Source organism: Aethalodelphis obliquidens, unplaced genomic scaffold, assembly GCF_003676395.1.
Source record: "Aethalodelphis obliquidens isolate GAN/ISIS:26980383/991018 unplaced genomic scaffold, ASM367639v1 scaffold6, whole genome shotgun sequence".
Classification (NCBI taxonomy): domain Eukaryota; kingdom Metazoa; phylum Chordata; class Mammalia; order Artiodactyla; family Delphinidae; genus Aethalodelphis; species Aethalodelphis obliquidens.
Genome location: NW_020837950.1, coordinates 15,228,036 through 15,372,214, shown reverse-complemented (window position 1 = coordinate 15,372,214; position 144,179 = coordinate 15,228,036). Strand labels below are relative to the sequence as shown.

At 36.8% G+C, this 144,179-nt stretch overlaps 1 pseudogene; it reads left to right on the top strand.

Moving 5' to 3' along the window:
* The first annotated feature begins 79,682 nt into the window (after positions 1–79,682).
* Positions 79,683–138,262, top strand: LOC113619237 (60S ribosomal protein L21 pseudogene; annotated as a pseudogene).
* The last annotated feature ends 5,917 nt before the right edge of the window (positions 138,263–144,179 follow it).

Sequence of the window (144,179 nt, the reverse complement as noted above, 5' to 3'; positions counted from 1 at the left end):
CTTTCGTATTCTACAGATGTGCTAGAGTATCTTTTGCCCAAAACATTCAGCGAATTCTGAGATGTACTCCAATCAGGTTAAGTCATATGTGCTCCATTTACTAATCACATTGGCCAGACACTGAAATGCACTGCTAGGGTTCATCCTAGGTCATGTGCTCTACCCCTGAAAGTAGGAATGGAATTAGCTTCCCTCAAGGTACAAGGGTCTATTAGTCACAAATGGGGATTTTGAAGATGAAAAAATATGACATGGATACACATGCAGGAACAAAACTTATCTTCTTCATTTGAGGAGAATGCAAGGATTAAAAATAACAAATTTGTAAAATGATAAAAGCTTAAAAATAAAAGGGTAGAGTAAGTGAAAACAACCAAAGTGATTTCAGTGGAATCATTAAAATATACATGGTTCATGTAAAGAGTAGACATTGCTATCTAGGGATGTATTTTTAAAAATGTAACCCTTCCTCTGTAAGTTAATCAAAAAATTCCTTTGTAAGAAATTAATCTGTGTTTCTGGAAGACATAAAAATACCTATGGAAATCAGGTAGTTACTGATTTTCATCCAAAATTTAATTACAGACACAATTTCAGAGAGTGAATCACACAAAGACCAAATGAGATGACATATTAACCACTACTTTTTTCACATGTTTAAGAAAATATACTTTTGAATTTGCCAATAAAATTTTAGTGCATTTACTCAGATTTTGGACAGCCATTTAAACTTCTCAATCAAGAAATGTTACCTCTTATCAGTGACTGATTAAATTTTAATAATTAGAAAATTTTTACTTTACTTGAATTTAAATAGAACAAGACAACATTTATATATTTATTGGTACTACATAGAAAATAGCAGTTAAGGACTTTTCTAAGTTATACATGATGTTTTGTTTAAAACAAAATGAAAATAATAAAGAGTGCTTACTTACCTAATTTGCTATCTTTGCCTAAAGAAGTCAATACTATGAGGTTCAGGAAATTATGAACTTTTTTGGTAATGAATATCTTTAAAACCTAGAAAAAAAGACCCTCCTTCCCCTTGTCTTACCAGCAAGGTGCAAGCCTAAGAGACAATTCCAAGTGGGGCTGGGTGGACCAGGTTTAAAAACTCCATCTTTGACAGGAAAAATTGATTTTAGGGCCAATCTCAAGTAAAGTGCTATGCACATTTGGTGTTAAGCCCCCAATTCCTTCCAATCAGAACACAGACTTGTACCCCTCTTTTTTAGAAATTATTAAGTAACTGCTACATCAAAACCTATACTAACATAACACATTTTTTAAAATTTTGTTTTATTTTTGTTTTTTGTCAGCCTGGGTCCAAAGAATCCCAAGAAATTCTTTGCTTTAAATGTTCCAGGGCTTCCCTGGTGGCGCAGTGGTTAAGAATCCGCCTGCCAATGTAGGGGATACGGGTTTGAGCCCTGGTCTGGTAAGATCCCACATGCCACGGAGCAACTAAGCCCGTGCGCCACAACTACTGAGCCTGCGCTCTAGAGCCCATGAGCCACAACTACTGAGCTCACGTGCCACAACTACTGAGCCCACGTGCCACAACTACCGAGCCCGCGTGCCACAACTACTGAAGCCCGCGTGCCTAGAGCCCATGCTCTAGAGAGAAGCTGCCACAATGAGAAGCCCACGCACCACAATGAAGAGTAGCCCCTGCTCGCCACAACTAGAGAAAGCCCACGCACAGCAACGAAGACCCAACGCAGCCAAAAATAAATAAATAAAATACATAAATTTATAAATGTTCCAGTCCTACTTATTCTTTGATTTCTGTATAACTGAACTCTGTTCTGTGCCAGTCTAAAGCTTGGTAAAGGCTTCTTCCAGACTGAAGCATCTCAATGACATCTGTTAAAAACAGCATGTTAGAAGACCTCTATATTCTGTAAACTTGGGGTTGGAGTGACACATGTCACATTTAACCTAACAAACAACAATTTGCTGAACACACACTCAGCACTGTGCTAAGTGTAATGGGGTTTGCAAAGGAGTGAAAATGGGATTTTCAGGGAGTCTGCATCGTGGGGTAAAAATGCTACAAAGTGAAAATATGGTAAACAATATAAACAGTACAAATGCTAAATTTTGCCATTTGGGAGAACTATAGGCATGCTCAGTTATAACAGCCATGAAAAGCTTCAGAAGAAAAACACTGACTTTATCTCATTATGCACAATTATAGCATGATGATTTCCTTGCTCTTGTCTTTCCTTGCCCCTTCCACCTCTTATTCTTATTTTGCATTGTCTGCATAACTTTTAGCAAAGTGCTAGACACGTAGAAGATCCTCAATTAATGATTATGGCATGGATATTGAAATATGAGCATCAACTGTATGTGTCTGTTAGAGGGTTAGAAATTTCCTTACCAGCAAAATGACTGCACATTTCCCCATCTCTCCAGTAGTCAATGAAATGGAGTGGTGGCTATGACATTCTTCTCATTCTGTACTCTGACAACGTTTGTGAAATATTCCACCAATCTTCCTCCAATCTCAAATCCAACTTCGATAATAAACTTCATAAGCACCAATAATTAATTAGGAAGCTGGAAGAAACATTACATATTTAGAAAAAATTCAGTTTAACTTCAGTTAGAAATTCTATCTTAATAATACTACCTTTCTTCAGGGAAATATTTCTCTACTTGGAAGATTCTGGTCATCATTAAAATGTGGACACTGTGCCACTTTGGCAGAATGAAAATAGGACAAAGATATTTTCTTCAGCAGAAAAAAATGATATGCATGCTTTCCTTGCTTCTACTGTGATGGAAATGTGTCTGGAATCCTTCTTTTTGTACTTATTTTAACATACTTCAATGTTATCCAGAATCGCATGATCCATCAGCACTGTGATAAGCCCTTCCCGTTTGCCATATGAGCAATGTTTTAAAAAATGACTAATATAGGGGCTCCCGGGAAGATGGCGGAAGAATAAGACGCGGAGATCACCTTCCTCCCCACAGATACACCAGAAATACATCTACACGTGAAACAACTCCTACAGAACACCTACTGAACGCTGGCAGAAGACCTCAGACCTCCCAAAAGGCAAGAAACTCCCCACGTACCTGGGTAGGGCAAAAGAGAAAAGAATAAACAGAGACAAAAGGATAGGGACGGGACCTGCACCAGTGGGAGGGAGCTGTGAAGAAGGAAAGGTCTCCACACACTAGGAAGCCCCTTCCCGGGCGGAGCCTGCGGGTGGCGAAGGGGGAAAGCTTCAGAGCCGCGGGGGAGAGCATAGCAACAGGGGTGCGGAGGGCAAAGCGAAGAGATTCCCGCACAGAGGATCAGGGCCAACCGGCACTCACCAGCCCGACAGGCTTGTCTGCTCACCCGCCGGGGCGGGCGGGGCTGGGAGTTGAGACTCGGGCTTCTCTCGGGGCGCCGGGAGAGGACTGGGGTTGGGGGCGTGAACACAGCCTGCAGGGGGTTAGTGCACCACAGCTAGCCGGGAGTGAGTCCGGGGAAAAGTCTGGACCTGCCGAAGAGGCAAGAGAAGTTTTCTTCCCTCTTTGTTTCCTGGTGCGTGAAGAGAGGGGATTAAGAGCGCTGCTTAAAGGAGCTCCAGAGCCGGGCGCGAGCCACGGCTAAAAGCGCGGACCCCAGAGACGGGCCTGAGACGCTAAGGCTGCTGCTGCCGCCACCAAGAAGCCTGTGTGCGAGCACAGGTCACTATCCACACCCACCTTCCGGGGAGCCTATGCAGCCCGCCTCTGCCAAGGTCCCAGAATCCAGGGACAACTTCCTCAGGAGAACGCACAGCACGCCTCAGGCTGGTGCAACGTCATGGCGGCCTCTGCCGCCGCAGGCCCGCCCCGCACTACGTGCCCCTCCCTCCCCCTGGCCGGAGTAAGCCAGAGCCCCGGAATCAGCGGCTCCTTTAACCCCGCCCTGTCAAAGCGAAGAACAGACGCCCTCCGGCAACCTACACGCAGAGGCGGGGCCAAATCCAAAGCTGACCCCAGGGAGCTGTGAGAACAAAGAAGAGAAAGAGAAATCTCTCCCAGCAGCCTCAGGAGCAGCAGATTAAAGCTCCACAATCAACTTCATGTCTGTGGAATACATGAATAGAAAACGAATCATCCCAAATTGAGGAGGTGGACTTTGAGAGCAAGATTTATGCTGTATAGCTTTGCTTCCACCATTTGTCCTAGGGTTCTATCCGTCCGGTTTTGTTTGTTTTTTCTTTTTTTATTTAATAATTATTTTTTTACTTTAATAACCTTATATTTTACCTTGCTTTATTTTATTTTACTTTATCTTCTTTCTCTCTTTTTTCCTTCCTTCCCTCCTTCCTTCCTTCCTCCCTCCCTCCCTCCCTCTCTCCTTTCTTTCTTTCTTTCTTTCTTTCTACTTCTACTAATTCTTTCTTTCTACTTTTTCTTCCTTTTATTCTGAGCCGTGTGGATGAAAGGCTCTTAGTGCTGCACCCAGTAGTCAGTGCTGTGCCTGTGAGGTGGGAGAGCCAACTTCAGGACACTGGTCCACAAGAGACCTCCCAGCTCCACGTAATATCAAATGGCGAAAATCTCCCAGAGATCTCCAACTCAACACCAGCATCCAGCTTCACTCAATGACCAGAAAGCTACAGTGCTGTACATCCAATGCCAAACAATTAGCAAGACAGGAACACAACCCTACCCATTAGCAGAGAGGCTGCCTAAAATCATAATAAGTCCACAGACACCCCAAAACACACCACCAGACGTGGACCTGCCCACCAGAAAGACAAGATCCAGCCTCAACCACCAGAACACAGGCACTAGTCCCCTCCACCAGAGAGCCTACACAACCCACTGAACCAACCTTAGCCACTGGGCACAGACACCAAAAACAACAGGAACTACGAGCCTGCAGCCTGCAAAAAGGAGACCCCAAACACAGTAAGATAAGCAAAATGAGAAGACAGAAAAACACACAGCAGATGAAGGAGCAAGATAAAAACCCATCAGACCTAACAAATGAAGAGGAAATAGGCAGTCTACCTGAAAAAGAATTCAGAATAATGATAGTAAAGATGATCCAAAATCTTGGAAACAGAATGGACAAAATGCAAGAAACATTTAACAAGGACCTAGAAGAACTAAAGATGAAACAAACAATGATGAACAACACAATAAATGAAATGAAAAATACTCCAGATGGGATCAATAGCAGAATAACTGAGGCAGAAGAACGGATAACTGACCTGGAAGATGAAATAGTGGAAATAACTACTGTAGAGCAGAATAAAGAAAAAGGAATGAAAAGAACTGAGGACAGTCTCAGAGACCTCTGAGCCAACATTAAAGGCACCAACATTCGAATTACAGGGGTCCCAGAAGAAGAAGACAAAAAAGAAAGGTACTGAGAAAATATTTGAAGAGATTATAGTCGAAAACTTCCCTAATATGGCATAGGAAATAGTTAATCAAGTCCAGGAAGCACAGAGAGTCCCATACAGGATAAATCCAAGGAGAAATATACCAAGACACATATTAATCAAACTGTCAAAAATTAACTACAAAGAAAACATATTAAAAGCAGCAAGGGAAAAATAACATAAAAGGGAATCCCCATAAGGTTAACAGCTGATCTTTCAGCAGAAACTCTGCAAGCCAGAAGGGACTGGCAGGACATATTTAAAGTGATGAAGGAGAAAAACCTGCAACCAAGATTACTCTACCCAGCAAGGATCTCATTCAGATTTGATAGAGAAATTAAAACCTTCACAGACAAGCAAAGGCTGAGAGAGTTCAGCACCACCAAACGAGCTTTACAACAACTGCTAAAGGAACTTCTCTGGGCAAGAAGCATAAGAGAAGGAAAAGACCAACAATAACGAACCCAAAACAACTAAGAATATGGGAATAGGAGCATACATATCGATAATTACCTTAAATGTAAATGGACAAAATGCTCCCACCAAAAGACACAGATTGGCTGAATGGATACAAAAACAAGACCCATATATTTGCTGCCTACAATAGACCAACTTCAGACAGAGAGACACATACAGACTGAAAGTAAGGGGATGGAAAAAGATATTTCATGCAAATGGAAACCAAAAGAGAGCTGGAGTAGCAATTCTCATATCAGACAAAATAGACTTTAAAATAAAGACTATTAGAAGAGACAAAGAAGGACACTACATAATGATCAACGGATCGATACAAGAAGATATAACAATGGTAAATATTTATGCACCCAACATAGGAGCACCTCAATACATAAGGCAAATTCTAACAGCCATAAAAGGGGAAATCGACAGTAACACATTCATAGTAGGGGATGTTAACACCCCACTTTCACCCATGGACAGATCATCCAAAATGAAAATAAGGAAACACAAGCTTTAAATGATACATTAAACAAGAAGGACTTAATTGATATTTATAGGACATTCGATCCAAAAACAACAGAATACACATTTTTCTCAAGTGTTCATGGAACATTCTCCAGGATAGATCATATCTTGGGTCACAAATCAAGCCTTGGTAAATTTAAAAAACCTGAAATTGTATCAAGTATTTTTTCCGACCACAACGCTATGAGACTAGATATGAATTACAGGAAAAGATCTGTAAAAAATACACACACATGGAGGCTAAACAATACACTACTTAATAACGAAGTGATCACTGAAGAAATCAAAGAGGAAATCAAAAAATACCTAGAAACAATGACAATGGAGACACAACGACCCAAAATCTATGGGATGCAGCAAAAGCAGTTCTAAGAGGGAAGTTTATAGCAATACAATCCTATCTTAAGAAACAGGAAACTTCTCGAATAAACAACCTAAACTTGCACCTAAAGCAATTAGAGAAAGAACAAAAGAACCCCAAAGTTAGCAGCCGGAAAGAAATCATAAATATCAGATCAGAAATAAATGAAAAAGATTGAAGGAAACAACAGCAAAGATCAATAAAACTAAAAGCTCGTTCGTTGAGAAGATAAACAAAATAGATAAACCATTAGCCAGACTCATCAAGAAAAAAAGGGAGAAGACTCAAATCAATAGAATTAGAAATGAAAAAGGAGAAGTAACAACTGACACTGCAGAAATACAAAAGATCATGAGAGATTACTACAAGCAACTATATGCCAATAAAATGGAAAACCTGGAAGAAATGGACAAATTCTTAGAAATGCACAACCTGCCAAGACTGAATCAGGAAGAAAGAGAAAGTATGAACAGGCCAATCACAAGCACTGAAATTCAAACTGTGATTAAAAATCTTCCAACAAACAAAAGCCCAGGACCAGATGGCTTCACAGGCGAATTCTATCAAACATTTAGAGAAGAGCTAACACCTATCCTTCACAAACTCTTCCAAAATATAGCAGAGGGAAGAACACTCCCAAACTCATTCTACGAGACCACCATCACCTTGATACCAAAACCAAACAAGGATGTCAAAAAGAAAGAAAACTACAGGCCAATATCACTGATGAACATAGATGCAAGAATCCTCAACAAAATACTAGCAAACAGAATCCAGCAGCACATTAAAAGGATCATACACCATGATCAAGTGGGGTTTATTCCAGGAATGCAAGAATTCTTCAATATATGCAAAACAATCAATGTGATAAACCATATTAAGACACTGAAGGAGAAAAACAATATGATCATCTCAATAGATGCAGAGAAACCTCTCAACAAAATTCAACACCCATTTATGATAAAAACCCTGCAAAAAGTAGGCATAGAGGGAAATTTCATCAACATAATAAAGGCCATATATGACAAACCCACAGCCAACATCATCCTCAATGGTGAAAAACTGAAAGCATTTCCACTAAGATCAGGAACAAGACAAGGTCGCCCACTCTCACCACTCTTATTCAACAAAGTTTTGGAAGTTTTAGCCACAGAAATCAGAGAAGAAAAGGAATCCGAAGAAGTAAAGCTGTCACTGTTTGCAGATGACATGATACTATACATAGAGGATCCTAAAGATGCTACCAGAAAACTACTAGAGCTAATCAATGAATTTGGTAAAGTAGCAGGATACAAAATTAATGCACAGAAATTTCTGGCATTCCTATACACTAAGGATGAAAAATCTGGAAGTGAAATCAAGGAAACACTCCCATTTACCATTGCAACAAAAAGAATAAAATATCTAGGGATAAACCTGCCTAAGGAGACAAAAGACCTGTATGCAGAAAATTATAAGACACTGATGAAAGAAATTAAAGATGACACAAATAGATGGAGAGATATACCATGTTCTTGGATTGGAAGAATCAACATTGTGAAAATGACTCTACTACCCAAAGCTATCTACAGATTCAGTGCAATCCCTATCAAACTACCTCTGGCATTTTTCACAGAACTAGAACAAAAAATTTCACAATTTGTATGGAAACACAAAAGACCCTGAATAGCCAAAGCAATCTTGAGAACAGAAAACGGAGCTGGAGGAATCAGGCTCCCTGACTTCAGACTATACTAAAAAGCTACAGTAATCAAGACAGTATGATACTGGCACAAAAACAGAAAGATAGATCAGTGGAACAGGATAGAAAGCCCAGAGATAAACTCATGCACATATGGTCACCTTATCTTTGATAAAGGAGGCAGGAATGTACAGTGGAGAAATGACAGCCTCTTCAATAAGTGGTGCTGGGAAAACTGGACAGGTACATGTAAATGTATGAGATTAGACCACTCCCTAAAACCACACACAAAAATAAGCTTATAATGGATTAAAGACCTAGATGTAAGGCCAGAAACTATCAAACTCTTAGAGGAAAACATAGGCAGAACACTCTATTGCATAAATCACAGCAAGATCCTTTTTGACCCACCTCCTAGAGAAATGGAAATAAAAACAAAAATAAACAAATGGACCTAGTGAAACTTCAAAGCTTTTGCACAGCAAAGGAAACCATAAACAAGACCAAAGACAACCCTCAGAATGGGAGAAAATATTTGCAAGTGAAGCAACTGACAAAGGATTAATCTCTAAAATTTATAAGCAGCTCATGCAGCTCAATAACAAAAAAACAAAAAACCCAATCCAAAAATGGGCAGAAGACCTCAAGAGACATTTCTCCAAAGAAGATATACAGACTGCCAATAAACACATGAAAGAATGCTCAACTTCATTAATCATTAGAGAAATTCAAATCAAAACTACAATGAGATATTATCTCACACCAGTCAGAATGGCCATCATCAAAAAATCTAGAAACAATAAATGCTGGAGAGGGTGTGGAGAAAAGGGAACCCTCTTGCACTGTTCGTGGGAATGTAAGTTGATACAGCCACTGTGGAGAACAGTATGGAGCCTCCTTAAAAATCTACAAATAGAACTACCATATGACCCAGCAATCCCACTACTGGGCATATACCCTGAGAAAACCATAATTCAAAAAGAGTCATGTATCAAAATGTTCATTGCAGCTCTATTTACAATAGCCCAGAGATGGAAATAACCTAAGTGTCCATCATCGTATGAATGGATAAAGAAGATGTGGGACATATATACAATGGAATATTACTCAGCCATAAAAAGAAATGAAATTGAGCTATTTGTAATGAGGTGGATAAGACCTAGAGTCTGTCACATAGAGTGAAGTAAGTCAGAAAGAGAAAGACAAATACCGTATGCTAACACATATATATGGAATTAAAAAAAAAAATGTCATGAAGAACCTAGGGGTAAGACAGGAATAAAGACACAGACCTACTAGAGAATGGACTTGAAGATATGGGGAGGGGGAAGGGTAAGCTGTGACAAAGCGAGAGAGAGGCATGTACATATATACACTACCAAACGTAAGGTAGATAGCTAGTGGGAAGCAGCTGCATAGCACAGGGAGTTCAGCTCGGTGCTTTGTGACCGCCTGGAGGGGTGGGATAGGGAGGGTGGGAGGGAGGGAGACACAAGAAGGAAGAGGTATGGGAACATATGTATATGTATAACTGGTTCACTTTGTTATAAAGCAGAAACTAACACACCATTGTAAAGCAATTATCCTCAAATAAAGATGTTAAAAATAAAAAAACGTTGGGAGACAAGGGCCTACTGTATAGCACAGGCAACTATAGTCAATATCTTGTAATAACCTACCATGGTAAAAAATCTGAAAAAGAATGTATATATATTCTTTATGTATATATAACTGAATCACTTTGCTGTACACCTGAAACTAACACAACATTGTAAATCAACTATACTTCAATAAAAATTTTTTTTAAGTTAGGGGGGAAAAATGACTAATATAAATCAATGGAGAATGAATTAATTAATAACACAACAGGTAAACTAGTCATTTAAATCCCTTAAAATAGTTCTCAGTGAATTATTCATCATTCACTATTCTTTGCAGTTTAAGTGAAATATTACAGTAAGTATCTTCTTTCTAAAGGAAATCAATTTTCCTTTACTAATATGTTTTATTAGAAAATAGCAATAGTTCATGATGTGTTAATTAAAGAAAATCTGCTCTCATCTCCACTCTGACTTCTTTCTTCTACGTGTGAAAATAGCTTGCATGAAAATAAGAGGAGACTAAAGTTATCGTGCATCATAATTTTGTAAGAGCACTATTTGGTTCTTAGATTTAGATTTAACGACCATAAGCAGAAAGACACACGTAATTTTCTACACCTCTTTAGCAGAGCTATAGTGTTCTTGAACTTGATTGCTCATATTATCAGGATTTCAAATTTTTGTTTAGTTGTTTAATTCATGCTTCGAAATCTCCATTTACAAAATGTGCATAATAGATAGAATATGGCTTTCGATTCATCCTTCTAAACCCAGTTTTCAAAATTGCACATATATCAAAATTATTCAGTTTGAGGAGATATCTGATCAGAGGCTCTACTCTCATTTTGTTCTTACAACACCTTTTCTGATAGATCTAAGTATTGGGTTACATTGCCTGACATTAGTACTAAACAAAATTGACTATAAAAATCAGAAACGAGATTCTCGAGTACAGCTTGTACTGTACCCTTCCATACAGTTAGACTTGGTTCCTTTGGTTATTTGTGAAGTTTTTCCTGCATATAATCTTCAGAGCTCCAACAAGTGAACTTTAAGATCTGCTGATATTTTAGAAGAAGCTTTGTGTGCGGCTTTTTCCTTTATACTAGATGACCAAGGAATTTATTTTCTTTATAGTATTAAAAGAAATTCGTTACAAATTTGGCAAATTTGGACAAAAGTTAGTCATCAGTGACCAAGTTTCTTATAGTTTTTGATTCTATTATATCTATCTTTCACCAGAAAGTCGTTTTATAAGTTTTCACACCAGCTATTAAAATAGAAATCTAGAAATTTCCTAGGACAAACAGCAATAATAACTAAAATCCATATAAATACATGCAACGTACAAGTATTTGATATTCCATATTTTGTATGGAAACGCAATTATCACCAGTATTTCAGTGCTATATATGTTATTACTATTCCCATTTTACGTACAAGAAAGGTAAAACTCAGAACAAAGCCAGGCAAGTCCACAAAACCACTAAATTGGAAAGCTGGGAAACAGTCCAAAGTTTTTTGATCCCAAGTTTTTAACTCTTTTCAATCCAACAATAAGCCTTTCTAGAACTCAATTTACCTATGCAAAACGCCTTTCTTACAACATATTAAATCCCTATTTCTGGTTCATTATTTAAACACTGTTAGTGTCTATGAATATGTGCTAGATTTATATCCACAATCTATAAAATGTACAGAGAATAGTCAGTTAATGAAGGAAACTTCTAAATCCAATCATAAGTACAACTATAAAAACACAAGAGTGGGAGTCTTGGTTACAGACCATGAGGGTCCTCATTCATGAAGATATTGAATATTGTTCTATCTAATATTTTCATATAAAAACATTCTTGGAGATTATCATACTAAGTGAAGTAAGTCAGACAGAGAAAGGCAAATATCATATGATATCACTTGTATGTGGAATCTAAAAAAATGATACAAATGAACTTATTTACAAAACAGAAATAGACTCACAGATAGAAAACAAACTTATGGTTACCAAAGGGGAAGGGGGAAATGGATAAATTAGGACTATGATTAACAGATACACACTACCATATATAAAATAGATAAACAACAAGGATTTACTGTATAGCACAGGGAAATATATTCAATATCTTGTAATAACCTATAATGGAAAATAATCTGAAAAAAGAATACACATATATATATATATATGTATGTATAGCAGAATCACTTTGCTATACACCTGAAACATTATAAATCAACTATACTTCAATAAAAAAAAATCCTTGGCCATAACCCAATAAAAATCAGGAAGGCTTTCACTGATTTATTCAGTCTCTACTGATATTTTTCTGCTCTGAATTAGAGGCTAAGTCCTAATTTAACTGCCAATTAGATGTGGTCTGATTTCTCACTTGTAATTCATGAGCACCTCATCTCTCTAAGTAGATTTTAGGTATCTTGGGAGAAGACATCTCCACAAACTCTTCCTTTGAATTCTGGAGATATTTAGCATAGGTCCCTGTACGTATTAGGGGCTGCGTAAATATTTATACTTTATCAGATTACAATAGAAAAAGTTTCTTTAATGATTTTTTTGTAAATTATCATAAACAGATGATAAAGTACGAGCTGTTAAAGTCAGACTCCTTGATTTCTAATTTTCTGTCATTCAATTCATAGCTGACTATATTCTGCAAACGTACATGGTCCATCCTACGATAAAATATTATATAAAGTCCTATTAACGTGGAATTATAACTTGATATAAATTTGTTTTCTCTCTTGCATGAGAAATCAGTCTCATAATGAAAATGCATATCTGGTACACTTGTAGAGAAAATTCTGCAACAAATCTGTTGTGGAACACATAGGGATTTTAATTTCATATGGAAGTTTGAAAGTGGCTGTGTTCAAAAAGAATGATGCCAGGGAAAATGAGTCTGCTTTTTTTACTTCATTGCTGATTGCTAAACTGAATCAATTGGGATGCTTGTTGCAAGTTATGGAACACACAACTCAAACTGCTATAAGAAATACATAAGTTTTTCTATATTGCTGAAAAATCCAGAAGCAGAGTTAGTTCCAAGTATGGTTTGTTTCAGTCTCTTGCTCCTTTTCCCTGTAGTTCTCTTTTCTCTGCCCTATTCTAAATGTAGGATTCATTCTCAAGCGGACTTCTGTCATTACAGCAAAATCATTGTGTATTTTCAGGCATGATATATGTACCACCACAGTGCTCTCCTCATCAAATCTAATGAAGTTAAACTGATTATATTATCCTTTAACTGATATCTGTGCATGAGGGTACACCGTAGGAGTGCTTCATTGGGAATGGAATTCTTGACAGTTAATCTGTACAAATTAAAAACCAACCCTAAACTGGGGCTTAGTTCACTCATAAGAAAAAACGTTGGGGAGAAAATCACAATGACCTCTACAAAAACCCAAAACTCTGATCATTTCCTTACATAGATCCAACATTTAGTTTCATATAAGTTATTATTAACCTCAACCCATAATGATATTTTAAATAGTAAAAACTACCTCAGAGGCATGACTAAACTGGACTGCAGGCTTCAGGATTTGAAAGTATTATTTTACAATAATGATGACAATGATAATGTAGGAGATAGTCTCTCCCATAACTGTGATCACATCACTAATAAAGACGCTTTTAAAATTCAACTTCATATAAATATACCTGGCAAAATATCGTTAACTAAATATTTATTTTTGAATTAATAAATTTTCACATTAATGTAGTGAATCAAAAAATGTCACGCCCATCTACACTTGAATAAACTGTGGTTTAGTGTGACTAAGTGACTTGCCAAAGTTCACACAACTAAAAGTGGGAGCAGAAGAGCACAAATACAGGTATTATAAATCTAGGTCTCTTTCTAATCTATTATATTGGATACAAGAGCATGCATAAAAAAGCAGGATCTAAAATATACACTCTAAAATATTTACGGTTAGGAAGCTAGAGCAAGAACATAAAAATAATAAATGAAGAATGAATCACTTTTATATCACTGTTCTTAGATTATATATTAAACTTCTTTATGTAGTTTTCCTCTTAGGAGCAAGGAGATGTAGACAGATACATATCAACCCCTCGATTGAATAAAAGACTTAGCAGTAAAGAAGGAAAAAAGGCAAAGAAGCTACCAATCCCCATTTCTAATCAGGATTTTTTATGATGGGAATCTCATCAGCTGCTTTCCCTGGCTACAGGTATGGTATATGTACTAGAAAAAAAATGTGTTTAAATCAAAGCAAGAAATGTATTCTTTTGACAAACTTCTCTCATGTTTAGGAAACAGAAATATCTCAGTTCCTAGGAGATGGTGCAGGTTCTCCATCCATCCTAGAGCAGAGATTCCTACTTCCACAGCCTCCATACTACCTGACTCTTTATCACTGTCTCTCAATTTCCCCCTCTCCAGTGACTCACTCCCAGAAGCAAAAATGCTTTTCTTTTTTAAAAAAAAAATTGCTTTCCTTCGTTCCCTCTTAAAAAACATATAATCTTCACTCATAATCCCCACCTCCAGCTACTGACTCCTTTTGCACTCCTTCTGATGCTTGTCATTAGTCACTGTTTTTAATTTTTCTATACCCATTTTGTCTTGAACCCTAGAGTATAAAACCATTGTCCCCAATATGCCACTGAAACTACAAAAACCAAGGTCAACAATGGCTCTATGTTGCTAATTCCAACGGTCAATTTTTAGTTATCCTACTTGACCTATCAGTAGAATTTTACTGTGAAAATTAATAAAGGGTGACCTCATTTCAAATGGAGTCGGGAAGCCCTGAACAGGGAGCTCTCACGCACTATCACTCATTGCTTTCTGAAAACCCCAAGCAGGAAGAGATGTACCTTGCATCACCAGCAGGAAGAAGGTCACTACCTTAATACTCCAGTGGGAAGAAGGAGGATTTTCTCCTTGCCCAGCAACAGCCTCAGCCAATGAGAAACTACCACCACTCAGACAATGAGAAACCATCACCACTGTGATCCCTCACTTTACTCCAGTGGACTTTCCTTCAAAGTAGCCCCTCCCAACTTTCTTCTTTTTTCTATGTAGTGTTCCTCTCCTTTGTTCACCAGACTTGCATTTGGTTTACCAGAGCTTGCATGTCCCAAATTGCAATTCCTTTGCTATTCCTGAATAAACCCATTTTGCTGGTAAAGTAACTGGCTGTTTTATTTTAAAGGTCAACATGACAAAGTTCGTTATTTATCCTTGAGATACATTCTTGGCTTCTTGGACATCATTCTCTTTTTTTTTCTTCCTCTTTGTCATGCTCTTCCCTTCTCAGTCTCCTCTGTTGGTGTTTCCCAATTGTCTCAACAACTAAATGCTGACTTGAGCTTGGGCCCACTCAGCAAACACGTTTATTCCTTTTCTACACTTACTCTCTAGGTAATCTCATCTAGCCCCTTGACTTTAGATATCATCTATGTGCTAATGACTTCAACATTTATATCTAGAGCCAGAACATTATCCTTGAACTTCAAGCACATAAATCCAACTGCCAACATCCATCCTTAGATGTTCAAATTCCTGATTTCCTGACCTACCCCCAACCTTGCTCTTCCCACAGTCTATCCCAAAGTCAATAAATGGGAATTTCATTCTTTGATAATCCCATCTCTTAGCAAACCATGTTAGTTCTATATTCTAAATATAGCTACTAACTCTGTTTTGAATGTTCATCCAGATACATTCATGGTTTGGCCCATTATCTTCACAAAGTCTGTGCTTAAATGTCATGTTTAACTGAAACTCTCCCTGACACATACAATTATTATGTCTGAAAAAATTAAAATTTTACTTGTTTATTTGTTTGTTATTGACCTCTCCCAACTAGAATGTAAGCTCCATGAGGGGAAAAAAAATTCCTGTTTTTCTCCTTCTCTATCCTAGTGCCAGAATAACATCTGGCATATGGTAGCTTGTCAATAAATATTTTGTGAATAAATATATAATTATTTCCCTCTAATACCATTTGGTACTAAGTCAGATACTGCCTTAGAAGCCTTTTTATGTTTTTATTTTTAGAGATTTGTTGTGGGAAGTTTCTTGTAGTTTGCTGATTATGTAGCTCTATAGCTCAGAGTGCAGGCAATGAAGAAAACAGATGATAGATTCATATCTGGAGAATGTAAGAGAAAAATGAAATTGAGGAGGAAAGGAAGGATAGGAAGAAATTATTCTGAATTAGAAAACATGCCACTGCTTGTTGCTGCTGCAGTATTAGAGTTATTTTTTTGCCACAGAGTAACCTAGTTAATCCTGACTGATACATCACTTTAAAGTTTTCCTAGCCTTTTTACATAAATGGTCAATGTGATCATGATTAGTACCCTACAGGTAGTGTGACTATACTATTTAACCAAGACACTTTTGAGTTCTAAAACAGAGTGCTGAAATAATTAAAATTACATACTTTTTGAAATATTTATTTTTTGACTGAAAACGTGTTGCATTATATTGGTAAACTTACATATACTCCTGCTTAAAAATTGTTTTTAAAAATCTAGTTATTTCCAAACATTAAAGTATGTCAGTGAATATAAAAACAAACAACTATATATTTATATCTTATTATACATTAAAATAAAAACAGAACAGACAATTATTCTTGGTAGGTAATTACACACTTTAATAAGCTTCTTAGCTTTATTTTTCTAACACTGTGTTTTTCAGAAGAATGTATTTTTAAATATGGTCTTAATATCCTTTTTGGTTTTCACAAAATTGCCCAGAACCTACTTCACAGTTGAAACTTAAGACTAAAAATTTTGAAATTGCTCTCATTTTAAATTGAGTTTTGTGTCAGTTCAGTCCTCCTTAAGTAAGATGCCAGGATGAATTCACATGTGCAAGAGATTGATGGAGGTTCACATGTGCAAGAGATTGATGGAGGATAAAGAAGAAGAAGGCCAGGAGTAGGCAGGGAGAGTCTCTAGACCATGATGCAGGTCTAATATCTGTGAAAGGAGAGATCAAAGGAAGAAAAATGGTGTAGAAAGAGCACAGCTCTGAAAGTCTAGGCCAGGCTTCTGAGGAGTCTCCAACAAAGACTGCATTGCGTGGAAAAGACCAAGCTTTAGTACCCCACCCTCAGGCTCAGTTATTGGTTGGTGTCTTAGTCTGCTTCCACTGTTATAATACTACAAACTGGGTGGCTTAAATAATGAACATTTGTTTCTCACAGTTCTGGAAGCTGGGAAGTCCAAGATCAATGTGCCAGCCAATTTGATTTCTACTGAGAATCCTTCCTGTCTTGCAGACAGCTGCCATCCTGCTGTTTCCCCACATGACAAAGGAAGAGAAAAACCAAACTTTCTGGTATGTCTTCTTATATGTACCCTAATCCTATGGGACCAGGGCCCCATCCTCATGACCTCATTTAACCTTAATACCTCCTTATAGTCCCTATCTCAAAATGCAGTCACATTTGGGTAGGGGGTGAGGCGTTAGGGCTTCAAAATAGGAATTTAAGGAACATAATTCAATATATCACATATGGATTGATCTCAGAGAAAATATGCCTCAGCATGAATGCCACACCAGATCCCTAGGTGTGGCAGCTGGAGGCTGTGAGACAGCCAAACTCCTTGCAGCAATTTCTCTTAAAGGAAGATATGAGCAGCCATGACTCTTCCTGCTGAAGCACCTGTCCATAGAGAGCCAATATGCTCAATGGAAAAGATTCTAAAAATAACTTTTATATTAAAATGTGTAAACATTTTACCCCCAAAATACTCACAGTTGATTTTATTTGCCTCCATTAAGAATACCTTTCTATGACAAATATATTTTATAAGACAAACTTATCAAATAAATTATGTTTTATCAAACTTGGATGCACAAAATTATAGCCTTTTTCAGTTTTATTCCATAATGGCAAGAATATGACCTGAGATGCAGGAATGGACTTTGGACTGACTTTGGACTGCTAAGAGACACTTTAAGGAAATTAAATTTCACTTCACTTAATCTTGTAAGGAAAGTGAAGGGTTTTTTGCAACAGTTTTTTTTCCCCTGAAGAGTGAGCACATATGAGCCCATTGTCATGGAATAGTCAGGAGTTGGAGAAATGTCAGGAAGATTAAAAAGAAAAGAAAAGAAAAAAAAACAACACTGAAAGAATGAAGGTCTAAAGGGACTTTCCACATTCTCTCCTCTGAATAAGAGGGATTATCCACAACTGCTCTGGGAAGTTGATCCTTTCTGAGAGTGTTCTGTGTTACCACCTACATTACTAACCATATACACAAATTTCTGTAACCTTCTGTAAAAACCTTTCTCACTATGTCTGCATGACTCCATAATGCCATTACCATCCCACTGTAACAATAGCAAATAAGAAAAAGAAACTCATTTTTCTTCCTTCCATCTTCCAAAACATATTTAATTTTCTCTTTAGCAAATAAATACAATAAAACATAATAAAGTTAAAATTAAAATAAGGAAAGTTTAAAAAGACTTTAATATTCAAAACAAAATATTATAAATATATAATTGAGAAACGGTACACAACATACAGTATTCTTAGAAGCAGGTATCAAATTTGACTGAGTTATTAAGAGTAGTTCAAAAATGTATCAAGGAAAAAGTTACACTGGACAAAGTTAAACAAGCAAGGAAGACTTTATTCAAGTTATTGCAATAGGAGAGAGAGACTGGACTCAGCTCTGCTGAAACAAAAGGTGGAAGAATTTTTAAGGACTAGATCTAATAGAAAGAACTGGAGAACATTAGGGGACAAGTTGATCAATGGGATGTGTGGAGCATATTGAATTATTCCTAAGTTTGCAAATGTTTTTCTCTGTGAGTAGGACATCTGTGTTTGCTAATTGGCATAGAAATTAGGCTCCAACCTCCTACAGAGACCAGAAGATAGAGATGTTATCTCCTTATATGTTTGCATTTTAAACAGATGAATCCCAGGTCCTTAAAAAAAGATATTTCCTGTGCTGTAAAACTGGCAGGAAGCAAGGGAAAGAGTTACACACATTTCAAAGGAGCAGAGAAAGAATTTACAATTGCAAGTTTTCTAAAGTAAATGCTCCAAGAAAAGGGAGGACAGGGCCCTAGAGTCAGGAAGAAGTCTGTCTGAAGTTTTGACAGGCTGAGAGGAGCCTTCAGACCCTCTTAGGGTGTCTTAGGGTAGGATGTTTCATTATGTTGTTCACTATGAGTTTAGTACTTATTGGAAAAAAATCCGTGTATAAATGGACCTGCACATACTGTTAAAACACAGGATTACCCCCCACAGAAGAACATGTATTTCTAAAAATGATTAATATAATTAGGGATAAATTCCAGCAATGGTTTTTTATACATTAAAAAATGGTATGGAAATAGAGTATTCTTCACAACATATTTATAGTAGTGATCCATATGCAACCGTAGTTGCATAGGTATTTTTCTTCAGTGTAGGTGGAAGAAATAAGACCAAAATACAAGTTATTAATTAAACTTGACAAGGAGCGGGCATAGATAACAATACAGGGTTTAGATTTTTAGATGCTCTGCTCTAATCAGAAGACAGATTTAAAAAAAGAATAGATGGCATGTCACAGAGGCAACTTCTATGTTTCCTAAGGAATTTAGAAGCAGCCATGTTTGTAGTTGTGTTTAATGACTCCCTATTAATGACTCTCTATTAATGACTCCTTAGTTCCCTGCTAAGGTCTGAGGAGGGAGAAGCAAGATTAACACTTCCTTATGATACTGAGAAGCACCAAAATACACGAGTCCACAAAGAAATCTGTCTCATCACTGCATAGAGGTTGCATGTATATGTAATATCTGCTCTGCACCAAAGGTATCATACAAGCATTGTATCATGTATTTCTCATAAAAACCATTCTGAAATGTATTTAATTTCTATAAATATTTTAAATACATTTCAATTTCTTTAGAAGTATAAAAATACTTTTAGTATTTTCTTTTAGACACCTCAAAGGCCTGGCAAGGTTAAGTCACTTGACTTAATTTGTATATGGTTAACCCTTGAACAATACAGGGGTTATTAGCGCCAACTCTCATTCTACCCAGTACAGGCACATACTCTATATCCATGGCTCTGCATCTGCAGATTCAACCAACTGTGGATGGTGTAATACATTAATATGTACTTATTGGAAAAAAAATCCATGTATAATGGACCTGCACAGTTCAAACTCCTGTTGCTCAAGGGTTGACTGTACTATTATGCCATCAGTGAGTGGCAAACTTGGATTTGAACCCAGATCTGTCAGAATCTAAATCTGCTTGATTCTTTTCACTGTACTGGGTCAACTATCCAATGATTGATATAGGAGTCCTAAAATCATATAATTTTAGAGAAAGGCATATAATGCAGTTGCCTTCTGTATCTGCAGATGCAAAACCTGTGGATTCAGAGGGCTGACTACACATTTTATATAAGGGACATAAGCATCCATGAATTTTGGTATCTGTAGGGTTCCTGGAACCAATCCACCATGGATTTCAACAGATGATTATATAAATGTGCAATGTTGGCCTTGTATAAGATAGAGGCAGGTACTAAAAATATTTAACTTTTCTTCTCATTCAACAATAAGAAAAACAATAGCACAAGTGCTCTGCTACATAGAAATTGACATTGGGCCTCAGTGTTAGGATGCAATACGGAATGGTGGGGACTGTGGTGAACTAGAGGGAAGGTGACCTCAACAGAGTCAATAATCACAATGTTTGAAAAAAGATCCACTGGTATGAAATTTTCTGGTATTTTTTCAAGGGAAGTCAATTATTCACAAATGAAGTGAAATCTCCCAGTTCTAACTGAGAATAAAATACAAATACTGTGTAAACCAACACTGTATGAGTCAAACGAAATGCATCTGTGAACCATCTGGGGTCCTCCAGCTGCCATTTTACAACCTCTGATTGTATTGCACTCAGATTTGTTAAGGGCAAACAGTACAGGAAGCTGAGAGAGTCAGGAATGGGATAAATCAGAAAAATGTTTCAAAATGAGTGTATTCCTCTTCTTCCTCTTCCAGTTATTCGACAGACAGGATGCAAAACATGAAGGTTAATATCTTTAAAAGGAGAATATAAACCTTGTTCAATAGACTATTTAATAAATCAGGAATATTTATGTCCCACTTAGATACATTTTTTAAATGTGTACTCCATTCTAGGAAGTAAAGCTAAATAAAGAAATTATGTTGTAGTAGGATTACTCTATGTTATTAAACATTTTAGAAGTTTTATTTAAAATATAGCAAAATTGGGCTTCCCTGGTGGCGCAGTGGTTGAGAATCTGCCTGCCAATGCAGGGGACACGGGTTCGAGCCCTGGTCTGGGAAGATCCCACATGCCGCGGAGCAACTGGGCCCGTGAGCCACAATTACTGAGCCTGCGCATCTGGAGCCTGTGCTCTGCAGCAAGAGAGGCCGCGATAGTGAGAGGCCCACGCACCGCGATGAAGAGTGGCCCCCACTTGCCACAACTAGAGAAAGCCCTCGCACAGAAACGAAGACCCAACACAGCCATAAATAAATAAATAAAGCAAACTGTCAACAAGTAAAAATAAAATAAACACACACACACAAAAAAAAAAAAATATTTAAAAAAATAAATAAATAAAAATAAATAAAAAAATAAAATATAGCAAAATTGTAAAATGTTCTATATAACTTGATAATTCCAAGTGAACTTTAAAAGACATGGGTATCTTTCTCAGGCTGATTGTACTAGATAGATTTATATATATAGAAGCAAAGTAACTAAATATGAACACCCTCACACACTGTAAGGTCTTCTTCCAATGAATTCTAAGCATTTATTTGCTATCATATTCATATGGTACTAAAAATGTGCTACTGTTGACATTATATTACATTTCATTGTGGGCATGACTTAATGCCACTACCAGCTTGAGTCTCCATGACAGTAATGAGAATTCAATCCAAATCTGTCTGATTTCAATACTTATTCAACAATATCATGTTGCCTCATTCTTTTGCATCTCTTATAAATCCATGTCTAGCATAGTAGAAAATAAGTATCAAATGACTAAATAAATGCAAACGTACATAATAAAATAAAAGTTTGTCTCAGCATGGAGCAAATGGGAGGTTTGTATCAATAGGAGAGGAATCACAGTAGACTGGAATGCATATAGACTTGTAGCCAGATTTCTAAAATTTTAAGGTTATGAATACCAGTCTGGTTATCTATGAGCTAAATAAACACAGAAAATTTACTTATCAGGAATAACCTCTTAAGATTTTGGTAAGAACCATGGAAAATGTCATGTTTTAGGATGCTATTTTTCTTTGCCCCTTCTTCTGTGTTGATCATTTTTATTCCTGATAACATTATTTATTATTAAGCAACACCTGTAGTATTATTTATGAGCTCACAGCATGAATTACTGTTGAGCCTAGTAAAGTGCTCATCTCTGTTGGATGTTAACTAGAAACATGTGGCATCACCAGGGTTAAAATGGAATATGCAAAATTTAAGCACCAAACCCCTCCAGGCCCACAATCTCATCCCTTATAATGTTCTTCCTTTGATCAAATTTCTAATGTAAGCATGAAGGCATCAGATTCAGAATTCCATGTAGCACCTATAGAATTCATATCTATACATGATTACTAAGTCCAGAGGATAGAACAGACTAAGAGACATTTATTTCTCTATAAGGAAATCCATTATAGAAAAGAGTAGAGAATAAAAATGAGATTTCTAAACCTTTAAAAGTTTATATAGTGCCAGGTCTCTGATCTCTGAAGCCCTGGGACCCCTGGGATGAGTCAACAATCATCCTGCAAGCATTACGATTACAGATCAATGGACCCATTTTCCGTGGAACTGAAACATAACCTGGTTCATTGTAGTGCACAATACATGTGTTGGATGGAAAAAAAGAAGGAAGGGAGGAGGGAGTCAGGGAAGGGGAAAGGGAGTAATTGAAGGAGGGAGGAGGATGAAAATGGGAAAAAGAAGTGAGGAAGGAAATGTACATATATGAATTGGTTGGATCAATCAGCATATTTATAAAACATGATTTTTATAAATAGTAATTTGTACATGTAAATTTGTAAATAAAGAAACTTTGATTAATATACAAGGTATATGCTGTCTTATAAACAGTTTAAGAATAAGATACAAATGTAGGTAAGATCATGACATAACAAAAAGAAAATCATGAAAGAATTATCACCCTCACACCATGGTCTACACTCTGTCTTTTAAGCACAAGCAAACTCTGTAGTAGGCTCTGTGTTGTTACCAGTCTTTGAGTTAATAGGTTACCAATAATATTCACTGGAATTCTGGGCTACAAAGAATAGGTAAAATGTGTGTCCCAGAGTTTCAATTCTTTGAGAAAACATTTACTTTATGATTGAAAAAGCTCTTAGGTTTAGGGAGAAATGAAGCAACCCCATATCTTGGCTCTGAATTATTTGAAAAAAAAGAATTGTGCTTACCGTCTCAAAATGGCAGAGCTCTGCTACAGAGTGAAAATAAGGCAAGGAGTGCATTTCTTTTTCCTGTGAAGACAGCAAACATGTAAGCTTCACTGGTTTCTAGTTTTCCTTTTACGAAAATAATCATTCAATGCTGCTTCAAGTTTATATTATTTAAAAGGTACACTGTATGTGCAAACAGAGAGTCTGTGAGGCTTTTCAAAACATGTATGTAAAGCAGAGCTGTTAAGTTTGACAGAGCTTCAGATGCTGAGAGATTGTGTTGAATGCAAAATCAAGTTATCAAAGTGAAAAGCTGAAAGGTAGTTGGCTGGGCTTGAATCTTGACAAGGTTCAGCACTGCTTTGTCTCAAGATGGCAATCAACTCATCTCAGATTCCTCTCAAGGTGTTTTAAGCGATGTCTTGGGACTTTCCCATAAAAAGTTTTTTGGTCCAATACTTAAATCTGAATGGTAGACTGTTGCGTATTTTTAAATCACAAGTACTATGTTATCATGTAATGTATTACATCGATGAAACAATTCAATATTCAAATTCTAGGAGATGATAAACATGTTAAAATGTTGACTTCTATTTAATACACTGATACTTGTATTCTGATAATACCCATCGGTATGTTTGTTGGTGAAAGCCTAATAGAGAATGTAAAAATACAGCAAACATACACCAGCCATAATTTGAATGGAGTTCAGAGAACAGAGATCTTTATTTTTCTTTCCTCTAACTGCAGAGCCTACCACTGGGCTAGGAAAAAATATTAAACCTTAATTTATATTTGATTTATAGAGAAAGAAATGAACAAAAGTAAAGAACGATAATTAATTAAAAGTATATCATGAACATATGAAAAGTCCGGGGAAACTGATTTCTAATTAACATTCAAAGGTAGGTAGTATTCAAAACTGTGTTAAATCTGACTCCAGAGACGTGCAGCAGAGGACTGCCCAGCGGCCACATCCCCAAATTCAACCTCTGTCATTCCCAGCCTGATTTCTAAAGACAGAACTACTTCACCAAGGAGCGTAGATTAAATGGTCAATATTACTTTATATATAAGACTTAAGGTCTTCCCTGGTGGCGCAGTGGTTGAGAGTCCGCCTGCCGATGCAGGGGACACGGGTTCGTGCCCCGGTCTGGGAAGATCCCACATGCCGCCGAGCGGCTGTGCCCGTGAATCATGGCCGCTGAACCTACGCGTCCGGAGCCTGTGCTCTGCAATGGGAGAGGCCGCAATGGTGAGAGGCCCACATACCGCAAAAAAAAAAAAAAAAAAAAAAAGAAACTTAAGTTTGCTGTTACTAAAATTAGGGTAATAAAGTTCTCACATGAAAAGTAGGACTGGCCTTGTTGCTCTGTTTAGAGGTGGCTACACTGTGCGCCATACTCTGAACTTTCCTTTTCTCCCACCAGATTTATACCATCTTGCCAGGCTCATGAGGACGTGATTTCCTAGCTCACCCAGTATAGGCCCAGGTCTCTCATCTCTGATGCCTGGGACTCCTTGAGACAACTGTCATTACCTGAGAAACAGCTCAGTGAATCCATGTCCCCTTTAAAATGAAACATGATCTGGTTCATTGTGGTGCCTGATAAAAAATGTTGGAAGGAAAGAGAGAAGGAAGGGAAGGAAGGAGAGATGGAAGGAAAGAAGTAAGAAGGGAGAGAAGGATGGGAATGTACTTAATGAATTGGCAGAGTCAATTATTACAAAACAGACTTTTTGTAACTATTGTGTTATAACATGTCTGGTAAGGAATTTAATTTGCTAGGTAAGGGAGTGTGCTATCCTATAAAGAGTTTAAGATTAAAATGATGATATCTATATTCCCAGGTCTTCTGTTCCTACCTATGAGACCTTGGACAATTTAATGTCTCCAAACGCCGGTATTCTCATAAATTTGATAAATGTAAGCATATCCACTTCAAACACTGCTGAAGGAATCAAGGGAACTCATCTATGTGAGATCAGCTGGCATATCATGGACACTCATCTCCCCACTTCTCCATAATACTGAGCATCCAAAACATCTTGCTTTATTTGACATCCATAAATTTTGCATTTATAACTTTATACATAAGCCAATTTGAATCTCAAGTCTCTGAAGCCCAATTATAGAGGGATGAGAGAAGAGTATATTGGCTTGAAATGTAATCAAAGCTTTTAAACTACATTATAAATGGTAAAAAAGCAGCAAAAATACACCCACTCTGACCACAGGCATCCAATTGTCCTTAAAGATAACAAGATTGATCTGGGAAGTTTACCTGGTCCAATAAGGCAATTTTTGTCTGACTAAATGTAAGGAATTACATCTCACTGTGTCAAATCTTAGATTTTAATTCCAGCTTCACCATTCTGGCTTGTTCAAGCTGGGAGACCTCAGTCAAGTGACTTCAAGTTTATCTGAAAAATGATGAGGCTAGTATTAACTTATAAGACTGTAAAGATTAAATTAAATAAAACATGTAAAGTATTTAAATAAATGTTTAAATCTTAAAATGGATGGGCAAATTACAGTCAAAATGTTTCTTGGTAAATATGGTTAAAGTTATGTGAGATAACCATTTCCAAGATGGCAGTGTATCTACTATTCAGACTAGAGAGTTTATGCGGAGAGTTGATATTCCTGGTCCAGGGTACCATCAACCATAACTAGTGTTTGACAGGCTTTTCTAAGTCCTTTTTCTGTTCCAAGGCAGAACAACTAACCCATACTTGTTTCTTCAGACAGGGTGTTATGGATCAAATTGTGTCTTCCCAAAGTTTATATGTTGAAGTCTTAACCCTCAGCACCTCAGAATGTAACCTTATTTAGAAATAAGGTCATTGCAGATATAATTAGTAAAGTTGAGGTAATACTGGGGTAGAGTGGAACCCCAATTCAATATGACTGATTTCTTATAAAAGGGGGAAATGGACACAGACAAGCAGACAGGGAGAACACCGTGTGAAGATGAAGGCAGAGATTGTGGTGATGCTTCAGAAGCCAAGGAACACCAAAGACTGCCAGCAAATCACCAGAAACTAGGAGAGAGGAATGGAAAAGATTCTTTTTCGCAGCCTTCAGAAGAAACAAACGCTGCCAACACCTTGATCTTGGACTTTAGCTTCCAGAACTGTGAGACAACAAATTTATGTTGTTTAACCAACTCTTTTGTGTTATTTTGTTATGGCAGTCCTATCAAACTAATACACACGGTAAGACTTCCACCTTAATTATTCAATACAAACAACGTGTGTTGGCCTAGAATTATTCTACTCTTTAAATAAATGACATATCTCTGCTTTGATTCTTTTCTTTTTTTTTTTTGCGGTACGCAGGCCTCTCACTGTTGTGGCCTCTCCCGTTGTGGAGCACAGGCTCCAGACGCGCAGGCTCAGTGGCCATGGCTCACAGGCCCAGCCGCTCCATGGCATGTGGGATCTTCTCGGACCGGGGCACGAACCCGTGTCCCCTGCATCGGCAGGTGGACTCTCCACCACTGCACCACCAGGGAAGCACCTCTGATTCATTTTTAAAAGCCTTTAGACAGTGTATTGTATCCATCATATTTTCAGTAGAAAACAGTCAACAGCCTCAGCTGAGAATTTTTAATGAAGGATCTATAGAGGTATAGGTAAGGCTAAAGGAATCCACAAAATGTTGAGACACTGGGGAGGAATCAACAGCAAGAATCTAATATTGTCCCCCTTGACCTGAAGGAAAAAGGGGAAAAAATGTAAGTCATTAAGCCTCGTTGAGAGCTGCAGCCATGAAATAAAGGCTACCAGAGAGAAGCCACCCCCTTAGGGTCACAGCACAGTCAGAACCACATTGAAACAGAGACACAGTTGTAGGAAAAAAATACTCTGATCTATAGGAGCCTCTCATTAGGTAATGCCAACCAGAAACCAGAAGGCAAAGAGGTCTAGGTGATACAGTCCCTATAGGGTTCAGTCTTCCAGGCACAAAGCAAGACAGAGAAGGGCAGAGAATGGACCTGCAGGCAAAGGAAGACTAATGGGAACCAGAGTCCGTTATGATGCTGTTGGCTATGAGGAACAAATTTCCTGACTAAAAGTGGCTTAAGCAAAATGTAATTATTTGTTTCATTGAAAAAAAAATATCTGATGATATAAATTTTAGAGTTGGTTCACCAGTTCAATGATGTCGGGACACTAAACTTCTTCAAGAATCTCCTAATTTTCTTGCATGGTGAAAAAAAGATTTCTGCATTTCCAAACATCACATAATTACACAAGTAAGCTCAAAGCCAAGAGAGCTTTCTCTTTTTGTTCTATTTTGCTAATATGGTCATTTTTCCTGGAAGACTTCCCCTTATATATTATTGGCTAGATCTAGGTCACATGGCCACCACTAATCGAATCAGTGGCAAAGGGAAATGGTATCATCATGGTTGTTTTAAATTAATTATTCATCTTGTGGGTCAGGTGCCTCCTTCCTCTATGAAGAGGCTGCCTAGATGATAACAGCAAAAGTGAGGCAAGAAAAACAGAAAAAGTCTCAACAAGAAAAGGCAACCACCATGTTCCCTTACTTCCAAGTGAGTCCTCAGGATCACAGTCTCACTGTACCCGTCTAGTACTTGACAACACCTCCTAATTCTCCTTCTCTTCCTACAGTTCTGATGCTGTTTAGGCTCAACTCTAACTTTTATCATAATTTAAAAGTCAACAAAATCCATTCTAGTCCTGTCTTTGTCACCCATGACCTTAGGAATCAGGTAGTTTCTCCCTGCCTCTCTCTGTCTGGGTTTCCTTGTTGCTAATTGAGACATGGTGTTACTGAATGCAAGTCCATGTGCCTGACACTCAGTGAGGCCAAACAATACCAAAACTTTGTAGTTTAGTGCAGAGAAAGGTTTATTGCAGGGCCATGCAAGGAGAGAGGTGACTCATGCCTTAAAAAATCCCAAACTCCCTGAAATCTTTCAGCAAAGCCCCTTTATAGGAAAGGTGAGGGAGGGGCTTGGTTAGTTTTTACAAACTTCTTGGTGTCAGATCCTTTGCTCTTGAGGTCAGGTCATGGTCAGGTCAGGATGTTCCTGTAAACCTCCACCAAAACAAAATGTGATTCTCTGTTCTGACAAGAAAGAGCAAGGTCCCAAGGCTCAACTTTTGCCCTCCGAGTTCCAGGCCCTGGCTAAGAGAAGGGGGTCCCTGGGTGGGCCAGTTACCCTGCCCCAGAGCATTTGTCCAACACCCACCCAGTCTGGGTCCTCCCACCAGTGCCCAGGCCTGGATAAGGAGGCAGATCTCAAGGTCCCCAGACCCTGCCCAGCTGTCATCACTGACTGAATGAGCAAAGTGCCCAGGACCCAGCCGGCCCTTAGGCTTTTCATTTAAACTGGAGAGAATCCTTTGTATAGGATCAGTAGGAATACATGGTGTAGCCAACACCAATCGTGTTAATTCTCAGCTCACAACAACTGCCCTTCTTTGAGAATAGTCCCAACCACAGAGATGGACCTGCAGTAATGATGTGCAATGTCCTTGCAACTTAACCCTGACCTCTGGCCATCTCCTAGGGGTAGACAACTGATCTAATCTGTACCAGTTTTTGAGAGATGAACAGAGAGACTGAAGTGGCTGAAGCTGTTACCTTAATGGCAATGTCCATATATTCCAGTTGCCAAGGCCTCCATGGGCTGTGACCACGGAGACTGCCACCGCCGTTAGGTCGCGGAGATGGGGACGGGGGGAGAGGTTCGCCGCTGCTTCAAGGGCTGGGCCTGGCCAGTGGGAGGCCCTGGCGAGGGCTCTGGAGCTTTGCAGGACACAGCCCTCAGCCTGTCCTTGGGCCCCCAAGCTCACCTGCCGGCCCCAAGCCTGGGGGGCCTGGAGGTCCCCGGGGAGAAGGCCGCAATCCACCTGTCATTGCACTCTCTGCCGCCAGGACCACTGCCCACCTGACTGTTGGCGGAGCCAGGCATCTAACCTCAGCGTTAACGCTGCATGCCTACCCCGCACCTATTATTATGGTTTGACTTCAAAATATCATCGGCACTTTTGTCATTGTCATTGTGATACACAGACAAAGTTGGAAAATACCAAGTTGAAACTGCTTTTTAAATAAGAACAAGAGATTTAGTTGAAAAACTAATATTTCAAAAAAGTCAGTGTCGGTGATAATGTGAAAATAGTGCCAATATAAGAGTCAGAAAGCCTGATTCTAAGCTCACTTCCTATTGACTTACAGTGTGGACTTCATTCAGGAAGTCTCATAAGCTCTCTGGGCCTGTTTTCTTCATCTAATAGATGAAGGTATTAGGCTAGAATGCTAACATTACAACTAACTCACAGAATATCTGTGAGCAGTCTGTGATGTTGATGACATTCTAGAATTTAAGATCTATAAATAACAGTAACTAACATTTGTTTAAGCATTTCCGCTTACTAAATGTTTTTATAAATGAAGGGAGGGCAGAATTGTTGACTGTGTTTGCCAGTACCTTTGGAGTTTGAACTTAGCGCATCTGCTTTGATATTTCCCCGTATTCTACTGAATATTAATATACTAATATTGTGTGCCCCAGTTTCATAAAGTACAAGCTAGCCTAAATGAGTTAGGTTTATTTTCATTTAATTAGCCAATCCCCTGATGCCAGTTGGTTGCCAGCTTGTACAGGTGGAGATCGTGGTGTATACTCGAAGAGCAAGAGAGACTCCTGTCTTCAAAAACACTTACATAGGGCTTCCCTGGTGGCGCAGTGGTTGAGAATCTGCCTGCTAATGCAGGGGACACGGGTTCGAGCCCTGGTCTGGGAGGATCCCACATGCCGTGGAGCAACTAGGCCCGTGAGCCACAACTACTGAGCCTGCGCGTCTGGAGCCTGTGCTCCCCAACAAGAGAGGCTGCGATAGTGAGAGGCCCGTGCACCGCGATGAAGAGTGGCCCCCGCTTGCCACACTAGAGAAAGCCCTTGCACAGAAACAAAGACCCAACACAGCAAAAATAAATAAATTAATTAATAAACTCCTACCCCTAATATCTAAAAAAAAAAACTACTTACATAATTACTATCATTCCCTCACATTTCCTTCAAGCCTGGCAAATTCACAGTGGTCAAATGTAAGCCTCTAATTTAATGACAATGTCACCTTATTATTTTCATATTGGAGGAAACCTAGCCTTAGAACAGTCTAAATAATTGACTTATATTGGTATATTTTGAATTTTAAAAAGCCTAAGCAAGTTCAAAATGTTCTCAATGAGAACATGTTCCTAAGGTTTTCTGAGTATATACACCTCCGTTTCTGCAGAGCATGTAATACTTTTAAGCTATTAATTTACCAGACTCCCAAAATAATGCAAGAAAGATATTTCCTTCTTAAAGCAGTCCTTAAGATGATCAAACATCTTAATCTCCCTGGTAAAATGACAACTGATCTCTTACTTTCACATGAAACATATTAAGTTTAAAGAAGCAAGGTGTGTCATTGCAGTATTTTCTCATCAGAAATCTACTTCAAAAATAAGGATAAAGACAGCTTTAAACATCATTTGGTATTTACTGTAGACACCTGAGGCTCTGTAATTTTCCACAATAAGCCCAGAAATATATATGCTGCATTACTGGAATATGCAACAGAGTTTTATGAGTCCAGGGATTCATGTGTCTGTGAGACTTTGGAAATATGCATTAAACAATATAAACAATATAGCTTATGTAATCTTCAACTGATAAACAATTTAAAATACTAAAATGTGTACAATATTTTATCACTAAATTCAGACACATTTTAAAGTCTCTATGCATTCAACATTTGCCATAAATACATCTGATTAATATATGCATCAGTAGAATTTGTGCTTCAGAAATGTTTCTCAAACCTAATTTTCATAAAACCTCCTCCCATCATTAGGGTTATTTAGAACAAGGATTATACATTTACCACTATTTGGATTCAATTTACTCACAGAAATCATTCTTTTTAGCCATTTCCCAGTGAACTAAGCGTGAGCCTGTTTTGTGAAAACATTCTGAATGCTTTGGAGCAGGGGTCAGACATGCCTAAGTCAAGTCAAGCATCATGGCCCGAGGCTGGAGGTCAGATTATAGAATTTTCTGTAGTTGGACTGGTTACTAGTGTTATTGTTGGAAGGTGTAAACAAATTATCTTGGAACTCAGTCTTGAGTCTTATTTTGGAGCCCTTTTCACATTATTGCTAATAGACAGTTATTCTCTCTCTACCTGGAATTGTGTATGTCTCGACACCTCTGAAAAGTGAGTGAGTATATCACCTCAGGAAAACAATAGCTTCTTGTCTGACTACAGTAGAATCAGAATCCTCTTATCATGTTTTATCATCAAAGGACTTGATGAACTAAAAGGAAATCTAAATTGAAACATGGAAAAAGAGATTGTAATGAATGTGGTAGGCCCATTCTTTTCTTGACCCACAGAACATGACACCACACATTCAGAACTTGTGGGGAGAGCAAGATTAAATAACTTACCATACTACTTCTCTAATTAGAATGTTCCAAAAAGGAACATGGAAAGGAAGATGTTCTGTGACACACAAACCGTGGAAATGATGTTACCAGAGCCTGCCTCAGTCCAGGGAAGAAGGGACCATCACTTTTCCACTTATCCCAAATATCACCAGTGATCTGAGTACTTCAAGGAGGATTTAATCAGTTCGTCACTCAAGAATGTGATGGTTAGTACACAGAGCAAAGTAGAGCATCTGGGGTTTATAAGGAGAGGGACAGGTACTACTAAAGGGGAGAATCAGAGTGTGTGTCTGGTCCACCAGCTACACTCTGCACAAACTCCGTCACTTATTAATAATAGAGAGAAAGGTAACAGACGGTCCCTACATTCTCAGAAGATGTTTTACAAGTTTTGTTTGTTTGTTTGTTTGTTAGTCACCATTCTTTCTCCCCTTACACTTCAAGTCCTTTCTCTTGAAACATCTCTGCTTTTGGTCTCCCGGAGGAAAATGCAAATGTCAGTATTTGTTCTTTCAAATGTCTCACAAATTTTACAGACCCGTTGCTTGTTCTTGGTGCTTTTCCTCTAACCAGCACCTTTTGGAACTGCCTAAAAGTGTAGAGTCTGTTCTTGTGATGATTGGCTCATCCTGAATCAACTGAAATGAGCTGGTCCTCAAGCTTGCTGGGGAGAATTGGAAGGAGAACACAGGGGAGGGGAGATGACAAGGGGGTTAACTGTTGGTTTTAGTTTGTTTTTGCATAATTTGTTCTCCACATATATTCTTGATATTAGTCATCTCTCCACCAAAAGGATTGGTTTTTTCCAAAGATCTGTATGTGACCACTGTAAATAATTTTCATACTCCATTTATCCAAACAGTTAATTCCTTGCATACTAGTATACCCTCCTAATGATCCAATGAGAACATTTGCACACTCCCTGATCAACATTACATCCTGTCCTTCTTCACCCCTCTCACTAATTCCTGTTGATTTTATTTAACATATATCTCTCAGCTCTATTTTTATCTGTTCTAAAACTGTATCTTCTCTAGGACTATAGAAGTTCCTCATAACTTGCTACCCAGAGTTAGCCAAGCCATGAGGTTAAGTACACCTGACTTCCAAGTCTGCCCAAGACTTTTGACCCATACTGCAAGAAGTTAGGGTCCAATTACAAAGTTAGAGGGAAGAGTCCACACAAAATCACCCTACCTGACACTAACCGCAAGTTTGGAGGGTGTATTAGTCAGGGTTTTCCAGAGAAGCAGAACCAATGGTACGTATATGTACAGAGAGAGAGAGAGAAAGAGAGAGATTTTAAGGAACTGACTCATGCAATTGCAGAGCTTTGTCCAGTCCAAAATTTGTAGGTAGGCCAGCAGGCTGGAGGGCTAGAGAAAAGTTGCAGGTGGAGGTCCAAAGGCATTCTTTTGGCAGAATTCCTTCTTGCTCAGGGGAGGTCAGTCTTTGTTCTATTAAGATCTTCAACTGATTGGATAAAGTACACCCACATAATAGAGGTTAATTTTTTTACTCAAAATCCACTGATTTAAATGTTCAGTTCATCTAAAAAACACCTTCACCGGAACATATAGAATAATGTTTAACTAAATATCTGTGCACCCTAGCCCATCCACATTGAAACATGAAATTAACCATCAGAGAGTGTTTCCCAAAACCATTCTCAGGTTTGACAATTTGCTAGAAAAATTCACAGAGCTAATGAAAACCTATCATACTCACAGTTATGTTTATTACAGGGAAAGGATACAGAAATTCAGCCAAAAGAAGAGACAGGGAAGAATCTCAGAGTCTCCTCAGAATGTGTTACCCTCTCAGTTTTCATGTGTGACAATCTGCACAGAGTAATGATAACCCAGGAAGCTCACCCAAACTTCAGTGTTCAACGTTTTTATTGGGAATTCATTATGTAGACATGACAGATTGATCAATTGCCCATGTGTTTGAACTCAATCTCACTCCTCTCTGGAGGTCAAGCCAATATTATGTGGGCCAAGGAGCCTATCACAGGTCATGCCATTAGCATAAACTATCAGGTATCATCCCTGGGGCCTGCTGTGAGTAACAAAGACACTCCTATCACTCAGGAAATTCCAAGGATTTAGAGGTTACCTGACAGGAGCCAGGAACAAAAGCCAGACCCTTCTTTGGGTGGGGCTAAATTCCTCACTATACACTTATTCATCTTCATCCACACTTGACTCCTTCTCATCAGTCTGCTCTTTATATATCCCACAGCCACAATGATGTGCCCTTCACAATTTCCTATTGGTCTCACAACAAAATATTAACAGGAAAAAAATTCGTGTTCCTAACTATTTCCCCAGCCTCATTTTGAGTCATACTCCACTCCAGTTTCTCCACTGCAGTCATGCAATCCTTCTTTAATCTCTTTATCATAAGACCATTGCAAGGGCTGATTCTTCAGCATAAACTGCTTCTTCCCTCTCCTCTTTGCTGTTAACTAGTACTGACACCTCTCATTTCTTAGCCATTACTAAAGCTGTAGTTTTGATTATATAATTAAAATTTTCTTTCCCACAAGGTCTTCACCTGCATGCAGCAGGAATCTTGTTGATTTTATATCAACCAGCATTTAACACAGTTTATTATATAATAAATGTGAATTAATAAATGTTTACTTTAACTAACCAAGGTCTTTATGCTCAAACTGATTCACCTCAATCCTAGGAGTGTGACGTGGTGAATAAACTCATTCTCCCCATCACATGATCAGCACATATTTGTGGAGCAGTTAAGTGCAAAGCTTTGTATAACTGGAATCCATGGTATACAAAACAGTGCCAATGGGGGAAGATATTTAGAACCATCATGTTATGTAGCTGGAAGTAACAAAGAAGTGGGCTCCATTACCAATGTGATTGCTATCAATCTTTCCCTATTTCAGGGGAATGGTAACTATAAACAGCCTGACAAGTTCATTCAAATACCTAGAAATGAACTAATATTATTACCTTTAACTCTGGTTTGAGTTAGTTTTCTGTTCAGGATCACAGAATTAGTGAGGCACAAATTGACAACAAACTACCAACAGGAATCCTCATGAGATGTGGGTAATGAGTTGTGTTGATCACAACATTCTCTCATTATTTTTCACGTACACCCTGGTGTGTCATCTCAGAACACACATTCAGAGATGGAGAAGCCAGAGCTTCCTTGTGCATTTGCTTCTTTCTTTCCAACACAGATGTTTGGCGGCACTCAGGAGACAGAGCATTGTGCTAATATTGTGCCACATTTATGTTTGTGTTTATCTTCAAATATATCTAACTGGTTTGAAGCCATGAATTTTTTTAGCCATAATTACAATTACAGCTCTGGGTGACATTGTGGATGGCTTACTATGTTTCTAAAAAGGTAGGAAACTTTGCTTCTGGGAATTAGTGAGTGAATGTAATGATTCTAGAAGCAACAATATGTATCATAAAGAACCCAAATCAATATTTTTTATGGTGGAAGTTGATGTGTTCGTTGCTGCTTTCTTTTCTAAGTTAAAAAAATCAGAATTGGGATAAACAGCTAACATTTGCACAAGAGCTGGAAATTCTAAATACATAGGTTATTTCTAAAGATAACAGAAAATATAGAATTTGAGAAACTATACAGTGAATTCTTCACTTACAGAAAATAGCTTCGATTGTCCAGACATTCAAACACCCTGAAATACAACTTCTACTTGAGCTCCCTACTTATCTTTTTTTAATTATATAAGTTTCAGGTGTAAAGCATTATAATTTGACATCTGTGTACACTACAAAATGATCACCACTATAAGTCTAGTTACCATTCATCACCGTAGAGTAGACTCCCTCCACACATTTCACCTACCCCCAACCCACTTTCCCTCTGGTAAGCACTAATCTGTTCTCTGTACCTATGAGTTTGTTTTTCTTTTATTAGATTCCACATATGAGTGAAATAATATGATATATGTCTTTGTCTGACTTATTTCACTTAACATAATACCTTCGAGGTTTATCCATGTTGTCACAAACAGCAGGATTTCATTCTGTTTAATGGCTGAGTAGTATTCCATTGTATATATATACCATATTTTCTTTACCCATTCATCCATCAGTGGACCCTTAGGTTGTTTCCATATCTTGGCTATTGTAAATAATGTTGCAATGAACATAGCAGTTCATATATTTTTTCAAATTAGTGCTTTCATGTTCTTCATATAAATACCCAGAAATGGAATAGCTGGGTCATATTTTAGTTCTATTCTTTATTTTTTGAGGATCCTCCATATTGTTTTCTGTAGTGGCTGTGAAAAAGTTGAGGAAATTGTTGGACTTTACCCTTTTGTTTCTGCCCTGCAGGAAAAGAGGGGAATTGTAATAGGGGCAGGGCAGGTGTGAGGCCATTAGCGCAAGACCCTAGATATCCCACTCCACTAGCAGTCAGCTGGGCAATGGTCCTGGCAGCAGAGAGTGCAGTGAGAGGCGGATCACAGCCTTCTCCCCTGGGCCCTCTGGGCCCTCCAGGCCCTCCAGCCTGGGGCCGGTAGGTGAGCTGGGGGGCCCGGGGACAGGCTGAGGGCTGTGTCCTGCAGAGCTCCAGAGCCCTCTCCATGGCCTCCCACTGGCCAGGCCCAGGCCTTGCAGAAGCAGCGAACCTCTCCCCCATCCCCTCCTCCACAACCTAATGGCCATGGTGGCCGTCTTCATGGGTCACAGTCTGCAGGACCTGCCTCCATTTTGCGCAGCCTGAGGAGCCTGAGGGCCACCTGTGTCCTGGGCGCCCGGCTCCCTGAGTAATGATGGTTGGGCAGGGTCATCCCTGATGCCAGCTGATATCTGCTTCCTCAGCTAGGCCTGGGCACTGGTAGGAGGACCCAGACTGGGTGCTGGACAAATGCTCTCAGGCAGGGTAACCAGTCCATGCAGGGACCCCCTCCTCTTAGCCAGGGCCTGGACCTCAGAGGGTAAAAGTTGAGCCTCAGGATCTTGCCCTTTCTTGTCAGAACAGAGAATAACATTTGTTTTTGTGGAGGTTTATAGCAACATCATGACTGACTATGACCTGACCTCAAGAATAAAGGATATGACACTTAGAAGTTTGCAAAAACTAACCATGCCCCTCCCTCACCTTTCCTATAAAAGGGCCTTGCTGAAAGCTTTTGGGAAGTTCAGGGTTTTTAAGGCATGAGCCACCTGTCTCCATCCATGGCCCTGTAATAAAACTTTCTCTGCTCCAAACTTCGACATTTTGGGATTCTTTGGCCTCACTGTGCCTCACATAGGGCACATGGACTTGCAATTCGGTAACAATCTCATTTTGGTTTTGTTTTACATTTCCCTAATAATTAGTGATGTTGAACATTTTTTTCATGTCCCTGTTGGCTATCTGCTTGTCTTTTTTGGGAAAATGTCTATTCAGATCCTCTGCCCATTTTTAAATTAAACTCCCTACTTTGAGTTTCTGAGTGCCTTATATATTTTTTTTTTAATTTATTGATTTATTTTTGGCTGCATTGGGTCTTCATTGCTGCACACGGGCTTTCCCTAGTTGCAGCGAGTGGGGGCTACTCTTCGTTGCAGTGCATGGGCTTCTCATTGCAGTGGCTTCTCTTGTTGCGGAGCACAGGCTCTAGGCACACGGGCCTCAGTAGTTGTGGCTCGAAGGCTCTAGAGCACAGGCTCAGTAGTTGTGGCGCATGGGCTTAGTTGCTCCACGGCATGTGGGATCTTCCCAGACCAGGGATCGAATCAGTGTCCCTTGCACTGGCAGGCACATTCTTAACCACTGCACCACCAGGGAAGTCCCTGAGTACCTTATATTTGAAACCTCTCTCAAGGAGGAAAGAACACAGAAATAAAATGGATATTGACAAAAATAGTAAAATTTAGGTATGCAAAAACATTGGGGGTGAAGTGGGTTTAAGTAGGTATATTTTCAGAATGGCTGAAATTTTTGCCTTTAATACTAAATGGCACTAATCTTTGTCACATGCCTATTATGTGCCAGGCACTGACCAGGTGCTTAAGAATTTCCTCTTATCTCCTTATTTTGTGGAAGAAAGAACTAAGCATCAAAAATGTTAAGTTGTCCAAATATCCAAAGCTATGAATAAATGAAAATGCAAAATAACAAAAAGATTAATTCCAGCCTTTTTAAATAGAAATCTGCCGTAATTATAACCTAGGAAACTGCTCTGCCCCTGTGTAATAGAAATGTATAACCTCAGTGTCCAGCACTGCACCTGCTATATTGTATGCACACAATATTTATTGCATCATTGAAGAACTAAAAGGAAGAAAAAGAAAGAATAAGAGAAAAATATGGAAGAAAGGTTTACGCTTTTGTTGATAACATAGAATCATCTTTAAAATCCTTAAAATTAGAATCCCCTTTAATGCTTTTCCCTCCAATTGTCTGTATCTAAATAATATTGTCTTGGGAAATTTTAACCAAACTTCATAGAACTATATCCATGTGAAAAACAAGAGTATTTATAGGTAAGTGCATGTCATTCAGCATGAAATTTTGTGACATTACTTAGACAACTCACTGCTGCCTTTTTTTCTTTTAACTTCCTGACTTTGAATTACATTAGAGGAACTGAATCCCGATGGCTGAGTTTTTTTCTGTGGTTTTCCAGGGTTTTTTTTTCCTCCAATTTATATATTAATATCAAAGGTCATTGGCTATCCTATATTTCCCTTCTAAAAAGTGAAGTCATCCAAAGGAGAAAAAGTGTAATATTTGTAGTTGAATGTGAACATAATTTCATTGTTTATTATTTACATTTTTTCTTATGGAGAGAACTATGTTCAGTTGTAGAAATGGACCTCTATGTTTCTCTGTCTCTGTTTCTCTCTCTCTCTCCACTTTTTTTTTTCTTTTTCATAAAGTCAGGTCGAGTTTGTAATCTAAAGTTAGAGACACAACAATTTCTGAACAGAAAAAAAAAAGGCTTCCTCTGGAACTTTATGTCTTTATGTGTCATGGTACACTTGCTCACTCCTTTCTCTCTCCCAGTAAATTTTTCTTGCACTCACCCTGTTCAGAAGGGCTTTGCCAGCTGATTCATGTGTCAGCGTGCACAAAGTTGTAGATTAATGATATCATTTATAATTTAAATTATTTCATGGATGACTTAATCTTTGCCCAAAGAAGTGGTTAATGTGACATCCCCAAGAAGATTGGAGTCTAAGAGGAAAAGTCAGAGAATAGAACAAGGGATTAGAAAGGAGGTAAGTTAGATGAACACAACACTATTAGAAGTGTTATCACTATCTTCTCACCTAAGAAATTTGTCCCAGAGAATGATATCTGTCAAAACTTCTGAGGCTGGGCACTTGGTTTTCTGATAACCCTAGTCTTTGTGCTTTCCCACTAAAGTTTTTAAATCCTCTTTTTTCATTTCTGGAGCCTGTTATGAATCATTTTACAGATCAAAGCAGAAAGGGAAAACTATCAGCAGTTTGTCAAGTATATTAGAAAGTACAGAAATTCTCAAGATATGCATCAGTCTAAAGAGTCTAGGAAATTACTTCTCAAAAGTAACCACTTAAAAGTGAACATTTACCTTCCTAAATCACCAAGAGCCAACGTTATTGAATCAGTTGAAGCAGCGCTTCATTTCTTTCCTGTTGATCAGAATTTCATTAAGCTGTTCTTTAATGCTCCATGACTTTGTTTGATCCGGATTTACATTACTCAACCATATCCCTTAAGCTTAATTAAGTTTGTTTTTTCATGCTTTGAACACTTTTCTCTGTTCTGCAGCAGAAGTAGGTAAAAATCAAGGGACACTCCTTCATCTGTGAAGCTGTCAGTCCGTCATAACTTGAATTTGATTTTGGGGGAGGTTGTGACATTCCCTAGGTGAGCATGTCAAGTTTGTTGACAGAGAGCTCTCTACTTAATTGAATATGATGCCTGTATGGGAAGTGATGAAGTATGTCAGTAATGTATGTTTTCTCTCCCACTGGGTGTGCAGTAGAGGGTAAAGATATTCCACCGTGTACTGGCCAAACTCCATGTGCCTTATTACTTCAGTATTTTTTCTCTTAAAGACCTCAGAGCAATACAATTATTCATCCAAGGGATGATTATGCATTAAAAAAAACTTGAAGCATGAAATATCAGATGGGGATAGTCATAAATGTTTTGCCACATGAGTAATAATTTTAATTTGGTTTCTAAACTTGCAGTGCAGTTTTACCCATCTGTAATATGGGAGTAATGATCATCCTTCCTGTCATTAACTACTTCTCAACAGTGTTGTAAAGATTAATTTATGTTCTTAAATGGTTTTTCAAGTAAAAAGTGCAGTATAAATATTAGTTTCTAAAGCATAGCCTTTCCTGGCCAGAACTAGCTTTTTCTCTAACGTCTAAAATGCTGCATGAGAAGAAATAAAATTGTGCTTGGACAATAGCAAAGACATACTATTTAATTAGTTTTGAAAGAGAGCTTACACCTTGAATTTACACGTCACATGCCAATTATATCTCAATTAGAAAAAGAAGGAAAATACAGTTCTCAATACTTTATCAAAAATAAAAGGTTAGCTACAAGTTAACAAATACATTACCTAAATCATTACTTTGTCATTTATAGGTTTCTGATAGAAAAAGAAAATTTACTGGTTTTCAACCTAACAAATTACATTGTATTGCACTGATAAGTTATACAAATTAGCCTAAAACTGTTTCTTTCGATAATGTATGCAAAAATATTCTAAGGAAACACTTTGTAGAGTCTGGATTTCTCAAGGTTTCATTTGGCTCAAATATACATTTAAATGATTGGTCACTAAGGCTTCTGGCTATTTCATATCTGGCAAAATTATAAGGTACAGATTCTCATAAATATGAATAAAAAAGGAGAAGTAATTTCTCTGTGTGCTGGAACCTCTGATCAAGCATTAACATCGTTATACATCTAAGCAACAGATGAGGTGCTAAGAACCTATAACATGCAACAGCCTAATCCTCTGCTCCTTCCATGAGTGAAGGAATGTCAGTTACATTTTCTCTCCCTTTGTCAGTTTTGCTTCTGTGAAAATGTCTTCTCGGCCCACTCACTCCTTTTCAGTCTTTTTTCTAGATCCTGCTCCAGCTGAATAAAGTTTAAACCCTTTATCTTGGCATTTAAAGCACATTGTCCACAACACTCTACAGCTGACTCACCACCTCCACTTACGTGACCCACAGGCATCTGAAACTCAACACCAAAAATAGTGAACGTAAGCGCATTCTCCCACCTCCTATATCTGTTCCTGCTCTACCCTAGTGAATGACAACACTCTCCAATTAGTTGTCATACCCATATCTTACTGAGAACATATCAAGATGTCCTTGAGACTTCCTAATCATTAATTTCTTGAATAGATTTTTATTGAGCATACACTATATATGCCAAGCAGTATGTGAGGCATTGAGCAGAATACAAACAGGCCCTGATCTCAGGTAGCTTACGGTCTAATAGGAGAGATACATGAAATAAGGATAATGGCTAGTCCCAAGGACATCGGTGGGATTCTGTGACAGAATTTAAGACTGTGTCACCTGGGAATTGATGATGTGGGGAAGTGATGATGGAGCTTAAATCTAAAGACTGAGAAAAGAGTATGAAGGGTAAGAGTGTTCAGTGGGGAGGGCATTTCAAAACAGAGAAATGATCAAGTGCCCTCTTCCCCACTTCTAATCAGGCCCCAAATCATGAAACTCCAAGCTAATTCTCTCTCCTAAATATCAGATTTCACCATTCTCAATTTCCACTAACACTTCTCACTTGCTTCTATTATTTTATCAACACCCTAATATACAGATGTTATGGACTGAATGTCTGTGCCCCCCAAAATTCATATGTTGAAGCCCTACCTACCTGCAGTGCAATAGTATTAGGAGTTGGAGACTTTGGGAGTTAATTAGGATTAGATGAGATCATGAGGGTGAAGCCCTCATGAATGGAATCACTGTCTGTATAAGAGTTACAGGAGAGTTTGCTTCCTATCTCTACTCTGATCCATGGGAGGATACAACAAGAAGTCAACAATCTGCAACCTGGAAGAGGGCCGTCACCAAAATTCAACCAAGCTGGCACCCTGATCTCAGACTTCCAGACTCCAGAACCCTGATCTCAGACTTCCAGACTCCAGAACTGTGAGAAATAATATTCTGAGCCACCTGGTCTATGGTACTTTGTTTTAGCAGCCCAGACTCATTAGACAGCAGGCTACCAACATTTAGGTATTATCAAAATCTCTCTTACCTCTTGCAAAACACCTCTAGAATCTCTTCTCAAAATCCAGTCAACTCCTTGTAGACTTAACTTTCTCTTTTCACATTTCCTCTGCAAATTTTCTTGTATTCTACCTTAAATTCTCCTTTCTTTTATAGTGCAAATCTTGATAGCCTCTCCAGCGTCCAAAATCTCCAGGTGTTCTTGCTTTGTTTTGTTTGTTGGTTGGTTTTGTTTTGTTTTGTTTTATTGTCAGTGATGTACAAAATTCCTTGTGGGGATAATGGAGAAGGAAAAGGAAGGATAAACGTCAAATATCTTTTTGTTTTTTTTTTTTTTTTTTTGCGGTACGCGGGCCTCTCACTGTTGCGGCCTCTCCCGCTGCGGAGCACAGGCTCCAGACGCGCATGCTCAGTGGCCATGGCTCACGGGCCTAGCCGCTCCGCGGCATATAGGATCTTCCCAGACCGGGGCACGAACCCGTGTCCCCTGCATCGGCAGGCGGACTCTCAACCACTGCACCACCAGGGAAGCCCTCAAATATCTTTTACTTATTTTCTTTCCCCTTTAAAGTGGAGAGGATATAATTATATATTTCATAATTTTATTTCTTACTGTGGCGCAAATTTACACTCCTATCTTTTCCTACATGAGTTGGAAAAATATTCTAATTTAGAATAAGCTTACCAGTTTTATTTTATGACAAATGGTGAAAAGATGTTTTATTACAACAAAATATTTTAACCTTCACTTGAATATATTATTGGTATGGCAGACTTGAGGAGAGAATCCAGACCTCACAAATGAATTACTCTGAGAAAGTGGACAGGGTTTTGCATTGTAACCATGTAATTCTATTCTACCCCAACCTACATTCCCCATTTACTATGTTAATATTCTGATTCCTTTTTTTTTTGAAAAGTCATTTTGTATTTTTGCTAGGTCAGTGAAGATTCATGACACGTTAGAAGCAACCTTTATTTCTCCCTAGTGCTTACAAGTATTCCAAATTCACAGGAATCAGCAGCATCCTGAAATTTAGCTAGAAATATGAAAAACTAAATAATCAGAATGTATACATTTTATAGCCCATATCGTCTGCATACTGTCATTTAATTTTCCAGTAATCCAGTGGGATGTTTTAGTATTTATATTTAACAAGATAAAATTAAAATTCAGGGAAAATGATAAATTTATTCTATAACACATTATCAGGGGAAGAATTAGGATGGGAATTGATATCTGCTCTGATGTTGACTTGCCTTAGGTTTACTCAACATTGGCTTTGCAACTCATACATATTAGCAATGAACCAGTCAATTTTCTTCACTCTTCCAAGATCACCTCCTATCTTTCTGAGTCAACACCTCTAGTAGTCCAATTCCAGCAGTTCCTCCACGAGCATCAGGATCTCTAATCCATTTAACTCTGTTCAGTAAACCTTATTCCCACTTCCCTCCTGTTTTACCAAAAGCCTTACTTTCGGTTTCAAGGTTCTTAGGATTCACCGGCAAAACAACCACTGTACACTCATTTAAACAAGAGTGTAGAGAGAGTTTATTGAATTAACAAAGATTACAGTATACTAATTAAGAAAATATAGTATAACTAACTAAGAAAGAATAGTAAAGACGGGGGTTTATACATCACAGAGTTGGGTAAGCACCTACATCCAGATCCAACCAGTGCTGGGAAGTCCCTTGAACAGCAATCTGGAGTCCCTTTTGGGACTGGAGTCCCAGTTGCATCCACCCCACAGGTGAGACTTCAGTTTGCCACTCAAAGGAGCCCAGGTCGCAGGCTGATATCAATCAGCCAGCGTGCAAGTTTGCAGCTCTGGTTGTTGTCATAAAATACCTTGGTCTTAACTCGTAAGTCTTAGAATGTTCTTGATCCCTGGGGGGGCTGGCCAGACCCTCAAGGTGCCAGAAGTCCCATGACTTACTCTCTATATTATCTAGTGGTTTACAGTGTGTGCCAGCACCACCCCTGCTGGCATGGGTGTAGCTCAGCAGTTTGGCATGCAGCCAGCTTTAGCGTCATTGTCCGGTCAGAGAGAGGCCTAGTGCTGCCTCTGAAGCCTGAACAAGACTACTTTACTAGCTTCCCCAACACTCCATACCTAGTTAAGTTCCATATTCATCATTATAGCCAGTATGTCAGAGACTAGAAGTCTCTAGAAGTCCATCAAAACTTACTCTACCCTTCTGTAGTGATAAATGTGTAGCTGAATGACTTCCCCAGGCATATTTGAAGTAACTGTGGTCGTATGATTAGTTCTGTCCAATAGAATGTGAGTGGATGTGATGTGTGCTACTACCAGAATGATTTTTAAAAATTGGTCTTCCTTTTCTAGATTTTCTAGAAAAATCTTTGAGTTAAGGCCTTAAGGAATAGCAAAGTCACACAAGGGAATGATGGGTCCCTGAATCACCGAATGGGAGAAAGATGCCCACCAACCTGATATGTGGGTGAGAAATAAATTTATTTTGTGTTGAACCATTACATTAAGAATCTATTTTTACAGCAATTTAGACTATCCTAACTAATGCACACCTGAATTCCTTGCCCATCTCTCCCTGAGACATACTGATTTGGCTTGTTCAGGCCACCTCTCCACTTACTCATTACTGGAACTGAGAAATTGAGCAGAACTCAAGGGAAAAAAAAAAATTAATGAAAGAAAAAACACACGATGTTACCTGGTATCTCTTTACATTTGTGAAATCAAATACCAAATGAGTTCTCAGTTTCAGTGCTAGCCCAAAATGCTACTACATTTTTCTCGTCAGTACCTTCTCCTACTTATTAAGATGACTATCTCATATTCTCTCTATTCTCAGCTTCCAAGACCTCTTCCCTTTTTCTAACTTTCACCTGATGATCTTTTAAGTTATTTCACTGAGAGAATGAAGCCATCAGCAAAGAGCTGCCACATACTCCCAGCACCAAATCCATCAGCTTACTTGCATCTGTGCCCAGACTTTCTCCCTGCCTTCCTTTCTTATTGAAACTTTTATTCTCCTACCTAAGCAAACTCCCCAACTCAGCCAGACCCCTCTCTGACTCAAGGTCACTCATGGATTATGGATCATACTATTCCCCTTCAACCTGACCTATTAGTAAGTATATATTAAATAAGCACATATACATATATATATATAAAATAAGTCTATATATAATATATAAAATATTACTTCTTTCTATATAATTAATATATTTTAAATAAGTATATATAAGTATTATCTTATATATACTTATTTACTATATATTATACATAATTATATTATATATAATAATTATATATATAAATATATATCAATTATTGTATGACTTTTTTTTTAACATCTTTATTGGAGTATAATTGCTCTACAATGGTTAGTTTCTGCTTTATAACAAAGTGTATCAGCCAGACATACACATATATCCCTATATCTCTTCCCTCTTGCATCACCCTCCCACCCTCCCTATCCCACCCCTCTAGGTGCTCACAAAGCACCGAGCTGATCTCCCTGTGCTATGTGGCTGCTTCCCACTAGCTAGCTACTTTACATTTGGTAGTGTATATATGTCTATGCCACTCTCTCACTTCATCTCAGCTTACCCTTCCCCTTCTCCATGTCCTCAAGTCCATTCTCTATGTCTGCGTCTTTATTCCTGTCCTGCCCCTAGATTCTTCAGAACCTTTTTTTATTTTTTTTAGATTCCATATATATGTGTTAGCATACGGTATTTGTTTTTCTCTTTCTGACTTACTTCACTCTGTATGACAGACCCTAGGTCCATCCACCTCACTACAAATAACTCAATTTCGTTTATTTCTTGGCTGTGTTGGGTCTTTGCTGCTGCACCTGGGCTTTCTCTAGTTGTGGCAAGCAGGCTTCTCATTGCAGTGGCTTCTCTTGTTGCAGAGCATGGGCCCTAGGCACACAGGTTTCACTAGTTGTGGCTCACGGGCTCAGTAGTTGTGGTGCATGGGCTTAGTTGCTCCTCAGCATGTGGGATCTTCCCAGATCAGGGATGGAACCCATGTACCCTGAACTGGCAGGCAGATTTTTTTTTCCTTTTTTTTAAAATAAATGGCACACAGGCTTCAGTAGTTGTGGCTCACGGGCTCAGTTTTTAACATAAAAACTCAAGATTTTCCTTGTGTGGAATGAAATGAAAGTAAGTTTTTGTGTGTTTCTTTGGTTGAGTATCATAGCTGTTTTTTGATGTTTATGAAAATTAGCACTAGGATAGTTTAGATACATTTAGATAATTTTCTTAATGGTTTTCCCATAGCCTTCCAACTAAGCAGTGAAACACCCTTTAATAAAGGTACAGGAGGGACTTCCCTGGTGGCACAGTCGTTAAGAATCTGCCTGCTGGGACTTCCCTGGTGATGCAGTGGTTGGGAATTTGCCTGCCAATGCAGGGGACACGGGTTCGATCCCTGGTCCGGGAAGATCCCACGTGCCATGGAGCAACTAAGCCCATGTATGATTGTTTTTAATGTAATAACATATACTTACTAAATATATTTATGAATTATTTCACATCTTAAAAATGAACCAAGGATAAACCTTCTTCTCTTTCACCTACTTCTTTAATCCTCTATTCTTTTTTATACTAAAACTCTTTCTATTCTATTCTTTCCATTCTTTCTTGAACCTACACTAATTAAGATTTTTAACTCCAACTTCTAGAATTGCTGTTTCCAGGGTCACTGATGACATCCCCAATGGCTAAATCCAGCAGTCAATTTTTTACCCACTTCTCCCTTAATCTAGCGTCAATATTTAATCATTCCAATATTTTTTAAATGCTTTTTTTGCCATCTGAGTCTAATCTTCCATCATGTTTTATTTATCTCACTGGCTGCTGCTTCTTATTTTCCTTTCCTGTACCCTCATCACTATTCTTATTTTAAGTATTAGTTTAGGAATTAGTCTTTAGACATCTTCTCTATCTACACTAGATTCTTAGGTGATCTGATTTAGTCCTATGACTAAATCACCAATTTGATACTTAGAAATACTCAAATTCATGTCCCCAAATAAGATCTGTCTCCAGAACTTTTGCTTCCTGTTCAACATTTTCTCTTTAATATATAATATGAATATAAATTTTGTTATATTATAATGATATAAATCTCATTATAAATCTCAAGTTTATCATATATGCACAATACAATTCAATCTTTGCTACAATCTACGCCTCCTTCAGGCTTCCCCTTCCCAGTATATGGCAACTTTTTGTATCATGTTGTCAAATTCTTCTCTTTTTGTCACATCCAATCTCCATGATACCAGAAAATTTTATCAGCTTTACCTTAAGATAAATTCAAAACAGAATACTTCTCACCACCACCACTGCTACCACCCAAGACAGCATCATCTTTCCCCCAGTGTGTTGCCTCCTTTATACCACAAATAATACTGTCAAAACAGAAATCAGATCATGTTTTTCCTTGCTTACAACTCTCTAGGGCTTCCCAACTCATAGTAAAAGCTTAATTTCTTAAAAGCTCTGTGTGATCAAGCCCTCATTACCACTATGACTTTGTTGCCTGCCTCACTCCTCCTCAACAATTTAACTCTAGTCTTTGGTGTTATTGCCATTCCTCCAACATACTTAGGCACACTGCCATGCCTGGGACTTTACAATCCCTGTGTTTTCCTCCTAGAATGCCTTTCCCAGGATATTTATGTGGCTCGCTCCCCAATTTCCTACAAGTGTTGATAAAGAGCCAGCTCTCAAAGATACTTCCCGTGACCATTCTATAAAAAGAATCCTCTTCACTTGCTTTCACTTTGTCCTTCTTTGCTTTTCTTTAAATAACACTATTGCCACATAACATTCATTTCTTTCATTTTTATTCTCCCCACACTACTTTATTAAGACTCATGTCAGCAAGGACTCTGAAAACTCTCTTCATTCTTGTAATTTTCAACCCTTCGAACAATGTCTTACACAGAGGAGATTCGAAATAAATATCTATCGACTGCATTAACAATCCTCCAAACACTTTATGACCACATTAGAAACAGTATTAATAAACATGAGTGGAGAGTACTGAATTTATCAATGGAGCTTTGTCAAAATTCATCTAAATTGTTATCTTTCTCCAATGACACTTGAATATTGTATCAGATCCTTTGAGTGGAGGAAAATTCTGACAAAATGCTCTTGATTATTCTCATTTAAAAATCTTTCCCCCAGATTTTTGACACTCTTGGGCTTCCACTAGCTCCAAATGGCATAATTGTCTTCATGGAGCTTCACAGCCACCCAAGAACTATTTTTGACGATTAGTAAGACAGGATGAGTTATGAGATCACAGTTAGTGTGACAGTTCAGAGTAAATGCTTGACGCGTTATAACTCATCTGGGAGCATGTAGCTAAATGATGGATAGACTCCAAATGCCTAAGAAACTACTTCACAGTGAACTACTGAAAACAGAAAGGTCACAACCAACCCTCAGCATCCCTGAAGCTCCAATGTAAACCAAGAAGTAAGGTTTGCGAAGGTGGATCTATGTAAGCATACTTACAAAAGCAGTTATAATTCTACATAAGATACTCAGGTGAACAATAAGTATAATTTCATTTTTATCTTTGAATTTAACTTCAATATGAAGCCCCCTTTTACCACTTGGCAGAAATTAATCTCATTCTTTTTTTTGATGTTCTGTATCCTCTTCCTTGAAACTGATTCTGAAGTCTGGAGTCTTTATATAATGGCAAGGTACGGGATGGAGATGGAATTCAAGTTATCAATTGAATTTATTACATTTATTCAATGTAATCTGCCACTGAGGGCATTGACTAAGAGTTAGATCTTCCTGTATGGCCACCTCTCAGTTTTCTATCAATTGCAGCTTTTTAGGTCTTGCAGTTCTTTAATAAATCTGGTAACCAGGTAACATTTTTCTGCTTTAGTAAAAATTTTAGAGGGTTGTTTACAGTTCGTTTCCACACCCACTTCCCTGCTGTTCTTAAACAAATGGAGTTTATTTGCCAAGTACAGAACATTTTACACTGTGGTTTACTCAGATGCACTGTGTTTCACAACATTCTTGGCACTCTTGTGTGCAGACTTGTTTTGCTGTTTCTATACTTTTCTGGGAATTCCTTGAAGCTGTCTAAAATCCTGTCTCCTTAAGTATATTACAAAATCATATATTCTTTGGGACCCTACTCTCTGCTCTTACATCCAAAAATCCTTTAGGATTTACAAAATTCTCCTTGTTTCACCTACAACTCTTTCCCAACTCCTAAACCAGAAACTTTTACAAATCTCAGGAACTCCAAGTCTTGCTTGAAAGTCATCATTTTTACAAGGTTTCCCCCAATATATGTTGTATTTGCCTGGAATCCTTTCTATTTCTCCCCATTCTTTCCACTTTCACCCTTTTCTAAAAAGTTCCATGCTTTTCTTCCTTGAAACAGTAAGTACTATCATAAAATGGTCAAAGAGAGCAGATTGGAGAAGGTGGCAAATGGTAAAAGAAAATACAAGGAACAAAAGCAAGGAATAGAAATAATGATTTTAAAACTTACAGTAGTCAAAACCATAGAGACAGAAAGTAGAATGGTGGTGGCCAGGGGCTGAGGGGAAAGGGAAATGAGAAGTTAATGTTTAATGGGTACAGAATTTTAGTTTTACAAGATGAAAAATGTTGTGGAGATGGATGGTGGTGATGGTTGCACAACATTATGGATGTATTTAATACCACTGAACTGTACACTTAAAATGGTTAAGATGCGTGTGTTTGGGTATTTAAATTTGAATAAAAATGTTAGCAAGAGGTGGATCTGAAAAAGGCAAGGATGTCAAAAACACATTAGCAGGAACAATCGGAACTTAAAACTGTATAATGCAAAATATTTCACTGTGATCCCCAGGTTAACACTCACTGTCCCTTCTACGTAATCTTGGAGCTTTGTCACTTTACTCCCAGGATCCCTCCCTTCCATAAAACCATGCCTCTGATTTTTAGTCACACTTAGTCTGCCAATGGCATTGAAACCTAAGGAGTTATCCTTCCTTAGAGGTTGGCACAACTTGGGACAGGGTCCAAAAGTAAAGGTAAGAAGTTGTAACCATGGACATGCCAGAAGTTGGGAAGGTGAGGGAAGCTTGAGGATCTGAGGCTGCCCTCTTTCTCTTTCCCCATGGATTACATTATAGTCCTTAAGCCTGCTTGTTAAGTTAGGTATGGGGACACACTAAGACAGAAGTGCAATAAGAACAATGTCAAGATGGTAAATTTTACATGTATTTTATCATAATAAAAAAATGGGAAAAATGCATTATTTTGTCACATAGAGGAGTATGCAACATTTGCCAGTGATACATGGTTTCTTGATACCCCAGACTCTCCGTAAATATTAGTTCCTCATATAATCAGTGCCCTCCTTGCCACCCCACCCCATCCACACACCTAGTTAGGAATCTCCATGGTACTGAATTCTTTTTAAAAAAATGTCATACTAATGTGAAAATGGATATCAATAGCCTACTTTTCCTCAGGAAAGAAATAAACAATTTATATAATAAGAGGATCATATAGGAAGGATAAAATATTATTCAAGAGTGGTAGACAGGTCTTACGTGGCTGCAGATTATAGTATGCAGGCCTGAACATGAGACTGAATCAGCTATGTGAACACAAAGTGAACGAGCTTATATTAGCCAGTATGAGTAACACCAGCTACTATGACCCAAAATTCTCAAATCTTAATGACAACACAATGAAAGTCATTTCTTATGTAATCAAAATAAAATGTGGGTGTTTCTGATTGGGCAGTTTTCCTGGTGGCTTGTTTCCCAACAGTCACTCAACTTCAGGGATCTGGGATGCTCTCATCTTGGATGCCACCTACCATCCTCAATACGCAGGCTACAATGTCACTGCATAGCACAAGGATATTTATTGTCCTTAATCTGCAAGTGGCAATCTTTCTTGCACCCTAATGCCATTGGATCCAATTCCTTATGTGGCTCACCTAGATTAAGGGGCTGAAACATGTAGTCTTCTTGTGTTGAAATTCTTTGGTGAAAGCATAGATTTATCACTACTCCATGACTTTTATGAGCAACTGTTTGTAAGACAGAAAGGGGAGGATAGAGACTTTAATAAAAATAAGCTTTCCTAATAGCAGCTGTAACATCAAACTAAAAGCTAGTTTGCCAATGAATGAAGCATTAAAATGTCTGGTGGTCAGGCATTTGCCTTGCCTGCCTTTCCCACCCTTCTCTGATAACAATGTCTTGGAATATGAGAGTATAATGGACAGCAGTATGTCTATAACTATTAAATGTCAAAAGAATAAAAATCAGATAAAAATGAAAACTTCTGAACAGTAGTCTAGGTTTAAATTCTAAGCCCTCAACAAATTTGACAGGAAGGCCATATATTCAGTTACTCATTAAACCTATTTTCATATGAGAGGATCTCCATGTTTTATGAACTCTCCCACCATACCACCACCACACAACCACACACACACACACACACACGCAGAAAAAAAGACACTAGAAGAAAGAATTTGAGCTTTGTGGAAAATAGAAAAGGCAGAAAAAATTTTGAAAAGGAAACAGAGAAGAAATAGGAGTTCTGGCTGATCTCTAATATTAGTGAATATCAGGAAAATGTTTAAGCAAAAAAGAAGAGGTGTGGGATTTTTCAGTTAACTCTTTGAAATGGAAAAAAATAGCAATGAATTAAAAAAAAACCACAAGAGGTGGGTGATTGTTCTGATTTTCATGCTATGATTTAAATTTAGCTTTTAAAATTGTCTGCTCTAACAGTTTTGAGATTTAAAAAAATAAAGAACTTTTACAAAGTAAAAGATATTTCCTGTTGCATTTAAGGCACTCTATGTTCAGAAAATGTCATAATGTCATTAAGTCACCTTCACAGACATACGATTTTATCCTCTTACTGCAAGTTCTTAAGGCAGTGAGTGCTTCAGGGAGTACAAGGTAGAGCCTGGGGACCCGACAAAAATCCTTACAGTTGGGCTTGAATTTTAATATTGTGTCATTAAGAAAATGACTCTCAATTAATGTGGTATTTACTCTCTCTTATTTTGTTTTTACAAGGCCCATCTTTCAAAAATTCCCATCTGTAAAATATATTCTTTCAGTTATAAAAGTGTTTGAAAATTAATACCTGAAAAATAGCATGTTATCATATTGCTTTCAATGTATGACATAACCAAATGTGTTGCTAGGCAACTAGCTATGGCTTTTGGAAAACTGCATACTTTATAATAGATTACTTTAGAGGCACTTTTTCAAAACAAATAGAATAGAGTTATCTAAAAGCATCTTCTGAAATTCTATGTAGAAAATGTTTTTTTTTTTAAATCAACATCTCCAAAAGTGAGGAGGAGATGCTCTTGTCATATAGTTATCAAGTTTTCATTTTGCAGAGAGATAGATAAAGACAGAGGGAGAAAGGTGGGGGGGGGGCTTAAATCTGTTTATAAGCATTTAAACTGCTAATGGAAATGTTAATTATGAATTATTCATTATATTCGATTTTTATTCAAATATTTCTTTGGTTAAAAAACATTATAATCATTTGGAAAAACTGAACTAAAAAAAAGAATAATTTTAAATAAATAAGTATAAAATAAATTTCTAGAGCCCTGGTTCTTTCTACTGATTTCTCAACTGCTCTCATATACAGAAATGCTTATTAGACTTTAAAGAAACTATTTTTGGTGACTAGCATCAGTCAGTAATGATTTTAAGTATGGAAAGGATTACTGCATTGAGTAGAAGTTCAGAATACTTAATATCTAAAATCTATTCCAAATGTAAGTTTTTATGACTCTATAAAGTGTTATATTTTATTCTTTAACAGAATATCTTAAATGATAAAGTGATATATGTTAGCAATAGAAATTCTGGAAATATAGAAGCACATAAAAGAATAAAGATTTATCACTCCTAATATTAAAACCTAAAAAAGAAAACCATTAATATTTTAGCATAAATCTTATTATTTTTCTTCTATACGTATTGTTTTAATTTCAAATATTCATTTTTGTTTTTACTTTCTATTATAAAATTGATATTCTATATATCATATATATTGTATACATATACTACATACATGTATACAACATAGCTCATATATACATGTTTACAGTTTACCTTTTCCAGTTAATGTTATATAGTGAACATTTTTTCATACATAGCTGCTTTGAAATACATTATTGCACGAGTAACACCCACAATATGGCTGTAACACAATTTATTTAGTTATTTTACTATAACTGAGATTTTTTACCAATTTTTCACTATTATAAATAATACTACATTGAATACCCTCATCCATAAATCATGATTCATATCTCTGTTGATTTCCCTAGGGTAGGTTGCTGGAAGTGAATTTACTGAGTCAAAGGGTAAACATTACTTTAAGACTGTAGATACATATTTCTTGTTATTTTTCAGTACGCAAAAAAAAAACAGTCTACCTTGTTAAAAAAAAACACAGCAATAGATAAGAATGGATAATACAACCAAATTGACACTGGATATTAGTAGCTTAAACTTTATGTTAGTTTGAAGGAGGAGTCATTGCCTGTTGTGGTTTTAGTGAAATTGAATATAATTTTTCTTATGTTCCATTTTTATTTCTTTTCTTGTAAATTTGGGTCCTTTGCTCATTTTTCAGTTAAAGTATTCATGCTCTTCTTTTTTAAGTTTTTAAGATTTTAGTCTACGTTTATTGGGGTGACACCTTTCAGAGAGCTAGGATTAATTTAGACTCTTTTAAGTGTAATCAGATGGAGTTTCAGGATGTTGAAAAAGATAAGAGTCCAGACTAAGAGTTTTATATCTTATAGCAGGGACATCTAGCTATTGGAGATAATCTAGCCAAGAATTATGTTTTAGGAATTACGTTTTTAAGGCAGTGATCCCCAACTTATTTGGCATCAGACAATTTTTCCACGGACGGGGGGCACAGAAGGATGGTTCAGGTGGTAAGGCAAGCAATGGGGAGCGATGCTGTGTGGCGTGGTTCTTAACAGGCCACGGACAATCACGGGTCAGCAGGGGTTGGGGACCCCTGTTTTAAGGAATTATGCATCTTTAGTTCTAATTGATGTTTTTAGTGCGTCTAGTGTACATAAATGTGTATACATATATGTGGTTACATGCCAGATACACGAAAAAAAATACTGGGGTGAGGTTTTTTTTTTTGTAACTTATTTATTTATTTTTAACATCTTTATTAGAGTATAATTGCTTTACAATGGTGTGTTCGTTTCTGCTCCATAACAAAGTGAATCAGCCACACATACATATGTCCCCATATCTCTTCCCACTTGCATCTCCATCCCTCCCCCCCTCCCTATCCTACCCCTCCAGGTAGTCACAAAGCACTGAGCTGATCTCCCTGTGCCATGCGGCTGTCTCCCACCAGCTATCTACTTTACGTTTGGTAGTGTATATATGTACATGCCACTCTCTCACTTTGTCCCAACTTACCCTTCCCCCTCCCCATATCCTCAAGTCCATTCTCTAGTAGGTCTGCAACTTTATTCCCATCTTACCCCTAGGTTCTTCTGACCATTTTTTTTTCTTTTTTTTAGATTCCATATATATGGGTTAGCATATGGTATTTGTTTTTCTCTTTCTGACTTACTTCACTCTGTATGACAGTCTCTAAGTCCATCCACCTAACTACAAATAACTCAGTTTCATTCCTTTTAATGGCTGAGTAATATTCCATTGTATATATGTGACATATCTTCTTTATCCATTCATCTGTTGATGGACACTTAGGTTGCTTCCATGTCCTGGCTATCGTAAATAGAGATACAATGAACACTTTGGTACATGACTCTTTTTGAATTATGGTCTTCTCAGGGTATATGCCCAGTAGCGGGATTGCTGGGTCATATGGTAGTCCTATTTGTAGATTTTTAAGGAACCTCCATACTGTTATCCATAGTGGTTGTATCAATTTATATTCCTACCAACAGTAGAAGAGTGTTCCCTTTTCTCCACACCCTCTCCAGCATTTATTGTTTCTAGATTTTTTGATGATGGCCATTCTGACTGGTGTGAGATGATATGTCATTGTAGTTTTGATTTGCATTTCTCTAATGATTAATGATGTTGAGCATTCTTTCATGTGTTTGTTGGCAATCTGGATATCTTCTTTGGAGAAATGTCTATTTAGGTCTTCTGACCAGTTTTGGATTGGGTTGTTTGTTTTTTTGATATTGAGCTGCATGAGTTGCTTGTATGTTTTGGAGATTAATCCTTTGTCAGTTGCTTCACTTGCAAATAGTTTCTCGAATTCTGAGGGTTGTCTTTTTGTCTTGTTTATGGTTTCTTTGCTGTGCAAAAGCTTTTCAGTTTCATTAGGTTCCATTTGTTTATTTTTGTTTTTATTTCCATTTCTCTAGGAGGTGGGCCAAAAAGGATCTGGCTATGATTTATGTCACAAAGTGTTCTGCCTATGTTTTCCTCTAAGAGTTTGATAGTGTCTGGCCTTAAATTTAGGTCTTTAATCCATTTGGAGTTGATTTTTGTGTATGGTGTTAGGGAGTGTTCTAATTTCATTCTTTTAAATGTAGCTGTCCAGTTTTCCCAGCACCACTTATTGAAGAGGCTATCTTTTCTCCACTGTATATTCTTGCCTCCTTTATCAAAGATAATGTGACCATATGTGCATGGGTTTATCTCTGGGCTTTCTATCCTGTTCCATTGATCTATATTTCTGTTTTTGTGCCAGTACCATGTTGTCTTGATTACTGTACCTTTGTAGTGTAGTGTGAAGTCAGGGAGCCTGATTCCTCCAGCTCCGTTTTTCATTCTTAAGATTGATTTGGCTATTCGAGGTCTTTTGTGATTCCATACAAATCGTGAAATTTTTTGTTCTAGTTCTCTGAAAAATGCCAGTGGTAGTTTGATAGGGTTTGCATTGAATCTGTAGATTGCTTTGGATAGTACAGTCATTTTCACAATGTTGATTCTTCCAATCCAAGAACATGGTATATCTCTCCATCTATTTGTATGATATTTAATTTCTTTCATCAGTGTCTTATAATTTTCTGCATACAGGTCTTTGGTCTCCTTAGGTAGGTTTATTTCTAGATATTTTATTCTTTTTGTTGCTATGGTAAATGGGAGTGTTTCCTCTAATTTCACTTTCAGATTTTTCATCATTAGTGTATAGGAATGCCAGAGATTTCTGTGCATTAATTTTGCATCCTGCTACTTTACCAAACTCATTGATTAGCTCTAGTAGCTTTCTAGTAGCATCTTTATGATTCTCTATGTATAGTATCATGTCATCTGCAAACAGTGACAGCTTTACTTCTTTTCTGATTTGGATTCCTTTTATTGCTTTTTCTTCTCTGATTGTTGTGGCTAAAACTTCCAAAACTATGTTGAATAACAGTGGTGAGAGTGGGCAACCTTGTCTTGTTGCTGATCTTAGTGGAAATGATTTCAGTTTTTCACCATTGAGGACGATGTTGGCTGTGGGTTTGTCATATACGGCCTTTGTTATGTTAAGGAAAGTTCCCTCTATGCGTACTTTCTGGAGGGTTTTTATCATAAATGAGTGTTGAATTTTGTTGAAAGCTTTCTCTGCATCTATTGAGATGATCATATGGTTTTTCTCCTTCAATTTGTAAATATGGTGTATCACGTTGCTTGATTTGCATATATTGAAGAATCCTTGCATTCCTGGGATAAACCCCACTTGATCATGGTGTATGAGTCTTTTAATGTCCTGTTGGATTCTGTTGGCTAGTATTTTGTTGAGGATTCTTTCATCTATGTTCATCAATGATATTGGCCTGTAGTTTTCTTTGTGACATCTTTGTCTGGTTTTGGTATCAGAGTGATGGTGGCCTCGTAGAATGAGTTTGGGAACATTCCTCCCTCTGCTATATTTTGGAAGAGTTTGAGACGGATAGGTGTTAGCTATTCTCTAAATGTTTGATAGAATTCGCATGTGAAGCCATCTGGTCCTGGGCTTTCGTTTGTTGGAAGATTTTAAATCACAGTTTCAATTTCAGTGCTTGTGATTGGTCTGTTCATATTTTCTATTTCTTCCTGGATCAGTCTTTGAAGGCTGTGCACTTCTAAGAATTTGTCCATTTCTTCCAGATTGCCCATTTTATTGGCATAGAGTTGCTTGTAGTAAGCTCTCGTGATCCTTTGTATTTCTGCAGTGTCAGTTGTTATTCTCCTTTTTCATTTCTAATTTCATTGATTTGAGTCTTCTCCCTTTTTTTCTTGATAACTCTGGCTAATGGTTTATCAATTTTGTTTATCTTCTCAAAGAGCCAGCTTTTAGTCTTATTGATCTTTGCTATCATTTCTTTCATTTCTTTTTCATTTATTTCTGATCTGATCTTTATGATTTCTTTCCGGCTGCTAACTTTGGGGTTCTTTTGTTCTTCTTTCTCTAATTCCTTTAGGTATAAGGTTAGGTTGTTTATTTGAGATGTTTCTTGTTTCTTAAGGTAGGCTTGTACAGCTACAAACTTCCCTCTTAAAACTGCTTTTGCTGCATCCCATAGGTTTTGGGTAGTTGTGTTTTCATTGTCATTTGTTTCGAGGTATTTTTTTATTTCCTCTTTGATTTCTTCAGTTATCTCTTGGTTACTAAGTAGTGTGTTGTTTAGCCTCCATGTGTTTGTATTACTTACAGAATTTTTCCTGTAATTGATATGTAGTCTCATAGCGTTGTGGTCAGAAAAGATACTTGATATGATTTCAATTTTCTTAAATTTACCAAGGCTTCATTTGTGACCCAAGATATGATCTATTCTGGAGAATGTTCCATGAGCACTTGAGAAGAATGTGTATTCTGTTGTTTTTGGATGGAATGTCCTATAAATACCAATTAAGTCCATCTTGTTTAATGTATCATTTAAAGCTTGTGTCTCCTTATTTATTTTCATTTTGGATGATCTGTCCATAGGTGAAAGTGGGGTGTTTAAGTCCCCTACTATGACTGTGTTACTGTCCATTTCCCCTTTTATCACTGTTAGTATTTGCCTTATGTAATGAGGTGCTCCTATGTTGGGTGCATAAATATTTACAATTGTTATATCTTCTTCTTGGATTGATCCCTCGATCATTATGTAGTGTCCTTCTCTGTCTCTTGTAATAGTCTTTGTTTTAAAGTCTATTTTGTCTGAGGTGAGAATTGCTACTCCAGCTTTCTTCTGATTTTCATTTGCATGAAATATCTCTTTCCGTCCCCTCACTTTCAGTCTGTATGTGTCCCTAGGTCTGAAGTCGGTCTCTTGTAGATAGCATATATACAGGTCTTGTTTTTGTATCCATTCAGCCAGTCTATGTCTTTTGGTTGGAACATTTAATCCATTTACACTTAAGGTAATTATCAATATGTATGTTCCTATTACCGTTTTCTTAATTGTTTTGGGTTTATTATTGTGGGTCTTTTTCTTCTCTTGTGTTTCCCACTTAGAGAAGTTCCTTTAGCATTTGTTGTAAAGCTGGTTTGGTGCTGCTCAATTCTCTTATCTTTTGCTTATCTGTAAAACTTTTAATTTCTCCATCAAATCTGAATGTGATTCTTGCTGGGTAGAGTAATCTTGATTGTAGGTTTTTCTCCTTAATCACTTTAAATATGTGCTGCCACTCCCTTCTGGCTTACAGAGTTTCTGCTGAAAGTTCAGCTGTTAACCTTATGGGGATTCCCTTATGTGTTATTTGTTGTTTTTCCCTTGCCGCTTTTAATATTTGTTCTTTGTATTTAATTTTTGGTAGTTTGATTAATATGTGTCTTCATGTGTTTCTCCTTGGATTTATCTTTTATGTGACTCTCTATGCTTGTTGGACTTGATTAACTATTTCCGTTCCCATAACAGGGAAGTTTTCAACTATAATCTCTTCAAATATTTTCTCAGTCCCTTTCTTTTTCTCTTCTTCTTCTGGGACCCCTATAATTCGAATATTGGTGCATTTAAAATTGTCCCAGAGGTCTCTGAGACTGTCCTCAATTCTTTTCATTCTTTTTTCTTCATTCTTCTCTGCAGTAGTTATTTCCACTATTTTATCTTCCAGGTCACTTATCCATTCTTCTGTCTCAGTTATTCTACTATTGATCCCTTCTAGAGAATTTTTAATTTCATTTATTATGTGGTTCATCACTGTTTGTTTGCTCTTTAGTTCTTCTAGGTCGTTGTTAAACGTTTCTTGTATTTTCTCCATTCTATTTCCAAGATATTGGATCAACTGTACTATCCTTATTCTGAATTCTTTTTCAGGTAGACTGGCTATTTCCTCTTCATTTTTTAGGTCTGGTGGGTTTTTGCCTTGCTCCTTCATCTGCTGTGTGTTTCTCTGTCTTCTCATTTTGTTTAACTTACTGTGTTTGGGATCTCCTTTTTGCAGGCTGCAGGTTCGTAGTTTTCGTTGTTTTTGGTGTCTGTCCCCACTGGCTAAGGTTGGTTCAGTGGGTTGTGTACCCCTCCTGGTGGAGGGGACTGGTGCCTGTGTTCTGGTGTGTGAGACTGGATCTTGTCTTTCTGGTGGGCAGGTCCATGTCTGGTGGTGCGTTTTGGGGGGTCTGTGGTCTTATGATTTTAGGCAGCCTCTGTGCTAATGGATGGGGCTGTGCTCCTGTCTTGCTAGTTGTTTGGCATGGGGCATCCTGCACTGTAGCTTGCTGGTTGTTGAGTGGAGCTGGGTTTTGGCGTTTAGATGGAGATCTCTGGGAGATTTTCGCTGTTTGATATTACGTGGAGCTGGGAGGTCTCTTGTGGACCAGTGTCCTGAACTTGGCTATGCCACCTCAGTGGCACAGCCCTGATGCCTGGCTGCAGCACCAAGAGCCTGTCATCCACACGGCTCAAAATAAAAGGGAGAAATGAAAGAAAGAAAGGGAGGGAGGAAGGAAGGAAGGAGAAAGAAAGAAGATAAAATAAAATAAAATAAAGGAAAATAAAATAATTAAAATAAAAAATAATTATTAAGAAAAAAATTAAAAAAAAAAAAATACTGACGGAGAGCACCCTAGGTCAAATGGTAAAAGCAAAGCTATACAGACAAAATCACACACAGAAGCACTCACAAAAAGAGAAAAAGGGAAAAGAGATATATATATATTGTTCCTCCCAAAGTCCACCTCCTCAATTTGTGATGATTCGTTGTCTATTCAAGTATTCCACAGATGCAGGGTACATCAAATTGATTGTGGAGATTTAATCCGCTGCTCCTGAGTCTGCTGGGAGAGATTTTCCTTTCTCTTCTTTGTTCGCACAGCTCCCTGGGTTCAGCTTTGGATTTGGCCCCGCCTCTGCATGTAGGTCGCCTGAGGGCGTCTGTTCTTTGCTCAGACAGGACAGGGTTAAAGGAGCAGCTGCTTCGGGGACTCTGGCTCACTCAGGCCGGGGGGAGGGAGGGGTACAGATGCGGGGCGAGCCAGCGGCGGCAGAGGCCGTTGTGACATTGCACCAGCCTGAGGCGCACTATGCGTTCTCCCGGGGAAGTTGTCTCTGAATCACGGGACCCTGGCACTGGCAGGCTGCACAGGCTCCCGGGAGGGGAGGTGTGGAGAGTGACCTGTGCTTGCACACAAGCTTCTTGGTGGCTGCAGTAGCAGCCTTAGCCTCTCATGCCCGTCTCTGTGGCCCACGCTGATAGTGCGGTTCGTGCCCGTTTCTGGAGCTCCTTTAAGCGGCGCTCTTAATCCCCTCCCCTCGCGCACCAGGAAACAGAAGCAAGAAAAAGTCTCTTGCCTCTTCCACAGCTCCAGACCTTTTCTCGGACTCCCTCCCGGCTAGCCTTGGCGCACTAACCCCCTGCAGGCTGTGTTCAGGCTGCCAACCCCAGTCCTCTCCCTGCCATCCAATCGAAGCCCAAGCCTCAGCTCCCAGCCCCTGCCCGCCCCGGCGGGTGAGCAAACAAGCCTCTCAGGCTGGTGAGTGCTGGTCGGCACTGAACCTCTGTGCGGGAATCTCCCCGCTTTGCCCTCCGCACCCCTGTTGCTGCACTCTCCTCCGTGGCTCCAAAGCTTCCCCCCTCCGCCACCCTCTGTCTCCGCCCACGAAGGGGCTTCCTAGTGTGTAGAAACATTTCCTCCTTCACGGCTCCCTCCCACTGGTGCAGGTCCCGTCCCTATCCTTTTGTCTCTGTTTTTTCTTTGTTCTTTTGCCCTACCCAGGTACGTGGGGAGTTTCTTGCCTTTTGGGAAGTCTGAGGTCTTCTGCCAGCGTTCAGTAGGTGTTCTGTAGGAGTTGTTCCACATGTAGTTGTATTTCTGATGTATTTGTGGGGAGGAAGGTGATCTCTGCATCTTACTGTTCCGCCATCTTGAAGCTCCTCCCCTGGGGTGAGCTTTTTAATGGCTTTGATTCCCAAGTCTCACATTCTGTTTCCGAAGATCGGGGATGAGTCTTGGCAATATGTATGCTTAATAACTTGTCCAGATGGTTCAGGTTGCATTTAGCCTTGGAAAAATGTGCTTCATTGTATTGAAAAGTTGGTATCAAGTGATTACTTATAAATTACTGACTTCTACTATTAACTGAAAATTGCCCACTTTTTACTGCTTCTTTCTTCTTGGTTTTATTGAAATCACTCAATTTTGTTACAAATTTATAAACAGGTTTTTGCTTCAAAATTCTCATTGTTTTATCATATTAACAGGAGTTGTTTCTATGTTACTTTTTCCTGGTTTCATAGCTTGTCACACTTTCTAGAAAAATTTATTTTGATGCATGTTACCATTAGCTGGATATATCCTCAAGTAATTTTTTCAGGATGACTGCTTAGGTGGTATAATTTTCATGTCCTTGCATGTCAGAGAATCTCTTTCTCCTCTCCTTCCAAATAAACGATGGCTTCTTAGGTATAGAATTCTTAGGCCTTAATATTCTTTTCTTTTAAAGCTGCTGATGTTTTAGTATTGATTTCTGCCCCTCAGTGATCAGGAGAAAAAAAATCTAATACCAACCTCATTATATCTTTTGAAAGCAACCCATCTTTTCTGTTGGATATGCAAGGTGTCTATTTTCACTACATTTTCTTAGTACTCTCTGACCTGTTTTGATCTGATGTCTCAAGTCTTTCCTCAGATCAGGAAACTTTTTAAAATGTTTATTTGATGATCATATGTCCACCACCTTTTTCTGTTCTCTTTTATTCTAATTTCAAACAGCAGTATAGTGGTTCTTCTAATCCTTACCCAATATATTTCAAGTCTTAGTATCCAAATGGATACTTTGTCCTGCAAAATCCAATCAAACAATTACCTTTTTAAAAATTTTATTATTTTTACATGAATACATTCTTTTCTGATCTTAGATTTCCTCTTTTTAAATTCCAATACTCTAGATTTTATTGTAATTAAAAATTAGATCTTTTATTTGGTTCCTCCTATTCTGTTTTGTGAATCTACTCCATAGTTCCCGAGTTTCAATAGATTTACACCCAGCTTTTGTGCTACTCAGTCTTTCTAAGGTCACATTATGTATATATATTGTATTCAAGTTAATTTCTATCCCCTGTTTTTGGATAGTGAATTTAACAGATGTGCTGCCCCTTTTATAATTTACAAATTTGTCCTCAATAAAAGTCCAGTGCATACATGCGTGGCTTTTGTCCATGCCAAATCTAAGTGAAGAACTACTGGAAACTGCCACTCCATTTTCATAAAGGAAGCAGGTAAACTACTCTGTTATATGCTCATATTGATCATTTTGATGAACTTTCCAATAAATATATAATAACATTTAGTAAGAATCTTTGAGAAACTTCTTTGAATTTTTTATAGTAAAAGACCAAGGCACTATGGGTAAAATTTGATAGACCGAGATAAACAACTAGCTACTACAGAATTTGCTATGCTCAGTTACCTGGCACCTAATTCAAATACTTAAAAAAAAAATCAATATACTATAAGTCCCAGCTCTCCTAAATAGTGATCTTTAGACTTTGCATAAAGGATGTTGCTTACATATAATTTGTTTGCCTTTGTAACTGAATAATGATTACTCTTCAAGTAATATTTTCCTCTAAATATTTACTGCTATTAAATTCCTTTTTAAACCAAAGGTCACATTTAGAAGAGCCAAGTAGATCCCTGAATGGAAATCTCCAGGAGTGGTCAACTGTGAGTTGTATGTGACCTGCTACCTATAACCAAGTTTTCTAACATTAATTATGCATGCCAGAAACCCAGTGTGTGTATTAGTCAGGGTTTCCAGAGAAACACAACCAATAGGACATGTCCTTATATTAAATGGTTTTATAAAAATTGGCTCACATGAGTTTAGAGTCTGACAAGACCCAAATCTATAATGTGGGCTGGCAACCTGGATACCCAGAAGGACTGATGGTGCAAATAAAGATTGAAGGCAGGCTGCTGGAGAATTGCCCGTTGTTCCAGTAGGTCAGTCTTTTTTCTATTTAAGCTTTCCTTTAGCTGACTGGATGAGGCCCACTCTCATCATGGAGGGCAATCTGCTTTACTCAAAATTCACCCATTTAAATGTTAATCACATCTAAAACATAATCCAAGTTTGAACATAAAATGAACCCTCACAGTGTCATAAAGAAAAAAAATCATTAAATGGAGTCCAGAGATCTTAATTTATTTAACCAATTTGAGTTGCCATATACTTCATATACTGCCATATACTTATTTCATCCTCATAACCATTAAGTGGTTATGAGGATGAAATAACACGACACAGTGAAGCACAGAATGCAAGCCAGAATGGGTAAATAACCAGAGTTAGAAATTTTTCCTGTGATACAAAAACGAAGAAAAGACACAAGTTGATCTCTGGAGGATATGGCAGAAGAATCAGGAAGGGAAACATAATATTCATTGATTCTCTAGAGTTTCCAATTTACTCTCTCACCTAATTAGTTTTAAATTACTGAGCTGGGCAATTTCGAAATGAGGCAGTTAGTATACCGGTTAAGAACAGTGGTGTTTATGCAAGCAGACCTGGATTGGTGTTCAAGCCCCAGCACTTACTTGTGCCTGGGCTTGTGCAGCCACCTAACTAACCCTCCTGAGCCTCAATTTCCTCATCTGTAAAAGTAATGAGTGCTTGTCCTTCATAGAGTGTCATAAAGATTGATGAGATAATGCATGGAAGCACTTGACAAAATGCCTAGTATATAGGAAGAGTTGAACAAGAGATACCTTTTATTATAACATATTAGTAGTTAGGCCCTCCTTGTTATACTAGCTTAAGAAATAACATAAACAATTAATTATTAGCAAAAATATATTGAGAATACATATACATTAAAATACTAGATAAATATGGAAAAATTATCAGTTACTCTGGTATTTTACTCTATAAAGACTTACTTTCCAAAGGAGTTATTTCATATCGATTCTAAAATGTGATTAAAAAAACATATATGGGATTACCACTGCTATTATGTTTCAGTACCTCATGGGAAATTTTACTTAAATCTGTGCAACCTCTCGATGATTAAGCTCTACTGAATTTAAAGAAAGTTTTTCATCAACTTTGTTTCTGAGGTTTACTAATAAATAGAGAAATAGAACCTAAATCCCAAAATAGGACAGTCTCAAGGATAAGATTCCAAAAGGTCATAGAATCAAATTAACATTGTGCTTAGTTTCATTTCCCATCAACAATGAAATTTTGCATATAACATTTTAAATTCTCAATATGTGGTATTAATATACATGTGTGTTTGGAGGAAGGCAAGATTAATTCTACATTAGGTTAATACATTACTGGAAGTTACCAAAATAACAAAAGAGAGACAGAAATTTCAGCATGCAAAACTGAGTCTAAATCCACAATTAAAGGGGGAAATGATTAACATATGTGTCATAAGTAACGTTCATAAACCTTTTCAAAAAGTTTGACTGTGCAGAGAACAAGCATAGTGAAAATAGACCTCTTATCTCTAGAAAACACATTTGTTAGGCTTAGAAACAAAATATAAATTATGTATACCATTGCTGCAATGAAAAAATACAATTGTTGCTTGAAAAATTCATTAAATTGTAAATAAACTGTAGTTAACCTGTATGTTGATTATTTATCTCAGGAATTTGAGAGGGATTTGAATGCCTACGTGGTGCATAGAATTAAGGTAGGCAGTGTTTTGACATTTTATCCAAAGTGAAGGTGGAAATCACACACAGAGAGAGAGAGAGAGAGAGAGAGAGAGAGAGAATAGAACTACTTAAAAGCAGACCCCAAAGCCAGGACTACACAAAAAAGAATCAAGTAGAAATTGGAGTAATGATTTCCATGTATTTTAATCTAATAAATCAGGCCACAAAGTGCCAAATAATCTGATGTGTGGGCTTTAGAGAGTAAACCTTAAAAACCTGTCAGTTTGAAAGCTGATTTTAAGAGACTTGAAGTTGCATCAAAAATGAAAAGAAGAGGGAATTCCCTGGTGGTGCAGTTGTTAAGAATCTGCCTGCCAAGGCAGGGAACAAGGGTTTGAGCCCTGGTCCGGGAAGATCCCACATGCCGCAGAGCAACTAAGCCCATGCACCCATAACTACTGAGCCTGTACTCTAGAGCCCGTGAGCCACAACTAGTGAGCCTGTGTGCCACAACTACTGAAGCCCGCATGCCTAGAGTCCATGCTCCACAACAAGAGAAGCCACTGCAATGAGAAGCCTGCACACAGCAACGAAGACACAATGCAGCCAAAAATAAATAAATAAATTTTAAAAATAAGTAAATAAATAAAAATGTTTTAAAAAAAGAAAAGAAGAGGTGACAATCATCTGACATCTTGGGTGTTGATTCCAGTTCATGGCAGCCTCCTAGCTGTGTGAAGTAATTGAAAGGGACTGTATGTTTTTTCTTTCTTCACTTTCTCTTCAACATATAACAACCTGGTTGCCTTTTTTTTTTTTCCACTAACTAAAATCAGTATACTATACTGATGAACTCCTAATGCTCTGAAAAAATAACCTTATCACACTCTGTTAATATCCTTTTTCTCTAAAATGGAAGGAGATTCAATGGCTTTAAAGTGCCAGACTCCTTTGTGATGCAAGCACTATAGAGAAAGTAGATATCTGTATCAGAGAGTCTAGAGGCTGTAAGGACAGAGAAAAATTAAAAATAAGAGGCTTAATTCTCCTCTTGAAAATAAGGAAAGAGATCCCTCTTCTTTGTTTTTCTTAAGAGTATTTACCTTAGAAAACTTGTATGTACTTTCTCCTCCCTTTGAAATGTATATAAATCTTTCTGAAGAGTAGATAGGCCTTTTGTCAGCTTTTGACCTAGGTCTCTCTGGAGGCCCTGGGACCTATCTCTTTGAATGTAACGATTAGATATAGCACCTCTACATTCCAGTTTCTATGTGAGTGTAGGAGCCTAACTTCTGTGTGTTCCTTGCTCCAAGTTGCAAATTTGTTCATCTGTTCATATTTTCTATTTCTTCCTGCTTCAGTCTTGGGAGGTTATACCTTTCTAAGAATTTACCCATTTCTTCCAGGTTTTCCATTTTATTGGCATAGAGTTGCTTATAGTAGTCTCTTATGATGCTTTGTATTTCTGTGGTGTCCGTTGTAACTTCTCCTTTTTCATTTCTACTTTTATTGATTTGAGTCCTCTCCCTCTTTTTCTTGATGAGTCTGGTTAAAGGTTTATCAGGTTTGTTTGTTGTTTTATAGAAGTGAGATTTAATCTTTGAGTCAATGACTGAGAAAGAAGGAAGAAGATTATACAGAGGCATGAGGAATACTTGGGAACATTGTGTTCATATCTTAAGGAGAAATTTTCTCCCTTTTTAGACTGTGTGAGCACTTTATATAGAAATATCTGAGAGAGTCCTATAGCCCAGTAAGAGGGAAGGCAAGGGAAGGAGGTGTTCCATTTACCTACTGCCGCACAGCGACCTATTCCAAAATGTGGTGTCTGAAACAAGACCATTTATTATCTCGCATTGCTTTGTAAATCAGGAGTTGGGTAGGGCTTGGCTGGGTGATTCTACAGTTTTGTTTGGCATCCACTAGGACACTCAGTTTCCTGGGTGAGGCTGGCAAGTTAATATTGCTGGGATGGCTGGAAGGTTGGGCTCACCAGGCCTCTCTCTCTATGTTATCTTAGAGTTTCCGCACATGGTCTTTCCAAATAGGTGGTTGGACAAATTCCATGATAGCTTTCAGTGTCTTAAGGCCTATGCCCCCAAAATAGGTTGGCGTTATTTCCACTTAATCCTAAAGGTCAAACCTCACACAGCCTAAGCAAATTCAAAAGGAAGAAATAATAGATTCCATCCCTTGCTAGGAGAAATCTCGAAGAATTTGTGGTTATCTTTAACTGTCTTTAACTGTAGGGAGGAGTTTTAATAGTATCTTATCTCATCATTGGGAAATCACAGGCTTCAGAAAAATTACTGTTTTATTGTTGCTTTTGTTCTTTTTAAGAAGTCAGTAGGAAGAATTCCTAATTTAATAATCAGCTTTAAATGGGCAATTTAACTGTTCTTTTTTTCCTTGTTTCAGTCAATCTCTTTCCCACTCACCTTTATTATCCCATAACTTCCCAAACCATGGCCATCTGTTTTAAAAGTACCAGTGACCCAGTACTTTGCTGACTTTTTGGAAAAGATCCATTTTACATAAGAAAGGATTGGCAAAAGAGTTCTCTAGACTAGGAGCAATAAGATATGGTTTCTACTTTTAGGTTTATTATAAGTGAGAATCAATCTTTTAACCTCTCTGATTCTTGTTTGGATAATAAGCTCTCCCTTTTCTAAAACTCAGAATTGTGGCTAATTAACAAGGTAATGTATATTAAGGTCTTTTGACTTTTATGTATGAAGGAGTATTATGACTGGATTCATTAAAATTCCAATTTAAAACATTGTACATTAACACATGCAACTTCAAAAGATATGTTAAAATGTCCAAGTGGAAAAGTATATGAGAAAATGTTAACTATGATGTACTCTTGATGCTTTTGTCTTATTGTTTCCAGTTCAAAAAAAAATTCTTTTGATTCATGATGTCCCTTAGATTGTCTTATCCTTCTGGTTTCCCAGGATCATCTCACCTTTTCCAAGGTTATGCCAAGAGATTTGATTTTATTTTACTTATTCTCTTTTACAAAAATAAAATATGTGTGTGTGTATAGCAACTTCATTTTTGGTTTAATAATTAAGTCTTAATTATTTTCTTGCATTAGAGACCATAATTAGTGATCTTTCCTAGTCCTCTTTATGCACATGAAAGAGTTTTATGTAACAAGAACATTTTCTTTAATTAAATATGACTGAGAAGAAAATGTCAGAAACTGATGGTCCAAGGCATGGTATCACTTTCAGTGCATTGTAAATACATTTAGTAAAAATTATTATTTGGAAATGTTTTCTAAAATCCTCCTTAAATGTTAGAGAACTACTTTTATATAATGTAATTATTTTCCTTCTTAGACAAATTAGGGTCTCTTTCTGTTCTAAGCAGAAAATACCAAATTCTATAGCCAAAATTTCTCAATTTCTTAGTACTTCAGAGCTCCAAAAGATTACATATATCTCTAGTATTATTCCTCACTGTTACCTACATCCAAATGTGGAGAAATATTATCATCATCGTTTAACAGGACGTGTAGTAATTGGTTGGCTATGGGACAGTAGAATATGTCTAGAACACTCTTCCCTAGATATCAGCATAGCAAACCCCCTAACCCATTTTAAGTTTAACCCAATTTCAGTCAATAAGACCACCCAGATCACTCTTTTTAAAATTGCAACATACCATACATATGCACACATTCTTGGTCCTTCTTTATCTGCTCTATTTTTTCTTCTTTTCCATGGTACCTAGCAATTTATAGCACCCTATATACTTTGCTTCCTTATTAGAGTTTACTCTGTTTTGCCTGTTCTTTCTATAATGAAGTGCAATGAACACAAAAGTTTTGTTTTGTTCACTGTTACACCTTCAGGCACCTAGAACAGTGCCTGGCACTGAGCAGGTGCTCAATAAACATTATTGAATTATTGAAGAAATGCTAACTAAGCTTAATAATCATCAGTAGATTATGCACTACAAAAATATAAATATCAAATAGGCAAATTATCACAAAGATCATTACGAATCTGTCAAATAAACATTTGTTAAGTGGAGCACAGGTGCTGGGTGCAAGCCATGGTTCCACAACAGACCACAAAAGAAATTAAAAGACAGAAGTGTATTATTCACTAGTCCTGGAAAAAGTAAATGGCACACCTCGAGGAGCCACATAGGGAAGTCAAGGCAGAGTGCAGACAGAAAGAGAGGTAGAACCTGGGGCATATGTGTTTATTAGGGCCCATGGGTGCAGTGTTTTGGGGATCCTGGGCTAGTGCCAGATTGGTCAATTCAAACTAAAAGATCAGGGTTTTGGTAAGCCTCATGGGAGTCTTGTCTAAGGGGCATATAAGGTATACAGGTACTGGGAGACAAGGGAGGCTGTTGATCACAAGGGCTGTTGGGAAACTCATATCAGGGACTTATATTTGCTTGTGTCTCTGTGGATTGTTAACCAGGGTATTTACTCACATGAAGAGCTAGTATCAGTTTCAGGTTCACTCAGGCCGCTTGGCAAAACCAAATGGATCCAAAGGGAGCAATACCATAGAATAGCTTAGCTAAAGTTCATCAAGGAGATTTTCTTTTTTTGTTTTGCTCTTTAATGATTATTTTCAAGGCTTCTTGAAGAAACTGTTCATTGCAGGTTTGGCAAAGACAATGTACAAGATGACTTGGGATATCTTTTATCTGAAAGCAAGGAATCAACAAAATACAAACTGGATTATATCTAAATGATATGCAATCCAGTTTCCTGTGGCTTCCATGATTCCAGGATGGAATAATTTTAGGATTCAAGAAAAATACTGTCTTTGACTTCTAGTCTTCACTCTGACTTGGAAAGAACTTGGAAGTCATCACTTCAATTCTTACAAGAAAAAGCTACACAAACTGAAAATCAATGACTTTTCTTGAACCTCTCAGAGAACTGAGGTTTCAGAACAAATTACAACGCTGAAATCTGTAGAGACAGATGAATAGGACAGTCACAGCTAAGATCTTCTTACCTGTACAAAAGCTTCTGGAATATGAACTGGTAGGAAGATTTAAATGGTAATTTTGACAAATTGTTGGAAGCTGAGTGTGGACTAGTGTGAGAGTTAAAAGTTCTTGGGAGCCACAGTCTTAGGAAGGACTCCACACTTTTATGGACATTAACTTTGGGAAACCCAACAGGTTCTTAGGGTGAAGAACTAAGAAATGTCCCCTTCCTGGTTCTGGAAGGGGAGGGGGAGAGGAATCATTGTGAGATATGTGTAGATCCTTCTCCATAACAAGGACTGACTTTTTAGGGAGAAAGACTTTACCAGAATTTCATCCTAGTAGAGGAAGGGCATTCCCCCCATTCCAGTCTCTTTTAGCCTTCCTTTCTCATATCAGCAGGGAAAATCTCAATAAATAGAGATCAAGTCTCTAAGGAAATTGAGAATAAGAGTTGATCCAGGGGAAAGAGTAAAGAAGAGGAGAGAAAATAAGCTACTGGAGAAACACTTATAAAGATCACAACCCAGAGACACATATCTACAAAAAGACATGTGTCTATAATCATAAGACTACAGAATTCTTCCCCTTAACATCTCACTCATGCACCAACAGAGTTCCAGTATAATTGCAGTGGATATAGCTAGAAGAGCTGCAAGACACAAACTGTCTCTCAGGAGGAGTATGTAGGGAAGCCCAACATTAAGAGGAACAGCATATACTATGACACTGGAGGATTTGAAACCTCTGGCACCTATAGTGACAGAAAACTTTAAACCTAGCCTAATTCTTAACTAAGTTAACATAAGTCCTCACACTAAAGGCTGATGTATCAATATCTCAGTTCCTATTACATGATATAACATGTCCAACTTTCAACAAAAATTATAAGGCACAACAAAAGGCAAGTAAAAATATAGTTTGAATAGACAAAGCAAGCATTAGAACCAGACTCAGATATGACACAGATGTTGGAACTATGAGACAGGGAATTTAATATAACTATGATTGATATGTTATGGGTTAATGGAAAAAGTAGACAACATGCAAGAACAGAAAGGTAATCTAATCATAGAGATAGCAAATCTAAAAAGAATCATAAGGAAATGCTAGAAATTTTAAAAATTGTGACAAAAACGAAGAGTGTTTTGATAGGCTTATCAGTAGACTGGACATGTCCAAGGAAAGATTCAGTGAGCTTAAAGATACATCAATATAAACTTCCCAAACAGAAATGCAAAAAGGAAAAAAAAAAAGAAAAATAAACAAAAAGCCCTGGAACATCAAGAACTTTGGGGCAATTTCATAAGGTGTAACGTACTCATAACTGGAATCTCAGAGGAGAATAAAAACAGAGAGAATATAGAAGAAATGTTTTAAGTGGTAATGGTTAAGAACTTTTCAAAATTAATGACAGGCACCAAATCCAAGAATCTCAGGAAACACCAAGCAAGGTAAATACCAACAAAACACACCTAAGTATATCCTATTCAATCTGTAGACAAAGACAAAGAGAAAATATTGAAAAAGAGGAAAATATTCCTCTTATCTATAGAGGAAATTATGCAAGCAAGAAGAAAGTTGAATGAAATACTTAAAGTGCTGAAGGAAAACACACACACACACACACACACCAACCTAGAATTCTGTATCTAGCAAAATTATCTTCAAAGGTGAAGGAGAAATAAAAATTTGTTCCGACAAAAACTGAGGGAATTTATTACCATCAAATTTACCCTGCAAGAAATGTTAAAATACTGAACTGAAAAAAAAAAACACGTTAAACATGTAAAATCCATGAATTCAGCACGCTACCTTCCTCTAAACACACACACGCGCACACACACACACACACACACACACACACACAACACATGGGTCTCCATTGAAAGTTACCAAGATATAAACTTATTTTGAAAGTTCAGTAATAAAGTGAATGAATCAATCATTTTTACTGCCTTCCCTGAATAAATTGTATTTCAAGATAAGAAAATAGTTGATGTGTGAAAATTCTTCTTTAAAGAAGTATTCCAATTAATACATGAAAAGCGCTGATAGAATTGTAAAATTATCATCTCATACCACCTAATGAAATAATGGAGCTCGACAATCATGATCTACTAAAAACACCAAATGAAATTTGACAAAGAATTTATGAAAGAGGATCACTTTGGCATTATCTCAACCCACTAATGAGCTTAAGCATCACTAAAAATGAGACAACCATAAATCATGTAATTCCTGACATGATGTTCTATAAAACATTCTTACCCTTCCCACAAATTGAATCTAAATTTAATTAAACCTTTAGATCTAACTACCAGAATGCAGGATACGTGGGTTATAGTAGGATAAGAAAAATGACGTCACTGGAAGGAATAAGCCAAATTTAAGACAAGCTACAAGGAAAAACAACCTGATTTCTCTAACAAATCAATGACAGGGAAAAATAGGAATTAAAAAAAGCAGTATGTGGACCTTTTTTGGATCCTGATTTTAGCAAATGAACTCTAAAGGATATCTTTAAGAAAATTAGATTCAAGTGGATTGTTATTAATGAAATTTAAAAATTAGTTTTAACTTTGGGTAATACTGCAATGTGGTCTTTTTTTCAAGGGTTCTTATCAGTTAGATGCACATGCTGATGAACTTATGGGAGAAATGATATGTGAAGTTTTCTTTAAAATGCTTTAACTTAAAAAAAAAAAGAAAATGCAGGGAGGGGGCTGGTCAATGAAACTTATATGTCAAACTCACACAAAGAAAAGGTTTCATGTTCCATTAGTGCCTTTCTTGAAGAAAAGTTCTCCCTTTTTTTTGTTTTGGCCACTCGGCATGTGGGATCTTAATTCCCTGACCAGGGACGGAACCCCCTCAGCCTGCACTGGAAGCGTGGAGTGTAAACCACTGGACCACCAGGGAAGTGCCAAAAAATTCTCACTTAATGATAGATCACTGACTGAAGGATGTGATACCTCCTCTGAGTGTCACACAAAGTGCTAAGAACCACCTGAAATATAACTGAGGAAAACGTCTCAGGGGCCTCTAACACTCAGGGGAAGACAAGAGAAGGTATATGACAATTGATTCAATGAGATAACTGTAATCAGAAATTGTAAAGGAATGTTCTTTTTGATTTAAAATTTTATTTTAAAAATAACATCACTTTCTTTAACATTCACCAGGAGAAACACATTTTAATGAAACAGAGTAAATAAATAAATAAACAAATAAAATTCTGAAGGTGACTATGAGTTTCTCTGTTCAGGAACTGAAGAAACTCAAGACACATCCAGTTCCTTGGATTCTGGATCTTCCCAAAGTGTTCAGAGAATGAAGCTGGAAAGTCCTGTGATAACTTTAAGCACAAGTCTTGAAGATGTGGCCCCGAGGAAAGAGAAATGAGGAAAGTTAAAAAACAACTGCCCTGATAAAAGTCCTGGAACTCATATTGTACAAGGCCAGGTGAAAATTTTTTTAAAAAACTGTCTTTTTGTATGTTTTCTAATTTATAGTGAGTAAAGCAGACACCCTAATACAACTAGAATATGAGGTTATAAAGTAAAAAACGAAATATAGATATATATGTAGATGTAGATATAGATATAGACACAGATATAGATATTGCTAATCCCTTATGTAAAAAAAATATGGCTTTCTAAAATAAATGACATAATTACTGGGTAATTTAATTTTTTACATTGCTTTTTCCTTTGGTGTTAACTGCTAGATAAAACTGTGCCCAAAACAGACATTCCTCTTAGATTATTTTTAATTGAGAAAAGTCTCGACATGTTTATAGGTTTAAGAGTGGGTAGAATAATCAGTCTATTTCTCAGTGCCTACTTGTGTAGCTTAAAATGCTCTCTCAACAAAAGTATAAACAACTGCTGCAATAAAATTTAAGTAACATTTTAATTGGGCCTCTAAAGGAAAGGCAAAAAAAAGAAATGAATTGTTAATGTTTTCCTGTGGTGTTCCTCACACACTCACCCTGATCCTCCCTTATTAAGAGCAGATAATCGTAAAGTTTCATCCTGATGAAATCTTGCAATTCTTAGGGTTAGGAGGAGAATGGAATCACAGAAGAGAAAATTTCATCTCAGGGATTCGAAACGGAACAGAAAGACTTTTCTTCTTACACCCATAATATTTTTATTCCAGACTAAAAACATTAGATGTTATTTATTTAATAATTCATATTCTGCTTCATTCCACAAACTTGTTTGAGGCAGTACATTACATACATACTCTTTGAAAAAGTTCTGGAAAAAAAAGTCCATTTTTGAAGAGCAGAGAGTTTAAAGATAGAGGGAACTTTCACAAGGTCAAAAACAAAATCAGAGATGAGCCGAGTAATATTCGGCGATTTTCAGGGTTTTTATTCTTTGTTTCTATTTCTGAATTTTTTATTGGAATGGCCAAAAGTGATTCATTGTTTCTTTCACCCTCTTTGAAAATATTTTGTGAGCTAGAATTTGAGCCCTAAGTGATTTCTTACAAAGGTTGAGTGTTTCATATTTTAAAGTGCCTGAAGCAGTATATATTAATTGAAAAAGTTATAAATCATGTTCTTCAAATGTCATTTTTAGATGGAAAAAAATGGAATGATAGTTTGAGGATCTTATTAAATGAAAACTAAGATTACATCCTCAGTTTTAAAAAAAGAGAACAATTTACAGTATAAGTAAGTACTCAAAAAGTACTTTAAATACTATTTGTTTCATATAAATAGGTACATACACAAATGTACCCTCATTTATACCCCCTTTCTTTAATTTGTTCCTTTCCTTCTATTAGGCATTTATCTTTGTCAACACATTTTAATTGGGTTGAACAGCATTGCACAGAAATGAACATAATGGAAACAGCAGTATAGGCAATATCCATACAGTACATTCCAAATCATCTACTCACTGGAGCCCTGTTTGCTGTTCCCACCCAGACATTCAAACCCAAGTCCCTTGTTACTAACCTCCGCAAATGCTCACAGGCAGACAAATCTTCAGTTCATGCTTTCTGTTCTGGTTTTCCATTTTCCCCATTTTTGGCCTCTTTAAATCTCCCTTATTTTTTAGTTCCTCAGCTCTGCATTTTATTAAATGGTTTTGTTACATTTTAACCAGGACATCATGTTTGTTATATCTAATACAGTATGTCAACAAATTCTGTATTTTGAAGTGTTTCTGGTTTCCTAGGTGAGCACTGTTTTCATAACTCCTTAATGACACCCGATGAAGAAAAGCTTAGATGTAATTCTTCCCACATGAATGATTGACTACTATCAATCTACAGACGATAAATCTATAGTCTCTATATTATAGCTTATATAGTTATGTATCTATAAAAATAAAGATTGACCTGAAATCCGGGTTCATTTCAAATAATACCTCAAGAAATGGTTGCCATTCATAGTAGAAAAATTAAAGGGGGACAACAAACATTAGATAATAGGTTAATCTCTCTTTTCTACACTCTTAAAGTATAGGTAAGATGGTGTTCCTATACCCTAGAAATTAAATATGGCAATTGCCAAGAGCAAAAAAGTAAGAGACACCGGCATGACCTGGCTCTTTCTAGAGGTTCCATGTGTAAAAAGGTGTAGACAATAAGTTTGGGAGTGCAAACTTCTTGCTTGTAAATTTAATTGTTTATTTTCTTATTATTTCAGTATTTAATATCTTCATATTATTATGTGCTATTTAGTTAAACTTGTTTGGTACGACCAACATCTTTTGGCTTTGTTGAAATCCATGAGGGAAAAAAAAAGAATCTGTTGTTTAAGGTGAAGCAATTCTGGAAAACTCCAAAAAGGGACTGATGCCCTCTGGTCGGTTGTCCTGATCCAGACAGTCCCTTCAAGTAGTTATCTGTGAAACTCTGGATATAATGTCACTTAAAGGAAGTGGCATTTCCTTACACCCCTCCCCCATCACATTTCTCACAGGAATTTTCCCAAAGTTTTCCCTCTTTCCTTAAGGGTTCTTATCCCCCAGCTAATCATCAACACCTGACTGAAAACATTTTGGGAATATTATTTGAACACACTTTTTTTTTTTTTACCATGTAATTTTAATTTTTTTCTGCATCCTCATCATCATTTCCCTTTGACCCAGCTACTGAGGAAGAAGTTGCCATGCCCAGTTCTTCCAGCTATACTCTCAACCACAACTGTTCTATTAATTATGTCATGCTACTATCAAGGTTAAAATGCAGTTTGCACCTCATTGTAACAGGCAGTCTGTGTGTATAAGTGTTGGGCGACATAAGATATTAAGTGGCAAGACCTTATTTTCTTTAGCCCATAGATCACTATAAGGTTTCACTACTTATAGACCAGGTATAAAAAACTGTATGTGACAGTCACATGAGACTGAATAGACACAAAGAGGGCTACCATTAAGTGTCACTAGAACATGGAAACTTGGAAATAAGGTAAAGTTATTAAAGTGGAAACAGTTAGCCACTGAGAAACACTGTCTACAGACAATATCTTAAAAATTAGAATGTCTCTAAGACCCAATACAGGAGGATAGGATCTGGAAATCTAGTCTACATCTACCTCATGATATATAAAAGTCATACTCTAACATATCCTTTGGTATCCAAGAAATAAATTATTAACATTAGAAGGATGGTCTGTCTGAAGTCGAAAGCAAAGAAAATTTCAAAACAGAACGAAAAAAAGACAACTGTCAATGTATTTCCAACTCTGCCTATGTGGAAAGTACTCTCCTGATCCTGCTTCTAGGGTCAGCAAGAACATCCCACATGGAGCCTGAAGAGTCATTCACCTATGATCTGCTCCTTTGCTCTAATTCAGATTCACCTACCAACTTTCAGAGTATAACTTGATTTCTGGCATAGATTTTCCATTAGGTGGATTTGGATTCTGCACTGAAGAGCTAGTGTATGTACTGGGACTTCTTGCCAGTTATTTTTCACAAGAAACGACTCCATCAGCGTTTGGTTTATGCATCAATCTTTCGTAAGTTCATTTTAATGGGTCATCTCTAGTTTCTGACTCACCCTGAGTGTAAATGGCTCTGGATCTCTGTGCCAGAAGTTGAGAGGTGGTAACTGCCAAGATATGGCTACGTCCAAAGGGCCTGCCTGGGAGGCTCACAAACCTCCATCTGTGACACCTTATTTCTCTCTAACTTTCCCAGGCAGAGTCCCACTTATATACATGAATATTCACATTGCAACTATGATTCTTCACAGTTAAGTATAGAGAATACACTAAATGATATAAATTAACATCTATTATGAAAAAAGCCACAGCTGTAACTTACAACTTGAGGAATTGAATACATAACAAAAATAGGAGGGAGAAAGCAGAGAAGGAAATCTTCAATGGAATGACATTTCTGAGGAAATAAGTGGAGGCATAACCTGAACATATGTCAACAATTTCAAACATAAAAAATATATAAAAGTCAAATGTGTTAGTGCTACTTGACAATTCTATGCTTAAATGAAGTTTCCTGCTACACAGAAATATTATCACTTCTATTATGCTCACTCTTTCATAGAATTCATCAGCAGTGTTTTGACAGCAGGAGATAACAGATATTAGGTGACTATTTCTCTGAAATGAAATATAAGAATGTGTCTAGACATTATTCTTTCAGAGTAGCTCCTAATTTCTTGTGCGATCGAGTTGCCCTTGGCAACTCCAGGAGAATTAGCTTATCTCCCAGAGTTCAGCATAAAGCATCTAGTCAAGTCTTCGAATGAAATGTGTACTGTCTTGCTGAAAGAGCGGATATCCACATGCTGTTCTAATGCGTCAGATCCAGTTGCCATAGCTAATACACAAAGGTGACAGAAAAGGTGGCTGAATATTCTTTTCTAAGTTTAAGTATGTTAAGGATGTGAATTATCACATGAGACTAATTTCTTCTTTTCACATAACCATTTCACATTCCTTTCAGAGTAAGTGTGACAACTGATGGTGACAAGAGGACAGGGTACCCCAGGAGTGGAGGAGTGTTGAAATCAGCAAAATAAATTTCATTCACAGTAAATTCACTGTCACTGTGATTTTCACTGGCTACAAATGATGTCAATTGTCCCACTAAGCCGTGAGTAAAACCACTGTGCTCAGTGTCCTTCAGCAAGAAGAAAATCTGTGAGACTAAGAAATCAAATGGGGAATTTCCAAAGAAAGGTACACTGTAAACTACTGAAACTCTAAAAAAGATATTCAACATTAATTTTAAAAAGACTTCATTAGAAAGGATGTGGAAGGAATGAATGGAAGGCTTCATAAACTCAACTGAAAAGCAGCCAGAACACGCAGAAGAAAGTAATGGTTTGAGAGAGTGTGACTCACAATATGTGGTCCTGATTGTCGTTTTCTTCTAATAATATTTAATTCCGTTTAAGCTCATAATAGACAGAAGAAAAGTTTTCCTTGAGATTCTAAAACTGGAATCAGAAAGGTAAAATTTGACTCCCAAATACACCAGCTTAATATCTTTGCATTTTCCTTAAATTTTTTTGTTTAATTTTAGCATCATCATTTGTAAATACATGTGTGCTGTAAGAAGTATATATTTTTACACTTTATGCAGATTTTCTATAAGTGAGGTATCCTTGAGTTCCAGTTCTATAGATAAGGTAATAAATTCTTAGTCAAGAGAATGTTGTTCCAAAGCCTGAATGCACATCAGAATCACCTGGGTAACTTTTGAAAAATACAGCTTCTTAGGCCTCACCCCAGACTTACTTATTGAATAACAATTATCTACAGTGAATGGCCTAGAATTTGTATTTTTCAAATGTTCCTATGGTGAATCTGAAGTAGTTAGCCCTGGTCTTCAGACTAGTGTTTGAGACCCAGTGTTTAAGCCATACTTACAAAAAGAACAAAAACTATTGTTTACTGAGCATCCACTGTAAGGTACCAACTAGATGCTTCCAAAAGTTATCATAATGCATCTTCTTAATACAAGCACACTGTAGTGGGTTGAATAATGTCCCCTCAATATTCATGTCCTCCCAGAACCTCTGAATGTAAACATTTTAGGAAATAGAGTCTTTGCAGTTGTAATTAAATTAAAATGAGACCATACTCACTTAAGGTGGGCCCTAAATCCAATCACTGGGTTTGTAAAAGAAGGGAAGAAAACACACAGAGAAACAGACAAATACCTTGTGAAGATGGAGGCAGAGATTGGAGTAATGCAGCTACAAACGAGGGACAGTTAAGAATTGCCCAGAGCCTCCAGGAACTAGAAGAGGCAAGCAAAGGTTTTTGCAGAGCGTATTCAGAGGGAACATGGCCCTGACAAAACTTTGATTTCAGACTTCTAGCCTTGAGATCTATGAGAGAATAAATTTCTCTTGTTTTCAACCAACCCAATTTGTAGTAATTTGTTATGACAGTGCTAGGAAACTAGTACAGACACAGAGGCTCAAAGAGAGAGTTTCAGCAGTCTACTGTGTCATTCAGGTAGAAAATGACCAAGCAGAGTTCCAAACCCAGTCCACTATTTCCAAAGCTCATGGACATCTGGGACAACACTGGCAGAAATTTCCATACACCAAGACTGCGGCAGCATTTGGTCAAAGCAGGGTTCCAGATGACCTCAGCAGAATTACCTGTAGGCCTTGCTGAAAATGCATTTTCCTTGACTCCATCTGGAGTTACTGAGTTAAAAATCTTTGCAGGTTGGGTTGAAGAACATACTTTTAACAAAGAATTCAGAAAATTGTCATTCATCGTAAAGTTCCATACCATTGACATAGAGAGTTAAAGTCTCTTAACACGACATCCATGTGCATTTTCATTCAAACATATTCTGAATGCATGAAACAAATGAATGGTGTGACTGTGACGTCATTGTAGAAATTAACTTGGTGAAGTCAACTTGTACTTTATTTCAATCCATTTTTACGTAAATCTGGGATACTAAAGACATAACTCACATTCATGTTATTCTCCCATGTGTGAAACACTTTCACATTCACTATACCAGTTGATTCTCACCCAAACCTTGAGGAAGAATGAGTAGGAATTACTATTTTTCCTATTTTATAGGAGAGGAGGCTGAGACTAGACACTTAGAGAAAATCACAATCACTCTCCTGTGGTTCATTGTTAGAGCATGACATTCTTTTCTGTCCTGACATTGCCAAAAAATTAGTGGGGAATTATGATGAAAAGAACATGGGTGGGAGAAGTGTGATCTCACTCCTTTTGCAGGAGAGCAAAGAGAAGCCTAACAGTAAAAGGATCTATTATTTTTAAAAGCACTGAAAAGACAAGAGAAAATAAGTGTGTGAGAAGCCAGAGAAAAGAATTCTGTGTTGAAGAGAACCTCAGAGAGCCCTGGGCAACATAGATACTCAGGCTATCAGATGTGAACATTTTTCATCAGAGCGTATTCTGGGTAATTCATTCATTTCTAAACCCTCATATTATTTTAAGACATCGATTATTTTGGAGATTCCAAACCACTATTAACAACATTAACAGGATTGAGAATGATGATTGAACTAGATATTCCCCACCTAGATAATGAAAAAAGTGACTATTTTCTCTGAAGTATTTGCCTATGCTCTAAACATGTCTCTTCTCTTACTAAAGTACCACTTCTGTTTACTGACTTAGCAGATGCAGTTCAAAACATTTCCATTTTGTTCAAGATGCTTCTTTAGTGGCATGTCTGTTTATGGGTATGTGTGTGACTTGTCTTTTTCTTAAGTGCTTCTTAGCTTATTAAAAATTGTGTGTGTTTGTATGTTTGTGTGTGCATGTGTATATTCAGTTTTCCCATTGCTTTCAGAAAGTGAAAACTAGAAGGAAATATTCAAAGAAAAAAATGCTGCCAGAAACACCTTAACTGAAAAGAAAAATGGAGGGATTGGAGGAGAAAAAATAACGGTAGATGATGAAATGCAGGAAAGCACAAATAGCTTGCCAAGAATCTGTTTTAATTTGAATTGAAAATGTATTGGGGTTATTTATTCTTTATGATCCAATGGCAACAGTTTTTAAATCAAAGGTAATTTAGAAGTGAGGAATGATAAATACTGGATCTTGTTCATCATAAAATTAATAATGGCAAAGATTTTTGGAAAAGGTGATTACAAATTACTTAGGAATCAATACTGAAGGTAAGTTATGATCCAAAACAGTTATAGATTATGGAATTTTTCCCCTTGAGAGACTACAATCAACTTATAACTGGTCTAACAGCACTGTAACTGCCACCGACCACTTCCCAAGCTCCATCCTTCATCTAGAAGTCAGAATGAACCAAGTCACATTACACCCAATTTTTTTTTTTAATTTTTACTTTAAAAAGGTGAACTATTCTTTACTTGCTCTACAAGTTCTTAACCATCTCGTTATATCTGCAACCTCATCTGCCTCTGCTCCACCCTTGCTTATAATCACTCAATTCATATTTAAAATTTGTGTTTCCTTAAACTCTGCATGCTTATTTTTATTCCCTAGCGTTTTCATTTTCTGTTCCTTCTTTTTTAGACCACTCATGTCACTGAACTCCACAGTCTTTCCCCTTTTTATCACTGATGTCTCAATTCAAGTATCTTTCCTTAGAAAATCCTTCCTTAGAAAGATCTTCACCAGCTCTAGATAAAGCAAGTCCCTTTATATTGCTCTCTTCCATAATAGACTATTCTATCTTCTACATAGTTATCAATATCTGATATTACCTAATTTATTGTTTACATGTTAGCCTTTCTGTCTTCCTCTGCTAAACCTAAGTTCCTTGAGAACAAGGGCCCTGCCTTCTTCATAGCTACTTCCCAGTATGTAGTACAGTGCTTGGCACATAATAGGTTCTCAACACCTGTTGACTGCATGATTCTAGAAAACAAATCACCATATTTAACAGCGTGGAACTAACACAGATATACGAACACAAGTACTGTTCATCTTGTTATTGGTATTGCAGTAAATATATAAATCTGTCTAGGGAAAACAATGCCATTTCTAGTGTTTACTTCTATTCTTCCCATCTAGGAATTAGAATTGTTTCCAAATTTATTCAAGTGTTCTTAGTTTTTTCCATCAATCTTTGTTGGGCTTTTAAGTGCAGAAGTCTGGTACATTCTATGTTGTCTAGTGACGTTACTGTTGAAAATGGAGATTGTTTTTAACTGCACTATCAATGCAGCTAATAGGAAGGTTATTGTTTATCTAGCTAATAGGAATGTTATTGTTTATCTAGCAATCACCTTGAATTCTATTTCTTCTCATAAAGGAGAAAAAGAATAGAGCTTACCTTATACGTAGTACTGATTAGTTCTTTTGGCTTTGTTTGTTTGTTTTGAGAATCAAATGAAATGATGTAGGAAAGCTGTTTTATAAGCCGAAGTATTATACGAATGACAGTTTTCCATCTGTGAGTGGTGATATTTTTGTCTTCTTAACATTATTTTGACAGTATACATTTCCTATATTATGGTAATTAATAATAGTGGTAGAGAAGAAAAAAGGTTTCCCGATTACAGACCTGTGCTTATTCAGGTCTCTCAGCCTGGAAATCTTTTTCCTTCTATCAAACCTCAGTGGCTCCTCTGTGAAGCTTTCCCTGGTTGGGTCTACTTTTCATTGGACATGTACGTGCTACCCTTCACATTGCCTCTACTACACTTAGATGTATATGAGATATTGTTTGCTTCCATGCCAGCTTATAATTATATAGCCAACACTTGCATAGTACCTACTCTTTGTCATACACATCTACACATTTTACATGATTTATATTAATTCATTTAACCTTCACAAAAACCCGATGAGGTAGATGCTCTCTATTTGTCGTTTTGCAAGTGAGGAGACTGAAGCTGAGTGAATGATAACTCGCTCAATGTCACATGTCTAGAAACTAGAAGAGGCAGAATATGTTTGTTTTTTTACCTTCCCATCTCCTCGATATAACTCAGTAGAGTAATGAAACTCCATGAATACAAATCTCAGGCCATATTACCAGAAACCTAATACCCAGAATGGTGGCAGTAATGGTAATCCAGTCTATACAGGTCATTCATTCATTAATTCTTTAAAGAAATGTTTATGAGAACACACCAAGTGTTAGAGATTGCACTTGGTACCCATGATTCGAAGATGAGTTAGAATGAATCATCAACTTCATTAATTTGATCAGGAGGGAAAAGGATAGGGAGAGATACATGGGGTGAAGAAGAATCAGGTCACATCTAAAAAATATATTTTTGCCATATTCGAGGACCATATATTTTTTTTAAGAAATCAACACATTGGTAAGTAACAAATGGAGAACAACTGCAATAGAAGAGAATTAAGAACCAACACATCAAAGAAATGGTCAAAACAACAGGAACCAGTTAGCCTGGAGAAGAGGGAAGTCTGAAGTGTTCTCACATGAAAAGTGGCCACAAATATCTGGATAGCTTTCAAAGGTGGAACTAGTTCCCTTGGGAGAAAGACATAGGGTGAAAAATCAGTCTCAGCACAAAGCAAACTTTTTAATAGAGCTACCCCAAAATGTACTAAGCTACTTCACGCATAGTAACTCCCTGTCACTGAAGGCTTAAACCTGAGAATGGGCCATTTACTACTCAGAGAAGTAGTAGAAAGTCTTCCTACCTTAGATTAGAAATCTGGACTCCACTAGACAGCTTGTTACTCATCTGTATCAGATTTGATTCTGAATCAAAATCTTCTATGCTGTAAGGAGGATGGAAAACAGGAGATACTGTCAGAAACTGTGGAGGATCTGGGATTTACTACTTCATGGATGCTGGCAGAAAAAAAAAAAATGAGACTCCTGGATCAGAGAAAAAGCCTTTATTACTCATAGCAAAAGCAGTAGCCAGAGCTTCACGTTTGTATCAACTCCTCCATTTTCCCCAAGTCCCATGGGGGCAATGCCAAGGACCCATGATGGATGCTTGATTAGAGGAGGAACATGGAGCTTGGGGGAAATCATCACTTTTATAGTAAATAAAAGCAAGCCTACTCACTCAAGGTTGCTCCCTGCAAACACAGCACAGAGAGACGGCCCAGGTAGCCAAGGTTTTGCATTCTTGGAATACCCGGAGAGAATGTGTAGGGTCACTCAGGCCCATGGTAAATTGCCTCTCTCAACATGGGCTGCAAAACCATTGAAAATCTGGATTTCTTGGGCATGCCAAGGTCTCTGATTACCAAAGAAAGCAGATGATGAGGAAGATATTTCAATGACATAATTCCTATTTAAAATATTCCCCAAATAGTGAGATATAGATAAAATAACAACAGTTTCTACACCTATTGAATCCAGATGGAAGTTACATATGTCATCAACCTATTTGTTTGTATGCCAAAAGAACTAACCTATTTGGTAGAGGCTTATTTATAAGGTTTCTAATGGCAAGAAGCACCCATTTTTCAAGTTCAGAATTGCCCAAATCAGCTTTTTCCTATGCAGGAATTTTCATTAGATTGGAAAAAAAAGAAAAAACAGACTCTTACTGCTTTCAAGAAGATAAAAATGTGAGGGTAAACCGTGAGTAGATAAATCAACAGTGCCACCTAGTGGAATCATACATTTATCTGACAAATGTATATTTTCAACAACCCGACCCACTTTTTCCTTGTGTTTTTGCCAGCAAAGATGAGCTCTTTAAAAGCCTAGTTTGAAAAATACACTTTAAAAAATTAACCTATCCTTTTTTAACTTCTTGAAATTTACTTTTATGCATAAATTGTGTGCAGTGTACAATGGGAACAGTTTCTAAAACAGATCAATTATAAGAGTTGCTGGTGGTAAGGATAAAATTAAGACGTGCACAGTTCCTGAAAAATTTTGTGAAGGAAACGAAAGTTAGTGAAAGTAGAATTTAGAGTCAAAATTATTTAAGTAATAGTTTTTAATCTAGGTCACCCTAACACTGACAAATCATAGTGCCACAGTAAATTACTATAATTATGAGTCACAAATAAATTTTCAGGGTCTTTCTGACCTTTTAAAGTTATACAAGTTGCTTTAGAATAGAAGCTGCAAATAAAAAAAGGCATTGGAAAATTAACACTTGTACAAGCTGAAAGAATTGCACATAATTTCATCCTTTTCCCATTAAAGAAAAGGGGAAATATGTAACATTCCAGTCAATAGGCATCTTATGGAAGACTATTGCAGACATCACAGGACTAAAGACCACTTTTAGAATTAGATTTTCCAGTAGTTTCCAAAGTCTTGTCGGCATCTAGGTCAAATTCCTTAAGAGAAATGGGAAGAGAGAAACAGAAGAATCTGGAAAAGTAAAATGAATGTAAAACTCTTTCCAGTGATTCTGAATTCCTTTCTTTTTTCCTTCAAGTGAGGAAATATAACATAGTGGTTAAAATCATGAACTTTGAATTTGTATTTGTAGGTGGAATCATATGAAATGGTGGGGGTTTTTTTCATAAATCAAGAGGTGAAATATCCAGTTTCACATGGCTCAACCCCATACATTAATATCCTAACCCGAAGTATACCTATACAACTTTCACTGGGCAAGTTGCTTCACCTCAGTAAACCTCAGTCACCTTATCTTTTCAATGGGGATAGTAATACCTATCACAATGGATGGTTATGAGAAATAAATGGAGGAATTATCAGATAGTGCTTAGCTATCATCCAACTGATAGTGAGCATGAAAAGAATGATTTCCATAATTAGAAGCTATTTTATAAGATGTGTTTTTGGGTAATATGGAAGAGGAGAACTTATTAGTTAATTGTCAACTATTAAAGTATCTGAATGACAAAGCCATTCTCTCTACTTGCCTCATTATCAGCCACTTTCTGTTTCTTAGAGTTTCTTTCTAGCACTTCTTTGTATACACATCTTCATCATTTAAATAAAAGCCCTTTTAACATTTATTTTTCCAGCTAATTAGATGAGACACCATCAATATCTTTCACAAGAGCCCCCAAATGATGAGCTGTCATTGGTAGTTGCTTCCGTTGATCTAAGTCTTCTTGGACTCAGACCTGGATGGGATAACAGATTATGCTTCTTCCAGGTTTCTACACCACTATGTGCTTTTCCCCTGTCGTCATAGCTTAGAATCTACTCTGTTTGGGAGCCCCAGATAAAGTAATGGGAATATAACTGGGAGGTAACTCGGCTCACTCACTTCTAAAAAGATGTGATAATATTTACCTTACCAAGCCCCTGGAAAATCATGTGCGGTAGCATGTGTGAAATGCCCAGCCAAAAAGCTGATATAGAGCAGATGTTGATACACGACAGTTCAGAGTATCTCAGACTGCAAGTAATGAAGTCAATATTATTGCTCACGATCAGGTCATCAGAATGGAATGAAATGGATCAGAGTATGTAATACAAAATAAGGACCATTTTTTTTCATGAAACTTCTTTCAGATATACATATACACATGCAAATGTGTTCTTGGATCATGATATAAAATGCATTTGCTACCACGAGTCACAATTTAAAATTTTGAAAGCTCCCTTCTCCTTACTGTATTTCTAACTAATATAACCCATATTAAGAGATTGACTAAGCCCAGACTCATTCTATTTGAGAACTTTACAGAATGGTTCTTATGGTTTTCCATTATTATTTCATGTTACTTTCATTTCTCCCCAAATTCTTTACAATTGCCTTTATTACACAGAATTTTTCTCCCACATATCTATAGTATAGATATCTATAGTCCCTATTGTCTTGTTTACATATCTATAGTCCCTCTAATTTTTCAAGGGCAATCCTAAGAAATCTTAGGATTTCTTTCCCCTTTTTCAAGGTTAACAAACGGACTGATGAATTTTTTGTGTGTTAATAAGAAAAATATAAGTTGAAGGTCTATAAGTCGCCTGAAGTGATGTGATATTGTTTAGATGATTTTAGTAGAATTTTCAAACATTCCTTCATATTTAAAAATTCCATAAACATAGGGAGAAGAAATTGAGCCTGGACTTGAGAAATATGGATTCCAGACATGACTTTGCCATTCCTAAGAATATAACTTTGTGAAAGTCATTTAACCTTTCTTGGCCTAAGCTGCCCCCTCTTTAATGAGGTGGGAAGACTGCATGATTTCTTAAGTCTCTTTCAGTTTTAATGTTTCTGATTTTGTTGATAATCCTACATGGCAGAAGATTAAATATGAGTGACAGTAAGGAAGAGACGGATTTAGGATCGAGACTCAGAGATTATATAGTCATTGTTTTAACTCCCACAAGATATATTATGGTATAATGTAGATGATAAATTTGGAGAAAAGAATTAAAAGCATTTCCAACTGCTCTGCTTTGGTGAATCAAGGAGTAATTCCAAATGCCAGTTTTAATCAAGTAGGAAACCAGGGAGAAGAAATGACAACTAAGTCTTGCTTGATTTCGAGGTTTTGGTTGCACTAAATGGCTGAAGTGAATCATTTGTGTAATTATTAGTGGTTACAATTTATACAGTAAAGCACTAGAGTCATTGTCCTTTACTTATTTTCACAGTGTTTTTTTTCTCCAAGTTGGTAGGCAGCACATAAAGAAATAGTTTTTCAGAAAATAAAATAATTAATATATTTTTATGTTCAGACTGACCAGAAAATGATTGGTACTTAATATATGTTTAGTGAATCTAACTATTAGTTTATAGACATTGGGCACTTTTTGTATATTTTTCTGTTTTATCCTCAAACAACCCCACAGAGTATGAAACACCATGATTCCCATTTGTAAAGATGAGGAATTGAGGTTCACACATAAATAACTTGAAATTGTGTGTCTCCTACAGAATTGAAAATATTATGAGGTATATGTGGGACAAATGAAAACATACTGATGATGAATAAATGTCAGACAAATTGAGTATGAGTTCCAAAATCAGAAATGAATTGGGGCTTAGGACACAACCTAAGATTACAAACTTCTGTTGAAATTTGACAAATGGTTAAGTTCAGTTTTTTGTGTTTCTTGTTTTGTTTTAGATTTGATCGTTTACATACGTATAGGATCTCTGTAGTATTAATGAGGTAAGAGTTATATTATCAATCTTTTAAACATAGAAGATCCTTATTAAGTGGTTAGCATATAAATGAAATATGAAATAACTATCAGGAATTAGAGAAAATACCTGGGTTTCATATATCCTCTCTCTAAGAGTATGAACAGCAATACTCACATTTTTAGTACATTCATTGAAATCATTATCCTTTCCAGGTTTCTTAAATAAAAGCTGCTTCAGAGATAATAGTACTAGCTAGTGTTGGTCTCCTGAGTGATGTGACAGACCAAGCACACACCTGCCCTGGGTGTCTAACGCCGAGATATTCACGGGCTCATTAGTTTGCTGACAAGAGAAGGTAACTCTAAACCGCCATAGACTAGCCGCAGGTGGTACAGCCATTTGGAAGACAAAGCACCTCATTTCATTTAAAAGTATCTCTGACACTGCCCTGACCATTTGAAATTACATAATTGAAAACATACTACTACTGACCACATTATCGAGTTTATTTTTTGGGTGAATTGTCTTTATATTGCTTTGGCCACCTCAGCAAATAAACAGCGACTTCAGTTCATTGTCATCGTTAATGGATTTTACATTTAACCTTCCAGTTTAGGATCTCTACAAACCATGACTTTGCAAAGCATCAATAGTATATTGATTTCAAATTGAGATGTCATATAAAATACTAGTGCTCACAGCCAGATGAGGGTTGCAATTATTTCTATGCTATTTCACACCAAGTGAGCGATTGACAAGAAGAATCCATGAAGAACTAATATTCTACCAAATTTCTTTCTCTAAATCACAAGCTTAAATGAAAACTCTATTTCAAACTTAAAATACTTTAATATAAAGTAAGTCTATTTGATATGATCAATGGAGTCATGGAATTATTCATATCAGAAGGAATATTTAGTCTTGATTTATAAATGTTTAGGGAAATGGGAATTATATCAGGAAATGGGAATTAATTATGTCATTTCACATGCTTTTAAGAAGTTACCCTGACTTTTGAATATTTAGATGCTGGTTCTGGCAATAATATAGGCTTTACATTTACCGAAATGGAAATAAGTCTCCTGGAAGACAGGCAAAGGATTACTAGACCAGGAGCCAGGCAGGATGGTCTTTGAAACAGAGGGGAAAATAGAGGAAATAAAAGATATATTTCAGTAGTATGAACTAGTTCAGTTCAATTTCACAGGCATACTATGTGTCAGCAACTGTGCTAGATACTAGAGATTAATAACAACAATAAAAGAAAAACAGAAAAACTAGGACAGCAAAAGCGAACAGCACAATCAGCAATGTGAGGTGTCACTTCATCTTGGAGACAAGACACAGCAAAGGTGTTGGCCAATTTTGTGATTACTTTCTAATATATAATTGTTGGAGTTGAATTCCATCCCCCACAAAATTTCAAGTCCTATACGCCAGTACCTCAGAATGAGACCTTATTTGGAAATAGGGTCATTGCGCAGATATAATTAGTTAAATTAGGATGAGGTCATACTGGAGCAGGGTTGGCCACTAATCTTACATGACCATAGAATTTATAAGAAGGGGAAATTTGGACACAGACAGGTGCACAGGGAGAAGGCCGTGTGAATATGAAGGCAGAGATCAGGGAGATGCAGCAGAAGCCAAGGAAAGCCAAAGAGCATCAGTTAAAAACCAGGAGCTAAAGAGGTAAGAAACACATTCTCCTTCACAGCCCTCAGAAGGAACCAACCCTGCGGACAGCTTAATCTTGAACTCCTAGCCTCCAGAACCGTAAGAAAGTAAGCATCTGTTTTTGAAACCATGCCATTTGTGGTACTTTGTTACAGGCAACCTAGGGAGATAATACAATCATCAAAATATATATTAATTTTTAAGTATTAGACATTTTTTTCATGAATCTTTATGTCAGGTTGCCTTTGTTAATTTCAAAGAATTCAAGTAAGAGAGAGATGGAGAAACTGTGGTAGGAATGGGCTACAATACCCAAAACCAAGGAACACAGATTGAAGCTCGAATGTCAGTGATTCTGATTCAAAGTCACTCAGGCTCATTTATTAATCATTCACACTCTTTTCATTTTCTCTTTTTATGTGTCCTCCCTGCCCTTTCCACTGAGTCACACTTTTCACCTCAGTAGCACTTGAGGTTTCCATTACAGGACCAACCTACAGAAGATAAAGCAAGTCTACACTATGATAAATTCTTTTCCTGATTTAACAGTCCAAAATGAAAAATGCGGCTTCATAAGAAACCAAAATGAGCATTTGATGCCGCATTTTGAAATGCGCCCAAGTTTTGTCACTATCATCACTAACTTGATGGTCATAATTACCTCCCCCAGATGGCAGGAAGGTGCACAGAGCTGATATAAACATCACTTAATATTCTCAGGCAGTGAAACTTTTAAAGCATATTAGCCTTGCAGAATATAATAGATCAAAAGAAGAAAATTGCCTCAGAATTGTAGGATTAGATAGAAAGTGTCTTTCAGGAGCAATTGCTCTATTTTCAGTTTGTAAGGTGATAGATATGCATTTCTTTTTGCAGTGCACGTGTATGGCAGAATTTCTGACAAATGACTGAATTCAAGACATCGGGTGACCATAATGATGACCCTTCAATAAAAAATATCACTCCGGGCTTCCCTGGTGGCGCAGTGGTTGGGAGTCCGCCTGCCGATGCAGGGGACACGGGTTCGTGCCCCGGTCCGGGAGGATCCCACATGCCGCGGAGCGGCTGGGCCCGTGAGCCATGGCCGCTGGGCCTGCGCATCCGGAGCCTATGCTCCGCAATCTGTGCTCCGCAATGGGAGGGGCACAGCAGTGAGAGGCCCGCCTACCGAAGGAAAAAAAAAAAAAATCACTCCACTTTCACTACACCATGATCCGTTTCAACATGAGAATCTGAGGAATGGGACAGATGCAATTGCTTTTACAAAGTGTTTCCCTGGATCATATTACAGCAGAGCCTGTGTTCCCAGCCCAACTTCCCTATGCTACAGATGAGGAAATTCAAGGACAGATTTTTGGTGTTTTTAAGTGCCTTTATCAAGTCCACCCATGTTGTTGCAACAAAGTAAGAGCATCAATTTCTTATTTCAAGTCCAATTCCTGATCAAACCACCTTCCTATCCTGTTCCCTCTAAAGTCATTGACATAAGATGCTGACGCCATTAAAAGCAAGGATGAGTGCAGAAAGACTTTTCCTCATTGCATAATAAAAGGATGCATTTTGCTTCTTAAGTTCTGGCATTATACAGGAGATCTGCATGTGGGCTACAGATTCACCATTATGCAAGTCACCTTTACCTACAGCCTGTGCCCTAAAATTAATACATTGCAATACTCAGTTCAAGAATAAATAACCCAACTGTCATAAATATTGCCAACTTTCATTTTCAAGGTATCATAATCTTCCATTTCCTGTAAAGTCTCTGACATTTTTAACTACTCTATCTCTTTATCTTAATCCAAAGGTTCTTTGACAGTGTGAGATTAAGGAGGATAAATAGTAATAGTAACAGTAAAATGTGATGGGTCGGCCCCAATAAGACTTGACAGCCTTATGGTATAGATATATAGTGTCACTTCACTATTTTGGTCTCGTGTATGTTTCATAACCCTTGTTTCTGTCCAATTTAAGCACCTGAACCATAAAGGTGACTTGTTTTCATGTCACCCATATTTAACTGTAACATGTCACAACTGAACAAAAATTAGGATATTGTTGAAAGAGGTCTGTTTATCCTATTGTGCAAATGTTAAGCACCAGAGAATCCATCTCCTTTCAGATACCTGTCTAATTCTAGCATATTCTTTACCTAGAGATGCTCCGAAGATAACATAAAGGATTGGCACACTGCAGAACTATTGACCACGAACTATAGATGGTAAGCAATATGTTTTCTGATAATGTATTTTCATTTATCATCTCATTAAAGAATTAGTGAAGGCCATTTTCCATGCATGGCAGAAAAAAGTAGGCTATGGTGTGCTCAGTGGGAATTAATGACAGTGGTGAAATCTAGCAAAGGAGGCAGGGAGGCACAAAGGAGTTAAGCTGAAAAAAAGTTAGGAAAAAAGTTTACAGGCATCCAGAACTTGTGGAGAAATAGAGAGAGGTAGAGTTCAAGAACTGTGGATTGACTTGCCATCTTTTAATCAGAAAAGTAAGAGGAGTCAAAAATAAGAAGAGGGCTTCCCTGGTGGCGCAGTGGTTGAGAGTCCGCCTGCCGAGGCAGGGGACACGGGTTCGTGCCCCAGTCTGGGAAGATCCCACATGCCGCGGAGCGGCTGGGCCCGTAAGCCATGGCCACTGAGCCTGCGCATCCGGAGCCTGTGCTCCGCAATGGGAGAGACCACAACAGTGAGAGGCCCGTGTACCAAAAAAAAAATAAAATTAAATTAAAAAAATAAGAAGAATTTTGAGTTAGGTTGAATTAGAGTCTGAATGGAAATGGAGCTAAAAAGAGTATGGTTAGAGAGAGTTCACAGAAAGTTAATTAAAGTTCTAGGTCAACTCTGCCCTGCTGCAGTTCACTTTCAGATGCCAGAGACTGGGAAAAACCACAAGTCAGAAGCACCGAGTCTCTAATTAAGACAGTGTAGATTAAATTAAAACTATATCCACATCTCTCTTTTCAGTACATTACTGGTCACCATTCAGATTTTAAACACCAGTATATTTATTTCTGACAACCAGACCTCCTGTGCATTACTTGCCGCTGTAGGAAAGGTGCATCTCTCTGAGACCCAGCCCTGGACATTGCATGAATCTATCCTCACGGTCTCCCTCTGCTCTGATCATACTGGTCAGCCATCTCAGTGTTCAGGCTTTCTGCATCATTTGATCAATGTTGTATCACTGCTAGGAAAAACGTATACAATTGGGTGGAGATGTACTTTCAATATTCTCTGCAGGAAAAGTGATTCACCAATCAGCAAACAAGACAAAAATACCGTTTCCATTGGGAATACTTTCGATGAGGCACCATTAACAATCCAGTTTCAGCTGCCTCACCCCTTGTGTTTACTTCTTTAAATTCCATTGGATTTCGGGGGTGGGGGGGAATGTATGTACCACAATAGAAAACAGTAAAAATAAAATCGAGTGTTTGATAGTGTTCCCAGCAGTTCTACTATCCTGAAAAAGGACTCATCACTTTTGTTATCTTTCAATCAGGAATACATAACCAGAATCTAATCATGAGGAAACATCAGACAAACCCAAACTGAGAAAAATTCTATTAAGTAACTGGCCTGGATTCTTCAAAAATGTCAGTGTCATGAAAGGCAATGAAAGACTAAGGGACTTTTCCAGGTTGAAGGAGAATAAGGAGACTTGACAAGTAAATGTAAATAATATGTGATCCAACAACCTACCCTCTCTGGGAAAAAAAAGTGCCATGAAGGACATTCCTGGGGCAAAATCAGAATATGATTCATAGAATAAAGTATCGATGTTAAATTATTTACATTGGACAACTTTACAGTGGTCACATACGAGAATATCCTTGTTCCTAGGAAAGACGTATGAAAATATTAAGGGACAAAAGTCCATTTTGTATGTAAACTATTCTCAGATGTGTCTTCTTTAAATAGTTAAGTCGTTTTGAAACTCTTGAATTTAGGATAATTTAATAAAAATTATGAGAATTAGCACCTCTTTTTTGTTACACATTTGAAGTACATTATTTTTAACCTTTTATTTTAAAGAATATTAAACTTCCCGAAGAGTTACAAGAATAATACAAGGATCTCCTGTACCTCCTTTGCCCAGAGATATTCATGGTTAACATTTTGCCACATCTTTTGTCATCCTCTCCGTCAGTTATATATATGTATATGTGTACGCATATATATATATAATGAATACATACCTGGGAGAACATCTACTTTAAAGACAATGCTCAACTCCCTTCTTTTGAACCTGTTGAAAACATTTTAAAAAAACATAAAATAAATTGCATAGTTATTGGCCCACTGAGAATATGGAAGACATATGATCCCAATAAATATCTGTTTGCTATGTAATCTGCATCAACATTAAAATTAGAAGAGAAAATTGTATTGATAACTGCATTTGCATGGTCAATTATACTTGCTTCACTAAAGTGAATATCACTGAACTTGTTAAGAGAAAACAAAACAAAACAAAACCAGAGCTATAATGATAAAGCTGTTCATAACTCCTTCCAGATGGGTAAAATATTCACTGTTAGGTGCCTCAGGTGCCCTTTCTTTGGGAAATAAAGAGAAAAACTGATAAAAGGATTGTCCATAGTCAGCAGTGTCCAAATGTTGATGATCATGTCGTTTCTAACTAAATCTTTTTTTTTTTTTTTCTGTTTTTCATATCCTGCTTTGAATCATCCCATTGGAACCCAGCTGAGCTCAGTCAGGCTTGCAAGGTTGAATGTGCCTGCTAGGCAGGCTTAACTATTTCTTATATGCTTAGAGGATACTGAAAAGTTTACTGTATTAAAATTGTTGATGTATATGAATTAAGACCATCCTTTCTCAGGTATTAGCCAGCATGTGGTATTTCTGAAGATGAGGCGCTCTGGCAATAATTATAAATACTGAAGCTGTCGTTCATCTAAGCTATCTGTCAAGTACATTGCCTGAATGAATTACCTAATGAATTTTACTGATGAGTACCTCAAATAGTGATATGTTTTCTAGTTAAGAAAAACATATAAGACAAAAACAGATCCATGTTTTAACTACTAAAATCTAAGATATTATTTTTTACTAACAGTTAAATCATCAAAATAGAAGTTAAATCAAATCTACCATCTCTGACTACTTGTTAAAATCTAACTCTGTGGGCTTCCCTGGTGGTGCAGTGGTTAAGAATACCCTGCCAATGCAGGGGACATGGGTTCAAGCCCTGGTCCGGGAAGATCCCACATGCCGCAGAGCAACTAAACCTGCGTGCCACAACTACTGAGCTTGCACTCTAGAGCCTGTGAGCCACAACTACTGAGCCCACGTGCCACAACTACTGAAACCCGCACACCTAGAGCCCGTGCTCCGCAACAAGAGAAGCCACCACAATGAGAAGCCTGCACACTGCAATGAAGAGTAGCTCCCACTCGCCACAACTAGAGAAAGCCCGTGTGCAGCAATGAAGACCCAACACAGCCAAAAATAAATAAAATAAAATAAATAAATGTATAAAAAAAATTCTAACTCTGTACTGCCTTTTCCTTTTCTCTTACCAAAGAGGTCATGACTGTTTATCAAACGGTGATATTCTTATTCCTAAAAGTAACAATGCTGGGCCATGGGGCAGTCAAACATTTAGAAGAATGTGTCATTTTTCTCAATTTACAATGTAAAGAAACCCAAAACAAAATTTTAAAAAGAAAAAAATCAATAAAGAGACGCAAAATATGTATACATTTTTACACTTTTTTTTTTACACATGATAACTCTTTTACTCTAGAGTTCATTGGTCACAAACAACAAAGTTCAATTCTAGCTAATTTCAGCAGAAAAAGGAACCTACAGAATAAGATGTAGTAACTCACAGAATTGACAGAAGAAAGGAGATGAGGGAGAGAGGGGCCTAAAGAGACAAGTGAGAACCAGAACTCTGAATAATAGAAATTAATTTTCTCTCCGGTACCCTTTTATCCGAATGACATAGCTGAGCTGATTTAGGGTAGAAAGAAAAGATAATGGGGACAGGTTGGCTACCCTCAATAAAAAGACAGTAGGTCAGTGAGGAGTGAGACTTATTCTACTAAGTTCAAAAGGAAGAACAGGGTTTCCCTGGTGGCGCAGTGGTTGAGAGTCCACCTGCCGCTGCAGGGGACGCGGGTTCGTGCCCCAGTCCGTGCCCCCATCCAGGAAGATCTCACATGCCGCGGAGCGGCTAGGCCCGTGAGCCATGGCTGCTGAGCCTGTGTGTCTGGAGCCTGTGCTTTGCAATGGGAGAGGCCACAACAGTGAGAGGCCCGCGTACCGCAAAAAAAAAAAAAAAAAAGGAAGAACTGAGGAATAGAATTTTTATAAATTAATAAATTAAATGTATTAATTTAATAAATTTAATTTTATTATAATTTAATTTTATCATGAATTACTATAATTTATAATAGTATAAATAACTATATTATTAATTTACTATAAATTAAATTTTTATAAATTTATAGTAATTTTATAAATAAAATTACAATAAGGCAAGTTTCAGCTCAGTAACAATTAGAACCACTCTGAAGAGGGGTCAAAACACCCTTCATAGATGTGTCCAAAGAGCAACTGGTTGGCCACCATGTGGTCAGGCATTTGATAAAGTTAATTTCCAACTTGAGTGAAAGTTTATCAGGTGACTTCCAAGATCCTTTGCAACTTAAGATTCTGAGATTTCCTCGTGATGGTAATATAATCTTCTGTCTCAAAAAATGTTTTGCACAGGAAATTACATCTAAAGCCCAGTGTAGCCTCTTTAGAAACAGTTGTAGAGTATCTGTTATTTCAAAAGATATTATGTTGACGTTCAAAAACCTACTAATAATGTTCAAAATGCCCAAATTAATCTAGAATTTATCCTTTTAAAACCAGAAGCAGGGCATATGTCATTAGCATGTCTTTTTCATCTAACTCTTCTGCTTGTTAATATGAATCTCCAACTTGCAGAAAATCTGGGTACAGAGCCCTGAAATTATGCACTTGGATTATGTTAAAACTATATAGTAATCATATATCATCACAATAAAGCTCTGATAATATGGATATTTTCTAATCAAACGATTTTTGCATATAACCTGATGGATTCTCAGAAGTAGTTTTAATATAGGTCTGCCCCCTTTCTGAAAAAGTGTTTATAATTCCACCCTTTTACAGGTATTTGATATGCAATTCCACTGAGAAAATACAGAACCATCAAAAAGCACGTGAACTTGTGTCAGGCAAAATAAATATAAGCATTTCTTATTTGTAGCTCAACGGTTTACATTATTTACAACAAAAACTTTCAACTGTTTGTGCCTTACACACACACACACACACACACACACACACAATACACACCACAATGTAATATACTGAGTGATTAAACTTGAGTTTTTACTGAATATCAAATAGTAGTCTAGTTAAATGATAGCATAAAATTAATGAAGATTTGCCCCAAGAACTCAAAGTGTCCAGAGAATTGGTAGAAATAAAAGTAACAAATTAATTGAAAATGAAAAGCAATGTTGACCTTAATGTTTTTATTTTAAAAGAAAAACATAGCCAGGTTGGTGGAAATAATGCAAGGAGGAAAGGGTATAAAATCCGTTAGAAATTTTCCCAAAGGAGGTGGCAAGATTTCTTTGAAAAACTAAACTTCCAGCAGAGTATGGGATATTTTCTTTATTTTTAGTTCAAAATCTGTTATGAAGAAAGAGTTCCAGGGAAGAGAAGTATAAATGGCAGCACCAGACCTCCAAAACGCTGCAGACTTCTAACACCTCCAGGGACTGCAGTTGTCTCCTTCGCCTACAGTTTTCAATCATTCCTGCAGCCCCAGCCATCAGGCATCTGAGGACACCCCATCAATATAACCGATAACAAACCCAATCTGTGTACTGAAGGGAAGTTAATAGGGAACATATTCAAAATGCCATTTATCCCAGAAGACACACTGACATCCTAGAATTAAGAAATATGGTTTATTCCCACATTCCATCCATTGTGAACAATTGTTGACTCCTTTGGAGTTTAGCTTTTTGATTGCAATTTGAATGATGAATTAACAGAAACTATGAGAAAGCATCTCGAGGTTGTGCAGGTGAATGAAGCACGATAACATGTTACTCAAATCAATCCAACCTGTTATTAATACTTTTATCCCTGTATGTTCTCTCTCAATAGATAATAATAGTATATAATGTTCATTATATATTATAACAACATATTACATTTAATATAATATATATTAATATAAATATATTCATAAAATTGAATATTAGTATTATATTGATGTCCTATTCTTTTTTTAAAGATTTTTTTTGAGGTGGACCATTTTTTTAAAGTCTTTATTGAAGTTATTACAATATTGCTTCTATTTTTGGTTTTGGCTTTTTGGCCGTAAGGCATGTGGGATCTTAGTTCCCTGACCAGCGTTCAAACTCACACCCTCTGCATTGGAAGGCGAAGCCTTAACCACTGGACCGCCAGGGAAGTCCCACTGATGCCTTATTCTGATATCTTTATTATTCCATATCTTTGAGAAACTGAAATTAAAACAGGGTACAGAAAAGTATTTTGAAAAGAAAGCAAAACAACCTTGTGTCTTTCTATCTTAGATCACTACTTCACTATGAAAAACATTGATGGATTGGAACACAAAATATTATATTCATTTTGTGCTATTACTCATATAGTTGCTAATAAAATAATGCAGTGAGCCAAGCATGGTGAGCCACAGAGAGAAGAAGTTAAGAACATGGACTCTGGAGCCAGATTAACTAGATTTAAAGCCTGGATTTAACTAGCATTGAGTTGTTTACTTCTAAGTCAGCTTTGGCAAGTTACTTACTTCAAGTGTCCATTCTGTAAAAATGGAATGCTAATGGTAGTTACAATGCGAGGATTATTATAAAATTACAATAAGTAAATACATGCAATGCGCTTAAAAACACACCAAATATGTTACAATGGTAAAAAAAAAAAAAGTTTGCTTTTAAATTGTATGTCTGCACACATACTCAGACACAAACATGCTCTTTCCCAAACTTATGTACACAATTTTCAAATAAAAGTGCCATGGGGATTATTTGGAAACAAAGCGTTATTGTGAAAAGACCTTCTGGAAGCAGAGGCTTGGGGTTCATTTCCCAGCATCAGCAGCAACCATTGTGCTGCAATTTGTGGTGGTTTTTTTTTTTTTTTTTTTGCAGTACGCGGGCCTCTCACTGTTGTGGCCTCTCCCGTTGCGGACCCTGTGCTCCGGACGCGCAGGCTCAGAGGCCATGGCTCACCGGCCCAGCAGCTCCGTGGCATGTGGGATCTTCCCGGACCAGGGCACGAACCTGTGTCCCCTAAATCGGCAGGAGGACTCTCAACCACTGCACCACCAGGGAAGCCCTGCAATTTGTGTTTTTTTCCCAACATTTTTGCAGCTAATTTCTCTCTGTTCCAGAAATAAAGTATTTATAAGCTTCATAGATTACAAGTAAATCTCTTAGATATACTCTAGATTCTGTATTGTACTCTTACTCAGAGCAGTTTTTAAAATATGTCTATTTTAAATACTATAGGAGTAGGGTAATGCTTTAAGAATTTATTATTTAATGCAATTGTAGAAGTTTCATTTTAAAAATCCATACAGGAAATAATGAAGGAAGAACATTGAAATTTTGGCATATTAATCTGTAGATCAAACTGAATTGGAGTTTGAATTCTTAGACTATATTAAGGCTGCAGTCATTAGAAGTCTCTGTGTGCTGAAATATAAAAATAAGAGAACATTTGGAGATTTTTCCCTTCCACTTTTTGAATCTAGATGAAAGATGTTAATGTAATGGGGGAAAAAAATCCACCAGTGACTATACTGTTAAATGTCAATATTTCCCAGTATTCTTCCCATTTCCATTGCTTCTCCTCCTACATACATGTATTTTCACGTATGTCTTCACACACAAGCACACAAAGCTACTGGTGTTAGGGCACATATTATATTGAGAAAATATCAGATCTGTTGAATTTAAAGATACAGCCCAGGGGAAATTTAGGTTTTCTTCAGGAACAAACTTCTCTTTCTGGCTTTCATTTTCTCAAAGATATTTAATATATTGAAGAGATATTTAAACATTTAATATGTTGAAACCATAATGAAGAGCATTTCCTACGAGAAAAGGGAAAGGAAAGGTGAGAAAAAAGAATGGCTGGAAAAAGCAGCAGGGCTGAGATGCGTAGAGATGAGGAAAAGATGGAGGTTTGTGTGTCCTATGACCAACAATGATCTGTGCCCTACACTCTGTATCCCCCCTCTAATAAGGAGAAACAGCAATGCATCTGATCCTGGGGTATATGAACTACTCACCTTCCCAAGACTTCTGTTCCCCTTGGGGTACAGAAGCAGCAGAATGGTGGTCCTGCCAATGCTCTCCGCAGAACAGCAAAGTATGATGCAAAAAATCTTGGCTCTCTGTGCACTGATGCCAAACAGAAATATAGAGACAGAGTTTTGGAGAAAAAGAAAGAATAGCTTTATTTTTTGCCAGGCAAAGAGGGAACACAGTAGGCTAGCGCCCCTGTGCCTCCCTTTGAGAGGGTAGTGAGAAGTTTTATTGTAATGGTTCAAAGAGGGCGTGATCAGCTCGTGGACATTCTTCTGATTAGTTGGCGGTGAGGTAAGTGGGAGTTAACATCATCAACCTTCTGGTTCCAGCTGGTCTGGGGTCTCCCTGCTTGTGGGCAGCATAGCATTATTAATTGTTAACTTCTCCTGCCTAGAGGGGGGTTTTAGCTTCTGCAAAACAGCTCAAAGATATTGTTGTGTGTAGGCATTAATGGAGCACAGGGACCTTGCCCTAAGGCTGAACTATTGTTTTTCTTCATTTTGTTTCTCCCTTGTTTCATATCCCCTCCCTTCCCTAATTAAGAACTGTTTAAACCTGCCCGTTTGAACCCTTGTTTCATATCCCCTCCCTTCCCTAATTAAGAACTGTTTAAACCTGCCCCTTGGAACGTAGGGAAGGTCATGGAGGCTGGATGAAGGCTATTTTCTGTAATCAAAGAAATGAGGGACACAGAGAGGCTTTGTGCCCAGGAGCCCCACAGGGCCCTGCTCAGTATCAAGTAGGCTCCTCAAAGTGGGCCCTGTAAGAATAAGAAACCACCCATAAGAGATCTCCTCTGTGCTTTGGCACTGTTTGAGTTGTGAGATTATTTTATCTCACTCTATGGGACAGAAGCCACAAGAAAGATTTCCTTTTAGTGTCATCTGGAAGGGCCTAAAAACAAACACGCCCCAGTAGCAATGAGCACATCTGGTACTCAGATCTTGGTTTTAATAGCATTCTCCAATAAAAGGAATCAGCTGATCCCAGGATGGGGGCCAAAAGTATACAAGATGAACCTGGAGAATCTGTAGTTCCATAAAGAAAGTGGTCAAAAATAAACCCACAACTCTGGGGTTTTTCTAAAGGACATAGGAGATGATTGAAGGAGCTCCTAATAGACAAAACTGGGATAATTCCAACAATGAAATAAATAAGGTAGAATCGGATTATAACCCAAAGGATAAAGCAAATTTACAAATAGAGTTATTAGGATAAATGCTTGGATAAATAAATGGGGTTGAATCAACAAATATTCCATACAGAAGAATTCCAAATAACTTATGTAGATACTCCTCTCTCAAGGAGCTGGAAGACAACTCTGACTCCTTACTTGTGAGCTGTGCATAGTGACCTCCTTTCAAACAGCATAGTAAGAAAAGAGACAACAAGAAAGGGTAAACTTACAGTGGAGAAAACGGACCCTACATCAAGTCAGGTGATCAAGGTTAACATCAACGGTGATAAATTATATTGGTACCAATGTGACCAGAAAGGCAATTTGGTATTCTTCCCCAAAATGCATTGTCCCAGCCTAATCATGAGAAAAACATTATACAAATTGCAACTGAGGGACATTCTACAAAATACCTCACCAGTACTACTCAAAATTGTCAAAGTCATCAAAAACAAGTCTGAGAAAGTCACAGTCAAGGGGAGCTTAAGGAGACATGAGGACTAAGTGTGATATATCCTGAATGGGACCCTGGGACAGAAAAGAGTATTAGGCAGAAACCAAGGAAATCTGAATAGAGTATGGACTTTAGTTAATAATGATGTATCAAATTGGTTCATTAACTGTAACAAATGCACCATGCTAACACAAAAGATGTTAATAATAGGGGAAAGCAAATGTGAGGTATGGAGTACTCTCTGTACTCTCTTCACAATAATTCTGTAAGTATACAACTGTTCTAAAATAAAAAGTTACTTTAAAAATTATATATAGGTATATAAGCCCAATGTGTATATACGTATGTATGTATATGAAGGCCCCATGTACCTTTTCAGCCTCATATCGTTCCAGTTCCTCTCTGTAAACAACATATCCCCAAAACACCAAACAAACTTCTATCAGTTCCTCCAATAAAAGTATATGCACATACACACACCTTTCCACCTTGTTAACTTGTTCAACCCTCAGCCCAGAGGTCCATATACTCCAAGAAGATTTCCTTGAATTTATGGGAATTTAAAGTGATTCCTTAGCATCCTATGCCCTTGAACAAGAAATTATGTTTTTGTTTACCTCTCCCACTATTCTGAAAGTGCTATTCATTTTTGTACCCCTGTAATTAAAAATAAGGTCTGACACATAATAGACTGTCAAGAGATACTTAATGAACTGACCTGAATGGAACTGGCCAGCAGTTTTTTTCTGGAAGAAGCAGACTTAGACAGAGGTTCTATTTTTCCCAAAAGAGAATGAATCCATTTGGAGACTGAGAGTCAAATTAATTCAAAGCAGTAGCAGCAAATGTCCCTGACAAATCTGACTTTATTATTAAAAGGCCTTACCATCTACAACTAAATGCTCTTATTATTGCTTTTTAAAAGTCAAGTATTCCTATTCTAAAACTAAAAATGAGAAACAGTTTCAATAAGGAATCATTTCAAGGTAACTCACAGAAACGATTCTGATATTCTCCTCTCTTTTAAAATGTTAACATTTCTAAAACATAAATTATAATTATGTACAAAAATAATATAAATGCCGATTCCTAAGATATTTAGTCTATTTTGACTATAGAATGTATGGATTTATACTTTTAAAAGTTATTATTTTACTTTTTGTTTGTTTTTTGTTGTTGTTGTTATACACGGGCCTCTCACTGTTGTGGTCTCTCCCGTTGCGGAGCACAGGCTCCGGACGCGCAGGCTCACGGGCCTAGCCGCTCCGCGGCATGTGGGATCTTCCCGGACCGGGGCACGAACCCGTGTCCCCTGCATTGGCAGACGGACTCTCAACCACTGTGCCACCAGGGAAGCCCTATTATTTTACTTTTGAATCCAAATATTGTAGAATGTCCTGATCTATTTGTCCTTAGCACACTTTTTCCCCATACTTTTTATTTGTTTCCAGAAAAGAGAAAAAAATGTGCCCTGTTCCAACATGCTAAATAAAAGTTTAAGACCCTATTAACTTCAGGCTTATGTAATGTTAGCGCATTTCTATTTTATTTTCCAATATACTTTGGATTAAATATTAATTGTGAGGAAAAGTTACCAATGTAATATAAAATATAGTTTTTTAAAATAAAAGCATTAACAATGACTAAAGAAAGCTGGATATTGTGCCAAAAAGAGATTTTAATAACAGTGTCATGGTCACAGTAGCCTACTGTTTAAAAATTAATTTTTAGTTTGAAAGCATTACTGGCAGCACCAAGAGTGCACGGAACATATTCTCTCATTACCAGAGCCACTCCTTGGAGCATAAATGCCAAATACTCCAAGATAAGGGCAAAGAATACTTTGAATCCTACAAGAAATGTGACAAATAAAGAAGTATGTCCAATTGTCTCCAAATAATATTTTCTTAAGCAAAAATGTTTATGAAAACAAAAAATGAACTGAACACTTACTTGTCCTATAAATAAGCACAATGTCTTGAGTTTCTTTTTCTGGTACTTGCATTTGAATAAATCTTTAACGGGAGGGAGAAAGAAATAACCTTAGAATAATCATCTCTCAAACCATTCATGCCTTCATTCAACACTAACTAAGTACTTGAGTCAACCAGGGATCACTGGGCGATGCACGCAAAGCACAGTCATTAGCCTCTAAGAGCCCTTACTTTAATGAGACACCAGTCAAGAAGACATCAGAACTCAGCTATACATTAATCCTCCCCTTATCCATGGTTTTGCTTTCTGAAACTGGTCAACTGTGGTCCAAAAATATTAAATGGAGAATTCCAGAAATAATTCATAAGTTTTTTTTTTTTTTTTTTTTTTTGCGGTACGCGGGCCTCTCACAGCTGTGGCCTCTCCCGTTGCAGAGCACAGGCTCCAGATGCGCAGGTCCAGTGGCCATGGCTCACGGACCCAGCCGCTCTGCGGCATGTGGGATCCTCCCGGACCGGGGCACAAACCCGTGTCCCCTGCAACGGCAGGCGGACTCTCAACCACTGCGCCACAAGGGAAGCCCCATAAGTTTTAAATTTTATGCTGTTCCGAGTAGTGTGATGAAAGCTCACACTCTCCCAAATCCTTCCCACCCAGGATATGAACCATTCCTTTGTCCAGCATATCCCACCTTTAGTTACTTAGTAGCCGTCTCCATTATCAGATCAACTGTCACCCTATGACAGCACTTGTGTTCAAGTCACCCTTACTTTACTTAGTAGCAGTCTCAAAATGCAAGAGTAGTGATACTGGCAATTTGAATATGCCAAAGACAAGGCGTAAAGAGCTTCCTTTAAGTGAAAAGGTAAGAGTTCTCAACTTAATAAGGAAAAGAAAATTGTATACTGAGGTTGCTAAGATCTACAGTAAGAACAAATCTTTTATCCATGAAATTGTGAAAGAAAGAAATTTGTGCTAGTTTTGCTGTCACACCTCAAACTGCAAAAGTTATGGCCACAGTCATGATAAGTGCTTAGTCAATATGGAAAAGGCATTAAATTTATACAATAAGATATTTTTGGAGAGAGGGAGAGACCACATTCACATAACTTTTGTCACAGTATATTGTTATAATTGTTCTACTGTATTATTGTTAATCTCTTACTGTGCCTAACTTATAAATTATAAACTTTATCATATATATATATATATATATATATATATGTGTGTGTGTGTGTGTGTGTGTGTGTGAAAAAACACATATATAGAGTTTGGTACTATCCCCAGTTTCAGGCATCCACTGGGGGTCTTGCACGTATCCCCTGCAGATAAAGGGGAACTGTTGTTGACAAAGCAAGCTGCAGAGCCGGTTCAGATGACCCTCTACAGAGGTTGTGGATTATCACAGAGCTTTGACTAATAGTGTATACGTAAATATAAAGCATTTAGCATTTCCACCAAATATATGAAGTAGTGCCTAAAAAGTATCTGAGATATACTTTCCTAAGAAAAAATTGTAAAAAGCTTTGAAATTTACTGGTTGTTCTAGATAGCTTATTCATCCAAGTTATCATCATCTTTGTTTGTCTCTGAACAGGCTATTTTACTACTCTGAACAGACAGAAGTTAAGTTATTGTAAACTGATACTGATGTAAATAATTCCTATCCATATAAATGCAAATTATGTCCAGTGAAATGCAATTGATTATGGCCCTATAGATATTCAAGAACTCTGCCAGTTTGCATCCATTTGTAAATTTGTTTCAGCTTTCCTTATCTGACTATTAATGTGGGGCTCTCTGAGTTATCTGTTGAACCACTGGTTTCCTCATTAACTAATAAGTCAAATAAATTCTTTGACATGTGTTCATTTTATATCTGTAGGAGAGTCATGATTTTATCCCTTTTAAAAGAAAATTATCCTTCAACAAGTGAATAAAGGAACCTTAAATCAGGGTATTTCTGTCTACTGATGTTACTTATATTTTAAGAGAGTGATTCAGAACCTGCATGGGCTTCGTATGCTGTTATTGATGGTGCTTTTCAGCATTTGCTCCTTCAGAAACTGAGAATGATGAGCTGAAGCCATGGATTCCAGAGAAGCATGCCCCAGCAAGAAGAAAAATGTGAAAAAAACACCACATGGTAAATATTTAGAAAGACAGTCCATGATTACTGGCAACATTTATCCTGACCAAAGTGACCAAGAAGTGCGTACACCCTGAAGGATGTGACGCATTCTTTTCCAATCCCTCTGCGAGGCTGTGCCCCATGTTCATAACTCACGGAGTCATTTAAGGTATCTCTGTTTGTTTTCAGAGCAATAACACTTTCTCAAATAAATTAAAAGTCTGGCTGATTAAACTAAATCCTTCTGTATCTTAAAAATAAACGCAATCTTAAAATGGAAAGAAATATGGGGTTTATGTGTTTCTTGGGTTAACTGAAATGCACTAATTTGCCAGCTTGTTCTGCAATATGGTTCAAAATAGTTATAGATATGTGTCAATACAGAGATATACGCAACAGGAATTTTAAAATGGAAGTTTCAGAATATACATTAACAAGCAATTTCCAAAGTGTCTAGATGTAACAAAGTACATGGATAAGAATGGATTAGAGGATTTTAAAACCTCATGTCACATCAAGAATATAATAAATAGAGTCAGGAGATCAGAGAGCAAAAGAAAGCAATGTTGGGGAAGATTCGTTGGAGAGAACTGTGCTGGGAGGCATACACTCCCAAGGAGGATGTACCAGTCGTACTATCTCCTAACTCCAAGTAAGCAAAGACAGGCACTAGGGATCCCACTTAGAATGCTTAATATGCATCACCACTGGGAAATATAATGGACTTAGCTGGGAGATTTATAGGCCAGATATGGGATTACTGGCCACTTTGATGGCAAAGCAAAACAAGCAGATTTCTCAATTTGCGACTATTCACACTCTGAAAATTTCTCCCCAAGTTTTGTGGAAAAAAGAATGTCATCACTCTTCCTGTGGGTGAGATGTGGGAGATTAGAGAATCAACATGAACTTATCTTGGGTTCTGTCCACAAGTGTCACCTGGAAGGTAGAACAGATCTCATAAGAGAGAAGTTAGAGCATAGGCATCTTCAAATAAAGATATATGTGATCCTGATAAACCTGCAAAAATTACCTGAGCTTAAGGGATAATAATGTTAGGGACAGAACACACGAAACCTAGGCAACTTTATAATCTTATTTTTTTAAATCTATCCATACACACACACACACACACACACACACACACACACACAATTCCAAGAGCTGGGTAATTCTAACATACCAAAAGACATGTTAAATTCTGGACAAATAAATAGCATAGTAAATGAAGGGTTTTATCTTAAAAATTAAGGTACCTCAATGTAAGGGTGCATAAGGAAGGGTTGAGCCTGCTAAGTTATGGAGAAAGGGGCAAAATGAACACAGAAGAGAGAATAATGCAATAAGTACTTTGTAGGCAGAGCATATGGCCAACGTAGGCCAAGAGGGAAAATGTGAGGTGATTGGTCATCACGTCCAGGAACGCACATTTCTGTAGCTTGCTGTGATTAATTTTTTAGTATATTTTGCATTCAACTGCAGGTACTGGTGGTCCAAACTATTAACATGCTAGAAAACAAAATTGCATATGACCCCTTGAGACTTCCGTGTTATATTGATATCATTCTGCTGTTTACCAGTCATGTATAACCTAATATATGTTACAGAACCATTCCTTTTAGCAAAACAGACCCTATCTACAGATGACTGTGGGAGGCATAAGCAACCAGCAGTAACAGAGAGTATTGGCCATTATCAATGCAACTACAGAGGAGGAATGTTCAGTAACAGTGGTGGGGCTGGTGTTTGGAGGGGAGTCCAAAGAACCCATAACAGCTCCCAAGAGCGTGTTTAAGCTTTCAGGCCTGGTGAGCTCAACACCAGCTCAAAAAAGGAGCAGCAACATAAGAACCTCTCTGCTCTTTTTTATTTTTTCTTCCTACTCTTGCTTCATCCTGGGGGCGGGGGAGAGTGCTATTTAGAATCTTTAGTTTATATGATGGAGAAAAAAAGAGTTAAATATTAAGGTGGAGAAAGAAGAAGCCATTCATGTATCCTTCACTGACTTTGAAGCCTCCTTGTCTATATCAAGTAAGCTGGAGGAGAGGAGGATGTTTTGACTATTACAGGGGTCTGGACATTTTAATTACTGACGGAATGGCTTTGTATGATGACAGAGTAAGCATAAAAATCATAGGATTGCCCGACCCAGAGACAAGGGACGATTTAGCCCTCTTAACTGATTTGAAGAGATAATGGATGACAAAAACAGAGGGTTTTTTTGTCACAGCCCATTAGCCCTGATGTATATATCTCAAAGATGATTTTTGATGCCAATCAACTTGTCACATTTTCTGGACAGTATTTTCATAATATACATAGTCTTAACAGACTCCTCATTCCTTAAATTTCTCTTTTAGAAAACTATCCTAGACTGTCCTATTTCCTCCTTCACAGATATGGGCAAAAATTATTTTGCAATATGCATTATTATGTTGTTTATTTTAGGAAAATGCTAAATGATTCCAATATTACAAATAGAAAAAGGTTGTTAAATTCCATATGATACATGTCTAAATGTATGAGTTAAAGCATTTTTTTTTTAAGACATGAAAACCTAATTCAAGAAAGGAAGTGACAGGGGATTCCACTGACTCACATAAGTCAGAAGTTCAAACACACTGGCTTTAGGCATTGATTGAATCAGAGAATCAGATGATATCATAAAAACTCTCACTGACTTTATACTATCTTTCAGCTATGTTATTTCCTGTGTGCACTTTATTCTCCGGCAAAAATGGCACCAGCAAACAGGCTTACGTCAGTCTTACAGCCACTAATTCAATAAAATTAGGGTACCTTTCTTTCAGTGTTTCCATCAAAAGCCCCAGAGAAATACTCATCCATCCCAGATGTCTTGGTTCTTTTTCTTTCCCCTAAACTACTGTGGAATGCAGTGTTCTGATTGGCCATGGCTTGGTCATGTGCCCAGACTTATGATAATGGCTATGGACTACCTGGAAACGGATTCTTCATAAGACAGTCTCTACTACCCAAAGAAGGAGAGAGAGGAAGTTAAAGGATGCTGACAGATAAATATTCTAGCCACCCCAATGCACTACAGTGGCTATTAAAATAATGTCTTCAAAGACATTTAACTGATATTGGGAAATTGGGATATATTCAAATTAATAAATAAGATACTGTACCATACATGTCTATATATAACATACTTATTTGTATTGATAGGAAAATAGATGTATAAATAGATATATATAGATAAATGTATAGAGTATGAGCCTGACTTTATAAAGAACTATATAGAGTCATACTATAAAGGTAGAATTCTCTAAAATATTAATAGCTGTTATATCTGGTGATCGAATTGTGAATAATTTATTTTTTGTTCCTTTTTTCTTCGTATTTAAGATAATGAGCATACATATTATATTTCTGTTATAATCAAAGAAGTCCTTAAAATAAGAAAGCAATAAATAAATCAGTGAAAATAATTTCTATGTCATGATGATTACCATCTCAGCAAAAATGGCATTTGCTCCAGTGAAATCTAGTAAGAGGGAAGGCTTGTTTATCAGGATCCCAGAATTCTTACAATAATCAAAGCTCCCCTCCCCTGCACTTTCACTGTTCTGGTTCTCCCTATCTCATAAATTGAAGGAAGTCAAGGCTGAAAGGGGCCTTGGAGGGGACCTAGTCCCAGACCTTTATTTTACAAATGAGGAAATTCTAGCCCAGAGAAATGCTGGGACTTGCTATCAGTCAACAGGAACTAAGTGGCCGAGTAATGACTAGGATCCACTCTACTTTGAAACAGGTAACCCAGTCATCATATCTTTTGCTTATTCATTATTTCAACACATATTAATTTCTATGGAGAAATTATATATATAATTATATATATTGTGGAATATATATTGTGGAATATATGAGGACAAATCGTGTCTAGTAGAGAAATTGATACAAGTTCACAAATAAATCTAATACCAGGTAAAAGAAAATGCTAAGGGTATTAAGAAGAGGTTACTGTGGAGAAGAAGAGGAGAAACTAGAGAACAATAAAGGCACAGAGGAAAAAACCTGTTGGAAAACCGTTTGAAAAACTAAACAAACTGAAAACATAGTAGACTCCATAAAGCATACATCTGAATGAAAAACAGACTGTATTCCTCTGGACATGAAGTATACACTATGTTCTTTAATGTGCATATATAATATATATTATAAACATGTATTATCCCTTTCCTAGCAAAACCTCAACTAGGGATCTCAGAGTCAATCTCCCAACCAGGATTTGTAGGACACCAACTATGCTTGATTATGTGGTGGGAGGTTATTTCCCTCTCTTGTAATTAGAGGCTATCTTTTAAGCCACTCTACCCCATCTCCATAGAAATTAAATCAATTAGGCTGAAAACACCACAAGGATGAATCTGGATCCCTTACAAACCACAGAATGTGACATATCCATGTCTATATTGTGAAACTCGAAAGGAAGATCTTGGTAACAAGAATATATAGTTGAGCTACAAAAAGCCATACAGAAAGATAACTAGAAACGCACTTCCAAAATACATATGCAGCTAAAAATTAACCTTGAGTTGCCAGAAACATTTGACTCCATAATTTTGCGGCTTCTTGCTAAAGAATTCCTTGTAAAATGCTACCTCATAAAAAATATCTCATGGTTCATTAACGTAAGAATGGTTATTGAATGGAGAAGCAGTAAAGAAATACTTTTAGTAATCCTCATACTTAGAGAAAGTTTATTAGGCCAGATTTAGACCAGGATTCTATGTTCCCTGAAATTCTATGATGGGTTCTCTTATATACTTTAATTCTGAGGTAGACTTATTTTAAGTCTAGAAATAAATTTATAACCTCTTTGTCTAAAAATTATTTATAATATTTAAATAGCTACTATTTCCAAGTAATAATTTTCATTTAATAGTATACTCGCTCAAATTTTAAAACATTTGTTTCTAGGATAGATATTCACTGTTTTAAAAGGGCTTCCACATTCCCCCTCCTCCCCTCAAACTACATTTTTTATACTTATTTGACTTATATTCACATTTGACACTCTGGCATTTACAGAAACATCTCTGTCACTGGTTCTGAAAATGTAATATTTTAAATGTGCGATGTTTGTCCACAGTTGGCTAGTTTATCATTTTGTGCTTATATGATTTCCTTTTAGCTAATGATTTTCTTTCCACTTACTTTGGCAAATAAAAGAAAACCAATTCAGGCACATCATTCAATAAAACCTAATATGTACAGCAGTCTTTTTTGCAATTTGAATCAGTGATGATTAATAGCTGTCTTTTATTGGTTTTCTTTCCTTGGTTTTATAATTAATTGTTGGATTTTAACTATTAAAATCTTAATACTTCAAATTAAAGAAAAGAATGCTAAGTTCTTTGGGGCCATTAATAAACGACAGCAAAAAAAAAAGAGAGAGAGAGAGAAAGAAAGGGGAGAAATAAGAAGAGGAGAGAGAGAAGAAAATTAGGGAAGAATGAGGAGCAGGATAAAAAGGGGGGGGAAGAGAAAGAATAAAAGAGAAGAAAACTAGTAATTCTAGAACCGAAAAGACTATAGGGAATCAACTATAATAATTCACATCCATTGTGCTTTTTGGGGAAGCTGACACTACACAAACTAGTTCAAAGACTAGGTTTACCAGATACTTCGCAGCACTCCTACACAAAAATTGCTTTTATAGTAAATGTTACAATCACCTATATTGAAAAACAAATATACTTATTTGCATCACTTGAGCAAAAGAGTATAATCAAGTCTCCCAAGTATTATCTTCAGCAAGTATTCTGATAGTAAATCAATTATGCTTGGTCATGATCAAGCCAAGACATTTTCTAAAACTGAAAAGCTGATTGGGTTATTAGGTTGCAATCTTAACGTTGATGATGAATGGCTGTGATTTTGAGCATGTTCCTCGATCTCATGGTGCCTCAGTATCCTCATCTGTAAAATGGCCATGTTTAGTAGTCTGTACCTGATAGGACTGTAAGACATAAAAGATTTAGGCCTTTCATACAGCAAATGCTCATCTACTGCATACAGCATTTTGTATGGCTTATTTTAAAACTTTGAGAAAGATGTCTTAGTTCGAGTTCCCCTGGAAGCAAACCCCCAAACTAGGATTATAGTGCGAGGAGTTTCATGGGCAATTCATTCCAAGAAGCACAGGTAGGCTGTGGAGAATTGAGACAGGGAAGAAATGGAAGCCAGACTAAATCTGTTAATGAGTGGGTTACCAATGTTGGCACCTGGGACTCAATCCAGTTGGGGACTAAATAACACTAGAGGTCCTCAGAGCCGTCTCACCTAGGCCATGAGACAGTGGGTATTTTTCCAACAACTGGTATCTGTTATCGCTCTGGAAGATCTTAACTCTCCAGTATACTCAGCTTGCTTTGCACAGGGCCAGGCATGTGGCAGGAGAAAGCCCTAAGGCAGAGAGCTGCAGGACTTTGTAATAGGAAGACAAAGGTGTACACAAGGTGGATGAGAGCCAAGAGGACATGGGCAGATCCCTGAAGGGGTCAATTACACATATGCAACTTGTTCAGAATTCTGCTTTGGAGAGTATTCTTTCCAAAAATAGTTAAGAAGCACTTACTCTTCTCAAATCATTAAACTATTAGGAATTAAAAGATGAATCAGGCATGGCTTTTTCATTCAATGAACTAACAGCCTAGTTAAAGAGGTGTTAGGTAGACAGTACGGCTTTAACTCTCAGACTTCTTTCTTTTCCTTCTTCCTCTCCATGATTCCCATTCTCCAAATATCAGAAGAAATAAATACTAAAAATTGGCCTCACTCTTAAAGAGTATTGTGAGGTCTTAGTCTTACTTTCCAGAGAGGCTGGAAATTTTCCAGTATTCCCTTGAGGGCAGCCATGTAGCCTCATTTACTTCATTTCTTCAAGCCTCAATTTTCTTTATCTGTAAAATGGGTATAAGAACATTTAAGTTATAGGGTGTTTGTGAGCATTAATTATGTCTTTAATGTGCCTGGCATTCTGCCTAGCATATAAAAAGGACTCAACAAATGGCCATTTCTTAGCAAGCTGAATTTTCAAACACTTGCACCACATTGCCATGCAGCATTAGGAGTTAGAACAGGATAGCAAGAGTTCACGAGTAGAGTAGAGTAGAGGAGAGATTACTTACTGGAGAGACAGACCCGGTGTTTGCCTCTTACCTTCTCCACTCTTATAGAATCACTTATTCAAAGTGTTTCAACTTCTCTGATACCCACTTACCTTATTTGTAAAACCAGGATAACAATACCTGTTTAACCAACCACAGGAGGAAAGTATGAGACTAGCTTAAGATAGAAATCATTCTTGGGGCTTCCCTGGTGGCGCAGTGGTTGAGAATCTGCCTGCTCATGCAGGGGACACGGGTTCGAGCCCTGGTCTGGGAAGATTCCACATGCCACGGAGCAACTAGGCCCGTGAGCCTGTGCGTCTGGAGCCTGTGCTCTACAACAAGAGAGGCAGTGATAGTGAGAGGCCCGGGCACTGCGATGAAGAGTGGCCCCTGCTTGCCACAACTAGAGAAAGCCCTAGCACAGAAATGAAGACCCAACACAGCCAAAAATAAATAAACAAACAAATGTGGGGTTTAAAAAAAAAAAAAAGAAACGTGGGTGAAATCCATAAAAAAAAAGAAATCGATGAGAACTATTTGAAAGGATACAATCTATACAAATAGGAAGAAAAAATGTTAGTATTAAATGATTTACAGAAAAAAAAGTCTTCTTTACATTAGCTGCCATGTTTCAATAGAGAAATCTAGACAAAGGCAACTTAATTTTACCAATATCTTGTAAATGACATCAGACCAAAGGTACATGCTGAGCTAGATTAGCCACTAAATATATCAATGAGTTTATACCAGCATAAAAAATATAATTTCGGTATTGAATTTCTTCAGTTTCTCCAAAGTTCTCTTATCTTAGAAGTGACCTTAGATTCTGAACTGAATTCTCAAATAATTTGATAGGGTGGAAACATTTTTTCAGAGTTTAAAACCAGTGGATCTCTTCCCTGGAGGCCCTCACCTAATGCTCACAATAACGTTGGTCCTTGTGTTTGACCTTTAATGACAGTAAACATCCCAGCATGGAATTCCCAGCTGCTGTTACTTGCGGTTTCATTCTTAATATTTCATCAAGATTACAACAGTTGCTCCAACAAGAGGGCTAGTCAAGGGGTCATATTTGGTGGGCAGCTATGGAGTACAGTAAGCCTTTTTCTGCAGAGAAACTCAAGCTCCCCACTTGTTTCTTCTTAGGACTCTCCTCAACTGAACATATACTATCAAAATAAACTATCATTGATAGTGACTCAGTTTCATTGGTCTGGAGGTTAAACACATGGCTGACTGTGTGCATACAAGTGATTCTGCTCATCTACAGTCTCCTGCAAGGCAGTTTATCGTAAAGAAGACCCTGTACTAAGAGTCAGGAGGGCTGGACTCTAAATGTGCTCACAGGCTATTAATTTGTTAGTTTTTTATCTTGTTAAATAGCAATAAAAATACCTGCTTTGACCACTGTGCTGCAAAGTCAGCAGAACTGAAAAAACTCTGTGTTCCAAGGAGGTACCATCTCTTCTCCTTTCTTCACTGTTTCTGTTATACCTAACACTTAGCTTGATATAGAGTCGGCACTTCATAAGTGTATGTTGACAACACTTTTAACACTGCACTACAATAGACAAAGGTAAGACGTAGAAACTACATCACCTTCCATCTGATCCTTTAATTGCCCTTTTTTTAAAAAAATATTTGTATTGGAATATAGTTGCTTTACCATGTTGTGTTAGTTTCTACTGCACAGCAAAGTGAATCAGCTATACGTATATATATATTCCCTCTTTCTTGGATTTCCTTCCCATTTAGGTCACCACAGAGCACTGAGTAGAGTTCCCTGTGCTACACAGTAGGTTCTCATTAGTTATGTATTTTATACATAATATCAATAGTGTATATATTTCAATCCCAATCTCCCAATTCAGCCTACCTCTCCCTTACCCCTTGGCTTTAATTGCCCTTGCATCTTCTCTTTCTTTACCTTTCTCTATTCTCAATTATCCTCTAAATTCATCTCAATTGCTATTTCATGAAAAGATGTCAGATCAGCTGCTAAAAATTACCTAGGAAATTTCAAAACACATAAATTACAATGAAATATTCACCTGTAGGGGAATGAATAAACAAATAAATTTTCTCTATTCCATACACTGGACAGTGGAGATTTTTTTGTGTGTACAAGCATGTGTGAGTGTGTGTGTGTTAAAACAGCTCAGCCTATACTTTAAACAATACAAACACAATAACTATATTTTCTTATAGGTATGTGTGTGTATATACATATATAGTCTCTCAGTGTCCCTTCTATCTTTCACCCCTTTAATAACAGCACCCCTAGAGATGGGCACATTTCCCAGTGCTCTGTGCAGTGGATGTTGCCACATGACTAATTTTGGCCTAAAAGGATGCAAAGAGAAGTGATGTATGTGACTTCCAGGTCATCTCCTTAAAAAGAAAGCACCCTGCACTGGAATTTCCTTTTCTCTTTCTCTCTAGCTCAGAAGTCATGTCGATGTGCACAGACACCTTCTAACCAGATGTAGAGGCAATATGATGAGATGAGCATCTCTGGATGTTCTCCTTCTACTGAGCCACCTGCCTTCCTGGAAATAAACATAAATCTTGTTTAAGCCACTGAATTTTTAGGTTTCTATTGGAACATTTTAGCCTACTCCCTAACAATACAGCATGATATCTATAATTTCTTATAAAATAAAAGAGAACATCATTAATTAGCACCTGCAAGAAATACCGCACCTTCAATAATAAACAACAATAAGCAATATGTGATGCACCTACCCTATGCCTGGCCCCAATGTAGATGGTGGAGCTGCTGTAGTGATGAAAAGGTAAGCGTGGGGCTTCCCTGGTGGCGCAGTGGTTGAGAGTCCGCCTGCTGATGCAGGGGACACGGGTTCGTGCCCCGGTCCGGGAAGATCCCACATGCCGCGGAGCGGCTGGGCCCGTGAGCCATGGCTGCTGAGCCGGCGCGTCCAGAGCCTGTGCTCTGCAACGGGAGAGGCCACAACAGTGAGAGGCCCGTGTACCGCAAAAAAACAAAACAAAGAAAAGATAAGCGTGATTCTTGCTCTCATGGAGCTTTAACTCTGCACTAAAATAGACATTTTTTAAATTCAAATAATTTAATAACTCTAAGGTCCATTGCTAGAAAAGGAAAGCACAAATTATCATGGAAGTAAACAATTAGGGAATAAATCTTAATCCTCTTTCACATTCTTCAAGTTTCTGCTAAATTGCCACTTTAGCAGAGGTTTGTATGTATCAGATCCCAGTTCCATTACTTCACTGGGCTTCATTATACTTCTTAACTCATCATTTGATAAAATATCCTTGTTTTCTTCCAATAAAATTCTCTTTTACATAAACTAATTTGAGTGAGTTTATTTTGGGAACCAAATGCTCCCTAAGTAAATGAGGAAGATTAACTTTGCAAACGCATATAAACATTGTATTTGATTCAAATAATAACCTTCATTTTTATATAGCATCTATTGCTTTACACAGCATACGAATTTACTTTTATTTTACAATGAGATTCTGGAATGCCATTTCAAGCTTGAACAATTCCAATGGAAAGAATCCAAAACGGCATTCCAGCACATTTCTTTACAAAAACACAATTGTTCAGCACATTGTGATTTCTTAAGCTTTCTCATATACTCTGGAGCAAAATGGAAAATTACATCATACTGTAGAAAATAGAACTCTTTCCCAGGTATTTATGCTCAAGAGTATAAACACAGTCACAGCTCATACATTTTCCAATTAATTGCTCAGGTGCTCACCTGGCCAATCACAGAAATCCAAAACTTTCCAGCTGCATTACAAAGCCCAAGATTTCATGTCCTGACCTGACATCTTTGGCCGTCACAGGGACCCAAAAGCCTAACTGTGAGTTCCACTGCTCTGACCAGACATGTCACCCACCCAGAAGGAAAGGCCAGTTCCTTTATCAAATGGACCAGCTGTACCCCATTTGATCCTCAACACAACAGCTTTGACTTTCCTGCCAGCCCCAGAATTTATTCAAATAAGTCAATTGCATCTTTCTGCAGGGACCAAGGGACACCTACCTCATCCTTTTGTTACTACAAAATCTGCCTCCCACTGCTGTTCTTTGTTCACTGTTCCTAAATGCAATCACTATTTGGCCCTGCAGGGCATGCAGTATCCTCCTCTCCTGGGTTGAGAGTATATGTGTCTATTAAACTGCTCTCTATCCCATCTATCCAGTGTCAGGTACTACGTGTTCAGTCTTCTTGTACGATTTAAGGTGCAGGATCCCTCCCTTATCAACAGGGTGAACAGGAGGTGATCGGATCACCAGCTGAGCCCTCCCCTCAAAAATAACTGGAAGCCTCAGGGACTGAGTCAAAAACTGAAGCAGAGAACACACTAAATGTGTTCAGCTCACTACCGCTCTTGTTTCTTCTTGCCACCCAATCCTATAGCCATTGAGGAACAGATGCAAATGCTTGGTATCTCGAATGAAGACTTCCTCCTCCATCTCCCTGCTGATATTGCAGTGGTCCCCACACTGGGGAGCAAAAACACAGCTGTTTACTCTTGTTCACTTCCTCATCCATTGTCTCCCAGGGCCTCTCAAAATTAGCCACATTTTAAGGCATCTTTAGCCTCAGCAATAGCCTGTGCCAAAAACAGTCTTACACAAGATGTTAGTTCTCTTCATGTGTTTAGTCTTCCCCATTCTTCAAGGTCATTTAATTTCAGGGCTTTATTCTCCCTACTATAGGCCATAATATTTACCATTTTGTTTTAACCCAAATAACTCTCTAATTTAGACTCCAATAGTTTTGAAGTTGGGATATTGTATCCTTTCTTCCCAAAATGTCCTGAGCTCTTTGTGCAAATTTATTAACTCTCTATCTAGTGGCTAACTTTGTGTCTCAATCAAGAAGCTTCTGCTAAACTATTACATTTTTAGACAAGCTCTAGCTCCAAGAGGGCCCAGTTACCTTCTATTTGCAGAGCTAAAAGTTTGCACCATCTCACTTCTACCAAGACACGGAAGCAACTTAAGTGTTCTCCAACAGACAAATGGTATATATATATATATATATATATATATATATATATATATACACACACACAATGGAATATTACTCAGCCATAAAAAGAATGAATCAATGCCATTTGCAGCAACATGGATGGACCTAGAGATTATTGTAGTAAGTGAAGTAAGTCAGACAGAGAAAGACAAATGTTATATGATATCACTGATATGTGTAATCTAAAAAATAGTACAAAAGAACATATTTACAAAAGAGAAACAGACTCAGACATAGAAAACAGACTTATGGTTACCAAAGGGGAGGGGGAGGAGATAAATAGGGAGTATGGGATTAACATATACACACTACCATATATAAAATAAACAGCAGGATTTACAGTATAGTACAGGGAACTATATTCAATATCTTGTAATAAACTATAATGGAAAAGAATTTTTAAAAAGAACATAGATATATACGAATATACATGAATATATATTTTGTTATATATAACGAAATCACTTTGCTATACACCTGAAACTAGCACAATGTTGTAAACAAACTATACTTCATTTTAAAAAAAAGAGTATCTGGAAGTTCATTTACTGGACTAAAACAACAACAGAAACAGATCTATCTTATTACACACAGATAGAAGGAGGGAGTCTTGCATGGTGATAGAGACATCAGTCTCTAGAGAATTTGTGGATGTTATTAATAAGTACAGAACCAAGGCCAGGACACCAGTATCATTTGTTTTTTCTTTTTTTCCATTAGTATATGCCTGCCAGAACCCCCTGATTTGCAGTTAGAAATGGAAAAGTTATAGACCACAGGGGTACTTTCCTATTGATGAATTAAACTTTTTCAACTAATTCGATTTTAATTAAAAACCTGATTAGGTCACTCTGATTTGTTTCCGTCTATTTTCCCGTCACCTCTTTGACTTTCTTGTGATGCCTCTCTTATCTATCATCCTGTATTCCCCTCCTCACTTGTTCTCTATAACTTAATTATGGGACTTTGGTCAAGTTACCTGATCTCTTTGAAACTCAATTCCCTCATGCAGATGGGGATTAGGAAATTTTCCTCTTAGGTTTTCTGTGACATCCAGTGATGCAGCACAGTAAAGTATCCATAATGTTCTGGCACTTAGTGAGGGGATTTAAATTTACATCTCTATCTCCAGCAGTATATTATTTCTTTCTTTTCCCTTCAAGCCCCTTAGCATATGATTATAATAAATGCTTACACAGAAACAAGAACAATTTTGAGTACAGTTATTTTACACTGTAATCATTGATTTTATTGTGTCTACTTATGCGTGCAAATGTAGACACAACAAAGTCAGACACACATGCAAACCCACAACTGAATAGTGTGTCGATATACCTTTTATGTGAGAAGTGAAGAGGCTACTGGAGATCATCAAATCAAGACCTCTACCTTCTTTTTCAGATGGGGATAGGATAATTCTAATGATGTTGCCCATTTCCAGGGCCACACTGTTATTACTGATATGGTTTAAAGCAGAAAACTGAACTTCTGATAGCCAGTCCATTTTTTATTTCATTTACTATCTGTTCCATGGCCTTGGGGAAGAAAGCTGTAAGAATCTTCCTCTTGGTTTTTGTACCAATTATTTGATATTAATTAGAGAGTTAGTAAACATTTATTTTGAGGGGAGTTAAAATTTCAGATATCATAGTAGACTAGAAAGGAAAGAAGTATAGAAAAAAAATAGAAAAGTTGAAAATTTTCCAGCTTAAAGAAGACATTTATTTCATGTTTATTAAGTATGCTTTTATAAATATTAATTGTAGATCTCAGGAATGGTTACTTCTCTTTTCTCCTGCTGGAAGCAAAAGGGGATTTTTTTTTTTTTTCTAATACTCAATGTGGGGACATGGTCGAGCTCCTGGAGGTAAATCTCACAATTAATTGTAGACTTGTATATTTTCAATATCTGAGAATGTCAGTAAAACAATTAAATACATGGTTATTTTGACATTGTATTCTAAATTATCCAATTGGCTATTAACATTTCCCTAGACATATCAGTTAAATATTTTATGAATTTCAGGAGAAACTATGAATAATTCAGAATAGATTACCATTAGAAATCAGAGTACAAACTACAATATTGTTTCATTATTCCAAATACTTTTGTTTAACTGAAAAAATTTTCTATATATACGGTCATGTAAATTAAAATGCCATTTCTTATCAAATATGAATAATTTCCTGAATGGAAATAAGTATATATAATGTCAAGTTTTCAGTTGATCAACTTCCATTTATGTAGAAATTCTAGAGTGAAAAAGTGCAATAATTAAAATAAAAAATCTATTACGGGGCTCAACAGTAGATTTGAGGTATCAAAAGAAAGAATCAGCAACATTTTAAAAATTAGAAAAACAGAAATAGACTCACAGACATAGAAAATAAACTTATGGTTACCAAAGGGGAAGGGGAGGGAGGGATAAATTAGGAGTTTGGGATTGATTGATACACATTATTGTATATAAAATATATAAACAACAAGGACTTACTGTATAGCACAGGGAACTATATTCCATAGCTTGTAACAACCTATAATGGAAAAGAATCTGAAAAAGAATATATATCTATAGATCTATCTATAGATATATTTAGATATAGGTATAAAACTGAATCACTTTGCTGTACACATGAAACTAACACAATATTTAAATCAAACTATATTTCAATTAAAAAAATCCACCCAGTTGCCCAAAACATTAAAAAAAAAAATAGAAAGAATCAGCAAACTTGAAGATAGACAGAGATGATGCAATCTGAAGAACAGTGAGTAAAAATAAAGATGAAAAATGAACAGAGCCTCAAAGAAATGTAGCACACTATTAAATGCATCACCATAAATATAATGGGATTGTCAGAAGGAGAGGAGAGAAAGGGGGAGAAAAATTATGTAAAGAATTAATGACTGAAAACTCCCCCAAACTGAAAAAAAAACACTAATCTACATATCCAAGACACTAATCTACATCTCCATATCCACATATCTACATACCCAATGAACTATAAGTAGAATAAATTCAAAGATATCCACACGCAGACATATCATAGCCAAAATGTTGAAAGCAAAAGATAAAGAGAAAACCTTAGAATCAGTTTTTTTTTTAAAAAAGCTGCTTCATCAATTATGAAACTCCCCCCTCAATAAGATATACAGCTGATTTTTCTTTAGATACAGCAGAGGACAGAAGCCAGTGTGATGCCTTGTTCCAAGTACTGAAAGCAAAATCTTGTTAACCAAGAAATATACATAGAGCCAAACTGTCTCTTAAGAATGAAAGTGAGGAAATTCCCTGGTGGTTCAGTGATTAGGACCCAGTGCTTTCACTGCCAGGGCTCAGGTTCAATCCCTGGTCAGGGAACTAAAAGCCCGCATGCCACATAGCATGGTCAAAAAAAAAAGAAAAGAAAAGAAAAGAAAGTGAAATAAAATAATTCCCAGATAAACCAAAGTTGAAAAGCTGAAAGACTATGTTGCTAGCAGACTTGCCTTCTGAGAAATACTAAAGGAAATTATCTCAACTGAAAGCAAATAACATTGAGCAGTAATTAGAATCCACATTAAAAAAAAGAAAGTGTCAGTAAAGATAATTGTATAGGTAATTATAAGAGACAGTACAATTACATATTTTTCTCTATTGTTCTCTTAATTGTTTTTCAAAGTAATTGAATAAAACAATATAAATATAATTGTATTTTTAGACTTATAAAATACAAAAATGAAATATATTTGATTAAATGCAGAAAGAGTTGGGTGGGAACAAAGCTGCAAAGAGTAAGAAAATAAAACAAGACAGTAACTATAATCCACAGAAAGAAATAAAGAGAACCAGAAACAGTAAATAAAAATGTTAATATAACAAATTCTATAAATACATACTTGTTCTCCTTTCTTGTCTCAGCTTCTTTATAAGACATAGGATTATATAAAGCAATAATAACAATTTATTGTTGGGTTTTTAAGGTAGCACACAATGTATAACAACAATAGTACCAAAGAGGGAAAAGGAATAGAGGTATACAAGAGAAAGTTTCTTTCATTAGAATAAAGGTATTTTAAATATGAAGTAGATTTTGAGAAATTGATGTGTATATTGTAAGCCCTAGAATAGCCACAAAAAAGTTCAAAAACATAATAAAAATTATTAAAGAAACTAATATATTATGCTAGAAAATATCTACTTAAGAATAAAGAAGACAACCACAGGAATATTAAAACAAAAAAGATATGAGACATATAGAATACAAAAAAAATGGCATATGTAAATCCAACCATGTCAATAATAATATTAAATGTGAATGAGTTAAAAAATCCAATCAAACGTCAGAGGTTATCAGATTTGATAAACAAACAAGATCCACCCATATGCTGTTAACAGGAGACCATTTTAGAGTCAAATAAATAAAAAGTTTGAAAGTAAAAGGATAGAAGATATACCATGCAAATAACAACAGTAATGGAATAGGAAAGTAAACTTTCCTATACAGAAAAGTAAACTTTAAAACAAAAAAAAGTGGCAAAAAGAAAAAGAATGGCATTTCATAATGAATAGAGGGTCAATTCACTAGGAATATATAAAAATTATAAACATATATGCATTTAACAAAGAGTATCTAAATATAAGAAGCAAAAACTGACAGAAGTAAAGGAAGAATAATTCAACAATAATAAAGACTTCAACACCCCACTTTAAATAATAGATAAATTATGTAGAAGATTAATAAGTAAATAGAAGACATGTACAACACTGTAAACTAAACTAACTATACTTAGCCAATATCTATATGATACTTCACCTCAAAAAAGCAAAATAAAGATTCTTCTCAAGTGCCCCTGGAACAGTCTCAGGATACACAATACACTAGGACATAAAACAAGCCTCAATAAATTTAACTGGATTGAAATATCATGCAGTGTATATTTTCCAACAAAATTGAATTAAATTATAAATCAATACCAAAAGGAAGTTTGGAAATTCATAAATGTATGGAAAATAAACAACACATTATTCCTAAATAACCACTGGGTCAAAGAAAAAATCATAAGTGAAATTCAAAAATACCTTTAGAAGAAGGAAAATGAAAACACAACATGTAAAACGTTATGGGATGTAGCTACACAGAGGGATATTTGTAGCTGTAAATGCCTATATTAAAAAAGAAGAAAGAACTCAATTCAATAACCTAAACTCATACTTTAAGAAACTTGGAAAAGAAGACCAAGTTAAATCTAAAGCATTTAGAGGAAAGGAAATAAATAAAATACGGAAGTGAAAATGAATAGAAAAAAAATCAAAGCAAAGTTTGTTCTTTGAAAAGATCAACAGAATGACAAACATTTAACTAGGCTGACCATAAAAAAAAAGAACACTCAAATCATTAAAATCAAGAATAAGATAGGAAACATCACTACCAGCCTTACAGAAATAAGAAGGGAATACTATGAAAAAAATGTATTCCAATAAATTAGATAACCTAGATAAAATGGAAAAATTCTTGTAAATACACACACTACCAAAACTGAGTCAATAAGAAACAGAAAAACCAGAATAGGCTATAACAAAGTAAAGATTGAGTTAGTAATTAACAACTTGCCACATGTTGTTAAGATGGCAATACCCTACAAATTAATTTATAGGCTCAACACAATCCCTATCAAATTACCAGCTGCCTTTTATCCAAAAACTGACAAAGTGGTACTAAAATTCATATTAAAATGTAAAAAACCTAGAATACCAAGAAAAAAAAAATCTTGAAAAAGAATAAAGTTGAAGGACTTACACTTTATAATCTTAAAACTTGCTACACAACTACAGTAATTAATACAGCATGGTACTTATATAAGAATAAAACTATAGATCAATAGAATAGAGCTGAGAGTCTAGATATAAACCCATACATTAATGGTACCAAGACAATTCAACAGGAAAAGAAGTGCTTTCAAAAAATGTTGCTGAATATCCACCTGCAATAGAGTTGAATTCCTGTCTCACACCATAAAAAATACTAAAATATTAACTCAAAATGAATCACAAACCTAATTGTAAGAGCTAAAACAATACAACTCTTATATAAAAACATGAGTGAATATTCATGAGGCTGGATTAGGCAATGGTGTCTTATATATGACATCAAAGCACAAGAAATAAAAAATAAATTTGACTAAATCAAAACTAAAAATATTGTGCTTCAAATGATACTATCAATAAAGTGAAAAGACAACCCACAGAATGAAATAAACTTATACAAATCGTATATGTGATAAGGGACTTGTATGTATACTACATGAAGAACTATTATGAATTAAAAATACAACCCAATTAGAAAATGAGCAAAGTATCTAAATGGAATTTCTCCAAAGAAGATATACAAATGACCTGTAAGCATGTTAGAGAGATGCAAATCAAAACCACAATGAGTTACCACTTCACATCCACTAGGGTGGCCATAATCAAAAAGAGACACAATAACAATTGTTGGTGAGTGTGTGAATAAAATGGAATCTTTATACATTGTTTATCAGAATGTAAAATTGTGCAGATACTTTGGAAAACAGTTTGGCAGTTCCTACAAAGCCTAAACATAGAGTTAGTATATGATCCAACAATTCTACTTTTACGTACATATGCAAGAGAAATAAAAACATTTTAATGCAAGAACACTTGTACACAAATGTTCAAAGCAGCATTATTCATAATGTCAAAAAGTAAAAGCAACTCAAATGTCCATCAACTGATGAATGGGTAAATTAAACATTATCTTCAATAGAAGGAATAATATATTGATATATGCTACAACATTGATGAAATTTGGAAACGCTCTGCTAAATGAAGCAAGCCAGTCACGCATTGTATGTTTGTAGTTATATCCTCAATAGGCAAATCCATGGGGACAGAATGTAAATTAATGTTTGTTTATGGCTGGAGAGGAAGGAAGGGGGAGAGAGTGACAACAGAGAGTGACAGCTAATGAGTATGGGGTTTCTTTTTTGAGTGATGAAAATGTTTTAAACTTAGATTGTGTTGATGATAGCACAACTCTGAATATACTAAAATCCATTAAACTGTACACTTTGGTGAATTTTATGGCATGTAAATTGTATCTCAATAAAGATGTTTTAAAAGTGAAATAAAATGTAGTATGAGGAGAAATAAAGCCTTAGGGTAAGCAATATTTTTATTTTCATAATTGAATTCTTTTTACACAAATGATTTAAGAAATAATCAGAAACAAAAACATATGTAATTTTTGGACTTCCCTGGTGGTGCAGTGGTTAAGAATCTGCCTGCCAATCCAGGGGACACGGGTTCAAGCCCTGGTCTGGAAGATCCCCCATGCCGCAGAGCAACCAAACCCGTGCGCCACAACTACTGAGCCTGCACTCTAGAGCCATGAGCCACAACTACTGAGCCCACATGCCACAACTACTGAAGCCCGTGCACCTAAAGCCCATGCTCCAAGACAAGAGAAGCCACTGCAATGAGAAGCCCGCACACCACAACGAAGAGTAGCCCCCACTCACTGCAGCTAGAGAAAGCCCCCGTGCAGCAAAGAAGACCCAACACAGCCAAAAATAAATAAATAAATTTATAAAAACAAAAAACATATGTATTTTTGGCAAAGGAAATAATGTATTGGTCTGACACCTTAGAAGAAATATTATGTGCTAGCCAAAGTGAAGTCCATTTTTAAAAAAATCTCTGTAGACTCTTCCAGGCTAACAGCAACTTTGAGGGATCAGTCTCATGAAAGGGGAAATATTCTGAAGAGATTGGATTTTAGAGTATAAAATTGAATCCAGAGAATCCTAAACCTTTGTGAAGCAGTTGAATCTGTGGAGACTTAACCCCAAAGCATAGCAGTCTTCTCATTACATTATGTGCAGGTATTAGAAATGGTCTATTTTTATAACCAAAAAAATGCCTTGCAAAATTCAAGGTGATCTTTTTCTTTCATCATGTGATGAACCGCCTTAGCTGCAGGTTATAATTATTTCTATGATGTTCCAGTGCCTAATTATTTATATAGTGCATTATTAGTACACATAGTCAGAAATAAGCCCTGTTAAAGCAGCATTTTTTGAGGAGCTTTCAAATCTATATGTCTATCTACATATTTGGATTACTTTGAGGAAAACCATAGTTCAGCAGAAGAGAACATCCCAACAGTTAAGAATTGCTGCTTTATAATACCATTTTATTCTTATATTTTTCCTGCAATTTTCAACTTTAATCCATCACAAGTCACAAAAATTCTGACCCATATTTTCCTCAGCCAAAACGAAACAAAAAAAACAACAACAAAACTCAGAGATGTGAATTAGATAAAATTAAGAACTAACCTCTAACAGCTTATGTTCTTAATTTTTCTTTAATCTAGAGAGCAAATCACAACTTTTTTCATTGACCCTAGTTATACTTTATTGTCAATTCCTGTGTGTCTTCACATACTTGTTGCAGTACTGGATAGGTTGGTGTCCCTACATCTCTGATATCTTGAGTACAATCTTCTTTTCAGTGCTATAATTAACCTCTGTGAACTCAAAATATTTAGGATAAGTCGGTTATACAAAACAGCCTTGGATGTGTGGTGCTTTGGGGGAGGATGGTATAAAGGTGTCTGTGCATTAAGCAATGCAGGGTGAAGAAAACTGCAGTCAAGGATGGCAAACTAAGAGTGAGGAATAAGAATGGAATCTATATCAGGAATTTAGAGCTTGAGGTGATAGTAAAGCATTCCCTATATATTTGAGGATCCTAGAAAATATGTGGAAATATTTGCTCTATTGTATATGAATATATAATGAATCATCCCAGAAGGCTGGATAACTTGGAGACATTTGGGCAGATTCATATCAAATTATTAACATTACTATATCTATGAAGTGGGAATTAGGTGGGGTTGGAGTGGGGATGGAGAACAGGAGGTAATATTTTTCTAAATGTATTTCTTTATGTTTTAACTTTTTACAACAAGTTTTATGGGTTTTGAATTCATCTCCTCTATCAAGTGTCCCCAGATTTTTCTACCACAGGCAGGATCAGTCACTTTCTTCTCCATGTTCTCCCCAAAGGCAGGGACCATGATTAGCAAACATTTGACACATTTAAGTCATGTAATACATGTTTGTTGAATGGCCATTTAGTTTAACACCATTATTTCATAGACGAAATAGATGAGGAAAAGAAATTAAGTGATTGATGCATGATGACTTTCTCAAAAGTGTTGGTCTCTGGACCAGCAGCAGCAATGTCTCCTGAGAAGCTGTTGGAAATGCAGTTCTTGAGCCCTACCCTAGACCCACAGATTCAGAAACTCTGGAGGCGGACCCCAGAGATCCATGTTTTAATAAGCCTTCTTGGTGATTCTGATGTGCACTCAATTTGAGAACCACTGCTCAAAGATAACATGGCTGGTATGAAACAGGCAAAAACAAATTCTCAAATGATCTAAGTAAGCTTATATTGGATTATAATATATGTAAAAAGACATCCAATGCTAGAATAAATCTTTCTAACTTATTTTTCTCTGTGGAACAAAACAAATCTGTTTTCATATTTGTCTTATTTAATTTTATCTCTCTGGATACATAAACTCTTTCTTTGTCACAATGCTAAAATATAAAAAGAAATTACCAACTTGGAAATACAGAGTTTACTCATTGCCAAATAAGACATCTCACTTCCATAAGCAAATCACTTTAAACTATACATTTATAATGAATCCAGTTATATTTTAATTATATTGGCATGAAAATAGATGTAATAATTCCATGGAAACCAATATTTTATTTTCTATGCTTTAAGTATTTTGGGCTACAAATGAAAATTTTGAATACTGGGGAGAGAGAGATTTTCTATAATTATTATGCCCACTGTAGAGAGAATATTAAGCCATAGTTTTTGTGGAGTCTTGTCAAACATAGTTCCTTCAGTATTTACAAACTGAAATGCTTGTTATATGGTTTCAAAAGTTTTTCTTAGCTCAAGGGAGAAGTCACTCTGTTAAGAAAAACAATCTAAAACAGCATCAGTAGGGAAGAAGTCATGGGTGACAGTGCTATGTGGGGAAAGTATATGAGAAATCATATCCCAGTGGTTGCTATGGCTGTAAACAGTTTTAAGAAAAACATCTGAGTCTCTATCAGCTACCTGCCGGAAACAAAGGAAAACTCAGGCTCATAAATTCAGCTTTAGAACATAAACAGTATATGATTAGGTTTCAGCCATATTACCCCACTCTTTACTCCTTGACTCACGTTTTTAAGGACTTATTTACTTCTTGTATTGTTTAATATAAAGAATTTAATTCGACATAAGTACTTACGAAACACCAGGAGAAAGGAAGAAATAGATTGGCATTAAAATATTCCTAATTCTAAGGCTTTCCATATCTAAAATAAAATTGAGATTTGATTAAAAATCCACCTGCAGTAGAGGAATAGAAAGAAGCCCAGGATGACCTGAACAAAGCTGAGTGAGTGTAAGGGGGAGGGCTCCACAATGAGGACTGAATGGAAGGTTAGTGGAAGGCACGCAGCAGGGTAGAAAACCTTGTAAACAACACGGGTTCTGTTGGAAGTTTTATTGGAAGTGCAGTGAGATGCCATTCCAGGGCTTTAGGCAAAAATGAGACGACCTAATTGTAATCAGTTTTATCTGTTTTGACAATAAAAGGTGCTTGAATCCTGCATTTCCTCTTTTTTTCTCCTGAAGCACCACTATTGTATCAGCTATTACAAGTATCCAAAGGTCTTCCAGATTTTCTCAAGGAGTTTCATTTCAGAACACTGAAGGAGCACATTAAATTGCTCTGGTAAGACCTGAAAAATTTCCTAGCTGTTCGTAATGGGTGCTTGCTTTCTCACGCTTGTGCATTCTAGAATACTTAAGTCGTCTAGGCAACTTAAATATTTTTCTTGGGATGAGTTTTCACAGTAAGTTGATTTTTATTGCAACTGTTGTGCTTGGCAAAATATTAGTGAAATCCCCATATAGCTTTAGAATTAGACAAAATTACAGTTTTGTTATTTTGTGGTAATATATGCTGAATATAAAGGCTATTGAAGACAGAGAAATTAAGATTTTGGTTGACAGAAGAGTACGTACTTAAAAGGTTGTAAGCAGACAAAATACATATTCCTTGAATTTAGATTAGCTATATTTTGCTCACTAGTATATAGTTTAATCAGAAAAAAATAGCGTAAAGCAAATAATTTCAGTAAATTGAATTTTATCATTATTATAAAAGATTTAATAACCAATTTTAATTAGTGAAAACTTTCTAGGAGAAGCTGTGTGGACAGGCAAGATCAGACAATATTTTTTTTAGAATCATGGCTAAACTAGTAAATAAATAAAGTGAAGGTATAGAAATCTTGTTACATTGCTTTAGTGCACAACCACCTGGCTTCTGGGAGAAGGAGAAAGCAATATCATACATCTTGCATAATATTCCCTCTCGGGTAACATTAGTTCATAACACAAGAGAATTTTCCCTGGCTTTACCTGACAGAAACTTGATTCATCTTCCAGCCAAGAGCAATTTTTCTACCATATTCAGCAATAGTTGCTTCTGAAGGGCTTTCTTATCTCATTTCTTATTCATTAATCTCCAAAAGACATGTTAGAAACCACAAAATGTAAATCTCTTTATAACTAAATTAATCCAATTCTTTTCATGAGAGACAGCCTCATTGTCAGCTGAGCATATGTAACAAATGCTTGTCGCTTCTGAGTGCGCAAAGAGCAAGATCTAAAAGATCATTTCTTTTGAGAAATGTACGTTAACACGAGAAACTACCTTTTTCTCTAATGATTAACTTGTCATGTATTTTTTTAGAAGTAATATCCGCCCATAATTTATTGAGGAAGACTATCATAGCCACTTTATATAATTACGGTTCTGATAAGGCACATCTTCTTGAGTTTTTTAATTTAGCATTTTGTCAAAATAGAAAAGAAGAAAACATAACTCTATACTCACTGGTTTTTCATAAAATATTCTTGTTATCATGCAAATTTTAACCTGAAGAAAACATAACTCTATACTCACTGGCTTTTCATAAAATATTCTTGTTATCATGCAAATTTTAACCTATCTCCTCTACTAACCTAAATCCTAAATCATGCACCACAAAATTTAATTGAAGAGACATACTTCATAAAAGAACAGTAATTTCTCTAACAAATTGTTTGTTTTACCCTATATATTTTTACCATATGGCATGTAGAATTTTTTTCCTAAGTAGTCATCTATAGAAGAATTTTCAGTGTATGGAAACGATTTCTATGCTTTGAAGAAATAAAGTTTTATGAAAGGAAAACCCAAACATCACTAATATGTAGGTTTTGTCCTTTCATTTTATTTCAAAGCAGTTTAAGATATTTCATATGAATAACTTTTTAACATCTATAAATATTTAACATTTGATAAACAAAAAAGTCAGCATCTTTCACTGTTTTTATAATAGCCTATAAATTAGAGTTGGATCTTTCCCCAACATACCTTAAACTTTCTCAGTTTGTCATTTAAATATTTCTGTTAATTATCAGTTTATGATTCACATACCATGATGTTTGAAGGATCTATGAAGATATAAAGAGGAATTACAATTTCCCCTATAAATGATACAGTTATTAATTACTAACCCACTTTGTTCCAAAAACAATTTCAGGTGGCTTTAAAAGAAATACACAGTACAGTTAAAGAGGATAAATTTAATAAAGTGAGAATAATTGGGCAAACACAAGACAAAGCAAAAGATAAAAATCAACCTACAGGGGCTTCCCTGGTGGCGCAGTGGTTGAGAGTCCGCCTGCCGAGGCAGCGGACACGGGTTCGTGACCCGGTCCGGGAGGATCCCACCTGCCGCGGAGCGGCTGGGCCCGTGAGCCATGGCCGCTGGGCCTGCGTGTCCGGAGCCTGTGCTCCGCAACGGGAGAGGCCACAGCAGTGAGAGGCCCGCGTACTGAAAAAAACAAAACAAAAACAAAAGAAAAAAATCTACCTACAGTAAAGAATGGACATATGGATACCGGGGTGGAGTGGGGGAGGGGAAAGGGAGGTGCGATGGCTTGGGAGATTGGGATGGACGTATATACACTACTATGTATAAAATAGATAACTAATGAGAACCTGCTGTATAGCACCGGGAACTCTACTCACTGCTCTGTGATGACCTAAATGGGAAGGAAATCCAAAAAAGAGGAAATCCAAAAAAGAGGGGCTATATGTATAGCTGATTCACTTTGCTATACAGCAGAAACTAACACAACATTGTAAAGCAACTATACTCCAATAAAAATTAATTTAAAAAATCAACCCACAAATAAGACTAATTAAAATTATATACTGTGAAGTTCTATACATTTGCCATGAGCTAACCACAATTTTGCCTCTAAGCTCTTAACAGACAACATAGGGAGAAAAATCTAGTAAATTATATGTTTCGATCTCTCTTTAAGATAAACATACCAAGCCAGCTGCACAGAAAAATCACAACTATTCCTGATATTAATCTCAGAAAACAATGTCTCTTAAGTTTCTCAAAATGAAGAGCCTGTGTAACGGAGTGAACAACATCTTCAGAACTTCAGGATCCTTTTTTCTCTCAGAGATTCTCTCAAAGTAGCACTGTGGCATTAAATGTAAGTGTAATTCCTACTAACATTCTTAATAAGGAACCATTTGATGCAGCAAGCTTCCAGGAAACACTTCCTTCCAATTGTTTCTCTTTTGTAATCTTTTGAGAGATAGGATGTGGCAGGGAGTTTGATTCTGTATTCACTCATGAGTTTCTACAATGTAGCTCTTCTCTGTTATTGGTTAAGTGCAAAGCCTTAACTGACAATGGAGACAACTGGATGACAATGGAGAATGGTAGGGACCTGAGCAGCCCACCGTGAATCTGTCCTGAGTAGAAGACTATTCTAAGTAGAAGACTATTCTATTCTATTCCTCTGAGAGTGAAACCAGGTTAATACCTCCTGTAGAGCTAGTGGTTTCTTACAAAATAATTTTGAACCTGCTCTAACAGAAAACTGAACTATTTAGAAGGAAGTTTGCAATCTCTTGATTTTAGGAACTAGTGTCCTTAATAATAATGATAATAATATATTAAATAATAATCATTTTCATTATAATATTTATAATGAGTATTTAGTGAGGGCTTAGTGAATGTTACCACTGTCTTAAAACACTTAAAGAGCACTGACTCATGGATTGATAGAATCATTATGTAATTTTACAGGTAAGAAGTGAGGTTAAGAAACTAGCCTAAGGTCACATGGTTAGCATAGAATGGAACCAACAATTGAAGCCAGGATTTCTGGCTCCAATGTCTAGACTCTTCACAGCACTGCTAACACATATATATGGAATCTGAAAAGAAAATGGTTCTGATGAACCTAGGGTCAGGACAGGAATAAAGATGCAGACGTAGAGAATGGACTTGAGGACACAGGGAGGGGGAAGGGTAAGCTGGGACTATGAGAGAGTAGCATTGACATATATACACTACCAAACATAAAACAGATAGCTAGTGGGAAGCAGCTGCATAGCACAGGGAGATCAGCTCGGTGCTTTGTGAACACCTAGACGGGTGGGATATGGAGGGTGGGAGGGAGACACAAGAAGGAGGGGATATACGTATGCATATAGCTGATTCACTTTGTTATACAGCAGAAACTAACACAGCATTGTAAAGCAATTATACTCCAGTAAAGATGTTAAAAAATAGGGAGTTGGAGTGGAATGCTCTTTGTAACAATTTGTATATTTTATAGCTTTTGTATAACTTTTTTAAAAGACTTCAAAAATATTTGACTTTGGAAGAGGAAATAATATGGAATTATTTTTAAATGTCTGAGAAAAGCTACTCTACAGAGTAGACTATTTTGGAAAATATATCAAACATCATCAGTAATCATGCTAAGCAAACAGAACCTATCTGCAAGCTCAGAAGAAAGTGACTTGTCTATTATGCATTTATGAAATAGACAAGAAAATATATTAACTAATTGTTTACATATGTATATAAAAATTTATCATTGAATTCAAATACTAACAGCTAGAATTTTTCAAAGAGAGGATGATGTAAAACTAAAATTGGCCTGTACCCATACAAATGTGAATGGAATATCTAAATGTAATAGAACAAAGTCAAAGTCCAGTGTATTTAGGTTGGTACCTGCAGTGGGTTGAATAGCAGCCCCGCCAAAAGATATGCCCACCTGGAACCTATGATTGTGACCCTTATTTAAGAAAAGGGTCTTTGCAGATGCAATTAAGTATCTTGAAATGAGATCATCTTGGATTATCCAGGTGTTTTTAATCCAATGACAAGTGCCCTTATAAGAAGAAAAGACAGACTGAGGGAGACAGAAGTGTACATTAGGTGGAGACAAAGAGTGGAGTTTTGTGGCCTCAAACCAAGGAATGGCTGGAGCCACGAAAAACTAGAAGAGACAAGGAAAGATTATCTCCAAGATTCTTCAAAGGGAGCAGTCTGGCTGACATTGATTTAGGGCTTCTGCCCTCTCAAACTATCAGAGAATAACTTTCTGTTGTTTTAAGCTACCAAGTTTGTGGCCTTTTGTTACAGCAGCCCTGTAACAATGTAAATATTAGTTTACCTGTCTGCATAGACATTTTAATATGCTGAGAAAAGGGTATTTTCAAAGGGCAGTTGAATCTCAATGAAATTAAATGACATCAATCATAAATATACTATGCTTTCTAAATAAGCAAAAACAGCAGTATTAAAATAATAAAAATAATAATTTGTGTTCACTTAAACACAGACTGATAGAAAATATCCATCACTTCACTTAATAGAAACTTTAACATTGAAAGTAATAAATAAAGATACCATAGAGTCCACTTGTAAGTTCACTTATAAGGAATCAAAAGTTTGAAAAGCACTATCTTAAAAGCTGTTAGATTCTTATCTGTCTGAGAACTCTAAATGCTGTTCTGATGGATGCAAACAGATACGTAAAGGAAATCCTTAGAGATGGAGAAGGTAATTCTGTACAGGAAATTTCCTCACCTTTGTTGAAATAAAATACAGAAGCTTCATTTTTTTTTTTTTTTGGATCATGGATGGACAGTTTCTAAATAGTGTAGGCTCTTTCACTCTACTTTCCCATCTTCCCTTTGAGATTTTTTTTTTTTCTTTTCTGTTAATTTTGCTGCCACCATCACATTTATACTCAATTTATACTGTTTTCAAGATTTCATTTTTCACCCTTTGGTCCAAAGTCAGACAGTAGCTTTGTCATTTGCAGGAGAAGCATTCATAGACTGAAATAAATATATATATATATATATATATATATATATATATATATATATATAAAGCTAAATATTCTATATTATACAGTATGTTAAATATTGTTACATATTTTATATTATGTATTATATGTAACAACTGAGATGGGTGAGCACTTTCAGAAAAATTATACATAATATTTAATATATACATATAATACACATATATAGAATCATAAAAAGGAAATAAAGAAAAAGGTAGACACAGAAAAAACAGCCTGCTCATTCTGTACAGTGGCCTAATCCTAACATTAATTGGCATGCTCTCCTGAGTGACCCTACCAATTCCACATAATAATTCAGGAGACATCAACTGCCCAGTTATATAGCATTTTATGGATTTGTTCAAGTGCTTTATTGCTCTGTCCCAGTCTTACCTGCATATGTGAAATGACACTCTGATTCATACTCAAACCCCAATCTCTGAGGCACTGGACACATTCGTCGGTATCAGAGACAAGAATTCTCAAGCCTGGATGCCATCCTAATGTCCCCTCATCTGATTCATGTGAGGTCTGAGGCTTTTTCCAAACTGAATGATATAATGAATGTTCTTACCTTTCAAACAGCCTCAGCCCTTTGCATAGACTCGTGGCCTTGCCCCTCAGCCTCTGAGAATGATCTAATTCTGGTCCCCAAATATTTCCCACATAGCATTTCCTGCCCCTCTTGTTCTGGGTGGAGACATTTGACAAGCTCTGCCAGGTAAATTGTGAGAAGTGTCTTGATCAGCACTGTCCAAGTGAGAGTGGCCCAAAGTGAAGACCACCCAGAATAGAGCCCCTAGCAAACCTCTGATGTGTATTGTGAATGAGAAATAAATCTTTGCATACACTACTGTATATAAAATAGATAAGTAATAGAACCTGCTGTATAGCACTGGGAACTCTACTCAATACTATGTTATGGTCTATATGGGAAAAGAATCTTAAAAAAGAAAAATAGAGTGGATACTGCAACTAACACAACATTGTAAATCAACTATACTCCAATAATTTTTTTTTTTTTTTTTTTTTTGCGGTACGCGGGCCTCTCACTGCTGTGGCCTCTCCCACTGCAGAGCACAGCCTCTGGATGCACAGGCCCAGCGGCCATGGCTCACGGGCCCGGCTGCTCCGCGGCATGTGGGATCCTCCCAGACCAGGGCACGAACCCGTGTCCCCTGCATCAGCAGGCGGACTCCCAACCACTGTGCCACCAGGGAAGCCCTAAAAATGTTTTTTAAAAAATAAATCTTTGTTCTTTTATGCCCCTGAGAGTTTGCATTTAGTTCCTCCTTTGGTGGATGCATTACTCATCTACCTTACAGACTCAGTTTCCATCAAATATCCTTCAAATCTTATAGGGAAATATCTGTACTTGTCTGTTCATTACGAATTGCACAAAAGTTTGGTAAAATACTTAGATCAATAATTTGTAAAATGTGTTCCATGAAAATAAAATTCTATATAGATTCAAATGTTCGTTAACACATTAGGGCTCTGTGAATTCCCAAACTCTTGCCATAAAATCTGGCCTACCCATTGAGTTTCCCAACCCTCTTTTACCATGGAACCCTTTTCCCACAGACACTTAGAAACACTACAGAGCACAATGATTAGCAGTATATCAGTCGCCTCTGGCAGTGAAGGAATGGAATGGGATTGGAGAGAACACATACAGAATCTTCAAATGCACCAGCATTTTCTTTCTTACACTGGGAATTGTGCATAAAGGTGTTTCTATCATTATTCTCTAAACCATAATTATAATTATATACATCCTTTTGAATGTGTGTATATTTCACAATTTTAAAATGTTAAGTAAACACATTAATGGAATTAGGGAAATCTCAAACACAAGAAAAAAATTTGAGAGCTACATTTCTCTCTTCACAGGAAAAGAGACACTATAGCAGGTTTAGAGTATTTCCTAAATAAACTAATAGGAGTGAAAGAATTTTTAAAGTTATAAATGATAGTAATAGATTATTACTTCACAATTTAAAGAAAAATGTGTTAAATGTGTCAATGATTCCAAAATATCTAAAGTATGGTGGAGTGATAATAAAGTAGCCTCTGAGTAAAATTTTCAAGTTATTTATTATTATTAAATTATTTACAAAGGAAGCTTAATTTATAATTTTTAGAATTAAAATTTCTATGATTCTCCAGAAAATGTCAACTGTGATATGTAGCTTGTTTAGAAAAGGCTGTGGTTTTCACCTGAAAGCTATTTTTGTAGATGTAAAATTTTGCAGAGGCAAGAAGTGTTAATCTCATGACCTCAGGACATTTCACTTTTGTCAGGTACAACTTAGGCCTTAGGTCACTAAAATACACTGACTTTAATAGAAAACATGCCATTTCTTCATTGCTAAACATGTTTTCTTAAGTATTCCATGCAGTCAGTTGTCTTCATTGACATCTTCATAATAATGATTTTTTTCATCTTTATTTGGTGTTGAGTGTGCCCTTATTTTATCAATATCTGTATAAGTGTGTCTGTCTTTTTAATATAAATGTTACAGACATATTTTCTGATTTGTCCTGCACATCATAATTCCAGCCTATATAATTTCATAAAATCTACAGCTGAAGCACATTGAATCCACATCATTTCTCATCCACCCATATTTTTCAAAATTCACAGCTCTTAAGAAATAAGAAGAACCATCTCAAAGGGTTGTGTAGTCCTTAACTGTATATACTAACATTTCCAAAGGGCATCCTTCTTCATGCTGTACATCTACTTCCTCTCTCAGTAAAAAGGAGATTCCAAGGCTGCAGGACAGGGTCCACACCAGGTAACTCATGTGCATACAGGTAGTCAGAACTCCCTTGAGAGTATGTTTCTTATTCCAACCTTAGCTCTTTCCTTTGGAGGACATGGAGAGTTTTCTCTAAAACTCGTGACTACCTACCAGAGTAAAATTATCATGAAACTTCGGCATTTACCAAACTTTATGCAAGTAATATGCATTAAAATGAATAAAAATAAAATAGAATTACAGTCCAAAGTTGTGAATGTAATGTCTTTCAAAGCAACAAAATTTAAGTTTGTACTTATAAAGACTTGAAACTAGTTATTACACATATAGTATGCTAGATATTAATGTATTTGTAGTTTAATGAAGCTTTATCCTTCACAAACATCTTTGTTCAATTGTCAGCATTAGGTTTTATGGGAGAGAAAAGCATTTTTCAGTAAACTGTCTCCCTGTAGGGTTCTTTTACTAATATTAAACTATTTTAAACACTGGACTTTTTGTAATATAAAATTTGCTCAAGATATTATCACTATAGAAAATAGGAATGCTAGCTTTCTGGCCGGAACTACCATATTCCAGTAATTTGTCAAAATGACCAACAAAAAAGGGAAAGAGGAGGGGCAGCCACTACATGTTCTCTAGGCCTTTTAGAAAATATGGAGTTGTTCCTTTGGCCACATACATGTGAATCTACAAGAAAGGTGATATTGTAGATATCAAAGGAATGGGCACTGTTCAAAAAGGAATGCCCCACAAATGTTACCATGACAAATCAGGGAAAGTCTACAATGTTACCCAGCATGCTGTTGGCATCATTGTAATCAAACAAGTTAAGGGCAAGATTCTTGCCAAGAGAATTAATGTGCGTATCGAGCATATTAAGCACTCTAAGAGCCGAGATATCTTCTTGAAACGGGTGAAGGAAAATGATCAGAAAAAGAAGGAAGCCAAAGAGAAAAGCACTTGGGTTCAACTGAAGCGTCAGCCTGCTCCACCCAGAGAAGCACACTTCATGAGAACCAATGGAAAGGAGCTGGAACTGTTGGAACCCATTCCCTATTAATTCATGGCATGATGCGTGTAAAGAAAATAAAAGACCTGGACTGTATAAATGTTTCTCTTAATTGAGAAGAGTGTGTGACCCCCTCCCCAAAACAAATATTTAAAACACATTTTAATTGTGTCTGAATTCAGTGGGTGACATCGTTTTACTTTTCAAATTCAGTGGTTTTTCTTCCTGAAAGATGTGAGGTGGTTTGTTGTGCAATATACTCCATTGGTTAATAAACTGCTAGATATTATTTATAAAAAAAAAAAGAACATAGGAATACTAGAGAATGCTAGTTCTCATTTATATATGTTTATATATGTTCTCATTTATATATCTTTTGCTTCAACAAGTATGTTGTAAAATTTATGTTTATCACAATTAAAGAGGAAACAGAAATATATATAAAATTCTCAAACAAATCATATTCAGATAAGTTACCTACTCAAAGCCAATTAGTAAACACCTAACCTTCTGTATGCAAAGAATTTTGGTTTAAGATCTCTGGTTTAAGATCTTTGGTTTAAGATCTCTGGTTAAGATCTTTGGTGTAAGTTTAAGATCTCTCCACTACAGTCAGGAGTAAGACAAGCATGCCCACTTTTTTCACTGCCATTTAGCATTGTGTTGGAGTTATTAATCAAATGGAATTAGACAAGGAAATCAAGGCATGAGAATTAAGTAAAATTGGGAGCGAGTCAAGATGGTGGTGTGGGAAGATGTGGAGTTAGCATCTCCCCACAACTAGGGCCACTGGTGGGGGACTCTGATGCCCAAGAAGACAAGAGGAACCCCAGAGTGAACCGGTAGGATGTAGGGGGACTGAGGGGGGAGGAGAAGTGGAGGCCAGACAGGATTGGTGACCCTGAAGCCAGGGAGATCAGGAGAGGCAGGTAGAAGGGGCCATCCAGGAGGAGCAGGAGAAAAGCAGAGGGCAATTGCCCTGCCCACTCGAGCCCAGAAAGCCTGCTGAGTCCCAGGTGAGGTCCCCTGTCCTCTGAGACCAGGGGTTGGGGACACCCCTGGGCCCTTTCTGTTCCTTCAGCCTAATCTTCACCCACCAAAGCCCCCAGAGCCTTTTCCAGCCCTTTGAGTCCTGAGCATTGGCCCCACCCACTGCCCAAACCTCACCCTTGCTTAGGCCCTGCCCTCCACAGCCAAGGCCTTTCCCCCACCCTCCTTTTTTTTTTTCTTTTCCCTCCTCCTCTTTTTTACTATTGTGGTACTGATGTACCTTCCGGTTGGTGATTCATCTATATTTTTATTTTTACATTCTTTCTAACATATCTGTTAGTTTCCTAGTCTAATTTTATTTTTTAATTTTTTTTTTGTTTTTTGCCACCCCATGCAGCTTGTGGGATCTCGGTTCGCAAGCCCAGGGTTGGGTGGAAGCTCCTGCAGTGGGAGCACTGAGTCTGAACCACTGGACTAACAGAGAACCTCAGACCCCAGAGAATATTCATTGGATTGAGATCTCACAGAGGTCGTCAGCTCAGTACCAAGACCCAGCTCTACCCAATAGCCTATAAACTCCAGTCTTGGAAGCCTCAGGGCAAACAACCAGTAAGGTAGGAATACAATCCCACTCAAAAAAAAAAAAAGAGACAACAAAAAAATATGTTACAGATGAAGGAGCAAGGTAAAAACCTACAAGACCAAATAAATGAAGAGGAAATAGGCAATCTACCTGAAAAAGAATTCAGAGTAATGATAGTAAAGATGATCCAGAATCTCAGAAATAAAATGGAAGCACGGATTGAGAAAATACAAGAAATGTTTAACAAAGATCTAGAAGAACTAAAGAACAGAGATGAACAATGCAATAACTGAAATGAAAAATACACTAGAAGGAATGAATAGCAGAATAACTGAGGCAGAAGAATGAATAAGTGAGCTAGAAGACAAAATGGTGGAAATAACTGCCGAGGAGCAGAATAAAGAAAAAAGAATGAAGAGAATTGAAGATAATCTCAGAGGTCTCTGGGACAACACTAAATGAACCAATGTTCAAATTATAGAGACCCCAGAAGAAGAAGAGAAAAAGAAAGGGTCTGAGAAAATATTTGAAGAGATTACAGTGGAAAACTTCCCTAACATGGGAAAGGAAATAGTCACCCAAGTCCAGGAAGCACAGAGAGTCCCATACAGGGTAAACCCTAGGAGAAACACACCAAGACACATTTTAATCAATCTAACAAAAACTAAATTCAAAGAAAAAATATTAAAAGCAACAAGGGAAAAACAAAAAATAACATACAAAGGAATCCCCATAAGGTTATCCACTGATTTTTCAGCACAAACTCTGCAGGGCAGAAGGGAGTGGCAGGGTATATTTAAAGTGATGAAAGAGAAAAACATACAACCAAGATTACTATACCCAGCAAGGATCTCATTCAGATTTGATGGAAAAATCAAAAGCTTTTCAGATAACCAAAAGCTAAGAGAATTCAGCACCACCAAACCAGCTTAACAACAAATGTTAAAGGAACTTCTCTAAGCAGGAAACACAACAGAAGAGAAAGATCCGTAAAACAAACCCAAAACAATTAAGAAAAACGTAATAGGAACATATATATTGATAATAACTTTGAATGTAAATGGATTAAATGCCCCAACCAAACAACAGAGACTGGCTGAATGGATACAAAAACAAGAGCCATATATATGCTATCTACAAGAAACCCACTTCAGACCTACAGACACATACAGCCTGAAGGTGAAGGGATTGAAAAAGATATTCCATGCAAGTGGAAATCAAAAGAAAGCTGGAGTAGCAATACTTGTATCAGATAAAATAGACTTTAAAATAAAGATTGTTACCAGAGATAAGGAAGGACACTACATAATGATCAAAGGATCAACCCAAGAAGAAGATATAACAAATATAAATGTTTATGCACCCAACATAGGAGCACCTCAATATATAAGGCAAATGCTAACAATGATGAAAGGAGAAAACGACAGTAACAGAATAATAGTAGGGGACTTTAACACCCCACTTGCACGAATGAACAGATCATCCAAACAGAAAATAAATAAGGAAACACAAGCTTTAAATGACACAATAGGCCAGATAGATCTAATTGATATTTATAGAACATTCCACCCAAAAGTGGCAGAAAACACTTTCCACTAAAGTGCACATGGAACATTCTCCAGGATAGATCACACCTTGGGTCACATATCAAGCCTCAGAAAATTTAAGAAATAAAATTGTATCAAGCATCTTTTCTGACCACAATGCTATTAGATTGGAAATCAATTTATAGGAAAAAAACTGTAAAAACACAAATACACGGAGGCTAAAGTGCACTACTAATTAACCAAGAGATCACAGAAGAAATCAAAGAAGAAATAAAAAAGTACATAGAAATAAATGACAACGAAAACATGACAACCCAAAACCTATGGGATGCAGCAAAAGCAGTTCTAACAGGGAAGTTTATGGCAATTCAATCTCACTACAAGAAACAAGAAAAATCTCAAATAAACAGACTAATGCTACACTTAAAACAACTAGAGAAAGAAGAACAAAGAAAACCCAAAGTCAGTAGAAGGAATAAATCATAAAGATCAGAGCAGATATAAATGAAATAGAAACAAAGAAAACAATAGCAAAGATCAACAAAACTAAAAGTTGGTTCTTTGAGAAGATCAACAAAATTGATAAACTGTAGCCAGACTCATCAAGAAAAAAAGGGAGAGGATGTAAATCAATAAAGTTAGTAATGAAAAAGGAGAAATCACAACTGACACTGCAGAAGAACAAAAGATTATAAGAGAATACTACAAACAACTATATGCCAATAAAATGGACAACCATGGAGAAACAGACAAATTCTTGGAAAGGTACAATTTTCCAAGACTGAACCAGGAAAAATGAGAAAATATAAACAGACCTATTACAAGTAATGAAATTGAAACTGTAATTAAAAATCTTCCAACTAACAAAAGTCCAGGACCAGACAGCTTCACAGGCGAAATCTACCAAACATTTAGAGAAGAGCTAACACAAATCCTTCCCAAACTCTTCCAAAAAATTGCAGAGGAAGAAACACTCCCAAATTCATTCTATGAAGCCACCATCACCCTGATACCAAAACCAGAAAAAGATATCACAAAAAAAGAAAATTATAGACCAATATTACTGATGAACATAGATGCAAAAATCCTGAACAAAATACTATCAAACAGAATCCAACAGCACATTAAAAGGATCATACACCATGATCAAGTGGGATTTAGTCCAGGGTTGAAAGGATTCTTCAATATATGCAAATCAATCAATGTGATACACCACATTAACAAACCAAGGAATAAAAACCGTATGATCATCTCAATAGATGCAGAAAAAGCTTTTGACAAATTCAACACCCATTTATGATAAAAAAAACTCTCCAGAAAATGGGCATAGAGGGAACCTACCTCAACATAATAAAGGCCATATATGACAAACCCACAGCAAACATCATACTCAATGGGGAAAAACTGAAAGCATTTCCTCTAAGATCAGGAACAAGACAAGGATGTCCACTCTTGCCACTCTTATTGAACATAGTTTTGGAAGTCCTAGCCACAGCAATCAGAGAAGAAAAAGAAATACAAATTGGAAAAGAAGAAGTAAAGCTGCCACTGTCTGCTGATGACATGAAACTATACATAGAAAATCCTAAAGAATGCCAACAGAAAACTACTAGAACTAATAAATGGATTTGGTAAGGTTGCCAGATACCAAAGTAATGCCCACAAATCTCTGGCATTCGTATACACCAACAATGAAAAATCAGAAAAAGAAATCAAGGAAACACTCCCATTTACCATTGCAACAAAAAGAATAAAATACCTAGGTATAAACCTGCCTAAGGAGGCAAAAGACTTGTACTCAGAAAATTATAAAATACTGATGAAAGAAATCAAAGATGACATAAACAGATGGAGAAATATACCATGTTCTTGGATTGGAAGAATCAATATTGTGAAAATGACTATACCACTCAAAACAATCTAGAGATTCAATGCAATCCTTAACAAACTACCAATATCATTCTTCACACAATTAGAACAAAAAATCTTACAAGTTGTATGGAAACACAAAAGACTCTGAATAGCCAAAGCAATCTTGAGAAAGAAAAACAGAGTTGGAAGAATCAGGCTCCCTGACTTCATACTATACCACAAAGCTACAATAATCAAAACAGTATGGTACTGGCACACAAAAAAAATATAGACCAATGGAACAGCATAGAATGCCCAGAGATAAACCCACATACATATTGGCACTGAATTTACGACAGAGGCAAGAACATACAATGGAGAAAAGACAGTCTCTTCAATAAGTGGTGCTGGGAAAACTGGACAGCTACACATAAAAGAATGAAATTAGAACACTACCTAACACCATACACAAAAATAAACTCCAAATGGATTAAAGACTTCAATGTAAGACCAGACACTATAAAACTTTAGAGGAAAACATAGGAAAACCACTCTTTGACATAAACCACAGCAAGATCTTTTTTGACCCACCTCCTAAAGTAACAGAAATAGAAACAAAAATAAGCAAATGGGATTTAATTAAACTTAAAACCTTTTGCAGAGTAAAGGAAACAATAAGCAAGACAAAAAGACAACCCTCAGAATGGGAGAAAATATTTGCAAATGAAGCAACAGACAAAGGATTAATCTCCAAAATATACAAATAGCTCATGGAGCTCAATATGAAAAAAACAAACAACCCAGTTAAAAAATGGCTAGAAGATCTAAATAAACATTTCACCAAGGGAGACATACAGCTGTCCAGGAGGCACATGAAAAGATGCTCAACATCACTAATAATTAGAGAAATGTAAATCAAAACTACAATGAGGTATCATCTCATGCCAGTCAGAATTGCCATTATCAAAAACTCTAGAAATAATAAATGCTGGAATGGGTGTGGTGAAAA